This window comes from Abramis brama (assembly GCF_963993115.1).
Source record: "Abramis brama genome assembly, chromosome: 16".
Lineage (NCBI taxonomy): Eukaryota > Metazoa > Chordata > Actinopteri > Cypriniformes > Leuciscidae > Abramis > Abramis brama.
In genome coordinates, this window is record NC_139978.1 from 17,674,635 (window position 1) to 17,796,530 (window position 121,896).

General features: G+C 38.6%; 8 protein-coding genes and 2 pseudogenes across 17 annotated transcripts; 3 read left to right on the forward strand and 7 right to left on the reverse strand.

Annotated features, from left to right (window-relative positions):
* Window positions 1-21,157: 21,157 nt before the first annotated feature.
* Window positions 21,158-23,518, reverse strand: LOC311066536 (rano class II histocompatibility antigen, A beta chain-like). The gene is made up of 5 exons (XM_084087759.1): window positions 23,402-23,518; window positions 22,727-22,990; window positions 22,305-22,586; window positions 22,115-22,228; window positions 21,158-21,997 (listed from the first exon to the last, which is right to left on the reverse strand). The coding sequence occupies exons 1-5, from the start codon at window positions 23,457-23,459 to the stop codon at window positions 21,933-21,935; spliced, it is 783 nt and encodes a 260-aa protein (XP_083943885.1). The 5' UTR covers window positions 23,460-23,518; the 3' UTR covers window positions 21,158-21,932.
* A 1,076-nt stretch (window positions 23,519-24,594) lies between these two features.
* Window positions 24,595-29,272, forward strand: LOC311098440 (H-2 class II histocompatibility antigen, A-U alpha chain-like). Of its 2 annotated transcripts, XR_014609478.1 has the most exons (6): window positions 24,595-24,704; window positions 25,112-25,378; window positions 25,473-25,754; window positions 25,830-25,951; window positions 28,128-28,181; window positions 28,746-29,272. XR_014609478.1 is itself a non-coding variant. In XM_084138640.1 (5 exons), the coding sequence occupies exons 1-4, from the start codon at window positions 24,641-24,643 to the stop codon at window positions 25,949-25,951; spliced, it is 735 nt and encodes a 244-aa protein (XP_083994766.1). In that variant the 5' UTR covers window positions 24,600-24,640; the 3' UTR covers window positions 28,128-29,190. The 2 variants fall into 2 exon arrangements, 1 of the variants encoding a protein (XP_083994766.1); XM_084138640.1 differs by having other exon boundaries at window positions 24,600-24,704; window positions 28,128-29,190.
* Window positions 29,273-33,627: 4,355 nt separating this feature from the next.
* On the reverse strand, window positions 33,628-34,174 carry LOC311098510 (rano class II histocompatibility antigen, A beta chain-like; annotated as a pseudogene). Its single transcript has 2 exons — window positions 33,953-34,174; window positions 33,628-33,842 (listed from the first exon to the last, which is right to left on the reverse strand). The product of its transcript is annotated as a rano class II histocompatibility antigen, A beta chain-like (transcript).
* Window positions 34,175-43,034: 8,860 nt separating this feature from the next.
* Window positions 43,035-44,376, forward strand: LOC311066432 (uncharacterized protein). The gene is made up of 3 exons (XM_084087615.1): window positions 43,035-43,429; window positions 43,505-43,828; window positions 43,908-44,376. The coding sequence occupies exons 1-3, from the start codon at window positions 43,118-43,120 to the stop codon at window positions 44,220-44,222; spliced, it is 951 nt and encodes a 316-aa protein (XP_083943741.1). The 5' UTR covers window positions 43,035-43,117; the 3' UTR covers window positions 44,223-44,376.
* A 7,210-nt stretch (window positions 44,377-51,586) lies between these two features.
* LOC311066628 (rano class II histocompatibility antigen, A beta chain-like) lies at window positions 51,587-54,608 on the reverse strand. 2 transcript variants are annotated; one of them, XM_084087909.1, is made up of 5 exons: window positions 54,437-54,608; window positions 53,897-54,163; window positions 53,536-53,817; window positions 52,954-53,067; window positions 51,587-52,816 (listed from the first exon to the last, which is right to left on the reverse strand). In XM_084087909.1, the coding sequence occupies exons 1-5, from the start codon at window positions 54,492-54,494 to the stop codon at window positions 52,734-52,736; spliced, it is 804 nt and encodes a 267-aa protein (XP_083944035.1). In that variant the 5' UTR covers window positions 54,495-54,608; the 3' UTR covers window positions 51,587-52,733. The 2 variants fall into 2 exon arrangements, with proteins under 2 accessions (XP_083944035.1, XP_083944034.1); XM_084087908.1 differs by having other exon boundaries at window positions 52,954-53,085.
* Window positions 54,609-56,497: 1,889 nt separating this feature from the next.
* Window positions 56,498-58,966, reverse strand: LOC311098234 (H-2 class II histocompatibility antigen, A-U alpha chain-like). Of its 2 annotated transcripts, none has more exons than XM_084138319.1 (4): window positions 58,821-58,966; window positions 57,863-58,108; window positions 57,489-57,770; window positions 56,498-57,412 (listed from the first exon to the last, which is right to left on the reverse strand). In XM_084138319.1, the coding sequence occupies exons 1-4, from the start codon at window positions 58,879-58,881 to the stop codon at window positions 57,291-57,293; spliced, it is 711 nt and encodes a 236-aa protein (XP_083994445.1). In that variant the 5' UTR covers window positions 58,882-58,966; the 3' UTR covers window positions 56,498-57,290. The 2 variants fall into 2 exon arrangements, with proteins under 2 accessions (XP_083994445.1, XP_083994446.1); XM_084138320.1 differs by having other exon boundaries at window positions 57,489-57,668; window positions 58,821-58,927.
* Window positions 58,967-64,049: 5,083 nt separating this feature from the next.
* LOC311098511 (DLA class II histocompatibility antigen, DR-1 beta chain-like) lies at window positions 64,050-69,236 on the reverse strand (annotated as a pseudogene). Its single transcript has 4 exons — window positions 69,079-69,236; window positions 68,711-68,995; window positions 64,256-64,369; window positions 64,050-64,132 (listed from the first exon to the last, which is right to left on the reverse strand). The product of its transcript is annotated as a DLA class II histocompatibility antigen, DR-1 beta chain-like (transcript).
* Window positions 69,237-71,002: 1,766 nt separating this feature from the next.
* Window positions 71,003-84,460, forward strand: LOC311066197 (DLA class I histocompatibility antigen, A9/A9 alpha chain-like). Its single transcript, XM_084087232.1, has 7 exons — window positions 71,003-71,454; window positions 75,826-76,077; window positions 76,813-77,097; window positions 81,752-82,042; window positions 83,282-83,413; window positions 83,520-83,567; window positions 83,741-84,460. Exons 1-7 carry the CDS (start codon window positions 71,406-71,408, stop codon window positions 83,761-83,763), a joined length of 1,080 nt encoding a protein of 359 aa, XP_083943358.1. The 5' UTR covers window positions 71,003-71,405; the 3' UTR covers window positions 83,764-84,460.
* Window positions 84,461-104,411: 19,951 nt separating this feature from the next.
* On the reverse strand, window positions 104,412-111,897 carry LOC311066316 (uncharacterized protein). 5 transcript variants are annotated; one of them, XR_014603057.1, is made up of 5 exons: window positions 111,831-111,864; window positions 111,309-111,415; window positions 110,460-110,525; window positions 110,298-110,372; window positions 109,330-110,040 (listed from the first exon to the last, which is right to left on the reverse strand). XR_014603057.1 is itself a non-coding variant. In XM_084087450.1 (3 exons), the coding sequence occupies exons 2-3, from the start codon at window positions 111,391-111,393 to the stop codon at window positions 106,094-106,096; spliced, it is 1,839 nt and encodes a 612-aa protein (XP_083943576.1). In that variant the 5' UTR covers window positions 111,394-111,415; window positions 111,831-111,897; the 3' UTR covers window positions 104,412-106,093. The 5 variants fall into 5 exon arrangements, 2 of the variants coding, with proteins under 2 accessions (XP_083943576.1, XP_083943575.1); XR_014603058.1 differs by having other exon boundaries at window positions 111,802-111,835; XR_014603059.1 differs by lacking the exons at window positions 110,460-110,525; window positions 111,831-111,864 and adding an exon at window positions 111,802-111,824.
* A 1,299-nt stretch (window positions 111,898-113,196) lies between these two features.
* Window positions 113,197-118,740, reverse strand: LOC311066537 (uncharacterized protein). Its single transcript, XM_084087760.1, has 3 exons — window positions 118,682-118,740; window positions 118,176-118,312; window positions 113,197-114,503 (listed from the first exon to the last, which is right to left on the reverse strand). The coding sequence occupies exons 2-3, from the start codon at window positions 118,258-118,260 to the stop codon at window positions 113,563-113,565; spliced, it is 1,026 nt and encodes a 341-aa protein (XP_083943886.1). The 5' UTR covers window positions 118,261-118,312; window positions 118,682-118,740; the 3' UTR covers window positions 113,197-113,562.
* Window positions 118,741-121,896: the final 3,156 nt, after the last annotated feature.

Consider the following 121,896-nt stretch of genomic DNA (forward strand, 5'->3'; position numbering starts at 1 on the left):
CCTTTAAGCTAATCAGTGGTTGTGTTTGGGAAAACTCGATGTTAATCATCATTTCTGCAACTCCAGTTGTCATGCATGCAGAAAGAATGGTTTAAAAAACACTTTCTGTCTATAATTTACACAGTGCAAAAAAATAATATGATCAATAAGCTATGACAATGTTTTTACATTGCTTTAACTCATCAAAATAAGTTAATTAATTTTCAACTTTTTTATATAAGTTATAAAAGATTCAACAAATTTGAATGTGATTAAGTTGAAATTACTTAAACAACCAAGTTGATTGTACTTAAAATTTTAAGGCAACAATTTTTTTATTACAGTGCACTTTGAAAAATAATGGAGAAGAACATTTCACATGTATAATTTTAAAAGTATGTGGCACACATGTATTGATCCTGATGTAGACAATAATTTTGAGTACACCTAACTTTTTTTACTGCTTTCACTAAAACACAATATGCTTTTCTTTAATTGTGCAACAAACAAATGACAATGCATTTCTGGGCAACTACTTTTTCATCATTTATCCAGAAAACTAACATCTGCACTGTAACTAAATTACACTTCAAAGTTTTCATTTACTGTAAAATTGTGTGCCTCAAGTCTCAAAGAGAGCACACACACACACACACACACTAAGAAACCTTACACATGGAGGAACATGTCAAGGACTTAACACCTGGACAAGCTGAAAGGAACAGAGGAAAATGCCTTTTAATCTGTCCAAGATATGGTTTCATAGCTGTGAGCACTTACCTCATCTTTGCCTATCCGACCCCCTTCTGACACCCTCCTGACACCCTCCTGCACGCAAAGATTACTGTATACCCATGCACATTCCTCCAGCTCTTATATCAAAACAGCCTCAAATCACCTGCCACTCTCACACACAGACACACACACCCAGGAAAAGCCTGTGGCCCTTTCCCCATTCCTCGAAAAAGAAAAGGGCCTTGAAATCATGACACCAGAGGGGCCGAGATATTTAAACTATTTCCGAAGACTGAGTGATGCTAAGGCTTATCAAATCTGTGAGTTTTCTAAATAACATGCATTTGGTAAGTTCACATATGAAAGAATGAGATTTCAATTGCTACTCCTGGACATCAAGATCAAATGGAGAATGAATGTAGACATTTTCTAATGTCTCCTTAGAGCTCCTTGTAGCTCAAACAGTAGAGTGGCGGTGCTTGCAAGGTCATGGGTCCGATTCCCAGGGAAAGCAAGAACTGATAAAAATGTAAATGTGTAGCTTGAAATGCAATGTAAATCACTTTGGATAAAAGTGTCTGCCAAATGCATACATGTAAATGACCCTAGGAATATCTTTTACCTGAAGTTTCAGTTGATATCTCAACTTTGTCACACACTGAATATTGAAAAATTTAAATATTGAACATGTATGCAAAATAGATGATAGATGACAGACAGACAGACAGATAGATAGATAGATAGATAGATAGATGATGTGCATGAAAGATGCGGTTGGTGGTCAGTTTATGTGTAAATGTACATTTTTGACCAATGTTTTCCACTTTTGATGTCATTTCTAGTGAGAAATGAATATTATAGTAAATAAACATTTGTTTAGTTATCACCAAAGCTCTCTCTATTTTGTTGTACATGATTAAATAGTTATGCTGCCTTAGAAGTCTGTCCGAAATCAGTTTCATGAGGTACCTTCATGCACAAATACTGCCTGTCATTGCCTGATATAGCGCTTTTTGTCATTGACTGATATAGCTCTTACATAAATGTAGTAATACAATTAATATATAATTTTATGAATTGCACATGGAATATTTGATATATGGAAATTATTATTACATCTAAAAATGGGATAAATCATAAAAGTCTTGCCCACATTCAAATATAGTCATTTAAACATATTTTGTCATTGCAATAGATGCATATATAGAAATGTCTTCTCTGCACACTCAGTGTCTAATACCCTGATGGCCCATTTATCATTTATTTTTAAGAGATTAGAACTGATAGGCCAACCTAAATGAAACATAACTGAGAAGTCTTTTAAGCCACTCTGGGCAATAAAAATTTCCTCTGGGTACATTTAAATGTCAGATTACAGACATAGTCTTCGTTTTCCCCCTATGTATAGGGCTATGAGTGAATCCTGCTCTGAAGCAGTCAAAAGCGGGCGGTCCCAAAATATGCTACAGACTTGATAAGAAATAAATAAAAAAATATGATAAAGTTTGAAGTGAGAACAGAGTCAGACAACACCCCTCTTCCTCTCTGTTCGTGCTTGAACGTCAGCGCATCACACGCTGACACACGTCAGAAAACAGGGTCAGGTACATTTTTCAAACACAGTCTCTTTGAGACACTGATCTTTTGGGAAATGCTGCTCTCAAAAGTATTTGATTAAACATAGTGCGGAGAAAACACACACTCCGCTGTTTTAATCCTCTTTCTTTTACCCTCTTTTTCTCTCGCATCCCCTCCTCTCGCTGAGAAAGTGATTAGAGGGAACATTCTTTTGCCTGACACACACACACACCTTTTGTAGGGACCCTTTGAGTGTCACATTGAAATGTGTGTGCTTTCTAGTGAAGCCACTGACTGGATGAATGAAAGGAGAGGTTGGTGCAATCGATATACAAATGCAATGAAAGAGGAATGGAGAGAGAGAGAGAGAGAGAAAATAGAGACTTTGTAACTTTGACTTTGTGTGTGTTTATATATGCTGCCCTTTGAGTGTCTTTTATACATCTGTATAAGTATGTATACTCTCCTCCAGCTGCAGAGAGACTCTCAGTGCTTCTACTTGCACTTTAAAAGTCCATTTCTTTATCACAAGTAGATAAAAAAACACACAATGCATTGAGGCAAAAGTTTCTGTGGCATATCTCCAGATGCCGGGAGGGGAGCTAATTTAGGGAACACTCGTATGGGTCGTATTTGAAGACCTTTATGGTCGTATGGGTTGGAGGACTTGCTGGTGTGCTTTGGATCATTGTCCTGTTCCATTATCGACCAAGCTTTAGCTGTGGGACAGATGCCTCACATTTGACTCTAGAATACTTTTGTATGCAGAGGAGTTCATGGTCGACTCAATGACTGCAAGGTACCCAGGTCCTGTAGCTGCAAAACAAGCCCAAATCATCAACCCTCCACTAGCGTGCTTGACAGTTGGAGGTGTTTGTGCTGATATGCTGTGTTTGGTTGTCACCTAACTTGACACTGCATTATGGCCAAACATCTCCACTTTGGTCTCATTGGTTCAAAGGACATTGTTCCAGAAGTCTTGTGGTTTGTTCAGATGCAACTTAAAGCAAACCTAAGCCGTGCTACCTTATCATTTTTTAGAGAGAAGAGGCTTTCTCCTGGTTACCCTTCCAAACAAGCCATACTTGTCCTGTCTTTTTCTAATTGTACTGCCATGAACTTTAACATTTAACATGCTAACTGAGGCCTGTAGAGTCTGAGATGTAGCTCTTGGGTGTTTTGCCATTTCTGACATTGGGGTGCATTTGCTGGGACGTCCACTCCTGGGAAGATTGGCAATGGTCTTGAATGTTTTCCACTTGTGAATAATCTTCCTTAGTGCACAATGATGGACTTCAAATAATTTGGAAATAGCCATATAACCCTTCCCAGATTGATGGCAGCAACAGTTGTTTCTCTAAGATCATTGCTGATGTCTTTCCTCCTTGACATTGTGTTAACACACACACACACGTGAATGCTCCAGACCAGCAAACTTCCAGAAACTTCTGCTTTTATAGAGGTGATCACACTTGCTGATGATCAGTTAATCAAATGCATTTTCTGGCACCTGACTGCCACATACCCTTATAATTCCTATGGAAGGGTGTACTTAGTTTTTCAAATATGGCTTCTCTGTTTTGGCCTATAGTTTTTGTTAAAGAAATAATGACACAGATGTTGTTCATCTGAGGTTGTATTTAAGACCTGCTAAGGACCAGATGATTTTTGTAATTTTTTTATTGTTATGTCATGATAAAACCACAGAATTCAAAAAGGGTGTACTTTCTTTTTCACATGACTGTATATATAGGACACTATTGGTCAAATGTTTAGAATAATAATGATTTTTTTTTTATGTTTTGAAAAAAGTTTTGTGAAATATTATTACATGCTAACTGAGGCCTGTAGAGTCTGAGATGTAGCTCTTGGGTGTTTTGCCATTTCTGACATTGGGGTGCATGAAATGTATTATTTATTAAACATATTTTAAAATGTAATTTATTCCTGCGATTTATTCAGCAGCCATTACTTCAGTGTCACATGTGTCACAGTTCTGTTAGTTTGGACTTTTAGTTTGTTTTATCACATGTATCCTGTCTCCATGGTCACGAGCATTATGAGTTAGTTTAGTTCAGCTGTGTTTAATAAGCACCTCGTTATCTGCACTTCTTAAGTTCCTGCTTGTCTGTTGTTCATTGTCTGGTCTTGTATGTGTTTGGCTGTGTCTACACTAGCTGTCTGTATTACCTTGTGGATTATTAAATTATCTTGAAAACCTTCGTCTTCGTGCCTTCATCGACAGAGCAACTGTTACAACATGTTACTTCCGAAATCATTTTAATATGCTGATTTGATACATTTCTTTTTATTATCTATTCTTATCAAAGTTGAAAACGGTTGTGCTGCTTAATTATTTTGTAGAAACTTTTTCAGGATTCTTTAATGAGTAGAAAGTAGAAAAAAAACAACAACATCACTTCAGGTGACATTCAAATATTCGCAAACACATTGACAGATGAAGACAGTAACTTGAAATGGCTTGTTTATAATATTAACATGAATGTGCTTTCAGTAGAAATCAAGAGTTTATCTAAAAACTATTTCATTCCCTTTAAAAAAAACATAATGCATCCTTATTACATGTTTGCTTTAAGAAAAATAGCTTTTCTTGAGGATAAAGGGCGCTTGGTGTGTTTAATAATGTTAGCATGTCTGTAAAAGAAGCGCTCTTGCTTCGCCTCTTGCGTGATTGTACCCAATTATGATTCTGTTTCATCTTGCTGCAGATGTTAGGCAGAAGTGGGTCTTAAAAGAACAGGGGCGCCGGCTGAGGGGTGTCAACAGGCCCACCGTCAAATCCTCTTTGAGGCCAGTGTCAGGTACTTTGACTGGCGGGCCTTCGTGAGGAGAGATTCTCTTCTCATCTGTCCGGAGAGCATGACAGGTGAGTGCCACATCAAATACGGCTGAATGGAGAGAAGTATAGTGATCCTTCACAGCAGAGAGCTAGATGACACATGTTTGTGCCAAGGTGAGGGACAACGACCTTGGTGTCGCTTTCTTTCACACCGTCTCAGTTTGGTGAGGGTTCAGGCTCTTTAATGAAGCCGCATTTGCTCACAGGAGTGAGTGGAATGATACTTTTTACAGCTTCTCCAACACTGTTCAAACAGCAAGACAGCAGACAGTAGCCCAGACAACGTGAGGCCATAAAACAGAAGCCTTTCTTATCAAGTCAAACAACTGAAACATATGGAAGCTTGTTTCTACCATGAAATAATAATAATTAAAAAACACTTTATTTAGACTTTTTAGATCTCCCCATTTTTATTTTTATACCTCCCCGTTTATATCTCACAATTCGGAATTTATCACTTGCAACTGCAAGTTTATATGTAACAATTGTGAGATAAAAGTCTAAAGATTGATGAGACTTTTTAGGTGGGTCATAGCATAAAAAAGTTTAAGATCCCCAATAAAGAATATACATTAAGCAAGTTAGTTTTTTTAGGTCTTAGTTTTTGTAGGGGATCCCAAACTTTTTATTCTAGGACCCTCCTAAAAAGGTATAATCGATCTTTTTTAGAATTAAATATGAGAAGAATGATGCATACAATTTTTTTGTTCCTTATCATATTATTACATTGACCAGGCCTGCTTATCAATTTCAGTGAATTTTCATAACCGAATGGTAAGCTATAAAAAATTATTTTAGCTAATAATATCAGCTTAAAGGCTTTTGAAGTAATGATCTATTGAGTCTACAGTTGGCAAACGGTCTGTGTTTGTGCTCTGATCATCAAAGGTTTCTTTACAATGTGTTTTGCAGCGTTGAGCTGTGTAGCCAATCACAAACATATCTGTTGATTTCGTAAACGCAATGTCCAATCAGAGGTGTTTAAAGCTACACTGTGTAAGATTTTCTTCCATCTAGCGGTGAAATTATAAATGACTAACTGAATATTACTTTCTAGCCCCTCCATTCCGAGGGCGTTTTAACTCCTACGGTGGCCGTATTATTCCAAGATTAGCATGGCTTCCAGTTCGACTTCGTCCATTGTGTACAAAGTAAAAGCAATGAAAAATAACTAAAATTTACAGTGCCCTTTGATATAGCCTACAAATGGCGCCAGTAAAACTATTCATCGCCTGTGCTCCGTCATACATACATCCAACATAACATTTATGTTACAAGGTAAACAATCCTTTTTCATCAATGACGCGAGGAAAAGTATCCTAGACGTCGTTCTAGCGTTATGCACAACCATGCTATAGTTAGCCAAGCAACTATAAAACTTCGAATTTACACAAATAGGCTGAATTACCTTTGGCGTACCTTTTAAAATCCTTGCTCCTCATGAGCTCTTTCCATCTTGGAAAAGCCACTTCACTATTGGCTTTGGTCTTGTTGATTTACCTGTCGCGTTGTTGTTTTAATTCTCTCTTTCGCTTCCTTGGCGACTCTGTTACATGTTCTCGAGAATAGGCGTGATCTTCCATCTTCAACAGGCTTTCAAATCTGCCGGCAGTCGCGAGTAATCTCCCCCTCGCATTCGTCACGGTGCCACTGAGTGTAAAAGCGCGAAAGGCAAAGCTTGAATTTCCAGGTATGTCCCTCTTTGGCTAATGTATTTTCAAGATGGAGGCCCAACATGGCTGCCGCCATTCGAGCGACTCGCTCGTATTCTGAATGGCAGATTCTACGCTTACGAGAATACTTGATTAGTTGGTGGAAGTAATTACACATGAATGAGCACATATAATTTTGAAAGAACAAAGTGTTTTTTGCTAAGAATCAACTTAAAAAATGACACAGTGTAGCTTTAAAGGTCCCATTCCATGGATTATTTTTATTATTTTATCATGTTTCCAGGGGTGCCCTTATAATGTTAGTATGTTTTTTAGATCAAAAATTGTTATAATTTAGAAATAAAAGGCATATTTCCTAGCCTGATTTCATTCCCTGGTTTGAACACTCTGTTTGAAGGGGCGTGTCTGCTGTGAGACTTCAGTGTAAACGCCCACTGCTGTGATTGGCTGACATGCTTGCATATGAAATATCTGGCATTACATGTGGAACTATCTGGAAAACTTTTATTATTACAGCTATTATACGTTTTTACTATTACAACTATCGGGATTAACGAATCGTGAGAAGTTTTTTAAGTATTTAGATCTATTTCAATCACATAAAAAATTGCAGTGAGCGTTGAGCAGATGACAGTCTGTTGATCGCGTGAAAAAAGATCTTATCATTGCAACGCAGTTTCTGCACTCACTAATGATTTCACCAATGCAAACATGAGGCATATAAATACAGTAAGAGCTTCATTGTGCAGTGTAACAGCGTCATTTATTTCATAACGAGTTTTGGCAAGTGTCCAGATAAACTCACGCTGTGTGATTGATTGACAGCTTGGACGATTGGAAAGGGATTGTTCTTTGATCGCTTTCTGTATATTAATCACAGTTTAAGTAAGATTATTTTCATCCTACTAAGAGAAACGATGTTAAGTTGATCGCTACTTCCATATTAAATCACTACTTACCGCTTGCTGGAATATAGTTGAAATTGCCCCCTTCGTCAGTATGAAACGCTGAGAGAAGCCTGCTTGATATTATCCCAGGTTAGAAAAACAGTCCGTGGTGAAATGGACAGAGCAAACTAACAACTTCGAATTAAACTTTTGCGGTATCCGATTATAGATTAACATCAACCGTCTGTTGACATTTCGCCATCAATACGCCTGTGTTCCTGTGGGCGGAGGTTAATCTAAACACGGTTCTGGTGATGTCACTAATGAAGGAAGTAGAGGGGTGTAGTCCAATCGAGCCGTTTTTTTTGTAGTCAACTTCTGTTAAATAAAATATCTCGCTTGGCATTGAACTTTGAGCGTTATAATTTTACAGATATTATTTATACTCTAACAACAACATTACACACTAACTAAACTTTGAAACATGGAATCGCATACAACGGGACCTTTAAGTTAGAATCCACTCACTGCTCAAAACGGCAGAGTTGTGTCTAGTGCTGAGTTCTGACCAGGCCTGGTCCAAACACAGAATTTTGCTATATTAGGTAAGGCAATTATTTTTATTGGCTGCCATGCCAATTCACGCATACAGTGTGCTTGCTTTCTGTTAAAATTAACAGTGGTTTGTGCTGTTAATGTGTAGGTTGTTGCAGGCAACACATAACTTGAAACTGTTTCATGTAACCCCCACTCCCTGCAGTGATATTCAACAAGCTTGTGGTTCATGTATGTAAATACAAGTTATGTCTGACAACGAACATATGAATTGAATTCAAGAATCAGTTTTAGTTCAGAACGAACCTTTTACCTCTGCTTCCAAATGTTGTAGTTACAGCATCTACCAGCAGGGGCTAACATTGTAACTCTAACCAGCAAAAACACACACAGATGTTCCAGCAAAGTAATATTCATCACATTGACTATGAGCAAGGTTTCGCAAACAGTAATTTATAATTTCTTTGAACTTCTTTAAACCTTTATCGTTTAAAAATTTATTTTTGTGAAAAATGCTTTTTCGGAAGACTATAAAATGTCAGCTATAAAAATGTTTCATTAAAAAACTGCATTTTTTCCTCATCATTTTAAATGGTACATTTAATATTTTATAATATATAATTTCTTCAAACTTCTTCAAAACTTTAGAATTTCAAAAAGAATTTCTTTTTTTGCAAAATGTGCTTGTGCTGTTCATACATTTTTAAGTGTGGCTTAGATATATTTTGCTGCCACAGCATATCAGCAATACATGTAAAATGCATTTAAATGGCTCACATTAAACACCTCAGATTAGTCTCTTACATGTAACTAAGTTGGAAGGTCAAATGTCTGTCCTTTCCACACACACCCCTGTCTTTGAAGCAGTGATGCATCTTTAAATGGTCGAGCGGTTTCCATTATCACCTTTAGTTTTGTGTATCTCATACATCTATTCTTTCTCTGATCTCCTAAGTGCCGTCATTAACAATGTCACACACATACACATGCACAATACACTCAGGAGCTTCAGTGCTGCAGGCCATTGAGGCTCTTCAAGCTAATTACGCTGTTTAGAGTCCTTTGCTGTGTGTTTTTTTTTTTTTACACATTTTACTCTTTGCATGAGAGAAAAATGCTTTAGAAACGTGATAAGAAGCCCAAATGTGTCTGTTCACGTTTCTCTTAAATCAGCAGATAATTCTCATAGCTCTTGAGTCAGTACGAAATGTTTTCCTGGCTTGAATGTAAAATCCGGAAAAAAAAGAAATTGAAATATTTGCCAGTAATCAATCCTTTTTGAACCACCGTGGGATTAGTTTCATTGTTTAGTTGGTCCTTATCAAAGCGTATTATAATGATAAGAGATTTTCTTGAATCTCATATCTAATTGGTGTCAAGTTTAGCTTCTAATGGGAAAATCTGTATTTTGCATATTGTAATTATGGTGCGTTTTGAGGTTTTTGTCTTACTGTCCCCAATGACTCACATCAGAGGATTAAAACTCAAAGTGAATGAAATTCTGTTTAGTTTAAAGATATGATTTTTATTTCAGCCTTTTTTCTACTACAAAGGCAAGAAAGTTGCTAAATGCTGTTTATCAGGCATGCAAATGTTTTCTGAAAAAGCATGGACCAGACACACACACACAAAGACACACATAACTTTGTCCCGCTCTCATGGAACAAAGCACAGCTTCTGTGGCTCTTTGCCATGCACAGAAAAAGACTTGGCCCTAGTCAAGAAAAACTGCACTCCTTTTTAATATCTGGAGCCTTGTTAAAGACTCACTAGGGGAAAGTCACTGCAGAGACCAACAAGGCATCTGTTATGTTCTTTGTATTCTTATAAAAAAAAAAAAAAATGGAAGCAGGAGGAAATGATGCTATGGACAATAGAGATGGAGCAAAATACTCTCTTCTGTTTGAACTAAATGGTAAAACAGATAAAGTGGAATTATGTAGGATTGCTTTGATGTCATTCACTTATTGTGTAACCCTTTGGTACAACTACATTTGATTTACACTGTGTAATGTTCAAACACTTATCCTGCAACAACTATTCAGATGGTCAGAAAGTAGATTGCCGATCAAAACATTCACGCACATACACTTGTCCGGTCTCTTTTGCTCTCTCTGTCCTCAGCAGACACAGAAGCAGGAAGGAACTGCACTGCAGGCTTTGGCCGGCTCTTTCATGTCTTTGTAGTTTTATTAGTGTTGTCATTAGGGGTTTTATGGCTGGTGTTTGCCCCATTTTTAAGTGCTGCTGTATTTAGAAGAGGTGTGATATGATGCCTGTGTTGATTGGGCTTTTTTTGAATGAGCATCTGTCCCTCTGAGGATCATAAACAGTCAACCCCTCTCCCAAAGGGAACATTTATATACACTGTATTTGCCTTAGGGTAGAGATCCCCTGAAGTGGACACAGCAGTCTAAAAACAGTCTGTCGATAAAAATTACATTTGAAACTTGTCAAAGACTGCAAGCTATTACTGCAAAATAAAACCCTTGAGGATGAAACAAGACCCCTTTGAGAGTGGCTCAAACTTATCAAAAATAAATAAATAAATGGACATGAAATATTGTTTTGAACTTATGAGAAAGAGATGACAAAGTATAGATGTGAATTATGCAGGAAAATAGTTGTGGTGTAATTTTAGTATCACTGAGATACTATTATAGATTTTATGAATATTTTGAATAAAACTTTTATTTTTATGTTTTCTATTTTCATTTTCATTGTGCTATTGTGATTTTTATTGTTTTATGTGTCTATAGGTTTTATAAAGTGTTTAAATATTTTAGTCCAAAATGTTTTTTTTTATGGTTTTTGTTTGAGTTTACTATAATAACCCTGATCAGTTGCCATTTATTAGCAGTCATTGTACAAAAATATCTGACAACAGAATTGCTTACCAACAAAAATCTAGTTTACACATTCAAAACTACATTCATTTGTTTTTTTTATTAAAACATCATTGACTGATGACGATGTAAACTGAAAACATTTTGTCACTGTATTTGCATTTTTTTGGATACAACATGTTCTACGATTATGTGTGCAGCTCCTCTCCTGGTTGAACTTTGATTATTTCATTAAAATATTAAATATATTAGACTATATTAAAATTATTAAATAAAAATAGCTATTTTATGTTTTCATTGTTATATTAATATTAGTGCTGTGAAAAAAAAAAAAAATATATATATATATATATATATGAAGAGTTCAGATGCAAAAGTGCCATCTGAAATTTTCTTCTAGAATGATCATTTTTATCAAGCTCGTATATTTAAGTTCAGTAATTTCACTTAAATGACAATTAATAGGTAATTTTCATTGCCATTTAAGTGAAATTACTTAACTTAAATATACAAGCTTGATAAAAATGATCATTCTAGAAGAAAATTTCAGATGGCACTTAGAGGCTTTTGCATCTGAACTCTTCATATATATATATATATATATATATATATATATATATATATAACTAAAATGATACCAATGTGTATGTTGGGCCTACACAATTGGTCCAAAAGTTGTGAATGCCAATGTGTGTGCGAATGTGCAATTATGTGTGTGTTTGTAAGCCATCACCTTTTCTTGCCCTCTCACTCCCAATAACCACTAGCAGCACAAAGAGAAACGCTAGCCGAGAAGCAGCAGGGGCACCGTGGCTGTCATTACAGCCTGGCCACGGAGAGCAAATACCAGGCCTTAGCAACCTGCGGGAGGGAAGTGAGGAAAGAGAAGAGGAAGAAAGAGACAGAGAAAGGAGCGAGGCGAGTTAGCTTAGTAGTACCATAGTGAATGACCCCAACGTGACTCCTCAGCTCCTCAACAATCGCGCTCAGCCAGCTGGAGATGAGGTGTCGAGGGGGGCTCTCAGGGAACCCCCGGCTGAATTTACTGCCGACTCAGAGACCTGTGAATGAAACCCAATCAGCTCAGGTTCCTGCTCAGCATGAGCCCTGGACAAGGAGGGAAAAAAAAGAAGCGCGCGGGACTTAGCGCTAATGCTGCCGTAGCTGCCATAAAGAGCCGGCGGAGGCCCTTTCTCACTCTCAGACAAACAGCCTCTGCATTTTTATTGTCCTTCTCCCTTAATTCCCTTCCTTTTCTCTTTGCCCAGAAGTCAATTCATCACTTCTTCTAGTTAATTTACTGCTGTTTGCTCCAATGCAACACTAAAAGCGAGTGAAAGTGAGAAGAAGGGCAAGTGTGTGAGACGAGGAGGAGATTTCTGAAGAGGGGAGGATGAGGGAGAAACGGAGAGAAGAAGGAAAGGAGTTTGGGGGGATACAGAGGGAAGCAGCTGTCTATTTAAAGCAGGTTGCAGCGATGCTCAGAGCTACCCCGCTGATCAATTAGCATATCTGAATCCTCGCGCTGCACGAGGTTCCCGCTCTAGCACGCTGCTAGGTGGCACTTCTGACGGAGGCGGCTTTTGAATGCGCACACAGGAATCCAGCAAACGCTCCGTGTTCCCGATCGTTTGAACAGCCACAAAAATGACTTGAAGTTCCAACTTCAAACTGAAGAGAAAAAGAAAAAGTTTCACTTTTCCAAAAGTTGGGGGGGGGGGGCAGACGAATTTACTTGTTTTTTTTTTCTTTTTTCTGTACTTGATGTTTAATAATTCACTGTGATGTTTCTCCCGCTCTACAGAATTCTTTGGGGTGAAGGATCCAGAAGAAAAGACAGATTTTTCCTCTGAACTGTCACCAAAGGGTTAAATTTGCTATTTGATTGACTTCTATTGTGCCAGTTGTCTATAAGCTCACGCGTCCTAATTATAGCTCATGTGAGAGAGTGGGAATGTACCAAAGTTCATGTCTGGTGAACTCTGACCTCTATGTACCATTTTATACAGGGAAAAGATCAAAACATCACAGAATACAAACTTCAAATTTGCATTATTGATGGTTATATAAATAATAAAGATAGTACACAAAGTTGCATATTTTAGCATTTTGTATCACCAGTATATAGAGTACATCAGAACCACATTTCACACAGTCAAGAAGAAACCATACACTACTGTTCAAAAGTTTGGGCTCAGTAGATTTGTTTATTTGAAAGAAGTCTCTTCTGCTTACGAGGCTGCATTTATTCAATCAAAATACAGTAAAAACAGTACTATTGTGAAATATTATTCCCATTTAAAATAACTGTTTTCTATTTTAATACATATTAAAATGTAATTTATTCCTGTGATGTAAAGCTGAATTTTCAGCATCATTACTCCAGTCTTCAGTGTCACATGATCCTTCAGAAATCAGTCTAATATGATGACTTGGTGCTCTTATTATGATCAATGTTGAAAACTGTTGGGTTGCTTAATGTTTTTTTTGTGGAAACTATACATTTTTTCAGGATTCTTTGATGAATAGTCGAATAGATGAAAAGAGATGAAAGGTTCAAGAGAAATCTTGGTTACACTGCACTGAGTAATAATAATTAACATGTACTTACTATAGACCTTATGTAGCCCCGCCCCTTTTCAGCGCTGCGCTCGTTGTCGTTTGACTTCCGGTCTGTATTTTCACAGCGATTCTGCGTGTTTATTAATGAACGGCTCGTTTTAAAATATTCCCGGCCGACTGACATTTGTTAAGTCATCTGCTTTAAACATCACAGTCCTCGTGATAACTTTCGTTAACATTACATTAAGTAAATCCACTTCAAAAGCTAATTACTCCTGGACAGCAATGCCATAGAAATATACAGAGCGACCGCAAAAACTGAAGTTAAAAGACAATATTCTAAAGATGGCGGCGCCCTCGTTTCTCTGGCGCATAAGGTCTGTAGGGTTAGGGTTAGGATTAGGGTTTGCTTCAGGGTTAGTTGCATGTAATTATGCATAATTTATAGTTATTACTACAGTAACTAGATGTAACATGGACACTAACATAGTGTTACCGAAATCTTTTGTAACACCTTTACTGTCACTTTTGACCAAATTAACACATCCTTGCTCAATAAAAACACATTTCTTATCAAAAATAAAGTCATATTACATATTTTAAATGACATTTATTTAAAACATAGCAACAGTCACTTTCCTAAATAAGTATTAGGAATTATTTTAATTGTAATATTAAATTTTAAAAAAAAATATTAGTTTAAATATGCAATATATACAGTTAGTGCCATTTTTTTCATTTTCTGCTTCATGAAATTTCTGTAGGGACCCTGTGAATCACAACACAGGTTGGCCTGTTCTTAAGTTTACATGCTGGATAATTATCCCAATCAAATGTCTGCCTATTGCTAATTAGCTTTACAAATCCACAACAAATATCCCCCATAGCCCCCTTCCATCAAAACGATAAAACCCTGAGTCTACGAATACTCTGGAAAATCCCTTTCAGGTTTCATGAGGAACGCATGCTAACGCTAACACAGCAACAGTGTGTTTAATGTCTCAGACTTCACCCTGAGGGTATGTCACCATTCAGATCAAGGCAAGTCAACAACAGTGATGATGGCATTGCGTTCCCTCCCACATGGTTTAGAAAGTGAAACGATAGCAATGGTTTGTTGCTCTATTGAGCGCCTCAGTCTTCACAAAGGCTCAGACGATCCTAAAAACAACCCTCTATGTCAGATTGCATTAAAGACCATATTTGGGGGAAAAGCAGGTCAAGTTTTTCTTCTCTCTCTCTCTCTCTCTCTCTCTCTCTCTCTCTCTCTCTCTCTCTCTCTCTCTCTCTCTCTTGTTTTCTCTTTCTCGTTTTTTTTTTTTTTTTTTTTTTTTTCAGGATAGCCTTGAAGTTGGTCTCCCATCAGTCACAAAGCGTGGTTCTATTGACGGGATCCAGGGAGGGTATTGACGGTTCATAATTTGGGCAGGGAAACACAAAAAAGCCCTGCCTCCCGCTGTGCACAGCATGTCACTGCAGGCAGCGGGAGCTTCACATTTTATTAGCCTGGGAGAGCAGCCCCACTGCAAATAAAACACATTCAGCCAGCCACTGATCTCTGTCACAAAAACAATACCATCATAGCATACCGCTCTCAGCGCTCGCTCTTTCTCTCTGCCATACGCGTACATACGGGCACATGCGAATGCTTGGTGTAACTCTTTCTCCCCTTATCAGTCATTCAGTCTTTTGCTTTCCCTTTAGCTCACTCTTGAACGCCACCTCGTTCCAACTTTCTCAACATTTCTCTCTGTCAAACCCCCCCCCCCCCCACCCCCCTCCCCCCTTCGCTCTTCATAGTGTCTCTTTCATTCGGTCCCACAGTTGGACACTTCACACTTGGAGGTATAGCAGCTCAATGAACAGGCTACAAATGAGCTGATTCAAAAGAGCTCAACCTAATGAAAAAAAAAAAAAAAAAACCTGATATATTAGATTAGCTCTCCACCTGCTCCATTCTGTGTGCATGTTTCTTTATGCATATTATTATCATTGAGGAACAAGAGCACGTTCAAGTTTAAGAAATACTTTGACCTAAAAATGAAAAGGTTTTTAGACCTGTGTGACTTTCTTTCTTCTGTGGAAATGAGAAATTCTGAATTTTATGCTGGTCCTTATTTTACTTGTCATTAAAATGAACAGGCACTGAAGCTTTCAACTTCCTGTGACTCTTCTGCTATATTTCTTATCTTCTTAAGCCTTATTATGGTTTTATTTGAGGAATAGCCTGAAATTTAAGTCATTACTCATTGATAATCTTCCCCTCCCGTAAGATATTAACCATTGCGACTAAATCATTGAGTCAGTGATCAGTTTGATTTATGCACACATAATCCAGACTGGTTTTGTGAACTGAATCCACTATTCATTGAAAACATCTGATTCAAAAGTATGATGAGTTAAAGGGTTAGTTCACCCAAAAATGAAAATTCTGTCATTAATTACTCACCCTCATGTAGTTCCAAACCCGTAAGACTTTCGTTCATCTTTTGGAACACAAATAGAGATCTTTTTGATGAAATCTGAGAGCTTTCTGTCCCTCCATTGACATATGCAACTCAACTACCACTTTGAAGCTTCAAAAAGTTAATTAAGAGATCGTAAAACTAATCCATAAATGAATTGAACGCTTTAGTCCACATTTTCTGAAGAGACTCAATCACTTTATATGATGAACAGATTGATAGTCTTTTATTCACATATAAATATTCATCAACGCACACATCAGTTGTGGTAAACGGAAGCTCAAGCATGTTCGCTTGATGTGCAAGAGCCAATGAAGTTCATTCTCATGCGTTACACACAGCCCGTTCTCATCCCAAGTCGTCATATACTGACACTTTCAAAATTTCTTCAATATCTGACGCACAAAGCACCCTTTAGCGTCCATATGAGACGCATAACCCTACCACAGACCTAAACCTACCCATAACCGAAGCGTCTCATATTGACGCTAAGGGTGCTTTGTGCGTCGGATATTGACGAACTTTCGAAAGCGTCAGTTACATGACGCCTAAACCTACCCATAACCGAAGCGTCTCATATGGACGCTAAAGGGTGCTTTGTGCGTCGGATATTGAAGAATGTCTGAAAGTGACGATTTGGGGATGAGAATGCGTTGTTACACAGCACACTTGAGCTTCAGCAATAGGTTTGTTCTCGCGCACCAAGCAGGTTCGGTTGAGCTCGCTGTTTATATTCGCTGATCAAAGTTTATATTTGAATAAAAGACTAAATTAAATCTGATCATCATATAAAGCGATCAAGTCTCTTCAAACATTTTGGACTAAACCGCTCAATTCATACGGATTCGTTTTACAATCTTTTTATGAAATTTTTGAAGCGTCAAATTGGTAGTAACGTAGCTCTCAATGGAGGGACAGAAAGCTCTCAAATTTCATCAAAAAGATCTTCATGTGTTTCGAAGATGAACGAAAATCTTATAAGTTTGAGAGTGAGTAATTAGAGTGAGAATTTTCATTTTTAGATGAACTAACCCTTTAATGAATCAGACATTGTAACTTCTCTCATGAACACAGACACATACTTACAAAAGTGACGAAAAGCCTCATCATGACCATATCGTTGACGTGTCAGTGTCTACCTATGTGAAAAAGAAGTGTGCTTAATTTAATGTGCACTTGTAGTGTACTTCAAATCTTAAAAGTATATTATAAAAAACTGTACTTGCAGATAATATAATATTAGGCCACTGAAATAAAAAGTCACTAGAGTGTGAGTACACTTTTATGACTGTTTCTTAAAACACTTTGAAATAAGTGCACTTTGTAATAATGTCAAATCAAAAGTTTTACTTTAAATCACACTTTACATCATTAAAAAGTATTCTTATAGGGATTTGTTGACTAACATACTAAAGCACATGTAAAGTACTTGATTATATTTGAACTGTAATGTGTTATACAGTATTATTACATTTAATCTACAGTACATATAGATATATTAACATAAAACTTACATATTAAGATTAAGTCCTACTTCATTGAGAACTTAAGTTTATTCTTTTAAAGTATATTATTTCAGTAATGATTATTCTTTTTAAAAGTATGCTAAACTGTTCTTCTTTTTCACACGGGTACTAATGTGATGATACTACGACATACAGACCCCTGCATTCACACACAGACGGCAGGGGTTGCATTTTTACACCACATGGTGTCCTACAGAGGATTACCGGCTGTCTACGTTACCATGTTTACCGTCGTTTTACTTTTCTAAGAGACAACTGAGCAAACACAAGGCTAAATTGTAAAGGGAAGATTGCCAATATTTATCTTTAAAGTCTTAAACTTAGAAAAATGAGCAAAGATTTGTTTCAAACTATGTTGTAAACCCTTGTATATAGAGAGCAAACAGATCTTGTTGCATCAGCATGGGGATAATAAAGAAGTTGTGCAACTTGAAGACTCACTGACAAATATTGACTGCTAACAATCTGGCCTGTGGGTATGAATCATCAAAAACTCAACTGATCTGCTGCACAGAATAAAGATAGATGTGAGTAGTTGTAATGATGTGTGGTATAACACACACACACACACACACAATATATACACTAAATATCACAGTCCTCTCATGCTAACTCAAAAGGAGTAACATCATTTAAGGTTGAACGGATGGATAGATGGATGGATGGATGGATGGATGGATGGATGGATGGTGCAATTTCAAAGAGTGAAAGTGCAAAATTTTCGACATATCCTAATCATTTTGTTAGCAACATGTATTCACTACTTCAATGAGCTCATTGTTTCTGCCTTTAATTAATACATTATTTAAATTAATACATGATTAGCTAACTGCATGATTTGTATTTGTACATTTCTGAAATACATAACTTGAACGCAGTCACCTCTGATAACAAATCACTCTAAATTGTAATGTAGACACATGCATTTTCTGTAACGCTGCTTTTGAAACGATATGTATGTGCTATACAAAGCGCTATACAAATAAATGTGTGAATTGAACTGAAAGTATTAAAAACAAAGCAAGCATTCACTGAAAACACACATACAATGTATTAATAGTGTTCTCCAAAACTCTTCCTCCCTCTCTGCTTTTGTCAACTCTATCCAACTCACTGGAGGTTTGAAATATATTTAAATAAAATCTGCAGATGCCTTTTTTTTGTTCCATTACATGGAACTCTCTTTAATCTAGCCGCACTCAAAAAGATATTCAAACATCTTACATAAATTATGCTCTCAGTATTAAAATCAAAGGCCAACGCCACCAGTCCCAGGGCTGTGGGAGAAAACTTTTGATGGACAGAAGGAGAGAAAGACACAAACTTATGATAAGCATATGTCATACATTTCTTTCTGCCTTTCAAAAGATGCCTCACTTTATAGGCACCCTAGGTTTGTACTGCAATACAGTGCAGTATTCTTGATTCACTAAATGATCTGGTCTAATCAAAAAATAGTTGTGATTAACATAATTCTCAGTTGTGTTGGATAATATAATCGTTCAAACTGAAGTTTGGCTTTTGGGGCCCGCCACTGACAAATGTTATACAGTAATCGTTATTGCTTATGCTATTCACTAAGGACATGCGGATGAAAATGATTTCATTTTAGTGTGTTTTTTGTCCAATATTTAAAGTCATTGTCATGTCAAATTCTCATCTCTCACTTATCTTAATTAAGATAAAACAAGTTTACAACGATCATTATTTTGTTAGTAATACATTAAAAACGTCTGCATTCAAGATAATAATCATATTCGTTGAGATACATACTGTTCAAAGGTTTGGGGTCAGTAACAAAAAAGAAAAGAAAAGAAAAGAAAAGAAAAGAAAAGAAAAGAAAAGAAAAGAAAAGAAAAGAAAAGAAAAGAAAAGAAAAGAAAAGAAAAGAAAAATAAATTAATACTTTTATTTATTAAGGATGCACTAAATTGATCAAAGGCGTCAATAAAGTGACATTTATTATGTTACAAAAGATTTCTATTTGAACTTTCTATACATCAAAGAATCCTGATGAAAAAGTTAAGCTGCGCAACTGTGTACTCTCAACATTAATAATAATAAGAAATGTTTCTTGAGCACCAAATCAGCATATTAGACTGATTTCTGAAGGATCATGTGACTCTGAATACTGGAGTATTGATGCTGAGAATTCAGCTTTGACATTACAGGAATAAATTACATTTTAAAATATGAAAACAGTTATTTTAATTTGTAATAATATTTCCCAATATTCCTGTTTTTATTATATTTGTAATCAAATAATTGCAGCCTTGGTGAGCATAAGAGACTTCTTACAAAAACATACAAAATCTTACCAACTCCAAAGCTTTGCAAATGTGAGCAATAACTTATTACAACAAAATATAATGAGCAATAATAGGTTAATATGTCACTAAATTTTGATTGTCATTGTTCGTTTGACTGTATAAACAAGACTCAGTTTGTCTGAAGATCTTTAACAGTTTTAGGCATCATTCTCTTAATGCTGAGATCTCACAGTCTCTAGCTCAATGTCCACCTTGTGGAGACCCCTGGAAACTCAGGCTTAAAATCAATCTTAAAATGTGTGACAATCTCTGGAAGACAAGACCAGGCACAGACAAGGCTTTAGCCTATCCCAGACTAAAATGCATGTTTGAGCTGTTTTAACTGAAAGTGACTTGCATATCTTAAAATATGTCAGTGCCATTGTTTTTTCTTAAGATGCATACTAGTAATGTTTTTTTCTAAGGCACGTTTATAAAAGCTACTTAAATGTTCTAATTGAACTAAGGTCTAATCCTGGCCTAAGCCCTCTCTGTGAAACCAGGCCAATGTGTTACATCCATAGACTGTAAAAGGTTACAACCTATACTGCTCGTCTATGTCAGGGGAAAAAACATAAATAAAACTTACATAAATGTTTATATGAAATATTAAAAACAATGTACAAAACAATTGTCCTAGCAACTGAAGTCCTCTAATGTCCTTTTCACTACCCAGATGAGCAGACTGATATATGGCATTGCTAAGGATGATGGGGAATATTAGGATATTCATGTGTCAAACATGCATCACATATTCTCAAAATATACATGTGTGTGTAAAATGATACATGTTTCATTACAGTATATTAATGTCTAATGAACAGGTAGTTGCCTTTCACCTGTGTGCTCTGCCTTGGTGAAAAAAATATATAGCAACATCTATTTTTGACTGTCGTGGTGAATCATAAGTGTGATTTCTGTCATTGCAGATCACTTGAATATTGGAGCATTTTGAAAATACATTATGATACAAAAAATCGAATTCCTTCTAAAAAAACATGATAAATTACATAAATGTCTGTGTGTCTGTGCAGATGTAGAGATAGAGGAGCCCAGCATCGGTCCATCAGTGTTACACTGACACACTAACAATGCCATTTTTGTAGTTGTGTTGATTTGCACAGATCCAAGGCAAATTTGCATTGCAAAACCTATGTCAGAAACTGTATCTTCCTCGAATTTACATTTAGATAAAGTAAAAATATATTTTATTACTACTCATCTTTCAGTAGTTGTTCATTTATTGTGCTTTAAAACTAATGTTATTGAAATGTATTGATTGATACTGTTTTAGATAGATGTGGTTACATTTATACACTCTACAACAAGATGCAAAAAGTATCAAAAAGTCTGGTTTCAAAACTTATCACAATACATCTACACACTAATAGTGTAATAGAGCAATAATCTGTTTGCCTTAGCTTCATCTTTGTTCAAATGAAACATAACCTTTTTTGTTAAAACAAACAAATTTGCATTGACAAAATAAAAGAGACTAAGCCGTGTTTCCACCGCAGGAACTTTCCCCAGGAACTAGGAACTTTGGTGTGGTACTCGATGTGTTTTGACCGCAGGAACCAGGGTCTAAATGAAGTTCCGGGTAAAAGTTTCCCCCTCAGAAAGTCCCTGCTGGCGAGGTAGTACTTTTTCAAAGTTCAGGAACTTTCGGGCGTGGGACATGGGCACTGAATGCAGCATTTCATTTTAACCACCATTTTTGAGAATCTGATGCAGTGCGTGCAGTCCTATGTCATCGGACTAATTTGCCTAATCTTCACGGTAATTTAGACCGTGGTGGAAACCAACAGAAAGCAATGGGTAATTTCGATAATTTCCACCAAAATTAACTGGAAAAAATTAACAGGAACTTTTTTTTTCTTTTCCCAGACCTGTTGCTTTCTGTGTTCTGTGATTAGGCAAATTAGTCCGGTGATGATGCAGTCCCAGATGTTATGGTCTACTGTTGTTCAGTGCCGTCCATTGTTTGCAGTGGAAGTAAACAAACTGGAAGTCTGTAAAAGCCTGTAGACAACAACAAAATTACACATTTCCAACATCTCAATTGCTAATGACAGGGAAGATGATTTTTCATCACACCACCAGCCCACCACCAAATTGGTCTTCATTATGAATACCAACCTGTGTGTTTTCTTTTATGGTAGATCAGTCCTCCGGCTGCCATCACGACCCCCATCACCAGCCCCACAGACCCAAGAATTATCTTAGACCTCTCAGACTCGGATAGAGAAGGATCTGTAAAGTGAAAGAAAATTCAAATTGTCCAACAATCTGATTCTTAACACTAAATTAAACATAACTCTGTTCTTACCCCAGTGATAGACCATGGGTGTATGAGAGCTGGCGTGCTCCACCACACAGGAGATCTTCTCTCCAGGTTTAGGAAAGTATTCCAGGTGGGAGTGAATCTGGTAGTACCAGTCTCCATCTGCCAGCTCCTCAGTGGAGGTCACATCAGCTGCCACCGCTTCATCATCTCTCATCCACGTCAGTTTGATGGGTTTGGGGTAGAAGTCATAGGCACTGCACACCAGAACAGCTTTCTGATTCCCAATAGCTTCCTTGTCTGACCGGATAATGACTTCTGGTTGTACTGTAAAATTGGACCGAGTTGGACATGAATTCTTATTTATGTCAAATACCAAAATATAAGGTTTTGAAACCAATAATAAAATAATATCTTACATCTTTAATTTAAGTATGTGTTCTGAATAAGAAGAAAATATCTTTCACCTGTCAACCCTGCATTAGGGACAATCATATTTCCAATTTCTTTGCATTGGTTCAGCACAAATTTAGCTTGTGTAAGTAAAATCTTGTTTCTATTGTAGTCCTCTGCCCATTTCTTTCCAAATTCAGTGTAACCAATAGCCATATCCTCAGTGCTGTTGTATCTCAGATATTCTATCATGTTGTAGGTGACCGAGAAGATAAATTCAACGTTTTGTTGAGAGTCAAGTCGACAGCGAATTTGGACATATCCGTAATTTCCATGAACTGGAACAGAAAAGAAAAAAAGAAGAGAAAATAACGGACATAAAATACAAAGATTAGCTAATAAAAATAAACAAACTGTATAAAAATAGGGCACAATGTTTCAATTTTCATAAAAAAGATATTAAAAACAATGTTGTCAGAAAGAGTCATAATGAATCAGAAGTGGGATATTTGTTAAGTCAGAACCTTTGAATATTGCAGTAGTTGGGGAAATTAATCAGGAATGACATAAATATTAAATTTGACATTTGTTTAGTTGTGTTAACGCAATATGATTATTGATGGTGATTTTAGACAAAAAAATATGCTGCAATATTTAATTTTGAGAGCTTAGGAGAAATTTGGTAAATGAATTATAAATCAACACAAAAGCATTTTGTAAATAATAATAATAATAACATTTAATCTTACCTGTTTCAAATAAAGCAGACAAAAACACGGTCAAATGTACCACAAGGCTGTACTGCATTTTTTAAGTCATCCCGCTGTGTGCACTATGTGTCTTTGAATACAGTGTGTTGCATGGATCTAGAAGAAGCGAAACTAGTTCTCATATTACACTGTATATATTTAGCTTAGATTTCTCTTGCAAAATGTTAACACCGTTGATTTGGATTAATACCTGTGAGCAAAGATTCTTCTTTCAGAATTCTCCACTTTAATATATCTGAAACTCTTGGTAAGACATCTTTGTTTTTTTACTCCACAAAGTTACCATCTAAAACCCATTTGATTGAAACATTTTAACTTTGTCAATTCAATAAGAAAGTTCTAAAAAAAATAGCCAAACATTTTGGTATACATTACAAATACAGAGAAGTAGGATTATGGTTTGTAAGTAGTCTTGTGGACCAAGAACAATATAAATGTGACAGATGCAGAATGTAATTTTTGTTCTGTTGTCGTGTACAGATGATGTATACATTTGCAAAAGTGCAAAATATGTAAAAAAAAAATAAAAAATAAAAAAAAAAACTTCCAAAAATATATTTTTAGATCAGGTAAAAAAAAAAAAAAAGAAAGAAACAAAAAAGTTGTAGTTGTTCATTTATTGTGCTTTGACTGTTGTTAAAGTTTATTGATTAATGCTGTTTTATCAGGATTTTATTATTCCTTTTCTTTTGGTATGGACACACACTACCACATGACAGACTATTCTTCGCAGTATGCAAAAAGTCAGTCTGGTTTTAAAAATTTAACAAATTAATTTTTTTATTTAAGGAAATCATACTGTAACTGTAAGCAGGTTAAGACAAGTGGTTATCATCCATGTGTAGAGATCTCCAATGAAGCAAAACTATCCAAATCCACAGAAGGCTATAACAAGCAGAAGTCAAAGTACGAAAAAGCTTTGCTCCAATCCAGCAACCATCAATGAGATAAACAGAAACGCTAATAAATAGCTTTCTCCAGGTATATAACTATTTAAGTAATTAACAGCCCTAAATCCAGTTCCACTGTGGTAAACCGACCAAAGACTGACTGAATGTCATAATCAGTGAGACAGTCAAAATTCTGGTGACGGTGACCTCTGGTGGTTGAGTGGTTAACTTGAGCCAAGATCATATCAATACCAGAATATCAAGTTCATGACTGACCACAGCACCACAGGTGCAAGGATCCAAAACCGACTCACTTCTGTGAACAAACATGCTTGTATCATTTTGCGGAATAGCATTTTTCATTGCCTATTTGCCATATACTGAAGGTCAAAGTAAGTAAAAGCTTTAGGACAAATTCTAAAACTTTGAATTAATAATGTGATTTAAAATGTGATTCATTAATGATAATTTTGCTAATATAGTACAAATCGAATCAATATATGATAATCCTTCTATGAACGAAGAGTCCAAAAATACTCCATTCACGATATTGCATGAGAATCCATTGTAATACTGCTAAAGCTTGAGTTGTTGTTTTATTATGTTTATTGCAGAAATAAATGCAGAATTTTATTTTCACTTGCAGTGCAAATATCTTCATATGAATATATATATATATATATATATATAAATTGTTATTATTATTTTGGTTAAATTTAACAATTTGAGTTAAACTACTAGAACTAAAATATTTTTCTAGGTGATATGTAACAAATCTTTTAAATTCTGAAATCTTTAGGTTATCCTGAATATGGCTTGATTGAATCATGCAGTGGATCAGCTGGTAGTAACGAAGTTCTCTTCACTTATGATACTGAAGTGGCTGCATATATGGATTTAGAAGATGCAAAACTAGTTCTCACAGTACCTGATATTGTATATGGTATTGCTGGCTTCGATACAATACCCTTACAAGATGTTTTCCCCAATGTTAATGGATTAACACCTGTGTGCAAAGATGCTTATTTCAGGACGCTCTCACTTAATATATCTGAACCTCCTCTTGGTAAGATGTCTTTTTCACACAGTTACTGTCTAAAGAGAATTAGCATTAAAATGGTTATTAAACAAAACAGTGATAAAATCTAAATATCTTTCAGAATCCCCCTATACCTCAATTTACCCCAGGAACGATATGAAATTAAATGTCAAAAATACCATGATTTGTCTGGTTTCTGGATTCTTCCCTCCACCTGTCAAAGTCTCGTGGTCCAAGAACAATGTGAACGTGACAGATGGATCAACCATCAGCAGATACTATCCCAACAACGATGGGACACTTAATGTATTTTCTCGACTGAGCTTCATTCCAGAGGAAGGAGACATTTACAGCTGTTCTGTGGAGCACAAAGCCCTTCAACAACCTCAGACCAGAACATGGGGTAGATATTTATTATTCACATCTAATTCCTTTTAGAATCACATGATGAATGTCACAAATGTTTGTGTCTGTGCAGATGTGGAGATAAAGGAGCCCAGCATCGGTCCATCAGTGTTCTGTGGAGTTGGTCTGGCTCTTGGGCTGCTGGGTTTGGTCACTGGAGTCTTTTTCATTGCCAAAGAGAAAAAATGGATATAGGTACTGATACAGCAACACTGACACTGTTGTTAGTTATTTTGTCATGTACAGATCACATGTAAATTTGCATTGCAAAATCTGCTGTAGCTCAAATACACACTATATTCCCCCTGTTTCTATAAATAATCTACATCTGCATCATGCATGAAAAATAATTTTAATAAATGTCTGATATCCTTCTGTTGTTTGAAAAAAAAAGGATAAATAAACTAGTGAAAATATGAAAAGGATATTTTAGACAAATTTATTTTCTGAAATTCCACAGGGCCAGAATTGTAATGCAACTGAAAAAACATCCATAAATTTACTCATCACAGCCCTCTGCTCGTCTCACATATTTTGCTCAATTTAAAACAATGAACATATATTTTCAAACAGTTGTCCTTTCATGGTCATATTGATGAGATATTGATGTCAGATTAGTAGCAAAATTGTTTGTTGTGATTGATGTTATAGCATAGCTGTAATTGCTAGGAGTCAAATTTGGTTTTAATAAAATCTTGAAAATGGATGATTTTTTTAAATTAATTTATATTAAAAATATTATTAAATGGTTTATATTTATAGATACATATTACATGCAGCATGTTGAGTGCCCTCACAAAATTCTGGTTCTCTGCGCCCTCTACTGGTCAACTTAATGATAGATTTTTGTTTCTATAAAAACAAATCAGTAATGGTCATTTGACAGACTCTGGTGGCAAAAATAAAATAAAATTCTAAAATCTAAAAATTCTGCAATTAAAATTTTTGTTTCTATTTTAAAACATCTAGTATTGGTCTTGCTACTAAGTTCAGCATTTCCATCAGAATAGTTTAACATAGGCTAACAATTGAAAGAAAGTTATTGTAGTTTTTGACAGTAGATTTAATCTGTCAGCCCTTCTATCACAGGCCAGAAATGATCGTTACATTCTAGTGACTGCACAATATTTTTCACATAACTATATATATTTAATATATTTACTGACTTTACATAATATTTAGCCTATAAGATAAGATAGGCCTATGGTCTAAAATGATATGGACAAAAAGTCGGTTGCTACAAAATCAGGCTTAAAATCTTCAAGTTTGTGGCCAGCATAATGTGACTCTTCTCAGATGGTGTGTGTTGTGTTCATTTAATAAACACACTGCAAATAAAAAACCGGCGTGTTGCCTTTATTCCCTAAGCACTCCCCTTCTATTGTTCGACCTCTATATAGTCATCTGTATATTTTATACTGCTGCCATCTATAGAACAATAATAGGAATAACAACTGATCACCACAGAGTGAAGAAGGTTTGGCAGGTTAGCATCAGAAGTTAGTCCTGCAGGCTTAGTTGTGTATTCCTCCAAATAATATTTCTAAATAAATTTATTGTATTTATATTTCCAAATAGATTATTGACTTTATATAATCTTTATGGTGTATTCAGGTTGGTTGTGACACTTTTTCCAAGTCATCTCAACGGTAAAAAGTGTCCCAATCACCCTGAATTCCCCCTATATAAGATATGATCCAACTGTACACCAATGCTTTTCTGTACTTCTTTATTTTTATTTATTTTTTACTTCCTCGTTTTTTGCTTTTTGTTTTTGTGGAAAGAATACATACTTCTGCATGCATTACAGAGATCAGGAATTTATTCTGCCAAACTTCCTCATGCTTCTTAGTATAAACTCGGCCATTCTATTGTGTCTATCAGTCTTAATATCAAAACTCACTGTCATATATCTGGCATATATTTGTAAATTCAAATGAAACCAAAAACCATTACCATTGTCGTCATCTTGCTGGTAAAACATTGTTGCAAATATTGCAAATTGATAATATGTAGCCTATTTATAATTAATCTATATGAAAATCAATAGGAGTTGCATTTACATGTAACTTGATTTACTGAATTCTCTATTATTTCTTCAGCTGTCATTGGTGGTGCACCTTAAAAAAAATTTAGAATAGAGCCACTGTACTTTCATCCATAAAGTATTTGTCAGTGTATCTTCACTGAAATATCATACACTCTAGGTTGTAGACGATGAATCAACATAAAACATGCATGGATGCATTTGAATTAACCTTTGCACAAAAAAAAAAAAGTGCAATTATAGAGCAAACCACAGATGAGAACTTCTCTCTCTTTGATCAATCAATAAAACAGTTATGTATTGTTGTGTTTGGTGCCTCTGAAGATCTTATGGAAGGTTTCTAGAGATCGGTGGTGGACGGCAAATTCACATTTAAATGTAAGTATTATGTTTTCATTTACTCAAATAGCTAGCGAAACCAGAGTTAAAGTTTCTTATAAAATTCATCTTAACTCCTTCGTCACCATTGCGTGGCTTCATTTGTCAGGTAGTTTTAGGCAAAACTTGTGGTAATAACGTTATTAGTTTAACGACCTATTTGTAATATTTGCACTAGTCTATCTCACTTGTGTATTATAAGAAATATCACTCACCCTATAAAGCCCAAAACAATAAGAAAAGCAGTAGATAAGGCAAAGGGGTTTCACGTTTATGTGTTTTTGTAGTGCTGTCATGCAAGCTATATGGTTTTAACCAAATTTGAGTATACAGAAATATTAAGTATTTTATATGCATGTCTTATTTTGCAGTGTTAACAATGCACTTAAGATTGCACCCCTGTGTTAAGTACCCTTTTCTGCTTTTTTAGAACAATTCAGGAAAAAATGGGTCTGGGGAACCTAATTCCCATACAGGCACAAAATAATAATAATAAAATAAAAAAACTGAAATGTATTGTGCTGTTGTTGTTAACAAGCCATGGTTCATTTGCTCTGCCCTTAGGATTGCAAGTGTCCTGGGGCAGGTGAGGGTGTGAGTGGGAACCCACTGCTGAAACTTGGCCCTGGTTTGTCCTCATGGATGAGGTGTTGGGACAGAGGCATTGCACCAACCCCCCTGTCCTCATTGCCTCAATCCCTGAGGACACACCAGGGCAGAGTTCAGTAGTGGGTGCCAGTGAGGAGGAGACAGAGGCAGCAGCAGCAGCACCAGCACCAGCAGGAGCACCACCAGCACGAAGGCAGAGGCGAGGAGAGCACAGGAGAGGAGGGAGAGGATGGACAGGCTGTTTTCTCTTCTTGAGAGAATGATTGAAAAATATATATATTTTCTACATATTCTTGTTTAATTTTTTTCACTTTTATTTTTTAAAAGAAAAAATATGTACATTATTTTTATGCAACTTTAAATGTATAAATAAAAGAGAATGAATTGTTCTGGACATTGTTTATTTTTGTAATGATAGTCATAATTTCTACATGAAACAAATTCTTCTATACCTTTTTTTTTTCAAATAAAATTGGTAAATGAAAATCATTTGTTCTATAGGCTACATTTTTCCAACTATTTACAACATACGTTAAACATATCAAAATCAACATAAACATTTAAATTTACAATACATAAAATAAGAAAAAAAATGATGTAGACTCTTATTCAGCTGAGCAGGGAGACCCTGGTGGTGCGGCTGGACCGGGATGGGCTGCCCCTGGTAAGGCCTCCTGCTGGTGGGACATCATCTGGGATGGTCTCCAGAGTGTTTAAGTGCATATTTCCACTATCCACTAAGTTGTCTACCAACAGGTTTGCAGGGCTGTTACAATACAGTTTGTATAATGTAAAATCATATTGTAAAAAGTACTTCAGTAGGTTACTTCACATTTGTATGTGAATACTTAACGAAGTATGCAGTTCCGAAAATTAAAGTAACAAAATGTAGGCTTATTGTCACAATATTGACAAATTGTTGCTAACTACAGCTGCGTCCCATATGAAAGGGCGCATCTGACGCGCTCGGACCGGTCTAGCCTACGGATAATTATTCTTGTCGCCTGGCAAATGTGACAGCTGCCGATGACGAGCGGGAGAAATACTGGACTTTTTTATATTCAATTGAGTTTTATATTCAAACAGGGCTAAACCGAAAAAACATGACCTGGCAGCGCCGGGGCTGAAACATCCTCAACATGTCCTCCAGTAAAATATAAAACATAAAAATGACAATAGCCAATTCTGGCTCCATAGCTGTTTACTCAGTTATATCAAATTAATTATCAGGATGGCAGCTGTCCTCTCGCACCGTTGCTTGGCGCCAGGAGCGGTGATCGGGAACACCTGGTTGCACAATTAGGAAATCCTACGAAGGCTACATGGTGCGTTCTTCGAAGGAAGCATAGGCTGCATCCTTGAAGTCTGCGTCCTTCGAAGGATGCAGCCTTCACATTGGGACACAGCCATATTCTGACTAGAATCTGAGTATGACGCAAGGGGGTGATGTTTCAGAAAAAACTGAAGCTTCCCGGGGGCCGCCATTGATTAGCAGACCATCACCTGCTGTTAGAATTCCATTGACTCCCATTCATTTTGGTGTCACTTTGACAGCGAATAACTTTACATCTGAGGCGTTTAAAGACTCCATTTGTCCATTATTTATTTCTAAAGAAACACGAAAATGTATAAAAGGCTCCATTACCTTGTATCTTACGTTATTCAATTAAATTAAATTAAATTAAATTCAAACAACTTTATTTATCCCCGTAGGGCAATTCAGTTTTAGCCTACCAGTCGTATCAACAAGACAAGAAGACAACACTTAGTCAAGCATTCAGAAACACTGTCAATGACATCATAATGCATTTGGGCACCAAAACAAAGCAACAAATACACAGGCCACAATACATAGGCTAAGCAGCGACCAACGTTCAAGTAGATAAATAAATAATAAATAGATAATAATACTAGGTGAATAATAAATAAATAATAAATACAAAAGTTTGCGATGCCTGGCACCTATCTAGTTGCCGCTGTCAACAGTATTTAAAAAGTTGATGGCAGAGGGAATAAAAGAATTTGCATATCTGTTAGTTTTCCTTGGGGGGGGATATGGAAAACTATTGGATTGTCCCTCACAGACAATCCATTAAACCAGCAGATGAAAGAAAATGTTAAAAGGCTTTCAATAAATGAATAATAAAAGTTACATAAGATCCTTTGAGATACATTGAAAGAATTTAGCTTCCGCATCAAGTGGATTCTTTGTTGTCCCCGCTTAGTGATTGACTCTATGTTTTTATCAAACTTGAGGTTGGAGTCAAACGTGGTTCCTAAGTACTTATACGTCTCTACAATTTCAACATTTTCGCTATGAATAATGCTGGCTTCTGGGTTAAAACGGTTCTTTCTAAAATCAATTTTTGTCTAAGGAGACAAAAACTCCTTAGTTTTTGTCACATTAAGGTCCAGAAAGTTATCATCACACCAATTCACAAATTGTGATAAGGCACTTCCATGGCCCGATTGGTCCCTCTGAAGAAGTGACAGTAGGGCAGTGTCATCAGAAAATTTCACAAGGTAGCTACCCAATTGGGAAGTCCTGCAGCTATCAGTGTGCATAATAAAAAGCAAAGGAGAAAGGACACAGCCCTGCGGAGACCCTGTGTTTGAAGTGAGGATACTGGACATGTGGCCATTCACAAATACCTTCTGGAGTCTGTCTGTTAAAAAATTTAAGAGCAACAATAAAATCTGATCAGGTAAATTAAAATAAGAGGCCAGTCGCTCAATTAGAATATGAGGCTGCACCTTGTTAAAAGCTGAAGAAAAATCAGCAAATAAAAGTCTTGCATGTGATTTAGGTCTTTCGAGGTGCTTGTATAATCTATCTAAGATGAAAATCTTAGAGTCATCCACACCTTTCCCAGCTTGATAGGCAAATTGTAGTGGATCTAATTTTCCATCAATTAGGGAGACAATTTCATCTTTCAGTATTTTCTCAAAAGTTTTCATCACAAGTGATGTTAGTGCAACTGGTCTGAATTCTTTCATTTCTCTTGGATTATTAGATTTAGGGACAGGTATTATAATTGATGTTTTCCATATGGCAGGAATCTGACCACACTCGATACACATCTGAAAAAGTGTTGTAAACACCTCACTGAGCTGGTCTGCACAATAACACAAAACGCGTCCACAGATGGAGTCAGGGCCAGCAGCTTTATGTATGTTTACTTTCTTAAAAAGATTTGTGACATTACTTTGTGTTATCACTAGACCATTCTTTGGAACCAAAGATTCCCGCAATTCAGAGATATCATTCAGAAAATCAGACCTTTCAAAACGAGAAAAGAAAGAATTAAAGCCATTTGCCAAGTCAGCATTTTCCACACCATTTACATGAATGACCTGCTTGGTCTCACAGGAATACTGATTAATTGATGCCATGGATTTTATACCTGTCCAGGCTGCCCTAAGGTCCCCTCTACAATACAGACTTTCAATTTTATTTCTGTAATTCATTTTGGCCTTCCTTATTTCGACCTTAACTTCTCTAGAAGCTGCTTTTTTCTCCAGTGGGTTTCCTGAATAAAATATTCTTTTCTTTTTATTGATGACAGATTTAAGTTCTTTGGTCACCCAAGGTTTATTATTTGGGAAAATAATCACTTTTTTAGATGGGATTACTGAGTCCACGCAGAATGTGATATATGATGTAACAGTGTCTATAAGTTCATTATTATCATCACAACCATCATAAAAACATTGCCAGTCTGTACACTCAAAGCATGCCTGGAGAGAGGAGATGCTGGCCTCTGACCAGATTTTCACTGTCCTTTCCCTCCCGCTCTAGGTGCCTGAAGAATGGTTTGTATACAGGCATGAGATAGACACTGCCATGGTAAGAATCACCAAAAGATGGCACAGGCAGAGATTTGTAAGCCCCACTTACTGAGCCATAGCATAAATCTAGCATAGTGTTCTTCTGTGTTGTAGAACAAGTCACATACTGTTCATACGTCCTCAAAGTCTTTTTTAAATTGCAATTATTAAAAACTCCAAGGATAAACTTAGGTGCCTCTGAGCAGATAGAGTCCAGTTTATGCGTGACATCAGCGATCAGCTGGGCAGCAACTGTGGCATTGGACCGTGGGTGAATGTACACTAATGTGTAAAAGAGCTGTTGAAATTCACGAGGCAGATAAAAGGGATGGAGAGAAATAGTCAACAATTCCACATCTGTGGTACATATCTGATCACGACAGTACCTTTCGTTCACGTAGAAGCACACGCCTCCTCCTCGGTTCTTGCCGGTGATCTCCGATGACCGGTCCATACGAATTGGGCTTCCAAACCCAGTTAAGTTCAGGTCCGAGTCCGGGTTTGCATCACCGAGCCATGTTTCAGTAAAGGCAAGGAGACAAGTGTCTTTTACTTCCCGTTTAAACTTGGCATATGTTTCCAGCTCATCTATCTTGTTTCTGATAGACTGTACATTTGACAACAGGACCGAAGGAAGTGGTGATAATTTGCGGCGGTTGTCAAGCCGAAGAGTCTTAAGTCTCCGACGCAAACCACCTCTTCTTCCTTGTTTCCGATGACCTGACGACTTAGATGGCCTGCAAAGTTCCATCGGTATGCCCGATGATACAGTTCCCACTGCAGAAGTCCGTAAGGACAGGAGAAGCTCGCGGCTTACTTCCCCGTATACACCATGTCCTACGGCGTGACTGGCAAAGCCCAGAAGAAGCGTTGACACGCACAAAAGTACAAAAAGCTCCACGAGTAATCCCATAATCTGCATTACTGAAACACTGACAAGATATTTCTTTCATACATTTCTTATATATGTTTATATTTAGGATACCTAAAATCAGATGATGATAAAACTTTATAATATATATATATGAGAACTGGAGTGCTCCACCACACAGGAGATCTTCTCTCCAGGTTTGGGAAAGTATTCCAGGTGGGAGTGAATCTGGTAGTACCAGTCTCCATCAGTCAGCTCCTCAGTGGAGGTCACATCAGCTGCCACCGCTTCATCATCTCTCATCCACGTCAGTTTGATGGGTTTTGGGTAGAAGTCTTTTACCACTGGCCTGCCTTACTGACCTGACGATGAATTCTGGTTTTAATGTAGACATGATGAGGTTAATTTTGTTTTTTGATTCATGTGTGGTTTTAAAATGTTTTTAGTGTTCAGTGCATCTCACCTGTTTTTACTATAGGAAGGAATTGCCCAAAGTGCTTGCATTCGGCAATGACTTTCTCTGCCTCCTTTTGTAGCCACTCAGGTTTTTTTATTAAAATCATCCGCCCATTTCATTGCATATTCAGTGTACGCAACAACTTTATTTTCAGTACTGTTAAATCAGCAATTCAGTTTTGTCATAATATATTGAGTAGATGAGCTCAACATTTTGTAGAGAACCAAGTACACGACAGAATTAGGATGAATCCATAATGTCCATGAACTAAAACACAACAAACAGCAGCCAACAAACCCTTTGACTGTTTAATAATACAATATGTTCTGATACAGTCTGTTTATCTTTGCAAAAAAAAAAAAAATCACATATTTCTAAACAAAAAAATTCAGAGTAAAGATATTTGTATCTACAATTTCAATTTAAATGGCATTTTCAGTACAAAGAAAGTTAACATAGAACTATTTCATGACTATATTAAAGTCAGATTATAGCTTACCTGCCTCAATCAGAATCAAAATCAGAATCAGAAAGGGGGTTTATTCGCCATGAATGTTTGTACAGACAAGGAAATTTGGCAGGAAGGTGCATACATATAACATACAACATAAGGTACAGGATATAAGAGCACAAGAACACACATGGGATACCTTATAAGGCAATGGTGCAAATATGCAAAAGTGCAAATATAGCAATGAGCTAAGAGTTTATAGTTTAAAGTCAGTGAAAATATGACATGGTTAAGAGTTTCTAGTTTAAAGTCAGTGACAATGAGAGCTCCTGGCCTTGTTAAAGAGGCCAGTAGCAGAAGAGAAGAAACTGTTCTTTTGGCGTGAGGTGTTGGTCCTGACCTGTATGTATATATATACTGAAAAAATTATAAACGCAACACTTTTATTTTTGCATTTTTCATGAGCTGAACTCAAAGATCTAAGACTTTTTCTATGTACAGAAAAGGCCTATTTCTCTCAAATATTGTTCAAAAATCTGTCTAAATCTGTGTTAGTGAGCACTTCTCCTTTGCCGAGATAATGCATCCACCTCACAGGTGTGGCATATCAAGATGCTGATTAGACAGCATGATAATTGCACAGGTGTGCCGCCAAAAAAAAAAAAAAAAAAATTGTTGATTGTGGCCTTAGGAATGTTGGTCCACTCCTCTTCAATGGCTGTGCGAAGTTGCTGGATATTGGTAGGACCTGGAACACGCTGTCGTATACGGCGATCCAGAGCATCCCAAACACATTCATTCATGCTGACTGCAGGAATGTCCACCAGCTGTTGCCCGCGAATTGAATGTTCATTTCTCTACCATAAGCCGTCTCCAAAGGCGTTTCAGAGAATTTGGCAGTACATCCAACCGGCCTCACAACCGCAGACCACGTGTAAACACACCAGCCCAGGACCTCCACATCCAGCATCTTCACCTCCAAGATCGTCTGAGACCTGCCACCCGAACAGCTGCTGCAACAATCGGTTTGCATAACCAAAGAATTTCTGCACAAACTGTCAGAAACCGTCTCAGGGAAGCTCATCTGCTGTCACAGTGTCTGGTTTGTGTTTCCCCGGGTGTCCACTAGAGGTCTCCTTCCCTTCCTGTCACCATTCACTCTGGAACCGCACTCCCCATAATCCTTTGTCTGTTCTCATCACTCGTGATTGCACTCAGCTGTTCCCTATCACATTGTTAGTGTCTGTGTATAAATACCCTGTCTGTTTCAGTTCATGTCACGGAGTCATTGTTGACTGTCACGCTACACATTGGAGGTTTGTTTCTTGTTTTGTTTCTTGTTTTGTTTCTTGTTTTGTTTCTTGTTTTGTTTCTTGTTTTGTTTCTTGTTTTGTTTCTTGTTTTGTTTCTTGTTTTGTTTCTTGTTTTGTTTCTTGTTTATTTTGTGTATTTGTTATCGGACTGATTAAAATGGTTTTCGACCCTTGCATGGATGACTACGATTCTGATTACTTTAATTCTGACCTTTGCATGGATGACGATGAATTGGATTGCCCTGACTATAACATTGCTACATTTGGATCCACCCACTTCTCTGTATTGTCCCGTGACAGAATGACTCCGTCACCTAATGGATCCAGTAGCCTGAACATTTTTCAGGGCTTTGCTTTATTGCCCCGCCAGAATGAGGAGGCCATGGCGCTCAAATCCCCTAAAACCCCTTCCATTGATGACAGAGAGTCTTTTAGGGGAACCTGTCTGGCCAGATTTTCAGGGACTCGTGGAGCCCGCAGGGGAGGAAGTACTAGAGGTGAGCCCCGGACCCACTCTCCACTCCGGTCTTTCCTCGACCATGGGCCAGTGATGCTCAGCCCAGAGCACCCTTCGCCGCGGGTCCTGTTCAGCACAGAGCCTGCACCTCGCCATAAGAAACGACGGAGGAGGAGGAGGAAGACTTCCCTTCTCTCTGTCGTCCCCCGGCGGTCGTCCCCGTACAGGCCGCTGTGGTACCGGAGGTTATCCCCGTGCAGCCCGCTGTTGTCCCGGAGGTCGTCTCCGTACAGCCCGCTGTCATCCCGGAGGTCGCCCCCGTGCAGCCCGCTGTCATCCCGGAGATCGTCCCGGAGATACCCACCATCAGCCCTGCCATGGCAAGAAAGGCTGTCTTCCTCTTTTATGCAGTAGCTGTACTGCGTGCTTGGAGGAGACACAGCAGGTCTGCTGATCCAAGGACTGTTCAGGTCCCGTCGGCCGATCCAGAGACTGTTCAGGTCCCGTCTGCAGATCCAGAGACTGTTCACGTCACGTCTGCCGATCCAGAGACTGTTCACGTCACGTCTGCCGATCCAGAGACTGTTCACGTCACGTCTGCCGATCCAGAGACTGTTCACGTCACGCCTGCCGATCCAGTGTCTCCGGACAAGATGGCGGCCGCCGAGCCTGTGTCTGCGGAAAAGATGGCCGCCGCCGAGCCTGTGTCTCCGGAAAAGATGGCCGCCGCCGAGCCTGTGTCTCCGGACAAGATGGCCGCCGCCGAGCCTGTGTCTCCGGACAAGATGGCCGCCACCGAGCCGGCGTCTGTTCCTGAGCTGGTGTCTGTTCCTAACCCGATGTTTGTTCTTGAGTCAGTGTCTGTTTCTGAGCAGGTGTCCGTTCCTGTTCCTGAGCCGGTGTCTGTTCCTGAGCCGGTGTCTGTTCCTGTTCCTGAGCCGGTGTCTGTTCCTGTTCCTGAGCCGGTGTCTGTTCCTGTTCCTGAGCTGGTGTCTGTTCCTGAGCAGCCGGTGCCTGTTCCGTGGCCGCCCGAGGGGCCGTCTCCACCGTGGCCGCCCGAAGGGCCGTCTCCACCGTGGCCGCCCGAGGGGCCGTCTCCGCCGTGGCCACCCGAAGGGTCGTCTCCGCCATGGCCGCCCGATGAACAGTCCGCTCCACCCTGGCCGCCCGAGGGAAAGTCTCCGCCCTGGCCGCCAGATGGACTGTCTGCTCCGCCCTGGCCGCCTGAGGGAAGGTCTCCGTCCTGGCCGCCAGATGGACTGTCTGCTCCGCCCTGGCCGCCTGATGGGTCGTCTGCTTCGCCCTGGCCACCCGACGGACTACCTGCTTCGCCCTGGCCACCGGCTAAACCGTCACCCCGTTTCCGTTCCCTTCCATGGTCCTGGCCCTCCATCCCTCCCCCTGATCCTCCACCGTTCCACCTCCCTCCTGGACTTTTGTTGGTTTTTGTTTCTTGTCGTGGAGCGTCTGGTAGCCGCTCCGTAGAGGGGGGGTTATGTCACAGTGTCTGGTTTGTGTTTCCCCGGGTGTCCACTAGAGGTCTCCTTCCCTTCCTGTCACCATTCACTCTGGAACCACATTCCCCATAATCCTTTGTCTGTTCTCATCACTCGTGATTGCACTCAGCTGTTCCCTATCACATTGTTAGTGTCTGTGTATAAATACCCTGTCTGTTTCAGTTCATGTCACGGAGTCATTGTTGAATGTCACGCTACACATTGGAGGTCTGTTTCAAGTCTGTTCTTGTTTTGTTTCTTGTTTATTTTGTGTATTTGTTATCGGACTGATTAAAATGGTTTTCGACCCTTGCATGGATGACTACGATTCTGATTACTTTAATTCTGACCTTTGCATGGATGACGATGAATTGGATTGCCCTGACTATAACATTGCTACATTTGGATCCACCCACTTCTCTGTATTGTCCCGTGACATCTGCATGCTCGTCGTCCTCATCGGGGTCTTGACCTGACTGCAGTTTGCAATCCCGGTTTTCACTGTACAGGTCAGATGGCAGACAGCGTGTATGGCGTCGTGTGGGTGAGCGGTTTGCTGATGTCAACAAGGATCGAGTGGCCCATGGTGGCGGTGGGGTTATGGTATGGGCAGGCATATGTTATGGACAACAAACACAGGTGCATTTTATTGATGGCATTTTGAATGCACAGAGATACTGTGATGAGATCCTGAGGCCCATGTTGTGCCATTCATCCACGACCATCACCTCATGTTGCAGCATGATAATGCACGGCCCCATGTTGCAAGGATCTGTACACAATTCCTGGAAGCTGAAAACATCCCAGTTCTTGCATGGCCAGCATACTCACCGGACATGTCACCCATTGAGCATGTTTGGGATGCTCTGGATCGGCGTATACGACAGCGTGTTCCAGGTCCTGCCAATATCCAGCAACTTCGCACAGCCATTGAAGAGAAGTGGACCAACATTCCACAGGCCACAATCAACAACCTATGCGAAGGAGATGTGTTGCACTGCGTGAGGCAAATGGTGGTCACATTAGATACTGACTGGTTTTTGGACCCCCCCCCCCCGGACAAATATACCACAAGGTTGTACTGCTTTTTTGAAGTCATGATCCCGCTGTGTGCACTATGTGTCTTTGAATACAGTGTGTTGCATGGATCTAGAAGAAGCGAATCTAGTTCTCATATTCCACTGTATATATTTTGCTTAGATTTCTCTTGCAAAATGTTAACCCCACTGATTTGGATTGGACATATACATTTGCAAAAGTGCAAAATATGTTAAAAAAAAAAACTTCCAAAAATATATTTTTTAGATCAGGTAAAAAGAAAGAAAAAAAAAAAAGAAAAAAAGTTGTAGTTGTTCATTTATTGTGCTTTGACTAACGTTTGATTAATGCTGTTTTATCAGGATTTTGTTATTCCTTTTCTTTTGGTATGGACACACACTACCACATGACAGACTATTCTTCGCAGTATGCAAAAAGCCAGTCAGTCATTTTTTTATTTAAGGAAATCATACTGTAACTGTAAGCAGGTTAAGACAAGTGGTTATCATCCATGTGTAGAGATCTCCAATGAAGCAACACTATCCAAATCCACAGCAGGCTATAACAAGCAGAAGTCAAAGTACGAAAAAGCTTTGCTCCAATCCAGCAACCATCAATGAGATAAATAGAAACGCTAATAAATAGCTTTCTCCAGGTATATAACTATTTAAGTAATTAACAGCCCTAAATCCAGTTCCACTGTGGTAAACCGACCAAAGACTGACTGAATGTCATAATCAGTGAGAAATTCTGGTGACGGTGACCTCTGGTGGTTGAGTGGTTAACTTGAGCCAAGATCATATCAATACCAGAATATCAAGTTCATGACTGACCACAGCACCACAGGTGCAAGGATCCAAAACCGACTCACTTCTGTGAACAAACATGCTTGTATCATTTTGCGGAATAGCATTTTTCATTGCCTATTTGCCATATACTGAAGGTCAAAGTAAGTAAAAGCTTTAGGACAAATTCTAAAACTTTGAATTAATAATGTGATTTAAAATGTGATTCATTAATGATAATTTTGCTGATGCAGAACAAATCGAATCAATATATGATAATCCTTCTATGAATGAAGAGTCCAAAAAATACTCCATTCACGATATTGCATGAGATTCTAATACTGCTAAAGCTTGAGTTGTTGTTTTATTATGTTTATTGCAGAAATAAATGCAGAATTTTATTTTCACTTGCAGTGCAGATATCTTCATATGAATATATATATATATATATATATATATAAAAATATTATTATTTTGGTTCAATTTAACAATTTGAGTTAAACTACTAGAACTAAAATATTTTTCTAGGTGATATGTATCAAATCTTTTAAATTCTGAAATCTTTAGGTTATCCTGAATATGGCTTGATTGAATCATGCAGTGGATCAGCTGGTAGTAACGAAATTCTCTTCACTTATGATACTGAAGTGGCTGCATATATGGATTTAGAAGATGCAAAACTAGTTCTCACAGTACCTGATATTGTATATGGTATTGCTGGCTTCGATACAATACCCTTACAAGATGTTTTCCCCACTGATAATGAATTAACACCTCTGTGCAAAGATGCTTATTTCAGGACGCTCTCACTTAATATATCTGAACCTCCTCTTGGTAAGATGTCTTTTTCACACAGTTACTGTCTAAAGAGAATTAGCATTAAAATGGTTATTAAACAAAACAGTGATAAAATCTAAATATCTTTCAGAATCCCCCTATACCTCAATTTACCCCAGGAACGATATGAAATTAAATGTCAAAAATACCATGATTTGTCTGGTTTCTGGATTCTTCCCTCCACCTGTCAAAGTCTCGTGGTCCAAGAACAATGTGAACGTGACAGATGGATCAACCATCAGCAGATACTATCCCAACAACGATGGGACACTTAATGTATTTTCTCGACTGAGCTTCATACCAGAGGAAGGAGACATTTACAGCTGTTCTGTGGAGCACAAAGCCCTTCAACAACCTCAGACCAGAACATGGGGTAGATATTTATTTATTATTCACATCTAATTCCTTTTAGAATCACATGATGAATGTCACAAATGTTTGTGTCTGTGCAGATGTGGAGATAAAGGAGCCCAGCATCGGTCCATCAGTGTTCTGTGGAGTTGGTCTGGCTCTTGGGCTGCTGGGTTTGGCCACTGGAGCAGTTTTTATTGCCAAAGAGAAAAAATGGATATAGGTACTGATACAGCAACACTGACACTGTTGTTAGTTATTTTGTCATGTACAGATCACATGTAAATTTTCATTGCAAAATCTGCTGTAGCCTTTTATATTCCTTGTATATTGTATATTTTCCTTCTTAAATTCAAACTATGTGTTAGTATCGATGGAAGTGTCTTACTTTGTTGATTGTTCCGTTTCTTATTATGTACATTCTGCAATAAATAAAAAAAATCATCCAGCTCAGTTCAGTTCTCATATAATGGTGTCGATGCAGGTGCCCAACTAAGCAAGTCAAAAGCCAAAGGCGATAGTGGGAAGGAACCAAAACTCAATCAGTTGACAGAATGGAGAAAAAAAACCTTGTATGATTGAAATGAACAGTGTATGATTATTATTCAGGCAGCATTAAGGTCAGAAGTCAGATTGGATCAGAACATTCAGAATTTTTGTCTAGTTCCATCTGGTTGAAGATCGAAGTCACACTGGTTTGTTTAGGATCAGTGCCGATGGCTGTCGTGTCGATGAGGCCTTCACAGGGGAGAGTCTAGTTGACACAATCTCTGCTGACACTTCAGGGATGCGTTGTGGTCGTCTTTAGGCGCAGGTCTTCCATCTGATCTGGATACGGCCCGGATCTGGTGACTACAGTAAACCTCTGAATAAACAGAGAGACTAACATTAGTGTAGATGCCATTCTTTGATGTAACAAGTACATCAAGTGTTATTTGTTCCCGGTTACGCCTGACCTAGTTTATGGATTAATGTACACAGACAGTGAAAAGAACAATATTAAGATAAAATCATACCATTAAATAAATTGTCATAAAGCATCAAAAATTCTGTGCTTTTTTGTTGTTCATGAGTCTTATACTCTGAGGGATGAAATAGAGTTAAATTCAACAAGAAAAAGTGCAGGAGAATAAAACCATTTCTGCTTGTAAAATTTACATTCAAGATGTTTTTTTATATTCAAGACATAAAAGTTTTGGATTTTCTTCATAAAAAATAAAAAAACATATTTGAGGACGAAACTGTGGATCACATCTGTAGGACTAAAAATAAAAGAACTTAAATCAACCCAAAATGTATTGGTTATGCTGCAATCACAAAATAAATGGGCAGCTGTTCAATTTGTGAATTGAAATTGCACTTCAATAGGGAACACAGGCCACCAACCACAAAATGAGCATGTCTCATCAATATTATATTATTTAAAAATTGAGGAGTGACAGGATAGATTTTATGTTTTTATAACAGACTTCCTTAACCCTGTTGGATAGCCTACAAAATTTGCTCGGTGAAAGCCAGGCCTTTTTCCAATCTATATCCGTTACAAAGGAACCCCAGTAGAGTGTACCCCTTGAAGTAATATTTCTTTTCATTTCAAAAAATTCCAAATATGCCTGTTGTTGCATTTCCTATCTAAAAAGTCAGTACCATCCAAAAGCAATGCGGGGTATATAACGTTACCTCTATAAACATTAGGCGATTTTTAATTAGTTGGATTAACCTGCTATTAGCTTTTATCAAGGTATTATATTCCTTTGATGGAACCGGGAAGCCATGGGGATTCATAAATTGTTTATAAATTAGAATATTGCCAAAATCATCAAACACAGATAGAATGCAGTTAAAGTTAAACCAAAAAGAAAGAAATGTGACTTATTGCTAACAGCTTTATCAGAGTTGTTCCAGAGGAGAGTTTTGGGCAGAGAAAAGCTGTGGATGAAACTAAATTTCCAAGAGAAAAGGAACTGGTGAGGAAAATTAGATAATGGGTATCTTGTTGCCAGGCATTGAAATTGCACTTCATTAGGGAACGCAGGCCACCAAGTTTGTTAAAGATATCTATCGTATGTGTAATTTGTAATAAACCCCTGTGTGCGATTTAAAAGAATGTGCACTCATAAAAAGTGGCATCATCTAGCAACGAGGTCAATTAACCCTGCCTACTCTTACATCTAGAGTTAAAAGTAAAACTTGCTCTTTATTGTTTTGCGAATGGGTTTTGAGCTAAAATTCATTGCTAGGAACTTTTATGAGGACTAGTGCTGAGATAAAATTCTTTGTGAATAGGGCCCCTGGTCGCACATGCACAATAATAGTTTTGCCCTATATTAGTTTGTCCACAAGGTGGCAACAAGTGCCCCATGATCGTTAATACATAAGGTAACGTTAGTCGAAGAAAAATAAAAATAAACAGAAGAGACAGAAACGCGTGCAAGTTACATCAATGGAAAGTTATGAGGACGAGATACTGTGCGAGGAGGTCAGAAAGTACTCGCATTTGTACAACTCGAGCCTAAAAGAATATAAAGATGCGCAAATGGCTTGTAACTCGTGGCGAGATATTGCCCAGGCGCTTGGCAAGGACGAAATACTCTGTCGGCAGAGGTGGAAATATCTTCGCGACAGATATGTCAAAGCTGCAAAGATGCTGAAGGGAAAGAGCGGCGATGCGGGGGATACAAAAACAATGCCGCGGATTGTGGTTATGCTCGGCTGGCTCTCGAAATTCATCAAACACTCCACCGGTAATAAACTGGTAAGTCAAGCAAATGTGCTGTGTTCAAACTATGCAGAACGTCCCGTGCCTTTCTGACCTTTTTTGTTATTTCAGAACGAGTTTAGATACTTGGATGAGATATTGTGCGAGGAGGTCAGAAAGTACGCGCATTTGTACAACTCCAGCCTAAGAGACTATAAAGATGCGCATGTGGCTTGTAACTCGTGGCGAGAGATTGCCCTGGCGCTTGACAAGGACGAAACATTCTGTCGACAGAGGTGGAAATATCTCCGCGATAGATATGTCAAAGCTGCAAAGATGCTGAAGGGAAAGAGCGGCGATGCGGGGGGTAAAAGAGTACCCCCGATTGTGTTTATGCTCGGCTGGCTCTCGGAATTCATCAAACACAGAGAGACAGACTCCAACGTTGAAAAACTGGTAAGCATGTGTTGTGTTTTAGTTATGTTATGCCGACGGTACTGTGCATTTCTGACCTGGTTTGTTGTTATTATTTCAGAACGAGTTTAGTTATGGTTCTGACTCTCTGGACACACTGAAGCTGGAGTGTGTGGCCTCAGACCTGTCTGACAATACTATGGAGCAGAATCAGAAGAGCGACCAGTTCACACAGGTGCAAGAAACAGTTGTGGCCCGCTTAAGCAACTATGACGAAGAGAGAGGGTTTGACGACGAAGATATGTGTTTTGGGAAGATGGTGGGGAGGACGCTCTCCAAAATGACAACAAGGAACAAAGCCCATGCCCGTTTGGAGATCTCACAAGTGCTCTTCAAGTGGCAAATGGTGGAGTGCGACTCTGCAGTGCCCAAATGAACTGTAAAAAGACTACACTTTTTTTTTTTTTTTTTTCTCAAAAAACACACCACATAATACTTCTTAAACATTTTACCTGTACATATGTATATACGTATGTTTATAAATAGACCATGTGTCTTGTTTTAAAATAAAATCATTTTATATTTACAAAGAGGTGTTTACACTGAAGGGGTCGATTTACAATCTCTTCCATCTTCTCTTCAATCTCTACAATCTCTTACCTCTTTTACAAATAGGGAATCATAGTTTTCTTAAATCTATCACAACTTTTCTGGTACAATGTCTGTATTCGGTATCTGAGCAGTGACTGAGGGTCTTACCCATGTCAGGAATGCAGTTCATTCATTTAGCCTGACTTCCAGAGAGTAAATAATGTATGTCAGGTGGTTCAACAAACAAGACTTCTGGATAGGATGAAGCTGTGTTTTCTGCAGTGTTAGGAGGAAGCATCATTTAGACCAGTGGAGGTAATTTAGATCTGAGGTCTTGGAGTCTTTACTAGCGAGCTGATAAGTTCAATCAGGTGTATGATATCTGAGGGCACGTTTACACGACAACGATGTACACGTGGCCGGTTATTTTCATAAACGGACATTTCACCCTCTCCGTTTTCAAAAAAGTGTTAGTTTACACAAACCCGTGTATATGCCGTCAAGAGCATGCCAAACCTGTAGGTGGCAGTGTAAGGAGAAGCTCAAGCCCATGTTAGCCAATCAGAATCCCGAAAATATAGGTTGCACCTTTGACGCAGTGCAAGTTCTGTCACATACTGTGACGTCGACTGCCTAAAACTCTGTTTTTCTCAGTTTACGTGCAAACAGAGTTTTCCAAAATCTCCACTCTGGCCGGAGTTTTTAGAAAGAATAGTTTTCAGAGGCAAATTCTCCGTTTGTGTGTAAACGAGGGGCACAACCGAAGGGAAATGTCTCCGTTTTTCAAAATAACCATGTACGTGTAAACGGGGCCAAAGGCTTAGTTCACCCAAAAATGAAAATTCTGTCAGTAATTACTCACCCTCATGTTGTTCCAACCCCGTAAGACTTTCGTTCATCTTCGGAACACAAATTAAGATATTTTTCATTAAATCTGAGAGCTGGCTCACTCCTCCATAGGCTTCTAGTAGTGTAACAGCGCAGCGCTTCTGGGTTGTATATCAGAACGTAGGCTCACTATTGGCCAGCATCACACACATGACCAGCGTCGGCCAATAGTGAGCTTACATTCTGACGTACAACCCAGAAGCGCTGCGCTGTTACACTACGTGAACTCACTCAGAGGCCCACACAGAAGAAAATGAATAGTTGAATAAAGTCATTATTTTTGTTTGTTTTTTGCACACAAAAAGTATTCGTCGCTTGATAAACTTAAGGTTGAGCCACTGTAGTCACTTGGACATATTAAACATTGTCTTTACTAACTTTCTGGGCGGAAAGTTTCAATTACAGAGAAGCCTATGGAGGAGTGAGACAGCTCTCAGATTTAATCAAAAATATCTTAATTTGTGTTCCGAAGATGAACGAAAGTCTTACGTGGTTGGAACAACATGAGGGTGAGTAATTTTTAATTTTTGGGTGAACTAACCCTTTAAAATGGAAAAGGTTTTCCATTGCATTTTTTGTGCACAGATGACAATGTTGTCAAAACGATAGTCATTCAAATGGATCCGCAAAAAACACTAAAAATAAAAGTGCTGCATTATTCATGCCAGGCCAGTAGTTGGCGATATCATTTTGTAAAGAAACACTACGTGCCGACTGAACACATAATATACATGTGCCTGAGACTATAACAATATTGTTTTCAAAAACTTGCACTTTGAATCCCATTTTCAATTAAACATTTGTGCTTTCAGGCACCCAAAACGCTGTTGTCTTGTAAAGGAACGTTTAAAGGAACCATATCACATAAAAAGTTTTCAGTTTTTAGTTGAAAACGGTTTCGTGTAAATGGCCCCTAAAATGTGCAGTGTTGGGGAGAGGGGGTTCAGCAAAAAATCGCCATTAAGACCGTACATCGGCTGCAGTTTACAACCAGAAGTAGGAAGAAGCCTACTTGCCTCTTGTAGCCACTGGCAGCAAGGCAAATTATGAGAAGAGAGTATGAATAATAATCAATATTATTATTACATAATAGAATATACTTTTTATATACTCTCTCTCTCTATATATATATATATATATATCATTCATTATTGCATATTATTTTATTAATAACCAGGTTTAGAAGATAAGATTTGTTCGAACAAACTCATAAAAAAACCTTTATATGTAGCAAATAAACTAAACCTGAATTTCCAAAGGAGTAAAAAGTAGATACAAACAAATGGCCTTCGATCAATCAGTTTAAAAAATAAATACAAAACCTGTCCTAATTGTAACAAAACAAGTTGATATAAAGATTGAATCCAATATATGGTGATAATATAGCAAAAGAGATTTATAAGCTAGTAAAGCTACTTAATATTTTTTGTAGGCTGGTCGTTTTTGACCGGGAACACCACAAGTGTGACTTTGTGCCATTTTGTACAAAATAAAACCATTTCAAAACAATCTTCCTGAATAAACATTAAAGCACACTAGTGTGATAAACAGCTAAAAGTTTTCCATATTTTGTTGAATATTGACAAATTTATTCACAAATAATGCTTTTTTCACTCCAATATATGGTGATAATATAGCATAGCCTATATGAGAGATTTACAAGCAATTTTTAAAAGGCCGATCATTTTTGACTGGGAACACAAAAGGTGTTACAGGGTTTTCAACACTGCACAAGGTTTAATATCAAACCTATCGAGACTTTTCAAACACCAGATTTTCTTTACTGCGATCATAATATCTCTCAATTTATTCAGTTGAACTCTGCCGACAACTGGGGGTACTCCAGGACCAGGGTTGGGAGCAACTTAGTTGGACTACTGAGAAGTACACACAATCTTGTGGTCATCAACTACAAATCAATGTTAAGTTCAGTGTCACTGTCACTACTCGTATGTTGCTGGCTTTCATCAAAATTTCATTGTTGATCCAACTTGCTTTAAACATTAAAATTTCAGTCTCAACCAAAATTATGGTTTGGATTTAAAAAAACAACAACTCATTATTGCATTAGTCACCTTACTATCTAGGTATATAATCTGCATTACAATAATACAAAAGGATTTTAAAAAATAAAATAAAAAGATAAAATAATGCTTAAAATTAGCAGTACAGAGCCTGCATATCTCACTTTTTTTAACAGTGAAAGAATGACTGGTAAAATGTAAGCATGATAAACATTTAATGTTTGACAACTGTTTTACGATAGAAATGTAGAAATGACTATCGTCAGTGGTTGAACATTTCTATCGTAAAACAGTTGATACAAATTACTTGTTACCGAACTATCCCTTTAAGTGAAATCATCATTTCAGACTTTCTGATATAATGTGATTTCTCCTAAATAGTGTGATTTCTTTCTAAAAAGTAAAAAAACAAACATCTGATCGATCACTTTACTAGATTGATTGTTAAGATATAAAGATAAAGAAGTATACTAATCTGACTCTGCCTTTAAATGAACAGAGTTTCTATTTGTTTTCTGTCACATGACATTTTCCTTTAAACTGAGTCGATGCCAGTCTGGCTCTGAATTCAGTATGGGTGGCAAGTGTTTGTTGGCTCGGTGTAAGAATTTGTCAGGTTTGCACTGGTTCCCCCGTGATGCTGACAGAGCTAGATTGTGGCTGCAGGCGGTGGGTTGGCCATCAACTCCCGACACATCAAGATTGTTTGTGTGTAACAAGCATTTTTTACGGGAGAGCTTTTATAGACACAAGGACTATGGCATTGCTCATGGAGGTAATATCCGAAGAGAAGACACTGACAAAAGTCTCAAATACCTTTCCATCCCTACAGGGCAGCCGGTAAGTGTCTTAATAACCATGATATTGTCAATCTTGCTGTTCCTTTGTGGTTTAAAGATTAATAATAATAATCTGTTTGATTATAAATAATCATATGATCACGGACCTATTCGAATAAACAAGACATTTTTTTCTTTCAGTTTCACTTCAACTGTTGGCTGGAAATATTGGAATTTTGCCCAGTGACCGTACCAGAAGGAGGAAGCCTAAATATGGTCATTGGTGAGATGAATTTATCGTGATGTCACAAACAGCAACGTTTCTGGGTCCTTCACACAGTCAGATGGCGATTCATAGTAAATGCACATTAGTTATGTGAAGCATATAATGTAACAGTTTTTGTTATATTGTTAATAAATGTTATTATAAAGTGATAATACCTTAAGTGAAGAATTGTACAAGAAAGAAATTTAAAAAAATGTTGGGAAATTGTCGGAAATGTAACATGTTCATGAATTGTAATGACATTTAGCAGATGTTTAATTTATTATGATTTAAGATTTATGAAGTATTTATTAAATCAAATGTTATAATAGCTATAGTAAAATATGCTTTATAAATCAAGCAATGGTTTGAAATAATCTGGTTGTGATCAGAATTCTCATAAGAATCAGCAGACACATCTTAATAGTAAAGAAAGCTATTCTTGTTTTTGATAGTAATTTTTGGTCAGCTCCCATCATATTTATGAATACACATATAATATATATATATATATTTCAAATTGACTGCTTTTATTCTCTGTACTATTGCATCCTTGTTTTTGTTTTCTTTTAGGAAGCAAAAGGAATTCCAAGATTTTTAATGTATTGTGTGCCTTATGTTTCAGGCTATACATTTAGCTTGTCTTATTATCAACATCAATTATTCAAATCTTTTTTGCAACCCCTGTATTACAAATAGGCTTGTTTTTAATAAAAACTGACTTGATCTTAAAGTTAGTGGGGTTATGTTTACATGTGGCAATATGTGCCTCTCACAAGGTCTCTGTTGAGTATGTTTTCCTATCCTAGCCATGTGTGACCCTAGTAACTTAAAGTTGAAGATTTCTTTGTTCTGGTGTTTATACCATGAAGCCGGTTTAGGTGGCAATAGCCAGGTATGTTTCAGTTTAGTTTGCGCCAACCCTGGGTATTAGGCACCATGGAAGTGGTTTGGCTTTTAGCAGTGTTTATCGCCATAGTAACTTACGCTTCACAGCTAACCTGGTCCAGGGCAGGTTATGTTCCAGGTAAGAGGTTGCAAACCGAACCTGGACCAATCAGCAGTGAGCAAAGGATAAAGTCTACTCCAAATTAAAGGTCACTACATAGCAAATGATTTTTAAAGACAAAATTGACTGGCTTTTACTAATGCTTATTTAGAATAATAATTTTGTATGATTGATCTATATACCCTTAATCGATCACACATGTACAATTTTAGTTTATCAATTATTATTACGCACAGTTTAAATTAATAAATGAAGGTAATATAAATACGCTTTAGAATCAATAGATATAGCTATAAAATGACTAGGCTACACGTGAGCTTAAATTTTCAATTCTCTCTAAGTTATACCTTTTATCAACTGTACAAATTAACTTAACAACTTTTACTTGCACTGATATAGCAATATTTTTACGGGGCTTCACTAGAAATTGTGTCGCATCTGCGTATCGAAGCTTCAGTGTCATACATAGCAGCTAACATCACTCCTTAACGATGTAGGAGTAGCGTAAGCTTTGACGCCTCTCGCGGTTCAAACAAACAGGGCTGGGTAACAAACTCAAGCTCCTCCGACATTTCTCTTTAACAATGGTCGTTTTAGACTTCTAATTCGTGACTGGTGTTTTGTTTTGCTCTGCTCTATCCTCTGCGCTTCCGCGTTCGTCATTACGTTGTGCGTCAGGTCAAGGGTTACTCTTTCTTTAAATGTTATTTAACATGTCCAATGTAAATACTGTATGTCCAATTTTTTTAGAGAGAGTAGGGTGAGATTCCTTCAATACAAGGAAAAATATATATACAAAAATTTAAATTAATAAAGTTACCTTTATTTCAAGGTGTTTGTTTTCACTTGATATACTAAAAAGTAAGAAAGCAACAATAGTTTTCATAAGTTTCTATTGTGCTGTAAAAGTTTTTACCAGGCGATTTTACTGATTTTACTTTTACTTTTTTATATCTGTGCATTAAGCCACAGTGTTGCATTTAACAAACTCTTGAAAACAACATAAAACAATTTGCATAAATTATAAAGACTGCATTTAGAAAGGAATTTCTAGAACAATCTTTTGTCAGAAAACTCTAACTCATTTATCAGTCTTATTGTGCAGTCTCTCTTATTTCTGAGCAGAGTGTTATATAGAAGTGAATTCTCCATAAGAGCACTCAGTTTGATGAGTGTTCTCCTTTCTGCAAAATATTGTGTGTATATTTCTTCAGAATGTGGGTCCATCTGGGCATTCTATTGCCTTTCTAACATTTACCAGCAGCATGTGTCTTCTTCCTCCATATGATAAGTGCCGTTATGAGGAGAACAGCCACACATTAACACCAACACACTGATAAGACTGAAGGATCCTGGGTCATGTCACAAATGTTTGTATCCTATGTTTGATATCCTTCTGTTGTTTGAAAAAAAAAAAAAAGGATAAATAAACTAGTGAAAATATGAAAAGGATATTTTAGAATAATTTATTTTCTGAAATTCCACAGGGCCAGAAATGTAATTGAAAAAAACATCCATAAATTTACTCATCACAGCCCTCTGCTCGTCTCAAATATTTTGCTCAATTTAAAACAATGAACATATATTTTCATACTGTTGTCCTTTCATGGTCATATTGATGAGATATTGATGTCAGATTAGTAGCAAAATTGTTTGTTGTGGTTGATGCTAAGCTATGAATCAAATCTTTGAAAATGTATGATTTTTTAATTAATTAATATTAAAAAAATAAAACCATTGGCAAATATCATGAAATGGTTTATTTCTATAGATATATATTGCATGTTGAGTGCCCTCACAAAATTCTGGTTCTTGGCGCCCTCTACTGGTCAATTTAGATTGATTTTTGTTTCTATAAAACAAATTAGTAATAGTCATTTGACAGATTCTGGTGGCTGAAATAAAATTCTAAAATCTAAATATTCTGCAATTCATATTTTTATTTATATTTCAAAACATCTAGTATTGGTCTTGCTACTAAGTTCAGCATTTCCATCAGAATAGCTTAACATAGGCTAACAACTGAAAGAAATATTGTAGTTTTTGACAGTCGATTTAATCTGTCAGCTCTTCTATCACAGACTAGAAATTATCTATATTTTAATATATTTACATACTTTACATAATATTTAGCCTATAAGATAAGATAGGCCTAAAAATGATATGGACAAAAAGTCGGTTGACAAAAAATCAGATCAAATCTTCAAGTTTGTGGCCAGCATAATGTGACTCTTCTCAGATGGTGTGTGTTGTGTTGATTTAATAAACACACTGAAAATAAAATGTACAAACTGGCGTGTAGCCTTTATTCCCTAAGCACTCCCCTTCTATTGTTCGACCTCTATATAGTCATCTGTATATTTTATACTGCTGCCATCTATAGAACAATAATAGGAATAACAACTGATCACCACAGAGTGAAGAAGGTTTGGCAGGTTAGCATTAGAAGTTAGTCCTGCAGGCTTAGTTATGTATTCCTCCAAATAATATTTCTAAATAAATTTATTGTATTTATATTTCCAAATAGATTATTGACTTTATATAATATTTAGGTTGTTTTCAGGTTGGTTGTGACACTTTTTCCAAGTCATCTCAATGGTAAAAAGTGTCCCAATCACCCTGAATTCCCCCCTATATAAGATAACAACTGTACCATTGCTTTTCTGTACTTCTTTATTTTTATTTTTAACTTCTTCATTTTTGTTTTTGTGGAAAGAATACATACTTCTGCATGCATTACAGAGATCAGGAATTTATTCTGCCAAACTTCCTCATGCTTCTTAGTATAAACTCGGCCATTCTATTGTGTCTATCAGTCTTAATATCAACTCACCGTCATATATGGCATATTTGTAAATTCAAATGAAACCAAAAAACAGCATTGTCGTCATCTTGCTGGTAAAATATTGTTGCAAATATTGCAAATTCATAATATGAAGCCTATTTATAATTAATCTATATGAAAATCAATAGGAGTTGCATTTACATGTAACCTGATTTACTGAATTCTCTATTATTTCTTCAGCTGTCATTGGTGGTGCACCTTAAAAAAGATTTAGATTAGAGCCACTGTACTTTTTATCCATGATATAAATATTCAATTAAGATCATATATAAAGTATTTGTCAGTGTATCTTCACTGAGATATCATACACTCTAGGTTGTAGATGATGAATCAACATATAACATGCATGGATGCATTTGAATTAACCTTTGCAAAAAAAAAAAAGTGCAATTATAGAGCAAACCAGATGAGAACTTCTCTCTCTTTGATCAATCAATAAAACAGTTGTGTACACCAGCAATGCAGTTGAACTGGTTGTGTTTGGTGCCTCTGAAGATCTTATGGAAGGTTTCAGTGTCTTTAATAAGCTGATACACAGTCTGTTACTCAATGTTCACTCTGATGTGCCACCGAGTCCTGCAGAGGTTCAGTGTATATAATGTATTGACTTCCAGCTGATATGACGTGTGCTATAAATGAAGGGACATGAACATGAAATCATAAGTATTTTACAATATAATTAAAATGGAGTAACCATGATATTTCTAATGCCTTATTGCAATTTTGTTTTGAAAATGTGCATATGAGTGTGTGTCTGCACACCAACCTGTGTGTTTTCTTTTGTAGTAGATCAGCCCTCCTGCTGCCATGATCATCCCCAAAACCACCCCTGCAGCTCCAGTTATCATCTTATTCCTGTCAAACTCTGACAGAGATGAATCTGCAAAATAAAATAGTGCTGAAATATTCAATGGTTTGTTATGCAACACACACAATTCTGTCAGTTGAGCCTTGAGATAAAATTGCAATAGTAACCAACAACTCAATGAGTCACTTAAGTTTCACTTTTTAAAAATAAAATAGGAATTACAAATGTTTCATTTCTTATATATATATATATATATATATATGTGTGTGTGTGTGTGTGTGTGTGTGTGTGTGTTATCATTATCTGATTTTAGGAATCCTACTAAGAATAAGTGAAATAAAACTTTCAAGGGAGGCAATAAAAAAACTATAATAATAGTGATGCTGGCCTGAGCAAGAGTCCTGTGGTTGGTTAAATTGTTTAGGCTATGAAGCAAACAAAATAGTTTCCTCTTGCTCAGGTGAAAACAATAACGGAACAAGTAGACATAGTAGAAACTATAGTTTGGTTTCTGTGGTCATCAGTCTTAGTGTATCTTACCCCAGTGATAGACCATGGGTGTATGAGAACTGGCGTGCTCCACCACACAGGAGATCGTCTCTCCAGGTTTGGGAAAGTATTCCAGGTGGGAGTGAATCTGGTAGTACCAGTCTCCATTAGACAGCTCCTCAGTGGAGGTCACATCAGCTACCACCGCTTCATCATCTCTCATCCACGTCAGTTTGATGGGTTTGGGGTAGAAGTCATAGGCACTGCAGATCAACATGGCTGGACTTTTACCACTGGCCTGCCTTACTGACCTGACGATGACTTCTGGTTTTACTGTAGACATGATGAAGTTAATTTTGTGTTGTGATTCATGTGTGGTTTCAAAAAGTTTTTAGTGTTAAGTGCATCTCACCTGTTTTTTCTAACTTAAGGAAGAATTGCCCAAAGTGCTTGCATTCGGCAATGTCTTTCTCTGCCTCCTTATGTAGCCACTCAGGTTTTTTATTAAAATCATCCGCCCATTTCATTGCATATTCAGTGTACGCAACAACTTTATTTTCAGTACTGTTAAATCTCAGCAATTCCATTTTGTCATAATATATTGAGAAGATGAGCTCAACATTTTGTAGAGAACCAAGTACACGACAGAGAATTAGGATGAATCCATAATGTCCATGAACTAAAAAACAAGCAGCCAACAAACATTTTGACAGTTTAATGATAATAATAATAATAATAATTCAGTAATAATAATAATAATAATAATAGTAATAATAATGATAATAATAATGTTATGATACAGTCTGTTTAACTTTGCAAAAACATATTTCTAAATGAGAAATTTCAGAGTAAAGGCTTTAAATGGCATTTTTTTAGTAAAAATAAATAAATTCAAATTCTTGAAAATAAATTCAATTCAATTCAAGTTTATTAAAGTCAGATTATAGCTTACCTGTTTCAAACAAAATATGCAACAACAAGGCCAGGTGTATCACAAGATAATACCGCATTTTGCATTCAGTGTTGTTTTACTGGCATGGAGATGGAATGAGTCCTAAAGCAGTTACAGTAAGTCTTAAATGATGCCAGCCCAGTTTGGCATCGCAACTCATCAAACTGGAAAATCAAGCTTATGACTGACCCACAAAACAACATGTGATCGGGTAACTTACACTGGAACATTTTTCACAAGCTGAGCTACACTGAGTTACAAAAACTGAAGTGAAGGTTCTGTATACTTGCTGACAAATGGGGATTGTTTATAAACAAACTGTTCATTCATTTGACTGTAGTTTTTGTTATTTGGATTTTCCCGACTGAGGACTCACAGGAGATTTTAGGTCACCCTCTCACCCAAAAAAAGATTCAGAAATCTATGGGTCTAAAATGTGGAATGTTTATGTTCTTGCCCCACTACTTTAGCCTATACCCTTTTTCTGTGAATAAAAATGCACTCTCCATAGTACCTGAAAAACCTATACAGTGTGTGTGTGTGTGTGTGAGTGTGTGACCCGTGCTAGCAAAATAAGTCGGTATGTTGCACGGTCTAGTTCTGAGCTACAGGCAAAACAAAATGAAAAATATCAATTTTAGTCGAATTCGAGGTTTTCACTAAAATTAGTTCATTATGCCCTCGTCCAAAGATCCCAATGCTCCAAATAGCAATTAAACATCCAAAAGTATCTTTATTTGTACGTTTTTCTGAGACGAGTAGCCTACCTTTCCTTTGTCCATGAAAAATGCTGTTTTTCTCTGCTCGCTTCTCGATGCCTGCACTTCCCCTCAGCACAAGTTTTGCATCGTTGTAAAGCACAGTATTCCAACTTCGTGAATATTCATAGCGAATTCTCGATGGCATGAGTCTAAACCAATGAAATGTGATTTTCAAACTCATGCTGATGTAAACAAAATAATATTACTCGCGCAGACTGACAGATCCGAAGCGTGCGCAGAAAGACACTCAGACCGTGTGATACTGATACACAGAATTGCAGTATTTCAAAATATCTGTCTTGGCTAGTATTCATGCAAACATTATGGCACGTCTAAAGTGAACGTTTGGTTAACTGCTGGGGAAAACATCTGATGTGTAACATTATATTAGATCCGTGCGGTACAGAAAATATATAGTAGGCTCTAGGCGAATGGTTTCACGTCCATGAAAGTCAAAGCTGTAGGCCTTACAGTAGGCCTCCTCTTTAATCCGGTAGCGTAAGATTGTACTCGCCTTGCTTTAAAGGGTCGATAGCACTTTTGCTGAGTACACTGCCTGTTGGCAATGTGAAATAAGTATAACCAGGCCCACAGAGATGTCTGTGAGAGCACCTGACTTCTGTGGCTAGCTCTGCTAACAGTCCCGCTATCAAGTAGTTAGGCCTTGACAGGCCCCCTTGAAGGCGGATGCCCAATGAGTTGGATGCTTTGCATTGCAAAGGCAAAACCTAGCCCTGAGCCTGGTCAATACTTATCAAGTTTTGAGTATAGTGTTCCAGAATCTATCTGAGGATCGTTCTGTATGAATACTTAGCTCCCTAAAATCTGGTCGGAAGGTCAAAGGTCAAATATATATCATACATATATATTTTGTCCTCGTATTCTTTCTTGTGTGACACACCTGAATGAAAGGCTCATTATGCAGCTCATTATGCGGTTCATTGTCTTCTCCGGTGTGAATCACATCATTATTCGTGATCATTCACGCCCCTACACATATTGCCATATTGCTCACAAAAAGTGTCTTACAAAATTTAAATCAATGTATTGTTTTATGTGAATGATTAGGCAGGATGATTTTCAGATCATTTTGAAGCAAAAACTCTAGGTGACAACATCCATTAGTCAAAGGTATTGTGGACACATATTAAGTATGTGTTTTGTGGCCTTATTTCAGAAACTTTTTTAGTTTAATTAAACTTAAACTAAAAAAAATTAACTTAATTTTTATTTTTTTCAATAACCATGCATAAACATTATTCTCTCAAAAATACAAACATGTACATACATGTTGCTCACATATTATGGTAGTCCTGTTTGTGCTGAATAGAGTGTAATGACACCATTGCCATTAATATGTTTATAAGCAACTGAAAAAAGCACAAATGTCAGGGCATGTCAAAACATCTCAAGGACCCCAAAAACCCCTTAGACCCCAGAGGGTTAAGCCCTGTGTTTCAGTTACTGCTGGTGTTTTCTTGTTGACACTAAGTGTGATTTGCCTTGCCATTGTTTGCTCTTCTCCTGTGTGTTTTGTTTAATATTGGTTGTATATTTCTGGAATACTCCTTCCATCTTCATCAGCCACACAAAACATCAACAATGGGGAATTATTTTATATTTTTAATTAATTTCCACTTTTATTTGAGAAAAACAAATTTGGATTTAAAAAACATATGATCAGACATATCTGTCAAGAGTCCTTTTCCATAGTATACATATTAAAATTGTAACCTACTTAGGTAGTGTGATTCATTTTGAAGGAATGAATGAGTAGTTTCTCATGACCCATGATGCAGCTACTATATATAGAATTTAAAACCCACCACACTAAATTCAACAGTAGAATATTATATCACGTCTTATGAAGACTGTTTTAGCTATTGTATAACACCTCCTCTGCTGTGAATATACAACATAGAGCCCTGAAAACATAAAATCAAAGCATGTCTCAATTGCAAAATCAGTGCAAAGGACATTTATAGTTAATTAACATTAAAATCAATTTTAAATTTTCCTTCAGCACACAAGTAACTTCACATGAGAACCAAAACAAAAGAATATCTACAGGTGTCAGTGTTATTGTATCAGCATTAATTGCAATTGTTTCCTTTGGCAATGAAAAAGACTCCAGTGGCCAAACCCAGCAGCCCAAGAGCCAGACCAACTCCACAGAACACTGATGGACCGATGCTGGGCTCCTTTATCTCCACATCTGCACAGACACAGACATTTGTGACATTCATCATGTGATTCTAAAAGGAATTAGATGTGAATAAATAAATACCTACCCCATGTTCTGGTCTGAGGTTGTTGAAGGGCTTTGTGCTCCACAGAACAGCTGTAAATGTCTCCTTCCTCTGGAATGAAGCTCAGTCGAGAAAATACATTAAGTGTCCCATCTTTGTTGGGGTAATATCTGCTGATGGTTGATCCATCTGTCACATTCACATTGTTCTTGGTCCATGAAACTTTGACAGGTGGAGGGAAGAATCCAGTCACATGACAGATCAGGGAATTCTTGACATTCAACTGTGCATCATTTTTGGGATAAATTGAGCTCCAGGGGGATTCTGATGAGACAGACACCACCAATCCTAATATGAAATTTCATACATTTCAATAAAACATTTTTGGTGTTGTTTATGCCTGTGTTATGTCTTACCAAGTGGTACAGATGAATTGGCATACACCTCTTTAAGCACACCTGCAATAGTTTTGCAATTAGATACAGCCTTTTTTGCGTCCTCATATGACGGAATCTCAATTTGGCCAGCAAAGTCAGGTAATGTGATGATTTCTCTTTGCTCTTTGAAGTCTACATGTGCCACTTGTTCATCATCATATTTGACAATGAAATCTTCTTGATCTAAATCACCACATGCTTCAATCAGCCCAAATTCATGATAACCTAAAATATTAAATCAGATCATTATTATTGGGAATAGACTCATATTTATACATGTACACTGTAAAAAAAAAAAAAAAAAAGTCAGTATGAAGGAATTTTCCATATTGTTTTTTTACAGATGTTTTACCTGTATTTTGAATTACACATTGCATTAGTTTATGTTTTAAGGGTTAACGGAAATTTCCGTAAAATTACTGGATAATGTCCTGGCAGAAAATTACCAGTACATTTTCCGTTTTTATTTTTTACATAGACAGAGATATAATTAAATTGAGATAAGTTACAATACTTTTAAATTGATATACTTTTGCAACTATTACAGGAGGTGTATATACTTTTTTTGAAAAGTATTTATCAGCTATTTATAGAATATAAAAACATGTATAAAGATATACAGTTAACACTACAATACAATTTACTGTATATTCTGTGTACTATGAAAATATCAAGCCTTATATAATCACTCATACTCACATAGGCTACTTGCTGCATATAACAATAAAGTAACAACAACAACAACAAAATAACAAAAACAATTTTTTTATTTAGCACCTGATATATGCAAAGATAACCGTTGGTTATTAAGATACTAAACAGGTGGTACAAAACAAAGAGCATATTTTGGTTTTACTCCTTTTTACATGATACAAGATTTGTTGAGGAACAAAAGTCTCCATTTAATAAAGCAGCAATTAAATGGTTTTATACTTACTTTGGGCATTAATGTAAACGACACAGACACCAATGACTAAAATTCTTAAGAATCCGTCCATTTCAAGTCAGTAAGAGGGTGTAGCAGAATGTGCCGCTCAAATAGAAAGTCAGCAGCTTTTCATGAGAAACAGCACCACCTTCTCTTTCTTACATCATCCTATTGGTTGTGTGTCAGTGACATAATAGTCTCTATGGGAAATATGTCCTGAGCAGCGCTGCAAGAACAAAGCCTAGGAAGTTTAACTTATACAAAAGATTGTTTGTTGACCACTAGATGGTACTGCTGGATAACATAAGCAAAAACCATAACCCTAAACATCATGAAATAAAGGAGTTCTCTCTCTTTTTCCTTATGTCAATGCATTAGGTGATATTTTTAGTAGGGATGCACCGATCCAATACTCAGTATCGGTATCGCCTCCGATACTGCCATTTTTGGCGGATCGGGTATCGGTCAGACAAGGCCGATCCAAATCCGATATTGTGCGTATTCTATTCTGTGTTATTGTTAAGCCCCACAAAAGGCACACAAACATTATAAAGCACCATAAGTTTTCGTGCACAATATTATAAGTGTTCTGAAGCCATTATATAGTATAATGTGAGATATAAATTAATATTTAAAGGAGCTGTATGTAAGAAATGTATTTCAATTAATCATAAAATGGCCCTGATATGTCACTAGACATTAAGAAATCATGTTCATTTCAAATACTTATATCACTGACAACAGTAGTCCGGCCAGGATATTGTCATTTAAAAAGTGAACTTGCAGCCCTCAACTGATGTTGATGTTGTCATCTTGTGTTTTGGCCTGATGCTCCACCCTCCACATATCTACTAATCACGAAGTCAGTAGTGTTTCGGCATCCAGGTTGCCAGCTCTGCTCTAGTTACCACAGCTACGTAGCAGCCTACATTCCTGCTGAATCCTGCAGCCTATCTGGCAACCTCGAGTCAGGGGGGAGGTAGTCTCGCGTAGCCAGACCTTCAGACTGACGGCTGAAGGTCTGGAATTCATAGCAGCTTTCTTTGGCCAAGGCCCGCCCATAAGGCCGTTTGACCGACATGTCAAACAACCAATTACAGTTCGTTTCGTTCAGTGTCACGTTTCGTTGCGTGGAAATGTCCCCACAACAACAGATCGGCGTGCAACCATAGACTGCAACAAGTCAGTCAGCATAGAAAATCAAAGAAGGAGAAGAAAACAAGCAGTAAGTCATTGATCTGTTTGTGCACGTATAACAACAATTGCGTCTGCATTACCACATCTGATCAAAACACCGAGTAAATCAGTAGGAAACGTAATTACACGTCTGCGCTTTGTTTCCAGGCGGACCGAAAATAAACGCGACACTCGCGCCCCCCGGAAATCCGATAAAATTCAACCAATCAGATGACGACTTCGACATTCCTGAAGTGTTTCCAGTTAAGTGTACCATATGCATCAGACGTTTAGCCAACGTTCCGTGGGCGTGACGTCTGAGGCTGAGACTAGGGGGGAGGGGACACACCGCTCTACAGTAATTTGAAAGTGATTGCAGTACCAGTTTTGGCCACAATCTTACATACGGCTCCTTTAAGTCGTTAAATTCAAGATCACATAAACGTTTCCCTCAGCTGTGGCTGTCAATCATTCTTCATTCAGCATTCAAACAGCGCGTCGCGTTCGGTTACGACAGTTAACACGATGAAACTCTCTCCAAGATGATTCAGTGTTACTATTATACTTGATCTGTAGATAAAGGTCTATGGTTTCGCATAAAACAACTTTATCTTGCTGGACTTTATTGCTGTACCTTAATCATGTTACTTTCTACCGGGTGTCTGTTAGATCACAACACTGGAGTAAAGTCAGGTAGCCTACTATTTGTTCTGCACGCGCACAGTAACTGAAATTTAAAACTGTTAAAAGAAAATGCTGAATAGACTATTGCATAGATAGATACTGTATAATACACTACGCATCAATATGTATTTTCTTTGTGCTTTAAACTTTTCAATGCGGACTCGACGCGCTGCGCGCTGTGACTCATGTTGCTTCCAGCGCATCATTCTGCGCTCGGGATGCGCATAAGCGCTGTGTGCCGCACTGCATTGGAGCCTTTCATATCATAATACAGTGATGCAATGAAAGATTATCAATAGCCGTTCTTGTTCTGTCCTATCTATTATGTTGCTACCTCATTAAACAGCTGTGCTATATATTTAAAAAATGTCTCAATTTTATAGTAGGATATAAAATAATTGCTATTTTTGCTATATTGCTATTAATTGCTAAGTTTTACCTTACACTTATTGTCTCTAATTTGTTTCCCACTAAACATTTTTTTTTTCACAAAATGTTCAGATTTTATACAATTATTGTGCACTCGTGACTTTTCTAGACTAAATTTTACTGCTGAATTATCCACTAATCTAGTTTATAATAGCATTTATGTCAGATTATGATCATATATTTTTTGTTGTTGTTTTTCTTTTTTTCAGTTCTTATTATCATTTCAACAAAGAGTTATAGAAATTCTACTTGATAAAAAAAAAAACTGCGCTGGTATCGGTACGGATCGGTATCGGCCGATACTCAGAATTTTTGGTATCGGATTGGATCGGTTCTGAAAAAATGGTATCGTTGCATCCCTAATTTTTAGAGAATAACAAAGGCATTATGGTTGTAGATGTATTATTAACAACAAATTAATTCAAAATTAACATTAAAATATTTTAATAATTCAAATCTAAACGGGCATTCTCTGAGAATTTCATTAAAAACTGACTGATCCACAACTCTGAGAATTTATTTTTAATCAGCCTGAAATTTGTTTGCATCACAGATATGATTTGCGAGAATGGAAAAAAAGGCTTTTTTGACAGGTAGGTTTGAGGAATAATAAGGCTGCGTTAACACTGCAAACAATCCGATCTTTTACTCACATCTGACAGATCAGAATTTGTTGCACACGTGTAAACACAAAAATCCACGAGCAACTCAAAAGTTTTAAAAAATAAATAAAAAATGGCAGGTTGTGTTTGTGGAATATCATCTGAAAAGGAACCACATAAAAACCATAAAACAGTCCAGCATATTTACAGAGGAATGTCAAGAGCGTATTTATCAGTGTTGAAGTGGTGGGCCAACCAAGGAAGAACCTTTGGAATAAAATGATTATCCAACACAGTTGGTTATGTTTAAAGTGAAAGCAAATTTTTGAGAGAAAATCTGGTGCGTGTCAGATGCGTGCTATTCTTAAAGTCACAGTAGTAGCCTATAGTAAACATGCTGCAGCTTGTCCTTAAAGGGATAGTTCACCCAAAAATGAAAATTCTGTTCTTATTTAATCTCTAATGTTGTTCCAAACCTGTATTAATTTCTTTCTTGTGCAAAACACAAAAGAAGATATTTTGAAGAATGTGGCTAACCAGACACAGTTTGCAAAGTTACTTTGCATTTAGACATTGACTTCCATAGTAGGAAAATATGGAAGTCATAGGGGACTAGCAACTGTTTGGTTACCCACATTCGTCACAATAACTTTTTTTTTTAAGAAGAAATTTCAGTTTTATACATTTTGTGGCATCTTCATTTTTAGTTAAAAGTGTTCAGTGACACAATATGCACTTCATACATTTAATTGTGTTCACTGTTCAGTGACACTGCAATGCAAATAGCTTTGCTAATAAATTGGAATGGAAGTTTTAATTTTCTACTATCAATAAATCTGCTATCAGTTATCAATATAATGTGATACACATAACAAAATACCTCAGCTGGTACACAGCAAGTTGTATTTTCAGCTATATTTTTAAAAAATTTGTATTTGTTTTTAAAGTATTGCAATTTCTCGCAATATGTATCGTATCGCAATATATCTTGATATATCGTATCGTGATATGTATCGAATAGTGAGGCCCTTGCCGATACCCAGCCCTAATTTAAATACAGTAGCACTTTTTACAATGCCGATTTTTTTCAAAGCAGCTTTACAGTGATAACAGGAAAATAATGTAACAAAGTTTGTTTCTGCTGTATAGCAGAGAAGAAAATAGCGTTATAGTCCAGCTTAAGTAAGTTCAGTGATGGTTCATTTTTGTTGAAAAAAGTTATTAATTTAGTTCATTTATATATATAGCCGCTCTGGAGAAAACAGTGATGTCATCGTCCAGCCCAGTTCAGTTCTCATATAATGGTGTCAATGCAGGCAGATCAATAATATTGTTGAATATTAAATGTCAAATGTCCCCAACTAAGCAAGCCAAAAGCCAAAGGCGACAGTGGAAAGTAACCAAAAAACCTTGGGAGAAACCAGGCTCAATCAGGGGGCCAGTTCTTCTCTGGCCAACGAACGAACAGTGTATGATTATGATTCAGGCAGCTTTAAGGTCAGAAGTCAGATTGGATCAGAACATTCAGAATATATGTCTAGTTCCATCTGGCTGAAGATCGTCACGCCGGTATGGAGACTACTTTGTTTAGGATCAGTTCCGATGGGTGTAGTGTCGATGAGGCCTTCACAGGGGAGAGTCTAGTTGACACAATCTCAGCTGTCACTTCAGGGATGCGTTGTGGTCGTGTCTAGGCGCAGGTCCACCATCTGGTCTGGATACGGCCCGAATCCGGCTGACTACATCATGCGTTGTGGTCGTGTCTAGGCGCAGGTCTTCCAGTCCTGCAAGCTTAGTTGTGTATTCCTCCAAATAATATTTCTAAATACATTTATTGTATTTATATTTCCAAATAGATTTATTGACTTTATATAATATTTAGGTTGTTTTCAGGTTGGTTGTGACACTTTTTCCAAGTCATCTCAATGGTAAAAAGTGTCCCAATCACCCTGAATTCCCCCCTATATAAGATATGACCCAACTGTACCATTGCTTTTCTGTACTTCTTTATATTTATTTATTTTTTACTTCCTCGTTTTTGTTTTTTGTTTTTGTGTAAAGAATACATACTTCTGCATGCATTACAGAGACCAGGAATTTATTCTGCCAAACTTCCTCATGCTTCTTAGTATAAACTCGGCCATTCTATTGTCGGCTATTCTATCATCAGTCTTAAAATCAACTCACTGTCATATATCTAATTTCTATTTATTGTAATGTTTGTAAATTCAAATGAAACCAAAAACCATTACCATTGTTGTCATCTTGCTGGTAAAACATTGTTGCAATATTAAAGATCTTATGGAAGGTTTCAATGTCTTTAATAAGCTGATACACAGTCTGTTACTCAATGTTCACTCTGATGTGCCACCGAGTCCTGCAGAGGTTCAGTGTATATAATGTATTGACTTCCAGCTGATATGACGTGTGCTATAAATGAAGGGACATGAACATGAAATCATAATTTACAACATAATTAATACAACATACTTTCTAATGCCTTATTGCAATTTTGTTTTGAAAATGTGCATATGAGTGTGTGTGCACACCAACCTGTGTGTTTTCTTTTGTAGTAGATCAGCCCTCCTGCTGCCATGATCATCCCCAAAACCACCCCTGCAGCTCCAGTTATCATCTTATTCCTGTCAAACTCTGACAGAGATGAATCTGCAAAATAAAATAGTGCTGAACTATTCAATGGTTTGTTATGCAACACACACAATTCTGTCAGTTGAGCCTTGAGATAAAATTGCAATAGTAACCAACAACCCAATGAGTCACTTGATTTTTATTTTTTATTTTGGTTTTTATCCGAAAACCAGTCAGTATGTGTGACCACCATTTCCCAGACGCAGTGCAACACAAATCTTTTGCATAGAGTTGATCAGGTTGTTGATTGTGTCCTGTGCAATGTTGGTCCACTTCTCTTCAATGGCTGTGCGAAGTTGCTGGATATTGGCAGGACCTGGAACACGCTGTTGTATACGACAATCCAGATCATCCCAAACATGCTCAATGGGTGACATGTCCGGTGAGTATGCTGGCCATGCAAGAACTGGGATGTTTTCAGCTTCCAGGAATTGTGTACAGTTCCTTGCAACAGGGGGCCGTGCATTATCAAGCTGCAACATGAGGTGATGGTCGTGGATGAATGGCACAACAATGGGCCTCAGGATCTCATCACAGTATCTCTGTGCATTCAAAATGCTATCAATAAAATGCACCTGTGTTCGTTGTCCATAACATATGCCTGCCCATACCATAACCACACTGCCACCATGGGCCACTCGATCCACAACATTGACATCAGCAAACCGCTCACCCACACGACGCCATACACGCTGTCTGCCATCTGACCTGTACAGTGAAAACCGTGATTCGTCCGTGAAGAGAACACCTCTCCAAGTGCCAGATGCCATCGAATGTGAGCATTTGCCCACTCAAGTCGGTTATGATGACGAACTGCAGTCAGGTCGAGACCCCGATGAGGACGACGAGCATGCAGATGAGCTTCGCTGAGGCGGAAATTCTTTGGTTATGCAAACCGATTGTTGCAATCGGTGGCTGGTCTCAGACGATCTTGGAGTTGAAGATGCTGGACCAGGGGCCTCATGTATCAATCTTGCGTACGCACAAAAACTTTGCATACGCCAGCTTTCACGCTCACAGTCGGATGTACTCACAATGAAATTAACGCGAGAATGTGCGTTCCTCTACACCAATTTCATGTCTGGTGTACGTACATTTCTCATTGTTTTTGTCCGTTGGCGACTCTTACAGGCAATGAAATGAAGTTGCAAACATAGCGAATTGTTCTACAAGTCTATCGCACCACCACCTGTGGGAAGCATTGCTATTAATTTGCAATTTATAAAATAATTGACATATATTGTCACACGAGCCTTATGGGAATATTCGATCAATTATGCAATTAAGTAAGAACATACAAAAGCATATGCAAATTGATACAACCCTTAGTCTATAAATAAAATAAAATAATAATATAAAATATAATATAATATAATATAATATAAATAAAAATATTAAATATAAAATATTAATTAATATAAAATATAATATAAAATAATATATATATATAAATAATATAATATATATATATATATATATATATATTTATATATATATATATATATATATATATATATATATTTATTTATATATATAATAATTTTTATAATAATTTATATAATAATAATAATAATAATAATAATACCGCATTGACGGCATCAGCCAAACTCTCCCACTCATATTTTTTCCTTTTGTTATTAATTCTGGAGGACAAAGTTCCAAATAAAATATTTTTTCTCGTTTCTACCTCCGATAGTAGCACCTCCAATTCACTTTCTGTAAAGTTTCGTTTCTTGCCGCTTGCTTTAGCCTTTTTCTTACTGCTTTCTTTTGCCAAAGTGGACTCATTACCATATTTAAATTGATTTAATTAAGGGAGGAGACTGGGTGGGGCGTTGTTCTCGTGCATGTGCGCTCAATTTTACGTTAATTGGGATGTACAAAGAGAATATGCGTGGGATCCTTCGTACGCAGAGATTCATACATCTGTTTTTTTTTGTGCGTACGCACATTTACAGCTTTGTCCGTACGCAATGTTTTAGTATGAATTCAACGCAAGTCTTTGTACATGAGGCCCCTGGGCTGGTGTGGTTACACGTGGTCTGCGGTTGTGATGCTGGTTGGATGTACTGCCATATTCTCTGAAACGCCTTTGGAGACGGCTTATGGTAGAGAAATGAACATTCAATTCATGGGCAACAGCTCTGGTGGACATTCCTGCAGTAAGCATGTCAATTGCACACTCCCTCAAAACTTGCGACATCTGTGGCATTGTGCTGTGTGATAAAACTGCACATTTTAGAGTGGCCTTTTATTGTGGCCAGCCTAAGGCACACCTGTGCAATAATCATGCTGTCTAAACAGCATCTTGATATGCCACACCTGTGAGGTGGATGGATTATCTCGGCAAAGGAGAAGTGCTTACTAACACAGATTTAGACAGATTTGTGAACAATATTTGAGAGAAATAGGCCTTTTGTGTACATAGAAAAAGTCTTAGATCTTTGAGTTCAGCTCATGAAAAATGGGGGCAAAAAGTGTTGCGTTTATAATTTTGTTCAGTGTATATATATACAGTGGGTACGGAAAGTATTCAGACCCCCTTAAATTTTTCACTCTTTGTTATATTGCAGCCATTTGCTAAAATCATTTAAGTTCATTTTTTTTCCTCATTATTGTACACACAGCACCCCATATTGACAGAAAAACACAGAATTGTTGACATTTTTGCACATTTATTAAAAAAGAAAAACTGAAATATCACATTGTCCTAAGTATTCAGACCCTTTGCTGTGACACTCATGTATTTAACTCAGGTGCTGTCCATTTCTTCTGATCATCCTTGAGATGGTTCTACACCTTCATTTGAGTCCAGCTGTGTTTGATTATACTGATTGGACTTGATTAGGAAAGCCACACACCTGTCTATATAAGACCTTACAGCTCACAGTGCATGTCAGAGCAAATGAGAATCATGAGGTCAAAGGAACTGCCTGAAGAGCTCAGAGACAGAATTGTGGCAAGGCACAGATCTGGCCAAGGTTACAAAAAAAATTCTGCTGCACTTAAGGTTCCTAAGAGCACAGTGGCCTCCATAATCCTTAAATGGAAGACGTTTGGGACGACCAGAACCCTTCCTAGAGCTGGCCGTCCGGCCAAAATCGGGGGAGAAGAGCCTTGGTGAGAGAGATAAAGAAGAACCCAAAGATCACTGTGGCTGAGCTCCAGTGATGCAGTCGGGAGATGGGAGAAAGTTGTAGTAAGTCAACCATCACTGCAGCCATCCACCAGTCGGGGCTTTATGGCAGAGTGGCCCGATGGAAGCCTCTCCTCAGTGCAAGACACATGAAAGCACACCTGAAGGACTCCAAGATGGTGATAAATAAGATTCTCTGGTCTGATGAGACCAAGATAGAACTTTTTGGCCTTAATTCTAAGCGGTATGTGTGGAGAAAACCAGGCACTGCTCATCACCTGTCCAATACAGTCTCAACAGTGAAGCATGGTGGTGGCAGCATCATGCTGTGGGGGTGTTTTTCAGCTGCAGGGACAGGACGACTGGTTGCAATCGAGGGAAAGATGAATGCGGCCAAGTACAGGGATATCCTGGACGAAAACCTTCTCCAGAGTGAACTGGACCTCAGACTGGGCTGAAGGTTCACCTTCCAACAAGACAATGACCCTAAGCACACAGCTAAAATAACGAAGGAGTGGCTTCACAACAACTCCGTGACAGCCAGAGCCCTGACTTAAACCCAATTGAGCATCTCTGGAGAGACCTGAAAATGGCTGTCCACCAACGTTTACCATCCAACCTGACAGAACTGGAGAGGATCTGCAAGGAGGAATGTCAGAGGATACCCAAATCCAGGTGTGAAAAACTTGTTGCATCTTTCCCAAAAGGACTCATGACTGTATTAGATCAAAAGGGTGCTTCTACTAAATACTGAGCAAAGGGTCTGAATACTTAGGAGGACCATGTGATATTTCAGTTTTTCTTTTTTAATAAATGTGCAAAAATGTCAACAATTCTGTGTTTTTCTGTCAATATGGGGTGCTGTGTGTACAATGAGGAAAAAAAAATGAACTTAAATGATTTTAGCAAATGGCTGCAATATAACAAAGAGTGAAATTTAAGGGGGTCTGAATACTTTCCGTACTCACAGTGTGTGTGTGTATATATATATATATATATATATATATATATATATATATATATATCTCTTTAAAGGGAGGCATCAAAAAAACTAATAATAGTGATGCTGGCCTGAGCAAGAGTCCTGTGGTTGGTTAAATTGTTTAGGCTATGAAGCAAACAAAATAGTTTCCTCTTGCTCAGGTGAAAACAATAACGGAACAAGTAGACATAGTAGAAACTATAGTTTGGTTTCTGTGGTCATCAGTCTTCGTGTATCTTACCCCAGTGATAGACCATGGGTGTATGAGAGCTGGCGTGCTCCACCACACAGGAGATCTTCTCTCCAGGTTTGGGAAAGTATTCCAGGTGGGATCTGGTAGTACCAGTCTCCATTAGAGTCCTCTGGTCATATTGACCAGCCATCACATCAGCTGCCACCGCTTCATCATCTCTCATCCACGTCAGTTTGATGGGTTTTGGGTAGAAGTCATAGGCACTGCAGATCAACATGGCTGGACTTTTACCACTGGCCTGCCTTACTGACCTGACGATGACTTCTGGTTTTACTGTAGACATCATGAAGTTAATTTTATTTTTTGATTCATGTGTGGTTTAAAACATTTTTTTTTTTGAGTTCAGTGCATCTCACCTGTTTTTACTTCCATAGGGAGGAATTGCCCAAAGTGCTTGCATTCGGCAATGACTTTCTCTGCCTCCATTTGTAGCCACTCATGTTTTTTATCTCAGCAATTCAGTTTTGTCATAATATATTGACTAGATGAGCTCAACATTTTGTAGAGAACCAAGTACACGACAGAATTAGGATGAATCCATAATGTCCATGAACTAAAAAAGAAGCAGCCAGCAAACCTTTTGACAGTTTAATAATACAACATGTTCTGATACAGTCTGTTTAACTTTGCAAAAAAAATCACATATTTCTAAACAAAACATTTCAGAGTAAATTTAATTTAAATGGCATTTTCAGTACAAAGAAATTTAACGTAGAACTATATTAGTTTCAAACAACATATTGTCACGGGTGAGGTGGAGATATAGTATACAATATAGTGCACGATGAAGGAGATACAATAGGATACTTTAATTCAAAACTTAGACCAGAAAACAAACAACCACAAATCACTGATAACTAACTATATATATATATACTGTATATAATACAAGACCAGAAACAGAGGGCTTAAATACACAGAGAACAGCTGGGGAAAATTAACTCAATGACAGTAACCATACTAACTAGCAGGACATGTAGCTCAATCAAAGGAATTAATGAGTGGCTATAAACTGAACAATGAGCACAGATGAAGTCCAAACACAAACTGAAACATGACACATATACAACAAGGCAGGTGTATCACCAGATCATACCGCATTTTGCATTCAGTGTTGTTTTACTGGCATAGAGAAGGAATGAGCCCTAAAGAGATTACAGCAAATGTCTTAATGCCAGCCCAGTTTGGCATCATCACACTGGAAAAATCAAGCTTATGACTGATCCACAAAACAACATGTGATCGGGTAATTTACACTGGGACATTTTTCACAAGAGCTGAAAAAAACTGAAGTGAAAGTTCTTTGGATATTTGTCGGCAAATGGACATTGTTCATAAAGTAATTGTTCATTCATTTGACAGTAATAGTTTTTGTTATTTGAGGTTTTCCGACTGAGGGCTCACAGGAGTTTTTAGGTTACCCTCTCACCCAAAAAAACTTCAGAAATGTATGTCTAAAATGTGGAATGTTTCTGTTCTCGCCCTGATACTTTACACCCTTTTTTACGAATCGAATACGAATCCATTTAATCATTCAAAATCACAATTATGAGTATTATTCATACTCTCGTCATAATTTCAAATCATTCATCATTGCATATTATTTTATTAATAACCAGGTTTAGAAGATAGAAATGTTTGTACAAACTCATAAAAAACCTTTATATGTAGCAAATAAAACCTGAATTTCCAAAGGAGCAAAAAGTAAACAAATGGCCTACGATCAGTCAGTTTAAAAAATAAATACAAAACCTGGCCTAATAAGTTGGTAAAAAGATCCAATCCAATATATGGTGATAATATAGCATAATGAGAGATTTATAAGCTGCTTTTTTTTTTTTTTTTGTAGGCTGGTAATTTTTGACCGGGAACACCACAAGTGTGACTTTGTGCCATTTTGTACAAAATAAAAGCATTTCAAAACAAACTTCCTTATTAAACATTAAACCACACTAGTGTGATGATTTTGTTGAATATTGACAAATTTATTCACTGATGATGCTTTTTTCACTCCAAACATGATTCCAATATGGTGATAACATAGCATATAGCATAACAAGAGATTTACAAGCAATTTTTAAAAGGTCGGTCATTTTTGCAGATTTTGATTTATTTATCTACAATGTTACTAATTTGTTTTAGAACATGAGGCAGAGGAGAGAGAGGAAAGTAAACTATTTTGGAAGGGTGCGACTCTGACAACATGGGTGGCATGTGATGTTTACTCCCTTTCTTGCTAGCCCTGGCACAGCAGACACATCAGCTCTGGGCTATAAATCCAGTTCCCTTTCGAAAAGGAACTCAACCTGCGTCGATTGACGCTTTGGGGGACGCCTCAGGCGTGACAGGTGTCTGAAACTACTATCGAATCACAGCAATCCTATTGACCGGCGACAGCCCATGACAAGCCCTGCACAAGGGTTAATATCAAACCTATCGAGACTTATTGAACACCATATTTTCTTTACTGCGATCATAATATCTCAGTTTATTAATTTGAACTCTGCCGACACAGAGACTTTGTTTGTTTTTTTAACAAAGGCTGGAAAGACCGGTAAGGCCAGCAAAGAATTTCAGACATAAGTAAAAGGCTCACTCTGTGATTTTTAGTTAAGGCTGTAACCTTCAACAATGAGATCATACATGCTACATACTAAAGTGCGGGGATTCATTTTTTGAGAGAATGCAGACTCTTTTGTTTTTTTTGTCCTATTTGACACTTGTTAAAGCAGGTAAGTCTTTTTACGTCTATTCTTTTTCTTGTGATTGTGATTTGCACATTGGCTCCCCGATTGCATACTATTCTTGGGCACTTACGGGCTATCAATTCTCCTGCCTCTACACTGTAAAAAATTTGCTGTAGTTTTGCAGCTGCTTGCCAGTAACTTACTGTAGATTTAAATTGATGTTATTTACTGGCAACAGTTTGTTCAAAGTTAAATGAACATTAAACATTAACAAGTCTTTGTCTTTACAGAATAAAACTATAAAATAACAACCTAATGCAAAGCATTCTGGGAACCAGAAATCTTCATCAACCTTTTTCTGTTTTTTTTTCCTTCAGATTTTGGTTCCCAGAATGCTTTGCATGAGGCTGTTATTTTAGTTTTATTCTCTAAAGATAAAGACTTGTTAATGTTTAGTGTTCATTTAACTTTGAACAAACTGTTGCCAGTAAATAACATCAATTTAAATCTACAGTAAGTTACTGGCAAGCAGCTGCCAGTAATACTGTAATTTCTACAGATTTTTTTTACAGTGTAGCTAAATTCCATAAAATAATGGGTTTCATATTGCAGTTAAATCAAATGAAAGGTTCAGTTATATTTTTATTTACTATTAACTGTTTCAATATATTCAGCATGTTCTATTTAATCTGAATTGGTCAATTTATAGACAAATAGACATTTTTTTATCCATATATATATATATATAACCTGTGAAATATCTGTTTCTAAGATTTGTTTGACACTCATTTGGCAGGTTTCACAAACAAGGCTCAAGCTAGTCCCAGACTAAAATGCATGTTTGAGCTGTCTGAACTGAAAGCAACTTGCACTGACAAATCTTAAAATATATCAGTGCCATTGTTTTGTCTCAAGAGCACACCAGTAATGTTTTTTTTTCTACAGCACATTGGACTACTTGCACTGAGCTTCGTGACGCACTTCCGTTTGGAAATAGTACATCTAATTGGTTATGTTTACTTTCAATGTACTGTTGTCAATGAGTTGAACAAACGCCACCTAAAATGAGTGTCTGCAATAAGATTTAAAAATTTGGAAATTTTTATTAACAGGAGAAGGGATATTCTGATGTTTACTGTGTGCAGAATTTTCCAAACTCATCGGAACATAAAGTTTTAATCCAACCCAAGCCGATCTGAGAAAGCTGCCACTATTAAAAATAAGCCATTATTTCACCACAGGGTGTCAGTGTTCGTCTAAACTATTGACCGCGACGCTGAAGTGTATGAGAACAGATGAATAACATCAGTACGAGCCACAAACATTTATTTATTTGGATTAATTATTTTAATCATTCTGTGTCACTTTTCAATGTCAGTCTTTTTACTATTTACATGTTTATGCCCAAAATGCTTATTCAAAGTAGTTGACTTAGGAATGCTTCCAGAAGTGTGCAGACCCGTGCCCAAGATACTTGACGCCGGGTGACACACACGAACAGTGCGTTTTATTGTGGCCAGCCTAAGGCACACCTGTGCAATAATCATGCTGTCTAAACAGCATCTTGATATGCCACACCTGTGAGGTGGATGGATTATCTCGGCAAAGGAGAAGTGCTCACTAACACAGATTTAGACAGATTTGTGAGCAATATTTGAGAGAAATAGGCCTTTTGTGTACATAGAAAAAGTGTTAGATCTTTGAGTTCAGCTCATGAAAAATGGGGGCAAAAACAAAAGTGTAGCATTTATAATTTTGTTCAGTGTAGTTGTAAACTATGTTAATAGCTTAGGCTTCCTCTCATGATGAGAGCATTTCTGAGGCCGTCGCTCATTCATATGAATGGATAATTAGCGGAGATCTAAGTGGCAGGAACATCATTGTAGAAAAGAATGGAAAACTTGTTTTTCTAAGATACATCTGTGTTAGCCCTCGGGCTGTTAGCCACCTCAGGGTAGAGTAGTTCGTCTCCTCTCAAAAAAAAAAAATGTTTTTGGAGTGTAGACTGACGCTGGAGCTTCAGATAGATCTTATGTTTTTGGTCCTGAGTACATCGCCCCCTTGAGCTCTGTTTAGGTTTTCATATAGACTGGGGTTTTTTGCAGCCCCTCATATGAGAAATCTTTCTCTTGATCTATGCTTACAGGCTGGCCCTCACCAGGGCCGCCTCGGTACCTGGCCTAGGCTATACTAGGGATAGTGGAGGCTTTCTGCTAAAGCATTTCTGCCTCTGGCCCTTCACTACGTGAATGTAGACTTTTAGCATCCCTATGTGACAGCCTCCTCCCATGGGAGTCATTAGGCCAAGGCCTGCCCCCTTTCTGCATTCTGGGGTGAGAAGCGTAATGCAGGTTGGTGCAGAGGCATGATTGATAAAGACCTAGGGTTAGGCCCTCAATAAGGCCTCCCTGGTACAATGGGTCTGACATAATGACCCGGTACACATAAGTGTCTAAAATGCGTGAGCACAGTTCACTTGAATGAAAAAAAAAAAAGTATTTAATGCTGTTGAGCTGAATTTACTAAACTTTTGCTGAATAAAAACGTGCTGTTTATTTGTCAGTCAGATGCTCGTGAAAGTTGTGTTCATTACTATAGCAACAGACTCCAGGCACGTTCATTCCGAATCATGGTACAGATAAAAAGTTCTCGATTTCATCACTTTAAAATAACGAGGAACATATTGTTTTTCTGAAATAAAGTGCAGCAATATTATGCTTTGTAAAGTATAGTGAAGAAAATGAAAGCTTCTCACACACCTATTGCAGTGTTATTAAGTTATCATACAACTGCATGACCAATAACACCTTCTGTAACTATAAGTATGTCTTGTCATGTTACTGATAACGATACTGATACATCCTTTTCATTTCCTTTCTCATACTTTTGTGATAAAAAATAATCAAAATGATAAATAAATCATTAAGTCTAATTCATTGTTCATTCCTCTACCTGAAGACCTGACCCTGCTGTGGATAATCAACCAATTAATTTTTGGAAATATTGTGGGGTCGTTCGCGTTAGCCTAAAGACCAGCTTAATTTACCAAATCAATAATTTGAGGGACATTGCAAGTTGCAGGCTAATGTCGCTTCTGTGCATTATAATGAAGGCTTTGTGAAACTGCACAGCTTTTCCTGTTTTTTAAATGACATACTCCTTGCTACAACAACAACTACAAACACATTTTCTATCATGTATGCCTATTAAAGACGATGGAGCCAATCAGAGTAAATTGGGGCGGGGTGACACATGCAGCCCCGCCTCGATCTGCAGGCTGCAGCCAGGTCCTTTTCGGAATTACTGCTTGGGCTCGACTTTTGTGAACAGTAAACCCCACCTCCTTTGATTTAATTGACACAGTTCAGGATAGTCATTAATGGAGGCAACATAGGAAGGCAACAAGGTGTGATTAGAGACTTAGGCTATATTAATGCTACAAACAGGCCTGGGATTTTGATGAGTGTGCTGTCGTGTTGTTTTCTGCGGTTGCATGTGACATCTGGTGCATACTTACGGGGAGGAACATGAGGTACATGATTTGTGTACTTCGTCCACCACTGATACTCAAATTTAAATGAAAGTCCTTTGCACATTAGGCACAACAAATAGGCTAAATTATTTATAATAAGGCCTACCCTGCTATTTCTCATTACAGTTAAAACATTTTTTTTTTCACATTACAGAACTGCGAACTGGGGGTGGGGGCCCTAAATGAGCAGGTCTAATAAAGTGCATTAGCGTTGCCCCTTTTTCAGCGGCGCTGGTTCCTGAAGTATTTTTTCCTATTAGTGTTTTTAGCTACGAGGTGAATCGCAACATTACAATTTGATTTGAAACAAAAAAGTAACAAAAATACAAAGGTACAAGACAGTTTTTGCTAGGGAAAGAACTACAATCCCATGCAGCATTGGGAACAGCATAATCAAATAAAAAATTATGGAGAAACATAAAACTACTCATTTACAAATGTTGATTATATATAAAAATATATTTTAGGTTTATGCAAAATATGCATATACAAACATTTTGTGAGCAGTGCTTCATGGGAGTGGGCGGAGCTAACAAGATCTTTTAGCACATGTCGCTTTTTGTACAACATCACGGGTAACAGTTTTTCACCAGGAATTCTGCTGTTAAACCATTATTAACCATAAATAAGCTGAAATAATGCAGGCTGATGTCTTCAGCAGAAGCAAATACCATTGATTAACAATCTCGTAGCTCGCAGTATCTGTCTATAAAGGTTTATAAGTTGCCGTTCAAAATGAGTTTCCATATGGATATATGTTGAGTTTTTACTTCTGAAACCTGACTGTAGCATTCTATTCATCATAGTTTAGCAGAGTTAAGAATCTGTCTGCTAGTCAGAAGATGTCTTAATTGGCAGTGTTATCCTTGTCCATGTTCCCACAGGTTCTCACTCACTGATGGTTTTCGCCACATATATTGTTGGACAGACACAGTTTCCTGAGTTCACTGTTGTGCTGATGTTAGATGATGTGCAAGTGCAAGTGGTGTATTATGACTCAATATCATGGAAAGTTGTCCACCACAGTCAAAGTAATTCAAATGATGACAATGATGGTGGTGATATATTTAAAGATATTCAGAACATCATGAAAGATCGAACATTTTATCTTAAGGAACACCAGAATTGCACAGATGGTAAGTCCAAGCCTAAATTTTGGTATTACCAGCAATCACCTTTATGTGCTTGTATTGCAGCATATTTGTTATTTCAAAAACAAAAAAAGTTAAGCATACTCTAATTTCTGACAACACATATTAGTTTAGCTTCTGATAAACGTTAGGTAACAATATGATTGAAGAAGCAACATCCCAGCTAACAAGGAGCTTTGTCAGAACTTTGGCTAATGTTCTGACAAGGTTCTCTCAAAGTTATGAACAAATGTTCTTCCAGTAATTTAAATATAATGTTCATTCAGAGTTATCTGGTCTTTAATAATGTTCTCAAAATGTTAGCACAAAAACATTATTTATACATTGTGCATGGAATGTTTTTTTTTTCTGAAACTTTTAGTTGGACGTTCTTCTAACATTTTTTAAATGATACTTTTAAAAGTTCTTGAATGTTCAGAGTGCATTTATAAGTAATTTTCCCATAATGTTCACAGAATGATAAAACAAAATGTTTCCTTAACATTTGCATAATTAATAATGTAAAAAAAAAAAAAAATGAAAACTGAAATGGACATTTTGAACATTCAGAGAACATTCAGAAATGACTTTTCATAACAATGGTAACAACAGGAAAAATTTCCTTGAACATATTTTTGTTAGCTGGGAGATTATATTCTATATTCTTAAAAAGTGTCACTGTATTATCTTAATGTCAGTGAAGGCTAATCTGTTGTTACATTTTTCTCCATCCATTTTAAGGTTTACATGTTTATCAGAAACGTGTTGGATGTGAATTGCTTGACAATGATCAGCCAGGTTTATTTCTGTCATGGGATGCTTTCAATGGACATACTACTGAAGCGTTTACCTTTTCTGTGGTAAATAGAACAATGCAAATTGATTTACCATGGATGAGAATAAAAGGCATGGGTCAGATGGAATGGCTTCAAGTGAAGGGTCTGTATGAACATGTTTATCATCCTGTTTGCATGAAAACTTTGCGGAAATACCTGGAAAAAGAAAAGAACACTGTGATGCGAAAAGGTGAGTCAGAATCAAGGTGCATTCACACCAAGGCACTATATTCTTCTGTTTATTGTAAGCACACACTGTAGTTTTGTCGTTTGCTACTTTAAATGCTTAAACTCTTTAAAGCAGGATGGATTCTGATTGGCTGTCAAGGTTTTTAGCATTCATCAGGAAAATTGTTCCCTATCAATATGGTTCACTTATATGTTCACATACATCGTTAGACGCTATGGGAAAACTCCTTTTTCTCAGAATATTGAAGCCTTTTATTGAACAATGGAGTGCAACTGCACAAGCTATAACAGTGCAGGGATCTGCACAAGCTTATTGGCTTAGCAGTTGGAACTGCATGAACCTATGGCGATGCGGTGTATCTGTGCGAACCAATAGGTGCGCATCCAGCCGAATTGAGCACAGAGCCTGCCAGATTGGGTGGGGCATCTGCCAATAAAGCTAGCCCGCTCACCATAGGATTCAGATTTTATCTTCCTTCAGCGACGATCTTCACATCGCTTTGATTCTCCTGCAAGAAAGCCTTCTTGCTGTCGGACGAAGCCCTAAGCAGCAGAACGAGCTGAATCCTCACTCTACAAATAAGCAGACTTCAGCGGCAGGCAGCCTGACAGATCAGCGTGCTCACAAGCAAGCTGACTTGGCACTACTGACAGCTGATTTTCACTGTTCCGCTGCGGCCATCAGGCGAGTATTAGCCCCTCTGCACCCGTCTGATGAACACAGTTGCATGTCTGGGGAAATCCCACGCAGAAGCTGCGCTCACAGAGACGAGCTGCTCTCACTGCAAGAGTATGCCTCTCTCCTCTCTCTGCTCGTGGATCATTTTATTTTCAAAGAGCTCTTCACAATCTCCCATTTCTTTCCTCCCAGGAACCTCAGAAGAAGAAACAGCGGAGCCAGAGGACTGAGCAATCGGATATGAGTGAGCTCAAGCCAGCGCAGATCCCGCTTGTTTCACTCTCTCCACAAAGAGAGATTTCTCCAGTGCTCTACACCAGAGGAGCCCACATGAAGCTGTTTAGATGAGTGGTTCCTGTGGGGCCCCAGCAGGCCTCTCGCCAGCGAGCAGCACCATTTTTCTCCAAGGTGCCCCCTACTCGGCCCGCCTGCGTACTTCTACCTCCACCGCCCTCACCACCATCAACGGCGCCATGGAGAAAGTCTACGAGATGCTGTCTCCTCTAGAAGAAGTTGTTGCTGAGCACCTGTGTCTGCCCACTGCAATCAGATGGAAGGCCAAAGTAGCTCACCTATCCAAGCCCTGCAGGACAACTTCAGCCCACGCCAGTCGGGCCTATGCGTCTGCTGGCCAAGCGGGCTCTGCCCTTCACACTATGGCAGTCCTCCAGGTGTATCAGGCCAAACTCCTCCGCTCCATGGACGAGTCTGGACCAGACCCAGCCGCATTCTGTGACCTGTGCTGTGCTACAGACCTGACCCTGCGCACCACGTAGACCACCGCCCAGGCTATCGGAAGAGCCATGGCCGGCCTTGTGGTGTTGGAGCGCCACTTATGGCTTAATCTCATGGAGATCAAGGACACAGACAGAACTGCTATCCTCGACTCCCCAGTCTCCACCACTGGTCTCTTCGGCCCCAAGGTAGATGGCTTCGCCTAGCGCTTCACTGAGGCACTGAAGTCCTCCCAGGCCGCCACTTCCTGCCTAAGCGCTCCTGCTCTGCAGCTCCAAGTCACCAGAAACCCACGCCGACTCAGCAGCCAGCTAAACCAGGCGCCTGCAAGTGCTCAGCCCAAACCAGTGCCTGAGCCTCGACAGCGCCCCCACTCATCCAAGCGCTTCCTTCCTAAGCGCCAGGGCCCCCGCATGAACTTGCATGGGCCTGTGCAAGTTCACGCACCCACGCAATTGACTGTTATAGCAAACACAATAAAACACAAAAAATCCTCAAAAAAAGAGCATTTTCCTCTTCCCAATACTACGGGCATCAGCCCCCTGCCCTAGTGCAGCGGGCCGTCTCCAGTACTAATTCAGCCCCTAGCCACTCGGGCCAAGGCTTGGGAAGCCATTACGAAGTGTTAGAATGAGGTTACCCTCTTCAGTAAAATTAGGTTACTCGCTTCAATTCGCTTGCAGACTGCCCTGCTTTAGGGGCATGGTCAGTACATCGGTAAGGAGCAACATGGCACACGTCCTCCGCACCGAAGTAATGTGCTTATTGGCAAAGGGAGCTGTAGAAATAGTTCCTCCTCCCCACAGCCAGTCAAGCTTCTACAGCCGCTACATCCTAGTCCCCAAAAATGATGGTGGCCTTAGGCCCCCGTCCGTGAACCGTGCTCCTATGAAACGGCCATTGAAGATTCTAACCTTAAATCAAATCCTCTCGGCCCCTGCAGTACTGGCTGAACCACGGCTGTATCAGAGCCCTGGCCCCTTGGAAGGACCCCAGTTGGTACCAGACTGGCGTGAACATGGGGATGGTCTCGATGAGGAAGGTGATTTCAACAGACACCTCCAACACGGGTTGGACTCTGTACAAGGGCAGACCAACTTCCGGCTCCTCGTCGAGCACAAAGCGGCTGCATATCAACTGCCTGTAAATGCTGGCGGTTTTCATGGCCCTCAAAACCTTCCTACCAGACCTGACAGGGCACCACTTCTTAGTCCGCTCGGACAACATGGCAGTGGTGTCCTACATAAACCACCAAGGTGGACTCAGATCGAGGCCTCTGTAAAAGCTAGCCAGATGCCTCCGCCCCAACACAACCTGCGCTCACATGTGCCGTGCATGTGTCCCCAAGGGAATGGGCGCTCCATCCCCAGACGGTTCAAAAGATCTGGAGTATATTCGGGAGGGCAGAGGTCGACCTCTTCGACCCACGAATGGCCCAGCCTCCCCCTTTACGAGCTGCTCCCTTAGGTCATCAAACGGATCAGAGAGGACAGACGCACGGTCCTTCTGGTGGCCCCTCTCTGGCGGATCCAACCTTGGTTCCCCGAGTTGATACAGCTGCTAGCAACGGCCCCATGGCCAATTCCCCTGAGGAAAGACCTTCTTTCACCAGGCGAAGGGGACGATTTGGCACCCCCAACCCGAGTTGTGGGCCCTCCATGTATGGCCCCTCAACGGGAACTTACGGACCTCCCAGCGAGAGTCCTAAACACTATCTCTGAGGCTAGAGCCCCGTCCACAAGACGCATCTATGCCCTTAAGTGGTCTGTTTTCTATGACTGGTGTACAGTCTGAAAAGAAGACCCGACTTCCTGTGACACCGCTGGTATTGTCTTTTCTGCAAAAGCTGTTGGATGCGGACCGCACCCCATCCATGCTCAATGTCTATATGCTGGCCATAGCAGCATACCACGCTCCTGTGGCCTTCCAATCTCTAGGCAGGAACAACCTGATTCTTCGCTTTCTAAAAAGGGGCAAGGAGGCTCCCATACTATGGCAGGAGGATCCCCTTACTATCCCCACATGGGACCTGTCGACGGCTCTCAAAGGACCCCCTTAAAGCCACTACAGTTGGCCGAGCTATGGCCTCTCTCGCATAAGAGTGCCCTCCTCCTAAATCTAACATCGGTCAAGCGAGTGGGTGACCTGCAAGCGCTTTCCGTAAGCGCATCCTGCTTTGAGGTTTGGCCTAACGACTGTAAGGTCATCCTCAAGCCAAGACATGGCTATGTGCCTAAAGTGCTCTCTACTCTGTTCAGAGCACATGTCTTTTCACTGTCTGCTCTTCCCAATGCAGAAGATGTGCAAGAATTGCACTTACCCTGCCCTGTCTGGGCCCTAAGAGTATATACTGAGCGCTCTGCCCAGTTCAGTCAGTCAGAGCAGCTCTTTATGTGCTTCGGAGGCCACACCAAAGGGCATCCGGTCACGAAGCAGAGATTATCCCGCTGGATAGTGGACGCCATCGTATTGGCCTACGCTTCGATGGGCCATCAATCCCCCATCGGTGTGAGGGCACACTCCACCAGAGGCATGGCCTCTTCCTGGGCGTGGTCCAGTGGTGTATCTATTGGCAACATCTGCGCGGCAGCCGGCTGGTCCTCACCGTCCACCTTCGCCAGGTTTTACAATTTGGATGTTCCTGCACTGCATACACGAGTCCTCTCTGTCTAGCTGGAGTTGACCTCTGAGCAAGCTCAACCCGAGGATATAGTTATCGTCCTTGGTGTGAACAGGCCTTTAGTTTTATTAAAAATAATAGTTCACCCAAAATTTGGATTCTAGAAGTTGATCAGATTGTTTCAGTAGTTATTCTTTTCCGTACACTCAAAGTACAGATAAATAAGATATGAGAGCTATTGTTAAGGGCAGGAGTTTCAGTGAATAACTTGAATTATTCTTCAATTACTGTTGTCTATGTTTTGACAATACAGACTTGGATTATAGCACAAGAGTTGTATATGGGCTATTTTAGTTATTTTTTTTATTTTTTTATTTTGTCTTTATTAGAGCTTGACAGGCCATCACATTTTTTATTCCAAGTTTAACTATTTATTTAGAATATAATTTGAGAATATGACCATAAAGTAAAAAAAGCAGGACTGACCGTAAAGACTAAATGTTTGGGATGGTTCAAAATAAATCATATTACCATATGCATAAATGGCTGATGTATTGAATCCAACAGTAGGCCTATTGTCACAATAATACTATCCACTATTTTTAACATTCCTTTCAAAAGTGAAACCCAGAGTCAGAATCCTTAAGACGAAACTCCCGGACTCTCAAGGGCTTCAGATCAGCTGTCTGGCCACTGGTTTTTACCCCCGTCACATTAACCTGACCCTGTTCAGAGATGGTCATCCTGTGGATGATGATCAGATCAGAGGAGGAGAGATTCTGCCCAATGGAGATGGAACTTACCAGATGAGGAAGAGTTTGGTGATCAGCGCAAAAGAACTACGTGAAGGACGAAAATACAACTGCACAGCAAATTACCTCAACCTGGACAACAAACTAGACATTATGTTTGGTAAAGATATAGCCAATATATATACTGTATATATATATATATATATATATATATATATATATATATATATATATATATATATATATATAATTATTAGTATATTCTTGAATACATGGACAATGGACCCATTTCCCATTTTCAAGGTTCTCAGAAGCGCAAGTCGTAATAGTTGGGTAAACTTCTATAGTGTTGAATGGGAGATGACAGCAAATATGATTTTGGAATTCCCATTTGCTCTAATATCAAAATAAATAATCCATGATAGTGTTTCCATGACTTTCCAAAAGAGGGAAAAATATAGAGATCTTGATTACAGCCGTCAGAAGAGAATGATGTGAAATTTGCTGTCAGTCCTCAAAGTATAGCATTAAAAATGTATGTTTATTAGATGTTTGAAAAAAACTCTTTATTAGATTTCATATGTTAATAACTCTGGAAATGCATTATCACAGTCTGTGAAAAGGGTCCATATGCTGGTCTTTTATAGTGCCCCATTATGCTTTTTTAAATATTACCTTTCATGCAGTGTGTAAAATAGCTGTTTGTGAATGTAAAAGGTGTGCAAATTTGTAAAGATCAAAGTGCACAGTAAAACAAGTAATAAAAACTCGTTGAGTGTTTTAGCGCAATTTTCTGACCTCATGGGATCACAACACTAAGAGATAAATCTTTTCCTGGATTTTTTTTGTGCGTTCCCGAGATTAGACCTTCCTTAACATAATGCCGAAAACCCGAAGTCTCTAGGTGGTCTGGTTGAGGAGTAGATAGAAGTGCAAGATTGGTGCGCACAGACAGAACAGAAATCATGAGTTAACAATCGCAATTTTGTCCGGTGGAAAATTGCGCTAAGAAGTTATTGCCTTAATTAATTCTGAACTGCTGAAACGAGTTGTGCCATCTGACCAATCAGAGCAGAGTAGGCTAGCGGAAATGAGGAGTTTAGAGAGACTGAATCTTCAAACTAACCGCTTTTAGACGCAAATGAGGTGATGTGCTATGTATTATGAGAAAATTAAATTGTGTTTTGACCTTGGATGCATGTAAACCTATTGTAGGAGACCTCTAAAACAAAATTAGGAACCTATAAAATCGCATAATGGGGCACTTATACAAAGCATCTCACTTTGTTTCAGCTGTAACAGTGGCAAACTGTTGTTGTTTTTTTCATATGTGTAAAAATATAAATCTTAATAGTTTAAATATTTGTTTAACTGACTGATTTCCTTGGTTTTACCACAGATGAGGATCTGGAAATATCGGACTTTGGTTCCTCTGCTCTGTTTGTAGTTATTAGTGTGCTGGTGTTAATATGTGTGGCTGTTCTCATCATTACCTCACTCATCATATGGAGGAAGAAGACATGTGCTGCTGGTAAATGTTTTTATTCTTAATGTGTTTAAAGAAAAGCAATCTAGTAAAGTTTATTACATCTGAGGCAAAAAAAAAAGTTCACCTTTATGGTATAAATCTTTTTCAGGATTAGGCTCCAGTACTTCACATCAAAGTGAATATTCACTTGCTTCAAGTAAGTTCCTTAGAGTTTAACAGAAATGCATTAAAAAAAACTTACCATAAAACATATACTGTTTTTTTTTTTACTTTTCATATTTAGCAACAAAATAATTCAAAATTGCAGCATAATATTACATAATAATATACATAATAACTAACTTTCCATAATTTGTGTTTTCTTTTCAGCTTCAGAGCAAGAAACAACATGAAATATGAGCCCATTTTATGGCCCCAAATTATAATAGTTGTATAATTTCCTGCTATTACACATTTAGGCCTTACTTGCAATTGTGGGTTATGCTACAATGACAACCATCCCCAAGATATATTTGATTAAAACCCAGAGAATGTTATGTTATATAATACTAAAGGCTTTATGATATATTAATGAATGCATTGTACATGCCTTCCGTTTAGAGGATTCCGCTATTATTTTATTATTATTATTTTTTTCATTAAAAGTTTATATTTGTTACATGAATTTTGTTGGCTTCCGGTTTGCACCCTGATCAAGCTGACGATCGCATCAATTGGCGCCAGTGATCCAGAAAAGCGGACCCTGCTACTATGAGGGATAAACGCTAAAGAAAAATAATAATAATTTTGTTGGTTTCAATATCAATTTAAAGGTGGAAAAAAGACACCGTTATTTTTCTTGGGTTCATTTTGTACATCTCAAGAACCAGTCATTTAACAGTGCGTAAACCTTTAGCCACTGTATTTGTAGACAAGTAAGCATAACTAACTAATGGCAATAGATTAAATTTTCCTTAAAATCATATTGATTTAAGAAGTTTTCATGGGATGCCCAGTGAACAGTATAGAGGCTAGTTATTAACATTTTCATGCCTTTTCTTCTGTCTGTATCTATTTTATTCCAATAATAAATTATGATATTGCTACCCTTTTGGTTTGCCTTTTCATTTGTTCACATGCTAATGACAGTGCTATGCTAATGTGTTTTACTCTGCTCTCTAATTGATCTGGAAGGCAACCATAGCAAATTTTAATAAATGTGTTTAATTTTAGGTTTTATTTTTATTTTATTCTCTTGCTATGGCCAACTAGGACTGATTAAAACCATTTCAGAATCATAATATTTCCTTCTGGCTGTTAGTGTTAAAATTTGTCATAAGGTGTCTAAATGAGAAACCTATTTCACTATCACCATTTGCATCCTGTTTTTCACTGCAAAAGGACTGCAACTTTGAGACTTGACTCTGAAGCAAGGGTCTTTAATCAGTGTCTCTTTTACTTAAATTTCCCTTTAACCAATTTATCTAAACAATTATGAAATATTTATTATGTATAATGGAGGCAGTAACATGAGAAGTGCTCCAACGCAAAATGCTCTTTATTTAATTTTTTTTAGGAAATCTGTTGCCTTAAAATGATCAAGTAAATAAAATTGAAAAAATTAAGTTATGTGAACTTGACAATTCCAAGTTACTCTGGCAAGTAAAAGTTAATGAAACAAAAGAAAATGTGTTTGTGATAACTTTTTATTTTAAGTTGGACTAACTTAAATTAATTAAATTGCAATAACTTAAAAATGTCAATCTACTTAACTTAAAACTTACAAGTTTTTCTGAGTTCTGTCTACTTAAATTGAGGAAACCCCCTGCCTTGAAAAAATTAACTACAACTTATCCTATATGTGTACTTATAATTCACTTGTGAGTCGTGACTGATTTGGTAATCTCATTTTATTAATTTCTTTAAGTCTTCCCAAAATTTGTAGGCTACTAATACTAATACAAACTGCACCACAAAAAAACTCTTCTCTGAGAGATAACATTTTAAATTGTCAATATGTAATTACTTTCAATATATTCAGAAAAGCAAACATTTTTATTCAAAACTACAACAGAAAGCACTTTTTCACATTAAATTCAAACTGCCGATGTAAAATACATAGATACTGGTAGATACATAGATACATTCCTGCAGGGTAGTCTACAGGGGCTTTCGCACCGGATAGTTCAGGGCTGCGTTCCAGTCCACTTTTAGACACGCACTTGCGAACTTCCCTAAGCACTTCCCCTCGGGGGAATCCCTGCCGCCATTTTGAAGTGCATTCCACTCTGTGAAGTGGACGAGGGAAGTTTATATGGACAGACCCTCGCTCCCTCAATTTTGACAGTCTACTTCATATGTACACTTCAGGCAGCTCCATACCACAATGCAACACGATTGTGACATCAATGCATATTGTGTTTAATTTACCCCACCAAAAACAACTCTATGATATATTAATTATTAAAAAAAACTTTAATTTAATGGTGCTGAGAATGCCAGCCAGAGGCTGCAGCCGAAACCGAATACTTCCCTAATCCCTACTATATAGTAGGGAAAAAAACAGTACACGAGTGAATAAGTATGTCCGAATCCTTAGTATCCATAAAAGAATAGGCGAGAATTACCTGGGTGACTTACTAATTCTCGCGAGATTCGGACGTGTGTATACTTATTGTGCGTTTGAATATGCATATAGTAGGAGAAAACAGTACTTGAAAGGAGTATGTCCGAAACATCAGTATTCATAAAGAGTAGGTGAGAAGTTCCCGGATGACCTAAGTTACTGCTTCTGCCCAGATTCTGAAGCACCCATCGATAGATACTTTTCTATCCCAGGAGGCCACAGGAGAGGATACGTCATAATCGAACATTGCGGAGATCAGCGACGCGGGTGTTTTCAAATGTAAACACGGTTCCCTATCGTTCGGTCACTACGACGTACGTCGTGGTGAACGACGAATAGGAATCTCGCTAGAGAGGCCAATCTACTTCGAGTGAAACTAAAACAAGCCAATGCACATTGGCATGCAATCATTTGCATCAGCTGTGCAGTCTCGCAGCGCGGGTATTTAACGAGCAGCTGGTGTGATTGCACTTCAGCTTTTTGCTTCGGAGCCAAGCACTTCGATGCGTCTACGGAAAGAGTGGAGAAACAAGCTGTTGGATCTCTCTGTTACGGTGCGGGTGTCACAACACGGCAGCGGGGACAGTCTTCTCTTCTTTTGTGTTCGTTTGTTTTCTGTGGTTTGTCCGGTAAAACTGAGCAAACAAAAAGCTGTTTTAACAGCTGGTAAGGTGCGCCGTTGAGCGCTCAAAGGCTGTTGTCACAGCTGGTAAGACAGCGAGAAGAGAGAGAGACAGCGCACAGACGGGTGCACATTCCCGTCTGTGTTCGCAGTGTCTGTTCCCCCTGTGTGTTTCAGCACCAGTGAGAGCAGTCCCTAAAAGAGCTTACACAGATAGAGAGCGTCTTTTTCAAAGAAGAAAAAAATGACTTTCTATCTGTGTGTTTCTGGATGCGGTTGTTACCTGGGTTCGCGGGATGGTCACGAACGCTGCCTCGTGTGTCTGGGCATTAAACACGCTGAGGCAGCGTTTGTGGATGAGTCATGTACCCATTGTGGGAAGATGACCATCGCGGAGCTGCAGTCGAGACTCACGTTCCTGCAAAGGGGCGGAGTCCCCGTGCCTCTGCCTCGATCCAATCCTCCTCAGAGGGTTGCTTTGGGCAGTGACATGGGTGACCTGAGGATTACGGTGAGCGCGTCTCCTTCGGGGAACCAACCCCCTAGGAGCCCTCACCCCTCTCATGCTCCGCAGCCAGTTGAGTCCCCATTGGAGAGAGCTGGACCATCCTCGCGGTGTGTACCGGTTGTCTCCTTTTGGGCTCCCTGCGAAGACCAGATGTCAATCGCGGCATCGGAGGGTGGGTCAGACGTCTTTGCGGATGACGACTCAGCGCCGTTACCTCCTTCGGGTGTGTCAACGGTGCCTGAGACGGACCCGGAGATGATGGCCATGCTTTCCCGGGCCGCCAACGGGGTAGGGCTCGTGTGGAACCCTCCACCGTGTCCCGAACCCTCGAGGTTGGATGATTGGTATCTCGGGGTGGCGCGCGCTGGTTCTCAGCAACCCACCCCAGTGCCTTTCTTCCCGGAAGTGCATGTGGAGCTTACGGGGACGTGGACGGCACCTTTCACTGCCAGAAACCGTTCCAGTGGCTCCTCCTCCCTCACCACCCTTGATGGCAGGGCAGCTAAGGGATACACGCGCATCCCGCCAGTGGAACGGGCCGTTGCTATGCAACTGTGCCCTAACTCCACTTGGCGTGGAGAACCGTGTCTCCCTTCACGGGCCTGTAAGTACTCGTCGGATCTAACCGGCAAGGCTTACAAGGCCTGTGGGGAAGCTGCCTCTGCCGTGCACGCCATGGCGTTGCTGCAGGTTCATCAGGCCAAGGCACTGAAGAACCTGCACGAGGGTGGTCATGATCCCCAAGTTCTTCAGGAACTTCGTATCGCGACGGACCTCACGCTTCGTGCGACGAAGGTGACCGCGCGGTCGGTGGGTCGTGCGATGTCCACCATGGTGGTCCAGGAACGCCATCTCTGGCTGTGTCTGGCGGACATGCGGGAGACCGACAAGCTCCGGTTCCTTAACGCCCCCGTGTCCCAGACCGGCCTCTTCGGCGACGCGGTCGAGAACTTCGGCCAGCAGTTCTCGGCTGTACAAAAGCAGACTGAGGCCATCCGTCACATCCTGCTGCGGCAGCCAGCTGCTGCTCCCACCCCTCCGTCTGCGGCTCCTCAGTCTGCTCGTCGCCGAGGGCGGCCTCCTGCGTCTGCCCCTGCTCCCGCGCCGCAGCAGCAGCCTCCATCCAAACGGCGCCGTGGAGCCAGTCGCAGGCGGACCGCCCCGCCTGTCCAGGACCCCGCTAAGAAGGGCGGCAAGGCCAGGGGCAAGCGGCCCTAGGACGGGCGACCCAGAGATGGCAGGGACTGCTCTCCAGGAGACGATGACTGCATCGCTCCATCCCCCGGAAGAGGGCCGGGTGGAAAATCTTTGTTTTCCTTTTCTTTTTGTTCCGCCGCTGGCCTCAAAACCAGCGGTACCCAAATTTTCAATAAAAGAGCAGTTTCTTCCGTCTCTGGGTCCGAAGAGGGCCCGGACAGTAGTGGGGGGAGAGAATCCTCACCACTCTCATCCGCCTCTTCTATCGCCAGCAGGCAGCAGTGTGCAGTTCGAGAACGCAACCAAGCCGTCTCCTGCACCTCCCGCCTCGTGGAATCAGGTAAGTGTTGCGCAGCACACTCAGACTCCGCTACGGGCCGCCTCCCAGAGAGAGCCTCCCGAGCCGATCCCTGTGTTCCACCTCGCTGCCCCACTCCGGGTACGCCTACGGTCCCCTTGGTCCCGCTTGTACGGTCTCTGCGAGCCTGGCTAGCACTCCCCAGTCCGTCTCGCTGGCTCATTCGGACCATCAGGCTCGGCTATGCGATTCAGTTCGCCCGGCGTCCCCCCAGTCCTACTGGCGAAGGACGCGATAGAGCCGGTCCCTCCAGCCGATATGAGGTCAGGGCACTACAGTCCCTACTTCATTGTACCCAAGAAAGGTGGTGGGTTACGACCGATCTTGGACCTGCGAGTTTTGAATCGGAGCCTTCACAGGCTACCGTTCAAAATGCTCACGCAGAAACGCATTTTCGAGTGCATCTGTCCCCAAGATTGGTTTGCAGCGATCGACCTGAAGGACGCGTACTTTCATGTCACGATTCTTCCTCGACACAGGCCGTTTCTGCGCTTTGCGTTCGAGGGTCGAGCATATCAGTACAAGGTCCTACCCTTTGGGCTGGCCCTGTCTCCCCGTGTCTTCACGAAAGTCACGGAGGGGGCCCTTGTTCCCATGAGAGAACAGGGCGTTCGCATTCTCAACTATCTCGACGACTGGCTCATACTAGCACACTCTCGAGATCAGTTATGCGAACACAGGGACCTCGTGCTCAGGCACCTCAGCCAGCTGGGCCTTCAGGTCAACTGGGAGAAGAGCAAACTCGCCCCCGTGCAGAGGATCTCTTATCTCGGTATGGAGTTGGATTCGGTCGCACAGACAGCACGCCTCACAGAGCAACGCGCTCAGTCGGTGCTGAACTGCATGAACACGTTCAAGGGCAGGACGGCGGTCCCACTGAAATTCTTTCAGAGGCTCCTGGGGCATATGGCAGCGGCAGCAGCGGTAACTCCGCTCGGCCTGCTCCATATGAGACCGCTTCAGCACTGGCTTCACGGCCGAGTCCCGAGATGGGCGTGGCATCACGGCACTCACCGGGTGGCAATCACACCGGAGTGCCGCCAGACCTTCAGTCCGTGGTCAGACCCCTCGTTCCTCCGGGCAGGAGTCCCCTTGGAACAGGTGTCCAGGCATGCTGTGGTTTTCACAGATGCCTCTGCCACCGGCTGGGGTGCCACGTACAACGGGCATGCAGTGTCAGGGGTGTGGACGGGCCCCCAACTGCAGTGGCACATCAATTGCCTCGAGTTGCTAGCAGTACGTCTCGCTCTGAGCCGCCTAAAAAGGCCGCTACAGGGCAGAGACGTACTGGTCCGTACGGACAACACTGCAACCGTTGCGTACATCAACCATCAAGGTGGTCTACGCTCCCGTCGCATGTTGCAACTCGCCCGCCATCTCCTCCTTTGGAGTCAGAAGCATCTGAGGTCGCTTCGAGCCATGTATGTCCCCGGTGTGCTCAACCGTGTGGCCGACGAGCTATCACGAGCTGTGCTCCCGGGAGAATGGCGACTCCACCCCCAGGCGGTTCAGCTGATCTGGAGAGAGTTCGGAGAGGCTCAGGTAGACCTGTTTGCCTCCTCAGAAACCTCCCACTGCCGGTTGTTTTACTCCCTAACCGAGGGAACACTCGGCACGGATGCACTGGCACACAGCTGGCCCCGGGGCCTCCGCAAATATGCATTTCCCCCAGTGAGCCTACTTGCACAGACCCTGTGCAAAGTCAGGGAGGACGAGGAGCAGGTCCTTCTGGTGGCTCCCTATTGGCCCACCCGGACTTGGTTCCCAGAACTCGTGCTCCTCGTGACAGTCCCTCCCTGGCCCATTCCTCTGAGGAAGGATCTTCTGACTCAGAGACGGGGCACCCTTTGGCACCCGCGTCCGGACCTCTGGAAACTCCATGTCTGGTCCCTGGACGGGACGCGGAGGTTCTAGGTGACTTACCCCCAGAGGTACTTAACACCATCACTTCTGCGCTAGCGCCGTCTACGAGATGTGCGTATGCCTTGAAGTGGAACCTGTTCGTCGAGTGGTGTTCCTCCCGCAGAGAGGACCCCCGAAGATGTTCGATAGGGTCAGTGCTTTCCTTCTTGCAGCAAGGGTTGGAGCGAAGGCTGTCTCCCTCCACCCTTGAAGTACATGCTGCTGCTATTTCAGCATATCATGACCACATAGATGGCAAAACAGTTGGGAAGCACGACCTGGTCGTCAGGTTCCTTAGGGGGGCGAGACGATTAAATCCTCCTCGTCCCCCCTCCATACCCTCTTGGGACCTTTCCCTGGTGCTCCGAGCACTTCAGGATGCTCCCTTTGAGCCTTTGCAGTCAGCAGACTTAAAGCTTCTCTCCTTGAAGACTTTGCTGCTGGTTGCACTGGCCTCGATCAAGAGGGTAGGGGACCTGCAAGCATTTTCGGTCGACGAATCGTGCCTAGAGTTCGGGCCGGGTGACAACCATGTTGTACTGAGACCCCGGCCTGGCTATGTGCCCAAGGTTCCTACCACTCCCTTTAGAGATCAGGTAGTGAACCTGCAAGCGCTGCCCCTGGAGGAGGCAGACCCAGCCCTGGCGTTGCTCTGTCCCGTTCGCGCTCTGCGTATGTATGTGGACAGAACCCAAAGCGTCAGGACCTCAGACCAGCTCTTTGTCTGTTACGGAGGCCAGCAGAAGGGGAAGGCTGTCTCCAAGCAGAGGATGGCCCACTGGATAGTGGATGCCATCGCCTTGGCTTACGAAGCTCAAGGCGTGCCCTGCCCGCTCAGGTTGCATGCACCCTCCACGAGAGGCGTTGCATCCTCTTGGGCGTTGGCACGTGGCTCCTCGCTAACAGATATCTGTAGAGCTGCGGGCTGGGCGACACCTAACACGTTCGCTAGATACTATAGCCTACGTGTAGAGCCCGTGTCCTCCCGTGTTCTCACCCTAGACGGGTAGAAGCACTGAGAGTACCGGCTCTGTCGGCTTGCTGCACCCTACTGTGCACCCTTATTGCTCCAGAGTTAAAACCTGTCGAGTCCTCCAAACACCCTCGGCCCGGACGTGGCGGAGCGTCCGGTGCCAGGCCTTTACCCGCTGAATCCTTGAGAACCGGGTCTGGGCTGGGTCCCATATGTGTGACCCTACAGGGATCCCATATATGTATGTCTCCACGGCTGCCCCTAAACGGAAGCCTGTGTCTTTCCCTTGGGCTAAGTCACCCATTATTCATATGCAGTACAACCCTTGGGTTAGTCCATATGTTATTCCCACATAACTCTTCTTAAGAATGTGGCTCCCGCAGCGTTCCCTCCCTCAGTTCGGGCACGCTTTCCCAGTGTTATCCAATATCTCACTGTATGGGTTATCACGGAACAACAGTGATGATACTCTCTGTGTAAGCCCTCTCCTATCGTCCTTCCAGGCAAGAAGGTGTAGTGGCTTGCTCAGGGCGCTGGATGGGGTGCAGCAGCTGTGGCACTTTGATTGGGATTCCTATTCGTCGTTCACCACGACGTACGTCGTAGTGACCGAACGATAGGGAACGTCTCGGTTACATATGGTAACCCTCGTTCCCTGAGGGAGGGAACGGAGACGTACGTCCCGTCGCCACATCTGCCGCTACCCGCCGGGGCGACCAGCTTTCAGGCTTGGCTCCTCAGCAAAAAACTGAAGTGCAATCACACCAGCTGCTCGTTAAATACCCGCGCTGCGAGGCTGCACAGCTGATGCAAATGATTGCACGCCAGTGTGCATTGGCTTGTTTTAGTTTCACTCGAAGTAGATTGGCCTCTCTAGCGAGATTCCTATTCGTCGTTCACCACGACGTACGTCTCCGTTCCCTCCCTCAGGGAACGAGGGTTACCATATGTAACCGAGACGTTCCTTGTGTTAAAATCGCATGTGTTGAACTACTGTAATAGGCTCTATGCACGTCACAGTTCTAGTACTCTTACACAAACTAGATGTACCGCATGGCGGTACAAAATATGACCGCCGCTCAGGCCTGCACTGGCTTTCCACAAAAAGAAATGACGTGGAGCAATTTGGCTGTATTGCGCGTTTATGTATATACCTAAAAAAAGTAGTAGTATGTGCATGTCTGTCTGTGTGTGTGTGTGTATGTGTGTGTGTTTGTGTATGTGTGTGTCTGTGTGTGTGTGTGTGTGTGTCTGTGCGTGTATGTATGCGTGCGTACATGTGTGTGCGCGTGTGTGTTTGTGTGTGTGTCTGTGCATGTGGATTTGTATGTGTGTGTGTATGGGTGTGTGTCTGTGCGTGTGGATGTCAGTGTGTGTGCATGCTTGCGTTTGTTTGTTTTCCTGCATGTGTGTGTGTGACAGTTAGGGTTGCCAACTTCAGAAAAGGAAAATGCGGGACAATCGTGGTTATTTATAGGAAAATGAGGGACACTCAAAATATTTGTACTGTATCACACAGTGTACGTCATTTCAGTGTCTGCAGTTAAGTTTGTGTTTACAGTTTTTTACGATTGTTATGACAGATTTTTCAATACTTTTAACAATTTTCCAAAACTCTTAACACAGTTAGCACTACATCCGTCTGTGTAAGCTGTACTATTAACACATTTCTTGTTGCTTTAACACAAAATGCATACAATTAACACAAATTTAAAATGCTTGAACTTCTTTTACACACAAGCTCAAACAAGACCAAAACAATGGATTTTTACTGCCAAATTTACCAATGCTTTAACACTGTATGTCAGAACAGATAACACCATGTTCTAAACCTAACCTTACAGGCTAAAGTCAAGGTAAACAGCTGTTTATATTGTGAACTGAAACACAAATATATCCCCTGTATTTTATTCCATTGCTACTGAGAAACAGCTGATTGAAGTTATGCAAATACCGTATGGGACAATGTGGCATTCCACCATTCCCGTGCAGTCACTGCATGGTTTGACGCTCATCAGAGGATGATGTCCAATTTCCTTGCCCCTCACTTCCCTTTCCTCAACCCCATTGAGGAGTTTTCTCAGCCTGGAGATGAAAGGTTTTTGACCATAGTCCACAGGACCAAATGTCCCTCCTGTATGCAAAAGATGCTGCATACCAAGACATCACAGCTGAACACTACCAGGATAAGGCAAACCAAAAGATTCTTCCCAAGATGCCTTGCCAGGGAAGATATCAGGTGTGATGTGGATGAGAACGTGGACAAATGCAGAAGACCGCGCAGATTAGAAGATGGCCTTTTCTGTTTCTATATTTTGTATTTTCACATACAGTAATACTGTAAATGACAGCTATATTGCATATTTTTGTTATCTTGCAGAAATGTCCTGTTGCAAATAAAGCCATTACTGCAGCAATTCTGTCTCTGTCTTCTTTTTTTCATAAACCATACATTCTATAAAGCTACTCTAAGAAGGGTCATTTATTTTGTTGTATTGAATTTCTGCTGCAAAAAACAACAACAACAAAATGCATGCATTTACATTATAAACAAAACAAAAATGTAGAGAGACTTCAAAAGAAACTGCAGTGCAAAACACAATCTATGATCAATACAATATACTGTCTGTTGTATAAGGGCATACCTGACACATATAAAATAATGCAGTTTCTGTAATTCCATCTGATGTTAGTGTTTTTATGACATTGTGCTATGATTGAATAAATCTTCCTGTTGGATGAGAACATGTGTTAGTGTTTTGAATAATTATTTGATTTTGAGACATGTTTGCAGTGTTTTGTTAGACATAGTGTATTGTTGCTAGTGTATTATTGTATTTTGAAAATTAGTTTTGGAGTTTAGTTTACAATGTGTGATTTTGAGCATGAAATTAACCGTTTTGCCAATTGTGTGTTTTAGGTGTGTTGGTGCGTTAAGAGTTTAGGAAACTTGTTAAATGTATTGAAAAAACTGTCATAGCGATTGTAAAAAACTGTAAAAGGTTATCAGACATAAACACATTTGTATTGCTTAACCTATTTATGTATTTAATTCTAAAAATAATTTTAATGTCATACATGAAAAAAGTCACATTACAAACAAACCATAGTTCAAAATAACAGCATATATCTAAAATAGAAAGCTTTTTTAACATTATACACTAGGCTTACAGTTCAAAAGTTTGGGGTTAGTAAGATTATTTTTTGGGGAAAAAAATAAAGAAAGTAATTGCCTACTTTTATTCAGCAAGGATGCATTACATTAATCAAAAGTGACAGTTAAGATAATGTTACAAAAGCTTTCTATGTACTTTCTAAAAGCTTTAAAACATTAATAATAATCAGAAATGTTTTTTGAGCATATTATTTCCTCAGGTAGATTACATGTTTTCTTGCGTGGCTGGATGTTAGACTCATGAACAATAATCACGTTGTTTGCATTCGCCAAAATTGATTAGCCGAAATCAAAACGTGGACAGTGAAAGGAAATTACCGTTAGCGCGAGACGAGTCCGGCTTGAAGCGGAAGCGACCAGACGGCAGAGGATGTTCGCAAATCAAACAATGATGTCTCAAAACAGTCTCAAAACAGTGATTAAAAAAAGCTGTGATTGGATGATGACAGGTGTCGGTGATCATTCTCAAGTGTCGTGGTCAGCACTGCTGCTGTTGCTGTTGTATCAGTCAGTGGTTTATCAGCTTGTCAAAAAACGGGACACGGGAGGTCACGCAAGGGACAAATAAATTAGGCCCAAAAACTGCATTTTTTGGGTTTGGGGGGGCCCAGCGCGGGGGGGGAGTGGCCCCCGGGGACCAAACGAAATTTTTCCGTAAAAGTCTAGTGGGGCTACATGCCCACCAAATTTCATGTTCCCCGGTGTTTCGGTGTCCCTGGTATCGTTGACGAAAAAATTCAGTAGATGACGAAAAAAAAAAAAAAAAAACTTTGACAATCGATTATGGGCTAGGTTGATGTGGGCCCTTAAGACCAACATACCATAAAAAATTCTTCATCCTCGGTGCCACGGTTCAGGTAGTTATTTAGGAAAAACTGCATTTTTTGGGTTTGGGGGGGCCCAGCACGGGGGGGGAGTGGCCCCCGGGGACCAAACGAAATTTTTCCGTAAAAGTCTTGTGGGGCTACATGCCCACCAAATTTCATGTTCCGGTGTTTCGGTGTCCCTGGTATCGTTGACGAAAAATTCAGTAGATGACGAAAAAAAAAAAAAAAAACTTTGACAATCCCTATATGACCGCTTTCGCTAGCTACGCTAGCGGCGGTCATAATTAAGAGTAGGGTGACTAGGGTCACTGTTAGGGTAATGGTTTGGCCTGCTGATAAGTCACCCATATCAGCTGATAAGTAACATTATTTAAATGTACATGGCTTAGTCTCTGTTTACTGTTTATGGACGTGAATGGGTAGGCCTACATTTGAATATATGTGCCTCTCATCTAGAATACAACCGTATGGTTTTATTAGTTATATTTTTTATAACTAATAAATATTTTCCTCTTGTTAATATATATATGACGAAGGACATGAGGAGATAAATCGATATGGAGCCAGTTACAGAGTACTGCAGTTTAAAAAATGTGAATTATTCACCCTGCGGGTTCATTATACACCCTGATGCTCCATGGCTGGGATGCTCTCCCGATGGAGTCGTTTTCAATCCTTCTGGCAACCCACCATTTGGCCTGCTTGAAATAAAATGCCCCAGTTATGTTGACTGTCCCTACCTCAAAATGTCAGATGGTTCTTTGCAGCTTAAGAGGCAGCACAAGTACTACTTGCGAGTGCAAGGTCAGATCCTCCTAACAGGTTTCGATTGGTGTGATTTTGTTGTATGTGCACAGGAGGACATGCTTGTTGAGCGCATACACAAAAATGTTGATGTAATGCACACCATTAGAGACCGAGCATATCTGTTTTTTGTTTTTTTACTACTACCTACTGAAGTGTTTGCGTGATAACCAAGTCATTTCAGATAACCAGTTAAGTATTTTTCAATTTCTACAATTGTACAAATGTTGCTTTATTTAATGACTGTGTGTTAAGTTTAACAGTGTGGCCACGTACCACTGGTGGTCCATTCAATTATATTGAAATTATTATATACAGCATTATATTGTATTATTCTTATTTGTTAATTACACTATAAACAATATTTACATATATACACAATATACACTCATGTACATATATACACACACACTATATTTATACAATATATACAATATTATATATATATATATATATATATATATATATATACTGTATATACCTATCTATATCTATTATATTACATTACACATGTATATTTACATAATATACTATATCTTTAGATTTTTATAGTTAATATATATATATATATATATATATATATAGTGTTACGCATTATGAAATTATAATAAAACATGTATAAGGAAACAATGTCTTTGTTTTGTCTGTTTTATTATGTATAACTAACATGGGAGCTTATTTTAAATGTCTATTTACATCTGACAGGAAAATATTCTATATACGTATTGCAGATGAGCACATCACAACATGAAATAGACATCTGAGTGATAAATGTGCTATTATGTAGAATTCACTGTTGTCAACACGGTTTACATTAGATAAATGAGCTTTAAGGTAAATAAACTAACTAGTTTAAGTAACTAAACATAGCCTAAGTTATCTATTTTATTTGTCCATTAGTAGGCTACTGTTGATAAATTGAGGAACATTTATGTTGGATAATGAGAGAGTTAACACATCAGCGAAAACCTCAACATATGATGTTTCATTAACAAAGTTCGGGAGGAGCACGTTCAAATAATCAATCAATCAATCAATCAATCAATCAACTCATCAAACAATTACCCTATCAGCATGAGAGGAAGCATATATATTCACTCTGTCAACTCACCTAACATTCCTTGACAGTTTTCAGCATCCCTCCACCACCCCGACTCCTCACTCTTAGCTTGTTCTTTCACAGCCAGGAATACGGGGGGAGTACTCTGGGTTCGGGCCGAATACCGAGCTCGGAGCCCTCTCCTCGGACAGCACGCCAAATACGCATTTATTCTATCTGACTTATTTGTAAGTGTGAACTCGTGAAGTAAATGTAGTATTGAGCACATAAATCACAGAGGTAACGTGAATCTTGTCTGGATGTAACAGGGACAGATGAACATGTGTGTGTTTATCCGGTGGAGAGTGGCTCATGAAGGAATGCTGCCATCAAAGGCTTTGAGTGAGTATACTACAGAAATGAATAACAAAATCTATTTAAATCTTAAGTTGTAGTTTATTTTAATTATTGTAATTTCAAACAGAGCTATTACAACACTTTTCTGATTCTTGATATCTGTGCATTTGGTGCAGATCTTTTGTGGTGGAGCAGGACCCGATGACAGCGGCATTTGTGGAAAAAAGAGGGGGAAACCTGAAATAAAAATATTAAGTAAAATAATTTTGTTACTTCTAATACAAAAATCAAATGACATTGTGCTGTTAAAATGACTGCTTTTGTATAATGTTTGTGCATTTTTGTAGGATCTGAAATGTCTGCAGACTGGTGTGAGCACTGAGGATGAGGAGCCCAGAGCTGAATCATGGAAATGGTGCCATGGATGAGACCCTCCATCACTCCACCTGCCCTTATGAGACCCTCCATCACTCCACCTGCCCTTATGAGACCCTCCATCACTCCACCTGCCCTTATTGCCTCAGATTGTGAGGCACAGCGCAGGACGGAACAACCTCAGGCACGAAGGCACGGCTCACATCTGGCTGTGAAGAAAATAGAGTACCAGTGTGTTTTCAGCATGCCAAAGGCTCGCTCTACCATGCTTCGCTCACAGGAGTGTTTGCTATTGAGACGAGCCTCACAGGGTTCTGTTCAGGCTCTCTGTATGAGGTGATGAGGGAGACAGTGCACTCAGGCAAGGATAGCCTTGATGTCCCTTTCCCATCCATGATCAGATTCTAGTCTGACTGCAGCAATGAGGGACATGAGGGACATGATGGACGGCAGAGACAGGTGAAGGTGGGAACGGTGGTCAGCTGATTCATCAGAATAAAGCCACAGAATGAGAACCGCTGTGTTGAGATGGCAGCAGGATGTAGGGGTCACTGCCTGTAAATATATGATTGTTAGAACAATAAGTTTGAATAAAGCTTTGTTTCATGTGTTGTTGACTTATTTATATATATTTATTTATTGTGATGGTTACCTTTTTCAATCTTTTACTCATTTATTCATGCTTCTAATTGGTGTCAGTAAATAAAATAAAATATAATTAATTTCATTAATTAATGCATTAATTCATTGCTTGACTGAAAATGTACATGTGTTCACTGCATTTATCTATGTAGTCATGCATAGCTGTTATATGACAAAACAAATTACATTTTGCTTGTTTTACTAAAATATATAATTTTCAGTAAAAAAAAAAAGTAATTAAGTATTGGTCAACATTTATCATTATTATCCTGCATAAGTGTTGGTGGGCTAGCAATGCAATTCATTTTGGGGTAATCTTAATTTTTAAGGAGTGATGCTTGAATTTTCCCAGAACAGTTTTCTCCAAAGGCGAGATCTTCGCACAGCTGCCCGTCTTCTTTGTACAGACATTACAAATGCTGAGGAAAACCGTTCTAGGTAGGGCTGTCGAGTTACTGATGTTAGTGCACCTGTCGCTCATAACATTTTGTTATTGCAGAACTTAGTTACATAAAGATCAAGGAAAGATACCATGGTTGTATCTTTCAACAGTGAACAATCATAAAAAACCCCAGAAAACATAAATATCGTTTGTGTACATCATAGCCTAATATAAGAATACACAGGGGAAAAAGCACCATGACAAGGTTAAATATCTTTGAATAATTCATCATAATTCATAAAGAAAATGCATTTTTTGTTTGCTATTTATAAGCCTGAGGGATAAAACGAGAGTTAAATTCAACAAGAAAAAGAGGAAAACAATTTAAGCGACTTTTGCTTGTGGGCGAAAACTTTTGCTTATAAAATGAAGAAATTTAACATATTCAAGAGATGACGATTTGGGGGTTTCTTAATAAAAATAATATATTTAAGGATAAAACTGTGGGTCACATAGTGGGTTAAAAATATAAGAATTTATTGGTTATACTACAATCACAAAACAAATGGGCAGCTGTTTCTTCAACAAGACCACAAAATTAGCAAGTTTCGTCAATATCAAGATATTTACAGATGAATTAAACCTGTCGCTCATATCTTTTAAGTTGTTGCGCTTGGGATAACGTCGTAGGTCACATGATAACGTCAACATGGCGGATGATGTACGGCTCACATTCATACTTAACGAGATCAGGCTATATAGTACCTACTCTTTTAGCGCTCGTTAAGTACCTACTCAGTGAGTATGCGGTTTCAGACGCAGCCATTGTTCACTGGTGTCCCTTGTCTAGTCATTAGTCTTGTGTATTTAAGCCCTTTTGTCAAGTATTGTTTCCTGTAGCCACTGGTTAGAAGTCCATGTTTATGTTCAAGTCTTGAGTTTCATGCCATGCCACGCCACGCCATGCTTTTGTTTTATGTTTGTATTGAATAAAACTGCACTTGGGTTCTGCAACTTTCCTTCAGTGCAACTTACCTTACAGCTCCCTTCATCTGAACATCTGTTTTATGACTATTTTCATGTACTACTTCTTTACCAGACAATGGTCTTTGTAGTCACTTTCTAATCATTAACTTTTACATACTAGGTGCATTTTGTCTCAACAGGAAAGTGAAAACTTTAAGAATGCTGAGTCCTAAGCTGTGTCAATATAGCACTAGGTGTGTCAGGTAGTCCTGTTCATGTAGGTCACAATCTCACATGACACTGAAAGAAAAAGCCTTCATAACAGACACAAAGTATGACTCTAATGCAATGTTCTATTGTATATTGTACATATATATCTGCAATGCCGTAAACAGCTCAAGAGAACAACAGTGAACTAAATATTCACTATTATACAGTCAAGAATTGACTATATCCGTTTACAAACTTATCAAGCAGATTATGTATATACAGTATGTATTTATGAATGTTTAATTATATTAATGTAAAAAGTATGAGTGTCTCCTTTCTGAATCTTTCTACACTATGATTGCTTCACAATTCTTATTTGTGCATCTTCGCATCTCAGCTCCACCCCCTGTAGGATGCGAGGGAAGAATACAAGGAAAGAAAATGAGGAAGGAGAAATCGAAGGAAAGCTTATTTACATTGGAGTACTTGATCACGCAGCAGCGTCATCAGCTGCACTCAAAGGATCTGCCCTTATGTTGTTGAAGTTTGGTTATTTAATAAATTCATAATAAATAATAATAAAGCTACCCTGTTGAAATATGTGAGATGTGCGGTTAATTTCATCTGCAAAGGTAAAGTATAAATTAAAATTATTGTGACAGATGTGAAGGGGAAGGAGAATTTATACGGGCGTCACGTCCGAAAAGGATACACCTGTGTATCCTCGCTCATGATTCCTCAGGAAGCCTCCTCGATCCTCGCCTCCTCGCCTCCTCGCGGTGCAATCAGAGAATTGAGATGTCCTTTAAGATGGCTGATATCGATCGGTTTCCGGGTCATAGGATGGAGGACAGAGGAGCGAGAAAACGAGAAGGGATGAGAAAATAAGCAGCTTTGTTATTTCATCAGAACCAGAGAAAGGATCTTTGATATTGTCTTTGAGAACCACTGCAACAGAGAACATGCACATAATAGCCTTTCGGTAACAATTGTATATTTGTTACCAACCTAATGTTGCATTATAGGATTTTAATCAAATATGTATTTGAATGGTCATTATCATATATGCAGCAAAATGCAATGCCGTTCTCTAAAGGTAAAAGTAGTTCTGCATGTAGAGAATAGCAGAATAATAAAACACAGATCACCTTAAACCAGCAAAAGAACAACAACAAAAAAAACAGGTTTAATTTTTATGTTGTATACTGTACATGTATATGTTGTATGTTGCATACTCAATTATTGTAGTGTAACTATATTACATCCCTTCATCGTTTTAATCAAATATCATTTGATGGTCATTTTCATAACAAAACCTAATGGCATACACTAAGAAAATTATATGCCTTTTTAAGTTTAAGTTTGAATTTAATATAGGCCCATTTAGACTCACTTTTCTCATCTTGTATGGAAGCTGTAAAAAAAAAAAAAAAAATCTTTTGGACGTCATGTCCAATATTAACCTTAAAATGAACATGTTGGTGAATTCATATTGACGTCACAGAGCCTCGTCAGTTAAACCTGGATAAATAAAGAACACTATAGAAACATGAAACTGCATGGTGATACTTTAAAAGAGTCTCTAAAGGAACTGATGTTTGGATTATTTTCCTAAATGAGATTAACCGTTCTGAGCTACCTGGTTTCTGAGCAGTCTTTAGTAACGCCTGTCTGGACTTTCCCTGTTGCCAGTGACCAATGGGGGGCATGTACTGTTACAGAAACTCATGCTATAATTAAGGATCGGTCAGATCTTAAGGATATACTTTTGTCACAATATTTAATGTTCAGTGCAAATAGAAATTGCCACTATTCATTTCAACTTTTACTGCAGTTTTCATTGTTCTCACCATTTTTTTTTTCTGATTTGCCAGACAAGTTCATATAAATACAGTTTCTGTGATATTGATAGGCTATAAAAGTAGAAAAGACAACACATTGAAAAAAAGTAGCCTATACAATATACATGCAAAAATAGTAAAAATGCAGATGTGACGAAGGATTTTTGTGGTAGAAAGTAATTTTCAAGCCTTGCTTAGAAAGGCTGAAGAGCATATCCAAATCAAATCTGTTTAGTGGCTTTGTCAATAATAGCCAGACATTTGTCTGTGTTTAAAGGTGCCATGTGTAAGAATTGAGGTAAAAATATCCAAAAAATGAGCTACACGCATCAAAAGAATGAGAAGAAATAAGGGCGATGATGTCATTAAAAAAATTACAAGTTATAGTGCTGCAGAGATATCAACCTGAATTAGCATGCTAAATTACTAGCCACGGCCCGACAGGTGTCATAATACCAGTTTCGGCCATGGGAGGCGGTATGCGGGCAACATAACCACCAGGCAGCCAAACTGCAATACACGAATAACTCGCACGGCTTGTGGGCGTACTTGAACCTGATGTCAATCGTGTGGAAAGTACAGTAGAGTCCTGCACGGGTGACCCGCAAATTTTGCTCAAACGGGTGAAAAATATCCAACTGTGTCGGATACGGGTGCGGGTCGGGTCGGACACGGGGGAAACACGGGTCTAAACACGGGTTTAAAACGATCACGTGCAAACATAAAAATATATGCATATTTTTAGGAACACATCTACAAAAATATTCCTGTATTTCAAGTTGATAAAATAATTTAAAATCCACATCAGTTTATTTGTGCCCACGCGCCACACCCTACCAGGATCTATAACGTTACCTAGGCTACTACTTTCACTTTTAAAAATTCCTCATAACCGCGCGCGCGATCTGCTTGCAGTCGTTGAGATGGATGCTGAGGAGTTGAAGAAAAGAATAGCTAGTGGAGATTGTAAAGTTGTCGACAAAACGTCATCAAAAGTCAAGTCCAGTGTGTGGGAGAAATTTGGAGTTATCTGAAGAAAACAATATTGTGAAAGGCTTTGCTGCATGCATTTTCGTGTTGGATAGCCGCAAATGTGGAACTTCATCGCCGAGGAAGCACGCAGATAACTGTGGTAACAAACCAAGCAGTTCTATCGAACAGTATTTTTCAAATGTAACACTGTTCAGTATGTGTGGTGTGCAGGGCGTGTTTGAACCTATGGTTTGAACCCAAAATTTTCAGATGTAGGCTAGACGAAATTGCGTGGCAGATATAGTGTTGTAGCCGCGTCTGTTAGGCTACTCAGTTTTGTGGTATAACGTTAGCCATGCAAATAAAAATCTGACAAAAAAAAAAGGAACAGAACCAGAGTAAACATTGGCACTGCTTTGCTTTCCATCGCTGGAGACAACTAATGGACATGAAAGAAATGAGGTTCGACTCCGAACTTGCAACATTTCTTTTGGATTGGTAAGCAAGATGCTGTTAGTATTTCGCTAGAAGTTTGTTTTATATGTTTGTGTAGTTTTTTCAGGAAGTTATAACAGTTATCACGTGAATGCGTGAGAGTTGGCAGCTCTGGTTACGTTGGCGCTAGCTTGGTCAACATCAGCGAATGCTGTCTGTCAAATTAATGTAATTCAAACTAACAATAAAAATGTAATATGAACAAAACGAATATGAACATATTCACTGGTAAAGGTGAAGGGGAGTAGCTTGAAGATGTCATATTTCAAAATCACTTGACATCAACCAACGTTCCTCTGGAGTCAAAACATCCTCAATTAGGAGTTGGCTCGGCTTCGGCTATGGCTCTAGGGTCGTTGTGAAGGTAGGGGCGGAGCATAGACTATGCCGTTTCTCGGTTGTTACTCTAGAGTAGACCAACTCACTTTCTGGAGGTATACTGCCCCCATCTGGTATGGAATGTGGAGTATGAATTGATTTTTTGGCGGACATTACACAAGGCACCTTTAAGGAGATGACGTAAACACTCATGAGTAAGTAGCGGCTCCTGACCATAAATTTAGGTGAGGCAGTCACTGGCTCATAATAGCGCTAGCTAACATTATATAATTAATATATAATTTAGATTATCATGTGATTTACGTTTTACATTATAATCGCTGAAAACACAGACTCACTTTAGGCAGATGTCTTGTTGTCCTTGCTTAGCCCATCCTGAGGGTGGCACTCTAATGTTGATTGACAGGCTATAAATAGCGTACACACACACACACACACACACATAAAAATGTTGTCTTAAAATGACCTTAATGTAGTCTAGTATTTATTGCGTTCAAATGTTGATATAGAATGTTAGGAATTGAGAAGAGAGGAAAATAAAGCCATATAGATGCAACAAATATAAAACAAACACAATCGAATAGTTTACAAGCCATTCACATGCAATGCTCACAAAGCCAAATGAAGTCCAGCTCCCACTCTTTGGACGTAATGGGTGGAGCTTGACCTAATTATGTTTAAGGATAGGGTAAAGCAACCCACAACCCACAAAAATCACAGTTTTTTTTTTTGTTGAGCATCATGTTTAGGGGAGTGAAAATGTAAAGTTGATGTCCCATACAATAACAGACCAGCATGAATCTAATAAATTATTCATTCAAGAATGTTGTGCAAGTTTACTGCAACAATGGAACCGCTAACTTCACATACTTTTGAAAATCCAGCGTTAAGTTGATTCTGGTAAGCGCTCATCATCACAGTCACAAACAAGACAACTTTACTCTTCCATGAGGGGGTTTGGCATCATGATGGCTTTGTTGCCAGGTGGATCATTAAAGAACGTGACACACGTCTCCAGGAAAAAAAGTGTTTCCCATTTTGTGTGCCATATGCATCAGACGTTCAGCCAATGGTCCGTGGGTCTGACGTCTGAGGCTGAAACTAGGGATAGGGTTATGGCTAAGGTTAGGGTGTAGTTGGAACTTCTAGCTCTACCCATTGCAACCAGAGAGAGAGAGAGAGCTGGACGTCAAGCTCCAACCATGGGCTCTACATGAGCAGCCTCTCTTAAAGGGATAGTACACCCAAAAATGAAAATTAGCCCATGATTTACTCACCCTCAAGTCATCCTAGGTGTATATGACATTCTTCTTTCAGACAAATACAATCGGAGTTATATAAAAAAATAAAAGTGCATCTCTCCATCATAAAAGTGGTCCATACGGCTCCAGAGGGTTAATAAAGGCCTTCTGAATAGATATGAATATGATATGAATATTTTTCTTACACAAACGCATCGCGGAGCACTTTTATGATGGATAGATGCACTTTTATGGACTTCAAAACAGAAACGGCCATTCACTGCCATTATCAAGATTGGAAGAGCCAGGACATTTTTTAAATAAAACTCAGATTGTATTCGTCTGAAAGAAGAATGTCACACCTAGGATGACTTGAGGGTGAGTAAATGGGCTAAGTTTCATTTTTGGGTGAACCATCCCTTTAATATGAGCACTTTTAAACCAAAGGATTTACACGTTCACTAATTTAGTACACTACTCCACACATCCTCCTGCCTCAAGTTAAACACTGATGGAGTTCACAATTAGACTTACTAGTTGCTGAACTGATGCAGACTAAACTGAAGCCATACAAGACATTTTAATACTTCTCACTTTATGACTTAAAATAGTCTAGAAACGTATTATTTGTTGCAGAATGCTGAACACATGTATGAGTTAAATTTAGGATTGATTATTTAGAAGTTTATATAAAAGTCTATGTATTCAAGTGGATGAATGTTTTAATAGGGCACTGCACAACCTGCCTCACCAGATGAGCCATGACTAAGTAAAACTATTTACTTGGTGATACAAAATAAAAAACAGCAATACAGTACCTCCACCACAACACTATTGGAAATGTTCACCCATGACACTTTGTAGCACAACACAGCAACTTTGTTTGACACAATTAAGGCGCCATCACATGACCCCCATGAAAGTCACTTGTTACGATGTCAGGTTTTTCTCCAGTATGGATTTGTTTCTTTCGTTTCAAGTAGCTTGCTCTGGAATTAGGTTTCACACAGACATGAAATCTCCGATGCGATCTTAAATTGCAGAGCCATTTAAAACTCTTTCCACACCGAGAACACAAATAGGGTCTTTTGTCTGCATGACTTTTCAGGTGTATCTCTAAGTGTGATGGCAAAATAAATGTTTTGTTACACCGATTACAATTAAATGGCCTTAGTCCAGAATGAATGCGCAGATGATTTTTGAAATTGCTCATCTTTGTAAACCTCTTGCCACACTCAGAACACTGCGATTTCTCTCCAAAATGAGTTTGCAGATGACTTTTAAGCTGTCGTAGATAAGCAAAACTCTTCTCACACTGAACACACATGTAAGGCCTGTCTCCAGTGTGAAGTCTCATGTGAGCCGTAAGGTTTCCTTTAAGTGCGAAACTTTTTCCACAAGGGCAGGAGAAAGGCCTTTCACCAGTGTGAATTCGCATGTGAATCTGAAGTTTTGATTTGCTTTCACAAATCCTTCCACAGTGATGGCAGGTAAAAGGCTTCTCATTGGTGTGCACACTTCTCATGTGACCATTAAGAAGTCCTTTATATCTGAAACTCATACCACACAGATGGCAACTGAAAGGCTTTTCTCCAGTGTGAAGTTTCATGTGATAATTAAGGAGTCCTTTATGAATGAAACTCTTTCCACACTGAGGGCAGGAGAAAGGCTTTTCTCCAGTGTGAATTTGTATGTGAATCTTAAGGTTTGATTTGCTTTCACAAATCCTTCCACAGTAATGGCACACAAAAGGCTTCTCATCGGTGTGAATATATCTCATGTGACGACTAAGCTGTCCTTCAAGAATGAAACTCTTTCCACACTGAGGGCAGGTGAAAGGCCTCTCTCCAGTGTGAAGTCTCATGTGGTAGTTAAGGGATGTTTCATGTTTTAAACACTTTCCACATTGATGGCACTTGAAAGGCTTCTCCTCAGTGTGACATTTCATGTGCGCCTTAAGGTTGTTACTTATTTGAAACCCCTTTCCACATTGGTGACATTTGAAGGGCTTCTCTCCGGTGTGAATTATCACATGCCTGTTAAGGCGTGCTATGTCTTTGAAACTCTTTCCACACTGATGGCATATAAAATGGTTCTCTCTTGAGTGAATTTTCATGTGTAAATTAAGGGTCACTTTATGTATGAAACTCTTTCCACACTGATTACATGTGTAAGGCCTTTCTCCAGTGTGAATCCTCATGTGATCCCTCAAGGTCTTGCTTCGTATGTAACTTTTCCCACACTGATTACATGTGTAAGGCCTTTCTCCAGTGTGAATCCTCATGTGATCCCTTAAGGTTTTGCTTCGTGTGTAACTCTTTCCACACTGATCACACGTGTAAGGCTTCTCTCCCGTGTGAACTCTCATGTGGTTTTTAAGGCTTCCGTTTGTAGTGAAAATGTTCCCACACTGTTGGCATGTGAAAGGGCATTGTCCGGTGTGATTTGCCTCGTGTTTTTTAAGGCTTTTTTCATAAGTGAAATTCCTGCCACACTGAGGACAGATGTAACACTTTTTAGAACCTGCCTTCCGAGCTCTTTTTTGTGAGGATGCCCGTTCAGTCTGTGAGCAAAGTGTTTCTTCATGATGATCTTCCTCCTCCATTTCATTCAGTTCTTGACTCTCCACTTTCATCACCACCAGGTCTATGGTGAAATAAAAGAATAATTCAAGTTAACCCACAAAGTTTAACGGCACAAAGTAACATCATAACATACAAAAATCAGGCAGCGTGCATACAGAATGCTCGTATTCTGGTGACAAAATGTGCATCACGTGCACTGCACGCAGACACTCGCGTACACATAATAAACAAAGTATACTTTGGGCTTAACACCCTAAATGCAGAACCAGGCACTTTTTCTATACAGTGCTCTATATACACACACTTGAGATACAGAATGTACAATCATCAATCCAATTTTCTTATGTAATCATATATAATCTTTTAGTGTTTTACCTATGTATTAATCTAAACTCTTTGAATGTATGTTTCATCCTTAATCAAGATCACATACTTTGTGTGGTATCTGCGAGTTTCTATTTTAATTTCCTGAATCACCATTTACATTATATGTTGATGCCTATGCAGCACATGAATATTAGAAACTTTAATTTTTCTCCATCAACACCCAATCAAATTACATATGCAAAACACCATGCTCGAAGACAAAGGATCATAAACTTTCCCTCCGAAAGTTTGAGTTACCATTGGCTCACTGACCACCTGAGGTGTGACGCCATTATGGTTTAAAAGATCATCAATCACAAGATCACAGGAGAAAGATCCTCTGACTGTTATTTGTGGGTCACGTCCATTCAGTGGATTCCCCAATCATGCAGAATTTGACTACATGCTATGAGTAGTACTGCACAATAGGAAAGTTACTTCCTGTATCCTAGAAATGAACATTTCTTAGAATTAATAAACAATTAACACAGAGTGTTTGCTGGACGAAAAGGATTGCTGTGGTATTAATTATGCTACATCAAGTTAACTCTTACGGTCACACTTTAGATTAGGGTCCAATCCTCACTATTAACTACACCTTTTGCCTCAATAAACTCCTTAATTATTTCTTATTAATAGTTAGTAAGGTAATTGTTAAGTTTAGGTGTTGAGTAAGGGATGTAGAATACGGTCATGCAGAATAAGGTATTATTTTTGTGCATTATAAGTACTAATAAACAGCCAATAACCTAGTAATATGCATGCTAATAAGCAACTAGTTAATAATGAGAACTGGACCCAAACTCAAGTGTTACCATTCTTACAGCTGTTCTAAATATTTTTTATTAATTATAACTAGTTAAGTAATTATTAAAATTTCCCTTTGGGCTAATTAATTAGTCATATTATATTAATGGCAAATAAGCAAGTCTAGATACCTGTAACAGTTATTTTATGATCATTTGGATCACTGATAAAATTGTTGGATTATATAGCAGAACCCTTTTTACATAAAGAACCATGCTTTGAAAGTGCTATATAAATTCTTAATGATGTTATAAATAACTTTTTAAGTACTAGTTACTATTACTATTAATTATTATTATAAAAATCTGCCTGATCTTATAATACTTTATTGGGGACTTAAAAAACTGGGGAAAACTGACAAGTTGTTTCAATTAGGTACTTTATTTTTTTATTGACAAAGGAAATTGTAGAAAAAAAATGACAATGCTCTAACAGTGATTACAGGGTTTGTACATCGTTAGTGTTTATTGAGAAACTGTCTGATGGCGGTTTATCAACAACTTCACAAGAGGTTACATTGTTACGCCATTAGGTGGTGGCAAGGGACCGACTTTAAGAGTGAGTTAGTAGATTCATATCTCTCTATAATGCAGTTTTAATACATTTAAAAGTACATCTTTGTCACCTGGGAAGTGATTCTTTTTTCATGTATATATGATTGACATGATAAATAAAAGCTGGACCACATACAAACATGTGAGCAATATCACGCTCATAGCCATGCAAAATGGCTCAGTATCTATATTTTAACAGCATTAATTTTATGTGAAAAGATTGTATTTGTGATTAAAAAAATAAACACTAATTTCATTTATATATAGTTTAAGTCAAATTCAAGTACTTCAAGCACCTTGTACGAACAATGTTATTAACTGAATACAGTATTAAATGGTATGACATCTGAACATGATTAATACAGAAAAAATATATATTTATATACATATAGGCCTATATATATAAACACAAAATAATGTAGTTCCAGTGAAATATCTTATGATCTTATGTCCATCATTATGTGTTTTGGTGTAACTGAGTGAGTGGCAGCTTCTCTCTGCAGATGATGAGGTGTGACAGCATCTGTCTGGGTAGAAAAACACAACTGTCACACTGAGTTTAGTCACACTGCCATTTGTTTAAGTAAAGGCAATTCGGTCAAACGTAGCTGTTGTGGATGTTATTACAGTTAGTAATGTTAAAATGGAGAAAAATAAAAAGATAAAATATCATGGGATAGATTTAATGGTTTTTGTGGACTAGGCATTTGCAAGGATAAACCCAAGTAATAATTGAAAATACTCTAACAGTATGGATCATAAATCCAATATCTCTGTCACTTACTTGCTTAGTGGAGAAGAGGAGAGAAGTATCATTCTCTGAACCAATCTTGTCACACTTACGTGCTCCGTTTAAAAACTAAGAAAAAAAATGACAGTATGTTTTCTAGGAAACCAGTTAAAATTTGAAATTTTAAATGTATAGACATTTTAAGAATGTTATTACCTGTTGAGAGTGTCGACCAGATGTGTATTTGTATGGTTGAGCTCCAGAAAATCAATAATGTGATGGCTTTGAAAAAAGTTTTTGAAAGTTACAGATTAAAACAAAAAAAAAAAAACAAAAAAAACAGGTGGGAATGAAGAACCCCCAAAGTCTTAATTTCAGCATAAAAGGTTTCCTGACACTCACAGAAAAAAAAGGTACAAAAGCTGTCACGGTGGAAGATACACCAATCGTACCTAAACGGTGCATATTGGTACCTTAAAAGTATTAGTACCTACATTTTAGCCTACATGTTAGAACCTAAAAGGTATAAAAGTGTACCTTTTGAAAAGGTACCACCCCAATGACAGCTTTTGTAACTTTTTTCTGAGAGTGCAGAATGGTATGATTCTAAATAGAACTATCCCTATGTGTAAAGAACAATTAAAGATAATTCACTGGATCTGAAATTTTAGATCAAACTGTGGGGATGAAGATGTAGATTAGTAGCAGATTAGAGCTACAAGTCAGGACCAGTGGTTAACAGCTTTTAATTTCTAAACACAATGCAAACACACACTTCTGAGGACTTCACATCATTCACTCAAGAGTGAATGAAAGACATAGATAACATGAGTACTACACAAATGAACCTGCAATCCGTTAAATTGTTTTTAAACTGTATTTTTATTTAAGAAATATATTTGCCATTATGACAATGATAGCCTATTATTTAGCTAAATTTCCTAATTTTGTCTGTCCACATGAGGTGACCCACTCTGTGTTTAATTAGGTGTCACGTATGATTTTTTATCTTTTTGTTTAGAGGTCAACATTTTAATAATAAAAATAAATTACTTATGAACCAACCTGTATGATCCTCAGCATCTTCATTTTTCACTCTGAATTGTTCTGCAATACTTATGTCTTCAGTCTCCTCTTTAATAAATTCCATCTTGAAAACTTGTTACTTGTTCCTGCATGTTTGGACATTTTGTCATGTTTAATATGAGGAAAACAGAAAGGAATATAAAATATTAACCCAATGAATGTGCTTACTACTCACAGACAAATAACAATCATAAAAGAGCAATTTACTAGCCAAACTATCAGGGTTCATGTAACGTCTTACAGTAGCCTACAGTTGTCAAACACAAAAATATAACAATAAAACGGGTGTAATATTATGAAATAATCATTACTGAAGACATGATTTAGAAAAAGGAAAATTGAAAGACAAGAGAGAAAACGGCAATTATCCATTGAATGAAAGCTGAACAGCAAAGCGTTACACGGCACCACACATAATAATTCGTTTACGAATGATTAATGCATTAAACGATTTGTATCAAATTAAACGCACCAAATGCATAGGCGTTCAAAAACTCGAACCTTTGTTGAGCCAGAGGAGAACGGTCCAGCCTTATGATGTCATTACACCAGACCAAAATAAAAGTCCCGTCCACATACTGCCTAAAAGTATATGTGGAAAGTGCTTAAAAATGTACATGCAAAGACTACATACAAATAATATGTCAAAGACATTCAGAGAAAAGCCTGACGTGTACTGACAACTATACATTATTTAATTCTCTTCTTTAGGTAGTGTCTTTCTAAAAGATACTAGTACGAGCCTACTTGTGCCTATTAGTACTAGATATATCTAGTATATACTAGTATACTAGTGCAGTACTTATTCATTAGATACTAGTACTTATTTCAATAGTGACTAATAGTCCTAACTATTCCATTGTTACTAACACATTTCAAATGTCTGCCATTGACTTCCATGGGGATTTGTCATTAGAATATCAACTATTCAGTTTTGACAAGAATGTATTACAATTGTGACTACAACATATTTGTTATAGTGCTTATTTATTAGACACTCGTACATATTAAATATATACTAGTATTTATTTATTACATAGTATTTATTTATTAGATACTAGTGCTTAATTATTAGATATCTAGTAGCCTACTTATTAGATAGTACTTATTGATTAGCTACTAGTAGTTATTCAATAGATACTAGTACACATTTATTAAATATTACTAGTAATGATATTTTATTTTACTAGTAAGCTTTTTGGTAACACTTTATTTTAAGGGCCCAGAATTATGCATTTAATACACTAGTAATTAATGATTAACTTGTCCACACTAACTTGTCCACACCTGCCACCCACCCAAGCCTATGATTTTCTCTGATTTAGATATCCGCACCTGATCGTCACATTATTTAAAGGGATACTTCACTTTAAAATGAAAGTTCTGTCATCATTTACTCACCCTCAAGTTGTTTCAACCTGGATGAATTTCTTTCTTCTGCTGAACACAAAGGACGATATTTTGAAGAATGTCAGTAACCAAACAGTTAACTGGAACCATTGACTTCCATAGTATTTTTTTTTTCCTACGATGGAAGTCAATGTTCAGCAGAAGAAAGAAATTCATACAGGTTTGAAACAACTTGAGGGTGAGTAAATGATGACAGCATTTTCATTTTAAAGTGAAGTATCCCTTTAAGTATTCAAAATCTCAGCATTTAGCATATGGCTTTACTCCTTCAAATGAAATTCACATCACTGTAACTTCCCGAGCACACAAACAGGAAATTAAATAAGTTTATCACAAGAAAAGGCTGGATATTTTTACTTTGTCATATACAGCGCTTCACATTGTTACATATCAGCACTTGATACAACCTGGTCCACCGTACGTTTCTTTCCTTTGGCCTTTAATCCTTTTTGAAATTTGTCTGATATGTTTTGCCTGCTTGAGAATATGCATATTAGAGCCTGATTATAATTAAACTTTACACACATCAGTATTTCCATCATAATGTTGGAAAACATTTATTAGAATAATTTCTGTTAAGCTTGTGTATATTCTATACGTGTATAATAGAAATTTAACTTGCATTGTTGTTGAAGAGATATGCCTTGTTAGAAAAAGTAAGAGTGGCACACGTTTGTTGTATGTTTTACCATGTTCAGTGTCTTTATTAAAATAAAACACATTAATGATTTATCTCTCATTCACAGGCGACCGACCCGCAAGTGTCCCGGGCTTTAAATCATTCCCTCTTTTGTGAATTTTCATTTGACACTTAAGGTGTCCTTTATGTATGAAAATCTTCCCAGGTGTAAGGCCTCTCTCCAGTGTGAATCCTCATGTGAGTCTTAAGGTTTCCTTTAGATGTGAAACTCATTTCACACTCAGGACAGGGGAAATGCTGCTCTTTGGGGTGAGCATTTTTATGAATGTTAAAGAGTTTCTTATTTGCAAAAATCTTCCCACATTGAGTACATTTTAAATCGTTCTCTTTTTTGTGAGCTCTCATGTGAGAATTAAGATGTCCTTTATGTATGAAATTCTTTCCACACTGAGGGCAGGTTAAAGGCCTCTCTCCAGAGTGAATCTTCATGTGGTAAGCAATGGATTCTTTCTGTTTTAAACCCTTTCCACACTGATGGCACTTGAAAGGTTTCTCCTCAGGGTGACATCTCATGTGTGCCTTAAGGTTTTGACTTATTTGAAACCCCTTTCCACATTGATGGCACTTGAAAGGCTTCTCCCCAGAGTGACTTCTCAAGTGTCCCTTTAGGTACTTTTTAAATTTGAACACCTTTTCACATAGGTAACATTTGTAAGGGCTCTTTCTGGAGTGAATTATCATGTGAATGTTAAGGCATTTCACAGACGTGAAACTCTGTCCACAATGATGGCATATAAAACGGTTCTCTCTTGTGTGAATTCTCATGTGTAAATCAAGGATGCTTTTACGTATAAAACTCATTCCACATTGATTACATGAGAAAGGCTTCTCTCCAGTGTGTGTCCTCATGTGGTATTTCAAGTTTTGTGATGTAGTGTACGCCTTTCCACACTGTTGACAGGTGAAATATCTTTTACGTCCTGCCGCCTTAACTCTTTTCTGTGAGGAAGACTTTTCAGGCTGTGAGCAAAGTTTATTATCAGTTATGAAATCATGTTTCTCATACTGTTGTGCCTCCTTCAATTCATTCAGTACTCGACTCTCCTCTAGAAGCGGCATCAGGTCTGAATGGTGAAAACAGAAAAATACAAGTTAACCCCAATTTCTTAAAGCAACAGATATCAAACAACTATTTGTATTCAATGTGCTAAAGGTTAATTCTGTCATCTTATCAATGAAAATTAGCAAGTATATAAAAAGCAGCAGTTTTTAAGATTCATCCATGTTCCTGTTTTAGCATAAACAATCATCGCTAGACAGTTAATGAACATAATCTTGCTAACATTTATAATTTATTTACACCTGAAATGTTGCACATATATGTAACAAGAAGTATTAATCATAATGTACTTTAAATTATATTAAAAATAATGTCAGAAAGATATCAGTTCTGCTGTTGTTCATAAATACCAGTAGTGATGTTGTACAATGAGGATGTTGTCATGTTGCCGGAAACAGCATTATCAATGTCCCAATGTGTAGTTTACCATCCTTATCAGTGCCTGAATTCAAGTACACGATATACAGATTCACGAGCTAGGGAGCTGAGTGAGACTATTTGTATACCGTTGCTGCGTTCCAGTCCAAAATTGTCATACCCTTCACTCGCTAACTTCCCTCCGTCTCGTTCACTCGGATGTACGTCATTGCTTACGTTGCACGAGTGCCCACTACTGGCAGAAACTGCAATGGGCTGAATTGGAACGTCCTAAGCCCTTGATAACTTGGAATCAGCTATGGAGCTGATTTATTATTCAATTTTTTTTCCTTTAAGAATTTGTTTAATGCAGCATCCAAATGTTTATAGGTGTGTTTGGGTTGTTTTAAATAAAAAAAAATATAATTGAGTTGTCTGTTGTGGTGGTGATTAGACGAGATATGTGGTGACGTCACAATCGTACTGCATTGTGGAACATATAGGTGCCTGAAGTGTACATTTGAAGTAGACTCGCTCCCTCGGTCAAAATCGAGGGAACGAGGGTCTGTCCATATAAACTTCCCTCATTCACTTCACGAAGTGGAACGCACTTCAAAATGGCGGCAGGGATTCCCCCAAGGGGAAGTGCTTAGGGAAGTTTGCAAGTGCGTGTCTAAAAGTGGACTGGAACGCAGCCCGTGTCTCCTTTGTCTGCCACCCATTTCAGGTCTTGGGCTGTGTCCGAAATCGCCCCCCTATACCCTTAAATAGGGAACTATTTGAAGGAACAGCCATTCACTCACTCGTTTTCATCAACTCCTTCAAGTGGACTACTATATTAGTGGAGTAATGTAGGGAATAGCAAATGAGGGTATAGGGGGCGCACCATTGGAGTCTCTAATAATGAGCTGATGACCTGAATCAGGTGTGTTTGATTAAGAAGATATGTAAAGTGTGCAGTGTTTGCAATGATTTAGGCTACGTTCAGACTGTCAGTCCAAATCCGATTATTTGTGTATCCGATTGTAATCTGATCTAAAATTATTGATGTCCACGCTGTGTATCGCAACTGTTCAGATCCGATCGTTCAGATTTGTGTGTCCATGCAGCTCTTTCGTTTTCCGGAATATCTGCATTGGTTACAATAACAACCGCAACATGGAGGGGTTTGCAATAGAGACGTTGTCTTGTTTAAATTTTAAAACATGGGAATTTGTAGCCGCCACGCTGGACTACCCGTATTCTGAGGCAGCGAGCGGCAGAGCCAGAGGCTGGTATGCACAGCTTTTTTCTGCGCTGTTTTCTCCGCCAGTTTCAAAATATGTCATATTGTCATTGTTTGCATATTGTCAAACACAGCATTATTTCTGCATATTTCCTATAACAATGTCTGACGTTTACATTTTTTTATGTGGTGTGAGAAAGTCACATAAACCACGCGAAATCCGATCAGAGCAGTCAGACTGAAACAGATTTACAGAAATGCGATTTGAATAGGATTTCAAACCACATATAGATGTAGGCTACTGTAGGTTGAAACGGATTTGTAAAAATCGCATTTTATGTGATTTTTTGCTGTTCACATTAGCTAATTCTGATCTGATTTCAATCGGATATGCACAAAAATCAGATTTAGACTGACAGTTTGAATGTAACCTCTGATCAGGGTTTCCTAATTCTGATCCTCGAATACCTTCAATGCACGTTATGTGTTTGATTTATTTATTTATTTTTTGACTCCTGATTCAACTCATCAGCTAGTTATTAGAAACTTCAAAACCTGAAATGTGCATGTCAGATAAGGGAAACATTCATTCAAACTGTGTACTGTTGTGTTACACCAGGACCAGGGTTGGCTTCTCAGACATTCCATGATCTCGAGGCTCTATTAGCACCACAGTTTACTCCGTCTCACCCAGAAAAAGCACACAAGTTGTGAGAATGCAAGATTAACAAACACGAGACATGAAATACAATCCATGTTCCTTCTTCTCTGAGGTTAATATATCCACTGTGTTCATCGTAACAAGAAGTTATTATTGGTGCGCTCAAGTCCTCCTGGGAAGTTCGTACATACGAGGAGGGAAGTAGTGTTTACGACGGAAGGTGCGTTCAAGTCACTTTCGTCGGAGTAAGATGGCGGAGTACTTTCTCTTAATTAATTACACAAAAATACAGTAAGGTTCTTAAACTCTTGTTCTAGAAAATGAATAACAAAGAAATGTGCACCAGGAGTACTTTGTTTTAAAAAAAATATTTTTTGTTAATTTATGAAGCCACTGCCAACTTTATCGTTACAAAATGTTGCATTGTTATATTATAATGCCATCATATTCTGTGCAGGCAATTAGCTTACTGCACTGTAAATAGAAAAGCCTGACAATATCACTGCTAAATAAGTATTGTGGTATTCCGCCATGTTTCTCAGTGACACGCCCACAACTTGAAAAGATCGGGGTTTAGAGAAAATCCGGAGCTCCCCACTGGTATTTACGACATTGTGGTGGCGTCCAAGTGTGTGCAACTCGTAAATACGATCTATACGAGATGATTTGAACGCACCATATGTTCACATCCATCAACTATCATTCTGACAGTCATCAGACAAACTGAGTTCCAGTCCAGAGATATTTAACTCAGTGAAGAAAGTAGCCTACACAGATACTTTTTTGGGACTGTTCATCTTGATTTTAATTTTGATTTTGCTCACAACTACTGTGCTTTTTTTGACGGAGTGAACTGCGATGCTAATAGAGTCACACGAATGCCCACATTGCATATCTGTGCATTGAAGACCAACAGCCAAGGTCAGGATTTTTCGTTAACTAATACTTTAAATTTCATATTGTATACTCCCAGAACACTTGGAATGTAAGACACGTGTCGGATTCTGTGATACTTTTGCATCTTTTTTAAAAAGCTTGATGCTGGTCGCTATTCACTGCCATTATATGGACGAGCGCGAGCAGGACATTTTTTTTAATTCTCCTTTTGTGGTCCATAAAAGAAATAATGGCATACGGCATTAGAACCGTAGAGGGTGAGTAATTTTCATTTTAGGGGGAACTATACCTTTTATTTATTATATTTACACATGATTAAATTAGCATTAATAAGTAACTCAAGTATTTTTATTTTATTTTTAAATGGAAAAATAATATAATCACACCATTTAATAGTTTTTGCTATACTGAAACTGGGATTGACACAGACAACCTAAACTTTGGTACTGTGACAACACTAAGTGCTCAACATCTTGTAAATTTATAAATTCTGAGTTCACATTTGAAACTTTTTTGAGTTCACATTTGAAACCAACCTTTTTGTTCCTCAGTGTCTTCATGTTTCACTCTGAATGGTTCAGAAATGATCATGTCTTCAGTCTCCTCTTTAATAAATGCCATCTTGGAAAACTGTCACGTGGATCTCAGTTGTTTCACCAACTGTTTCTTGTTCCTGTATGTTTGGACATTTTCCATGTTTAAAATGAGGAAAACAATCAATAGAAAAAAAAGATAAATCCAAACTTTATTCGTATTAATGCACTTGCAGATAACAATCTTAAAAGAGCGATTTACGAGACAAACTACCAGTTCATGTAATGCTTTAGTTCTATTAATTTTATTTAAATATAAAATAAAATGGGTGTATTATGATTAAATCATAATTTCTGAAGAGACGAAAAACGGCCAATTACTGAAAACTGAACTGTAAAGCATCACACGACACCTCACACAATAATCCATTCATTTCACATTACTTGTAAAAACTATGAGTAAACGATTTGTATCAATTTAAACACCTCAAATATTCAAAAACTCAAACCTTTGTTGAGCCAGAGGAGAGCGGTGCAGCCTTATGATGTCATAACACCAGACCAAAATAAAAGTCCCCCACACATACTCTCCCTAAAATCACAGGACGTGCATAGAAATTTACATACAAGACTGCACACACATAACAAAATATGTAATTCCGAGCGGAAATGTAAAGTGAATTCTTGAATTACGCATTTAAAAACAAAATGTTGTCAGCTGATTGTGTTGAAAATATAAAAACTATTAATGAAAGGGTGAGCAAAACATCTGGAACGCGAGATTCTGTCTAAAATGTTGACGTTTTGGTGCACCATACCTGATGACAATTTAGGGCACTTACTGTTACATAAACTCGTCAGTTATTTTCATGCTGTGACTCGGAAATGGTCTGAATTTTTTAAAATCACAACACTGAATCCTAATATAAGTAAAAATGACAATTACAAAAAAAAAAAAAAGAAAGAAGGTTTTCTTACCTGTTGCATGTTTGAAGTTCCCCGTAATCGTATTTATTTTAAACTGTTGTTTTATAGCATGACCAGTTTATGACATAAAGTCTTGTTCTTTTCAAACTTGTATCTTTTCCCTGATTGTCCAGATTCGCCAAATAATTTCAGTTATTTAAAAAGGTCCTTACAGCCAACAGCAACCGAAACAAAATCCACAATGACACTGACCAAGCAAATAAATAGTAAACAATCAGTGGCGTAGCGCACATCTACGAAGCACAAGAAGGGGCCCCTGCCACCAGCAGTGATGTCATGTAGGCCTATTAAAATTTGTTGTGCACCTGCTGCAACAAACCACTGATATGGACTCCTCCATTTACACCTTACGCTTTATGAATGATGAAATTGCCGGTTGCCTTGAGCTGGATGCTTTACATGTGTGACGCTGAAGGCCACTCGTGCCTGAGTCGGAATGGTATTTAATCATTTGTCTGCATGTCTTGCAACTAGCGTATGGCGTTTTCACGCCGTCTTTCTCAACACGTCTACATTTTTTGGTGATTTCAGACCGCCCTGAAATGTCGGTGAGCACAACTGATGGATCGTTTTCCGACAGTAGTCATAGCAGTGTGTCTTTCATGTCTGACTCCATTTTGATTGTGATTTTCGTGGCAACACAGTGTATGGGGGAAGCCTTCTTCTCTTATATTATTGGTGGTTGGCATTGTATACTTGGTGCATATATTACAGCCACCAACTGGTACGGGTGTGTGGAGCACGTCATTCACTTTACCAGCCACACCAAAGCAAACAGGAGAGCATAAAGAGACAGGGCAAATAGAATTTAGTTCAAAATTTAAATATAGAGTTTATTTATAGAAACTGTATATTTGTGTATAAAGTTGGGTATCATCAGAGAATGTCTAATAGGAAGAGAATTGGCACTCTCTGCTTACTTCCGGTTTCTGGACTGGCTGCAGTAACACGTCTCTGTCCATGCGGGGGCGCTCGCATGTGCAGAATGAATGGAGGTCTATGGCGAAAAACCCTCAAAATCCACTTTTCTCAGGATATAATTTTTTGTCTAGTAATTTGAATGTTGTATTCGAAAGGAGATGCAAAGAAATTACACATTGCTGGGTGTTAGATTTTTTAGAGTCACTTATTTGGTTTAAAAAGTCTTTTAAAATGTCAATGACGTCAGAATGCTGACGTCATTAGCAGAATGCTAGCGTGTTATGAGCAACAAAAACTCAACCTGCAAGAAATCGAAAAGAAATAAGTACTCGTTCATTCAACTTTCGACCTATAACCCATGTTGAACTTGCAAAACCTACAATAAAATCTGAAATTTCTCAACGGCAATCGGGTGAAAGAGACACATTTAGCCGTCTAGCCCCATAGACTCCCATTCAGTCTGCACTCGCCCGCGATCACCTCCAGTGGAATTCTAATGGAACTGCAACCAAGATCGATACAATGGGGTTAATAGGAAGTGCCAAGGCTCTCCGTAGACGGGCTCTGGTATCATACGATTCCCGGTCCCGCCCACTCCCGCTGACATTTTTTCCTGTCCCGTCCCAATCCCGTGATTAATAGTGATTTTGTTTCCCATCCCGCGGGATTCCCGTGACCCGCGGGATTCCCGAAAAAATGTCAGCCACCCCGCCATCCAACAACTCTTTGATCAAGCTCATTTTTTCTAATGGTCCAAGTGACTACAGTGGCTCAACCTTAAGTTTATCAAGCGATGAGAATACTTTTTGTGCAGTAAAAAAAACTAAAATAACCACTTTTGATTTGACCAACTATTGATTTTCTTCTGTTTGGGCCTCTGTCGTGAGTTCCAGTGGGAGCTGTTGAAGTTTGAAATCGGTAAATATTTCAGAAAATTTGCTAGTAACTTAGCCAAACTTAAAAGAGCAGAAGAAAATAAGGTGGAGTCTAAAATTGCAATACTTTCTTCTAAACCCCCAGAGCTGCTTTCTGAATCTGATAAGCTTGAGTATGCTGAACTGCAATGTAAATTAGATGAGCTATACACTTATAGGGTGCTTATAAGATCTAGACAAAAATGGATAGAGGAAGGAGAATGTAACACAGCATATATTTTTTAGATTAGAAAAGAGTCGTTTAAGATCCTCTTTAATTGAATCTGTAAATATTGATGGGACAGTGACTAATAACCCTCAAGAAATTGCACATTTCTGTGCTGACTTTTACTGTATTTTACCATCAAAATTATTCTGAAGAGGCAGCTTGTACTTTTCTTGAATCTGTTAAAAATTGCTATTTTGGGTAATGATAGAAACCTCTGCAATAGTGAAATTACTTTATTAGAAGTTAATAACTCAATTATAGAACTTAAAAACAATAAATCACCCGGAACTGACGGGCTTATCGCAGAGTTCTACAAACAGTTTTCTAAAGAATTATCACCTTTTTTTGAAGAAAGCATATAATGAGACTCGCCCCCCAACTCTCACTGAAGGTTTAATTACTTTAATCCCGAAACCAAAGAAAGATTTACTTTTAATTGACAATTGGTGTCCTGTATCTCTGCTCAACAATGATTAACCCCGGTTAAATAAAAGGGAATTAAGTTTAATTTATTCACAATTTATTAACATCTTATTTCCCTAATAATGGTTGAAAAGTGATTTAAGTAAAAAAAAAAAAATCGAAGTTTTAAGTTATTTAGTTGATTGGTGATTGACCAATCAGAGCTGCAAGTGTTTCAGCTTTAAAATATATCTACATTGCTTTAATAAGA

Coding starts and splice junctions, on each gene's coding strand:
- LOC311066536 (XM_084087759.1), bottom strand. CDS start 23,459: ATGCAGTACAGCCTTGTGGTACATTTGACCGTGTTTTTGTCTGCTTTA. Junction 22,587..22,726: donor CCCTAATGCAGGGTTGACAG/GTGAAAGATATT, acceptor CCAATTTTACAG/TACAACCAGAAGTCATTATC. Junction 22,229..22,304: donor ACCCATGGTCTATCACTGGG/GTAAGAACAGAG, acceptor TTCACTTTACAG/ATCCTTCTCTATCCGAGTCT.
- LOC311098440 (XM_084138640.1), top strand. CDS start 24,641: ATGCTTGTATCATTTTGCGGAATAGCATTTTTCATTGCCTATTTGCCA. Junction 25,379..25,472: donor TATATCTGAACCTCCTCTTG/GTAAGATGTCTT, acceptor AATATCTTTCAG/AATCCCCCTATACCTCAATT. Junction 25,755..25,829: donor ACCTCAGACCAGAACATGGG/GTAGATATTTAT, acceptor GTGTCTGTGCAG/ATGTGGAGATAAAGGAGCCC.
- LOC311066432 (XM_084087615.1), top strand. CDS start 43,118: ATGGAAAGTTATGAGGACGAGATACTGTGCGAGGAGGTCAGAAAGTAC. Junction 43,430..43,504: donor ACTCCACCGGTAATAAACTG/GTAAGTCAAGCA, acceptor TTGTTATTTCAG/AACGAGTTTAGATACTTGGA. Junction 43,829..43,907: donor ACTCCAACGTTGAAAAACTG/GTAAGCATGTGT, acceptor TTATTATTTCAG/AACGAGTTTAGTTATGGTTC.
- LOC311066628 (XM_084087908.1), bottom strand. CDS start 54,494: ATGCGGTATTATCTTGTGATACACCTGGCCTTGTTGTTGCATATTTTG. Junction 53,818..53,896: donor CCTTAAGTTAGAAAAAACAG/GTGAGATGCACT, acceptor TCATGTCTACAG/TAAAACCAGAAGTCATCGTC. Junction 52,817..52,953: donor CTACAAAAGAAAACACACAG/GTTGGTGTGCAG, acceptor CTTCATTTATAG/CACACGTCATATCAGCTGGA.
- LOC311098234 (XM_084138319.1), bottom strand. CDS start 58,881: ATGGACGGATTCTTAAGAATTTTAGTCATTGGTGTCTGTGTCGTTTAC. Junction 57,771..57,862: donor CAATTCATCTGTACCACTTG/GTAAGACATAAC, acceptor CTGTCTCATCAG/AATCCCCCTGGAGCTCAATT. Junction 57,413..57,488: donor ACCTCAGACCAGAACATGGG/GTAGGTATTTAT, acceptor GTGTCTGTGCAG/ATGTGGAGATAAAGGAGCCC.
- LOC311066197 (XM_084087232.1), top strand. CDS start 71,406: ATGCAGACTCTTTTGTTTTTTTTGTCCTATTTGACACTTGTTAAAGCA. Junction 76,078..76,812: donor ACACCAGAATTGCACAGATG/GTAAGTCCAAGC, acceptor ATCCATTTTAAG/GTTTACATGTTTATCAGAAA. Junction 83,568..83,740: donor TGAATATTCACTTGCTTCAA/GTAAGTTCCTTA, acceptor TTTTCTTTTCAG/CTTCAGAGCAAGAAACAACA.
- LOC311066316 (XM_084087450.1), bottom strand. CDS start 111,393: ATGGAATTTATTAAAGAGGAGACTGAAGACATAAGTATTGCAGAACAA. Junction 107,848..111,308: donor AGATGCTGAGGATCATACAG/GTTGGTTCATAA, acceptor ATTTCACCATAG/ACCTGGTGGTGATGAAAGTG.
- LOC311066537 (XM_084087760.1), bottom strand. CDS start 118,260: ATGGCATTTATTAAAGAGGAGACTGAAGACATGATCATTTCTGAACCA. Junction 114,504..118,175: donor AGACACTGAGGAACAAAAAG/GTTGGTTTCAAA, acceptor TTCACCATTCAG/ACCTGATGCCGCTTCTAGAG.